At 35.8% G+C, this 144,179-nt stretch overlaps 1 protein-coding gene across 4 annotated transcripts; it reads left to right on the top strand.

The window, feature by feature from the left end:
* Positions 1 to 45,255: 45,255 nt before the first annotated feature.
* Positions 45,256 to 134,370, top strand: LOC128228388 (zwei Ig domain protein zig-8-like). Of its 4 annotated transcripts, none has more exons than XM_052939682.1 (9): positions 45,256 to 45,355; positions 46,260 to 46,741; positions 47,417 to 47,791; positions 129,364 to 129,500; positions 130,831 to 131,044; positions 131,291 to 131,314; positions 131,820 to 132,110; positions 132,254 to 132,277; positions 132,653 to 134,370. In XM_052939682.1, exons 3-9 carry the CDS (start codon positions 47,659 to 47,661, stop codon positions 132,787 to 132,789), a joined length of 960 nt encoding a protein of 319 aa, XP_052795642.1. In that variant the 5' UTR covers positions 45,256 to 45,355; positions 46,260 to 46,741; positions 47,417 to 47,658; the 3' UTR covers positions 132,790 to 134,370. The 4 variants fall into 4 exon arrangements, with proteins under 4 accessions (XP_052795642.1, XP_052795641.1, XP_052795644.1 ...); XM_052939681.1 differs by lacking the exon at positions 45,256 to 45,355 and adding an exon at positions 45,746 to 45,906; XM_052939684.1 differs by lacking the exons at positions 45,256 to 45,355; positions 46,260 to 46,741 and adding an exon at positions 46,808 to 47,124 and having other exon boundaries at positions 47,461 to 47,791.
* Positions 134,371 to 144,179: the final 9,809 nt, after the last annotated feature.

Raw genomic sequence — 144,179 nt, 5'->3', positions numbered from 1 at the left:
CCCCAGACCTGACAAGAGAATAGTAAAGACATCACTTTAAGGTCAAATAGGTTTATTTGTAAATCAATCGGTAGATTTAATTTATTGACTCTTTTAAATAAAAGATGCATTGCTTTTTTTGCTTGCAAAGTCCAGTAGGGCTAAATACAACGCCGAGATATTTGTAAGAATCTACGAATTCGATTTCATTTTCACTCATGAAACATTTTTAATGTGACCATGACCTTCGATTAGTTCCGAATATTATTATTTTTGTTATGAAGTACTGACCTTTAGTTTCCAAATCTGGCAATAGCTATGGAAATCATTAAGACATTTTTGAAATTGTTCTTGGAAAGATGCTATCAAGATAGTATCGTTTGCGAATACCATTGTTAACAATGTAAGATACATAGCTGTCTCATTCTTATTGTAGGTAATGTTTATACCTTCGTTGTTATCTCCTTCTAAAAAAGGATTCAAATCATTTAAATAAAATGAAAAAAGAAAGGGAGACAAGCTCTCTCCCTGTATAATCCACAATTATGCTCGATGCTCTGACGACACTTCGCCTCTCAACTGTACACAAGACTTAATCTTTTGATTAACATTTTCTGACACGAATAAATTTACCTTCTACACCAGCCTCCATGAGTTTTTTAACACATCTGCTCTAGGGACAGAGTCGGATCACCGGGAGAAATCGACAAAGCCAACGAAAGACGTGATCTACAGTTGAATACGACTGCCGAAATCAAGCTTGATTTTCATTAATAATATTGCGCGTGTTACTAAGGTTTACCAGACGTCCATTCAAAACAGACGTAAATAGTTTCCCTAGGCAATGAAGTATAGTTAATGATCCATACTGAGCACCCTTTTTCTTTAAAAAAATAGACATGAATTTTATATCCAGTAGTCCAATAATCTCGGATTAGGCCCGTATTGAGAATTATATTAAAACATGAACATATACTCAACTCAATATTCTTAAATTATACCACAGTTTACATTGAAGGAAAAGCATGTGAAAACTAAATATTACTACGTGTGGACACAAGCATAATGAGTGGTATTTATGTATTGGTAGCATTGCATTTTTGGTATAGTTTATGTATTTGTTGCATGTTTCATCCAACGGACGAAAGCATTTGCCGTTTTTGCACTTATTAATCATTTTCTCAATTTTACATCCGTAATTGGAGAGTTAAGGATTTCCTGTGTATCTAATATATCAGGTTCGATATTAATACTCTCAGCATCATTCTAGGTACTTACCTTTTCAAAATAATCGTATAATTAAAATGACTTGGGGTTTAAAACCTTTGCGTTGAGCTTATTTTTTTATAGGTACGACTTTTACGATTTTAAATCATTGGGTTGCATACTTCGAAATTCGTTACCGTGTTTGAATTTCTACTTATTGATATAAAATGTATTGACTTCTTGAACCCTTAATTGGGTTTTAGTAATTTGACCTTATTATCGGCACTTCTTGTTATGATGATTTCGTTTTCTGTATTGTAGGAATTTAAAGTGACATTGTTTTCCAAACCAAAGTGTATTACTGTCCGGAAATATAGCATGTGTTTGCTCATTATTATTTATAGGCCTTTTACGAATTACTTACCGAATCACGGAACATATTTAATAATATGTTTGTACAAAAGCAATACGAAGAATTTGTAATCCGGGCGGCTTTTAATGTGGATTGGGCGTTAGATGAGTCTATTTATTTCTAAAACAGCTTAAGGATCATCATTGCCTATATACTCATCCCTTTCAGAGTCAATGGGATACGTGAATCGAAGTAATAGGAGACACCGAATATGCGATTATCGTTTCCATTTGAAAAATGTGTCGTAGCAATTTCAATTGTTAAAGCTAGGAGTGGTGATGCAAAGAAATTTATTGACATCCTTTACAATAGAATGATTAACTTTCAACAACCATCTAGCAAAACGACATGGACAAACTTCTTCGAAGCCTTCAAGTTTTGAAGCAAATGTTGATCAGTGTGTTTTATGTCAATGTTTAAGATAAAATTACAAAAAAATGTGTTATTGCAGATGGAACTCCAAAATGGAGTTTCTAGTAAGTGGACCGTTAAATCTCTCTCGCTGAGAAAATAAGTGAAATAACTAACTATGAAGATGTGAGTGTTTTGAAGGAAGACAGTGTATTAGTGTTGTCTTCAGAAATGGTTTAAATGGAAGCTGCCAAAATGCAAGTTGAACAAACCCCTTTGAACAACAAACAAATGGATATAAGGATTTTACTTGACTATGGTTCTCTAAAACATTTTGGTCGGAAAATCAAGTTCAAAAACTTGGACTTAAAAAGGTGAAATTAATGAAATAGAACTTGAAACGTTTTGGGGTGGTAAAACAAGTAAAAACCATTTGTATCCTCTCTCCTTAATTTGATTTTACAATCTTGCTCCATCGGGAGTGTCCCGAACAACGCGAAATATCATATTATTTATCAAATTTGATGTTATAAAATCACCGTAATTATGTTAATGAATGTCGTTGTTTTTGTGTTGACTGATGCACCTGTCCGTTTTTGTTTTATTTTATTATTGAGTGATGCTATTCAATGACATCAATTGTGATTGCATTTAACCCTGTCAACTCAGCCTGGTATCGGCAGAAAAGTATGTCAAGTTTCGTTTTTTTTTGTGTTTATATCTCGAAGGCTAATCAACAACATTTGTGTACTGTTTATTGTTTCATTCTATTGTCATTGTTTTTCCTCCTGATTTGTACTTAATAATGATATTTTCATCATTAGACTATTTGAAGCTATATCATATGGCTGTCTTTGAGTGACTTGATCGTACCTTTTAACAGCTAGCATTGTTGCTCCGGTTTGAATCATTCGTTTACAGTTGATGATTGTATCCGGTCGGTTAGTAAATGAAATTACTTTATAAGTCTATATAATATATTTTTACTAACTGTCTTTGTTTTCAAGCTGGTGATTGCTCTAATGAGGCTGAGGCTGATCATTTTAATTTTGTAATAATTGATAAATGTTGGGACAAGTGTGAGGTTTTTTCCCTACAAATTTGTAAAAGCCTCTAACAGATTTTGAATAATTGATTACTGGGCATATCCTTGTATTTTTGATCGTATTATTCTGTTTTCCAGAATCACTGAGTCATTCGAAATTATATCCCGAAAGTCATCAGGAATACGACTTAATCTACGAAATATTCACAGGCTATCAATAAATTTCTTTAATTACTCTCTGAGCGGTTTGGATGCCAATACGAACTTTCAAGTATTTTTTTCATACTTTTCCAGACACTCACACCATCGGGTCTAGAGGAAGTGATACGCAATCCTACAAAAAACACCTAGACTAGGTGAAGCCTCTCATGCGAGTTCTATATAACGTCATATTGTTACGAAAAACCTAGAGTCTTGTGAGATACGACATCCAAAACACATGAAAGCTGAATAACAGTTCTGATATGCAAGAGTAGCGTATTTGATTTGGTTTAAAGTTAACCCACTAGTTCTTTCAGTTAAACATTCCAGTCATATTTAATGTTACTGGGTTGGCGTTGTTCCATTAAACAGGGTTTATGTTACTTTCGACTACTGTACTTGTTTTAGTAATTTTTCATATAAATATCGATTATATGAAGAAAATTAAATTTAATATAAGAAGGTGTACAAAACATGGAACACTGAATACACTAAATATAAACGGTTTTCATCATTGCAAACACATGCTTTTCAGTGAAGCAAGAAGTGAAATTTCTTACTCAGCATACGTCCTAAATAATTGTTAATGCAAGGCAATATTGTCTGCGCAATATTGCCAATTTCGACCGTTAACCTAATGTACCGTGATATAATTGCCTTATGTTATCTACGACATAGATTGTACAACTATACACTATTGCAACAATATATTATTTTTGCAGACGTTATTATGGGTTTAATATTTTCCAAAGGCGTAATAGAAACACACACAGTAGGGATTGCACGATTTGACAGTTGTAACAGAAAACATAAAATAATTAATAACTGTAAACTTATCGAATCAATAAAGAATAATCAGGGTGCAAGCTTATTAATGCAATTTCCTTTTCCGGAGCATAACTTAAAAACTACTGGATGGGATTGAATTAAACTTCATACAATGATAGAGCATAATGAGAGGAAGTGCAGAGTACACTAAACATAACTCTATTCTTGCTTATTACTGAGTTATTGCTCTTTGTTACTTTTTTTTGTCGGGAGTATAACTTGAAAAGTACTGGATGGAATTCAGTGAAACTTCAAACAATAGTAAAGCACAATGAGAGGAAGTGCAGTGTTCAAGATCCATAACTGTACTTCAGCTTATTACTGAGTTATTGCCCTTTATTTATTTTTTTGCTGTCAGTTATTTTTCCAGACATTAACTTGCAAACTACTAGATGGAATTTATTAAAACTTTATACAATATTAAAGCACAATGAGAGGAAGTGCAGTGCACAGGAACAGTAACTCTATTTCAGCCTATTACAGAGTTACTGCTCTTTGTTACTTTTTTATTGTCCGGAGCATTACTTGAAAACTATTGGATGAAATTTAATAAAACCTTCATACAGTGATAGATCATAATTAGAGGGAGTGCAGTTTACAGGAACTGCAATTCTCTTTCAGCTTATTGCAGAGTTACTGCCCTTTGTTACTTTTTTCTTGTCCGGAGCATAACTTGAAAAGCATTGGATGGAATTCTATCAAACTTCATACAGTGATAGATCATAATGAGAGGGAGTGCAGTGTACAGGAACTGCAATTCTATTTCAACTAATTACAGAGTTACTGCCCTTTGTTACTTTTTTCGTGTCCGGGCTGTAACTTTCCCTTGTATGGACAGATTTTAAAATAACTTGCCACATGTGTTCGGCATACCAAGACGGCGTGTCGCGTGCAAGAACCGTGTCCCTTCCTCTAAGGTCAAGGTCACACTTAGTGTTTATTCACAATGGAATGCTGCATATAAGGACATGATTATAGGTTGTCGTGTCCGGGCTGTAACTTTCCCTTGTATGGACAGATTATAAAATAACTTGGCACATGTTTTTGAATTACCAAGACGATGTGTCGGGTGCAAGACCCGTGTCCCTACCTCTAAGGTCAAGGTCACACTTAGTGTTTATTCACAATGGAGTGCTGCATATAATGACATAGAGTATAGATTGTCGTGTCCGGGCTGTAACTTTCCCTTGTATGGACAGATTTTAAAATAACTTGCCGCATGTGTTCGGCATACCAAGACGATGTGTTGCGTGCAAGATCCGTGTCCCTATTTCTTAGGTCAACGTCACACTTAGTGTTTATTCACAATAGAATGCTGCATATAAGGACATAGAGTATAGGTTGTCGTGTCCGCGCTGTAACTTTCCCTTGTATGGACAGAATTTAAAATAACTTGCCACATGAGTTCGACATACCAAGACGATGTGTCGCGTGCAAGAACCTTGTCCCTACCTCTAAGGTCAAGGTCACACTTAGGTGTTTATTCACAATGGAGTGCTGCATATAAGGACATAGAGTATAGGTTGTCGTGTCCGGGCTGTAACTTTCCCTTGTATGGACAGAATTTAAAATAACTTGCCACATGTGTTCGACATACCAAGACGATGTGTCGCGTGCAAGAACCTTGTCCCTACCTCTAAGGTCAAGGTCACACTTAGGTGTTTATTCACAATGGAGTGCTGCATATAAGGATACAGAGTATTGGTTTTTATGTCCGGGCTGTAACTTTTTCTTGTATGGACAGTTTTAAAAATTACTTGCCACATGTGTTCGACATACCAAGACGACGTGTCACGTGCAAGACCCATGTCCCTACCTCTAAGATGAAAGATACACTTAGTGTTTATTCACAATGGAATGCTGAATATAAGGACATAAGAATGTAGTTTGTCAAGTATGGGTGGTATTTTTTTATGTTCAGAGGTAATTTAGAATAACTTGCCATATGTATTTGTTTGATCTTTAACTTTTCATGTACTGACCATGTTCATAGGTCAATGTCACATTCGGGGGGCATTCATCACATACTGTGACAGCTCTTGTTCTGTGGGTTTTTTTTGTCAAACTTTTGTCCGGACAGTAACTTGAAAACTACTATATGGAATATCATAAAACTTCATACAATGATAAATCATAATGAGAGGCGGCGTTTGGGGGTATTAATCACCTTCAGTGATAGCTCTTGTTGTTGTTATTATTATTATTATTATTATTATTATTATTATTATTATTAAAATCATTATTATAATTATTACATACATAACCTCTGTTTTAGGCTTTATTGAATTACTATGATATTTTGACATATTTTTAAAAGCTTAGATGGTGACTTATTTCGGTCTAACAGATTGCGGGGCATCAAATGACAGAAGTCTCCACCCCTAACCATGAACCATTTGTACGATACGATAGTGCTTGCAAAGGCTTTATACGGTTGCGATGTTTGGAACGGTGAATATCTTAGTAACACAAATAAACTCCCTTATTCGTGTCCATAAACAATCAATTAAGACGATTCAAGGATTTTCACGTGCATGTAGATCAGACATATCACAAGGCTTTATCGGTATTTAACCTATTACATAATAGATAAAATAAAACTTATGTTCTTCGGATGACCTTTTTTACTGGACCCCGCGAAAACTAACAGTTAAAGGAAGATTGATAATATTTCTTTAATTCAATGAGAATCCAAGTTAAATAACAGAATTCAATCGCCCGTGGAGGTATATCAAATATTGTGCACTTACAATAAGTTGGTATATTATAACTTATGTCTAGAAAGTGGCATATTTCCAGAAATGTGTACGTGGAAAAATATCGTAAAGACATCTATTTACGGCTTTGCTAACGCAGAATACCAATTTGGTGAAGACAGTTTGCGTGGTTCTCTGTCTATAAATAATGAAATATCACCATATAATATAAAGAGATTCAGTTAAATATATCGTGAGCATTTCAAATATTGCAAGACGGTGGCTCCAGCTCTGAGTAAACTTTTCAGCAGACCTTATGCTACTAATTGCATTCAATGTTCTCGGATCAATCGGGTTTTTTATGATTTCAGATTATAATTATTTTGTTCTGTTATAGTTCGAACGATAGCATTTAGAAGTCACTTTGGCGAAAATCACGTTTTTATTCACAGCAAATGATGATGAATTATGTTAAAGACATTATTCAAAACAATTGTTAGAAATGATGTCAGGTGTCCGATCATTCACGTTCAATAACCAAAGTCGAGTAAATATTTTCAAGACGGTACAACGATACCTACATTTTCTCAGCAGGACACTGGCTCATTTTTTTACCGCATATGTATAACCATGTTCAATGTATGTGAACATACCCTCATTTGGATTTTTGTTTATATTGTTTGATTTTGTAAAAGTGACACTTTTCATTGTGTTCACTGTATCACATTTTATTATTGTCATAATTTTGTTCTAAAATGGAGGAATAAATATTTCATTTATGTATGAATTAGGTTAGTTAGGGAACATGTAATTTATATCCCATACTTTGTATGATTGTATACTCTGAATTTGATGTCATGCATATGATTTTCCTACCTTTTTTATGTTATGATGTACCGTATATCCACGAATTACATGTTATAAATATGTTATGCTCTCCAGTATTGGAGAAATAAAACATTTATCCATCGATCAGGTAAAACAAGTTCCTGTCAACAATCAAAGGTCTATTATCTTTTAGACGCACTAATTTTCCCTCTGCTCGTGATCCATTATAAAAATGGCCGATTCCGACGATCCGTCTTTCAGTTATGACGGTAAACAACTTTCAACTCAAAGAACTGTCACAACAACATAAACTATATTATTTCAAGAAATATAACATCACTTCAGCTAATTGCATGCGGAGAATAAAACAATGTATATGTTACTTTTAACACACTTATTATGCCACATTTGAAAACTTATACCTTTTAACATTGTTCTATACTCACCATAGTTCTTAAAATGTTAAGGAGATTTCACATTAAACAATTCTGATATAAATGTACAAATACCACATTTTTATATTATATTATTTAGGGACTAAATTATTTATATAAGGCTGATGGATTTATGAATATGAAAAACTACTGTATGTCTACAACTATCATATACAATTATAAACTAAACGTATTAAATATCAAATTTTATAATTAATTGGAATTATGAGAAAAATGGAACTTTAACATATTTTTTTCTTATCAAGAACACTATATTCAATCGTCTATAGATCGTGAAAGAATCATATCCATTTAAATATTAATCTATCAATCCACCTCATATTAACATATGCCAATTGTTAAATATCTTCATAGTACACATATTACATGGGCAATTTCACTATATGTATACCTATATATATAACCAACATGACCTTCTGGTAACATTCAAATATTAAATTAGCCAAATGAGAGATCACATCTTTATTTTCATAACTAAGTTGCCAAAGAAACTTGGTTTTCTCTGACAAAGATGTATAGTGAGAATTCAGCATTGCAATCTTATCATATGAGGTGTTTTTTTTGGTTATCATAAGATTTGCAGGTAATAGTAAATTAAACTTCATCCCCTATTTCTCTAGGAGAAACAAATATTTTATCACCTGAATTATTTTTATGTATGCCAAAATACAATCGATCAATTATGTTAACTTATTCTAAAGATTTAAACATTTTCTTGCTTCTTGGCTCTTTACCTCTCTAGAATGTGATTCTCTGCAACATACTTTATTTGACAAAGCATATGCTCTAAGATTTCCAGTACCAGACAACAGTTTGCTGAAAGTGAGTATAGTTTATATTGTACATATGTTTCATAGTTTGTTAAAAAGTATTGAAAGAATCACAGTATCTGTAGTTGTTTTGCTGAACAGCAGTTAGTATAACAGAAAAAATGGCTTAGTTTTATTAAACGATCTTTTGAAAATGTGTTATATTTATATCTTATATAGACAATTGAATATGTATAGAAACGATAAATCGGATCAACATAGAGAGTTACTTAATGCTGCCGGGTCAGAATATAAAACATGTATAAGAAAACATAGGCTTAACTATGATAAGTTGCAGACTAAAAAGCTTGAGCAAGCTAGATTTAAAAATGCTAAATTATATTGGAATATGCTGAAGCAATCTGCTGGTATTCAGAATGCAAATGTTACATTGGGTGTTTTTGAGCAGTATTCTAAAAGTGTTAACACCCAATCATAGTAAAGATGTACTACTACCATATTTACATACTCTTTTTATCAAAATATTTGATTCCGGTCATTTTCCAGCGTCTTGGTCTGAAGATTTTGTTGTGCCATTACATAAGAAAGGTAGTATAAATGATGAAAATAACTATAGGGGTAAAACGCTACTAAGTACTTTGGGGAACTTTTTACACACAGACTATCTGAGTGGGGCGAAGGTTATTCTGTACATTTTGAAGCACAGGCTAGAATTCGGTCGAATATGGGTACTATAGATAATATTTTTGTACTTCATGGTTTATTAAGGCATGTTCTTAATCATCGTAAGCAACTTCATTGTGTATTCATCGATTTTACTAGAGCCTTTGATTATGTTGTTTGGGATAATCTCTGAAGTTAACTTATAAAGTTAGGATTACGATAAAAAATATTTTGTATAATTAAACCTATGTCTTCATCAGTAAAATCCAGGGTAAAGTATTGTAACATATGAATGTGTAATAGGTGTACGACAAGGAGAATGTTTATCGCCTTTCTTGTTTGATTAAGAGTCAATTTTCTATGAAAAGGGTATTAATGGTATCGATATTGATTCGTTTAAACTTTTTCTAATACTATATGATGATGATATTATTGTGTTTGCTAATAATGCTGCTCAAGAAAGTCTTAACTTATTATCAGAATATTGTAAACGTTGGAAATTAGTTGTGAATACTGATAAATAAAAATAATTGTTTTTAGGAAGGGAGAACGGCTGCCGGCAAATATTCAATTTTATTATAATGGTAATGAAATGCAGATTGTTAATAAGTTTATTATCTGGGAACAGTTTTTACTCCCGGAGGCTCATTTTCAGATGCCAAAAATACAATTGCAGGTCAAGCTTTAAAAGCAATATTTAAGATGTACAAGTATTTGTATAAATTTACGGACCTTACTATTAAACATAAGTCACATTTGTTTGATAGGCTTATTTCGCCCGTTCTAAATTATGGTAGTGAAGTCTTGGGCTTTGTCAAAGGCAACGCCATATAGCGAATACATTTGCAACACTGTAAAAGATTGTTGGGTGTTGAAAGAATTACACAGAATGATTTTATTTATAGTGAGCTTGGACGAGTAAATTACCATGCAATTAGATACAATAATATTATAAAGTATTGGGTTAAGTTATCACGTACATGTGATCATAAGTTTAATAAGAACACATATCTTACTTTATTGAATGACCGTGAAAGGTACCCTAATAAGAAAAAATGGTGTTCGTTATTACGAGATCTGTTGAGTTCACTCGGTTTTTATGATGTATGGCTCTTCCAAGAAGTAGGGAATGATAAATTATTTCTTGCTCATATTAAACAGAGACTAAATGATAATTTTATCCAAAACTGGAACGGAAGATTAAAAGTCAGAGCATTGTTTTATAACAATATAGCATGTTTAAAACTCCAACCTTACTTAATCGCATGCAGTACTTCGATGTAGTTTATCAAGATTACGTGTATCTGCACATAGACTTATGATAAAGAGTGGAAGATGGGCGAAGCCCAATCCTATACCCGTTGATGAGAGAAAATGCAACACATGTCAAGTCTTAGAGGACGAAGACCACTTTGTTCTGGAATGTGGCCTATACTCTGATATAAGACGTAAATATGTACCACTATTTTATAGACGTAGACCAAACATGCAAACATTTATCCAATTAATTACATCTGATAAAGAAGACATATTAAGAAAACTTAGTATATATGTTAACAATGCATTTTAAGTTAGATCAGTTGACACGTATGCGTCCTAATTATTGCATGTGTATTGTGATATATCCTTTTATCATGTAACGTTTTGTATCGTGTAATTAGTTATGAATAACTATGAGATACTTTTACATAAAATTACTGTTACATAAGTGAGTGTTCAGCTTTTATTATATAGTAATACAAATTCGAAAGTGATTGTTTCATAAATGATATATGCAAATACTTCTGGTGAAGTAAACTGTACCTGAAACAAAATGAGTACGCTTTTAAAAGTACGCATGATTGCTTAAATCTATAAGTATTTATTAAATATAACTTTTCACTTCGACACATACTTTCTGTCTATAGTGTTACTAGACTGAATATTTACACACAGTGTTCATGTACAATGATTCTCAGAAGTATGTTACATTAACAGTTTTAAACTAATCTTACCTGATAAGACCATTACAAAAGTGAATTTTAAAGTTTTACTGAATTCCCTTAGGCTTCATATAGTTTCGTTTTGTATAGGTTGTCCGATATTGGGAGATAATTACAAACATAACTCTCATCATAGCACAACTATTGTATATATGTATATGGTTACCCTTTCCACTTATCTGTGATTAAACATATAACGTTATTGACAACTTAATTTAATTAATAGATTGCATTATCATATATTTTGATTTACTGAACCTATGAAGTTGATGTATTTGCGTATTTGATAAAAAAAAATGTTGTTGTTTAGTTTTGTAATTTGTATGCATGGAATCACCTGAAAACACTGTATTGTATATGTATTTGTCCAAGTTGGCTATGGCCTTCTTGATATTCTGTAAATAAATATTGAATCATAAACTTGAAACTTTTTAGATTTTCTTTAAACTGCTTGTAAGCAATAAAAGGATGTCTTATCTCTTAGCATGGCTATTGTCATTCTAAAGATTACATTGTTGCCTTTACTCTAGTTACACACGTGATATTGTTTATTTCTGCATATTTCTTTTTTTTTGCAGAGCAATAATTTTTACACAGATTCCTAATATATGTCTAGCAAGCGCCGGTATTTATAACATTGATTATAGAGTGCTCCCCTTGTCGCTATGTAAATAAAAAACAAACATGTTTCTTAGTATTCTTTACAAATTACTTAATTTAGAGGAAATATTGATGGAATGAAAGAATTGTAACACAATGGTAGTTTATTCTTTTTATTCATTAATATTACAAGAAAGGATCGACTCCATCATAGATTTGATTGTCCGAAGGTTTCAAACAAAATTTGATTTCATCTTAATCGCGATGCCTTATGATGCCTTTTAAATCGAACTTGATGTTCTCCACAATATAGCATTACCCGAAACGACCTTTCTCTGCCTGATGTAGCTAGTAGTCTACGGGTTAAAGATGACCCAGTTACACTTTATATAAACAACGGGCATTAAGCTGTTGTGGCGGAAAATAATAAGCATGCCAACGAAGTCGTATTCGAAAACAGGCGAGCTTAATATGCAGACAGCTATTAACTCATGAATGGTTTTATGGAAGGAGAATAAGAGCGGCTGAAGGAAAATTGAATGCTCACCTCAACCGGAAGGGTGATTTATGTAGTAAATGTTGGTCAATTAGTGTCGCAAAGAGTTAAGATCAACACGATTTCTTTCTCTAAGGAATTCTTTTTCTTAGACCAAAAGGCATTTCACATGCAATATAATACTGTCATAATCTCTGTTCAAATAAATATTTATTGGGTCAGCTAATCTGACTGAAGCATTTAATGGTATTTATTGCGTGCGTTTTTAAGATCGTTGCCAAAAAATAAGGAAAGGTTATTCCACAACTGATTTTAAGTGTATTTAGGGACTGTGAGTCAACACCTAGTCGCATGTTGCGCAACTATAGTGACATAATTTGTAACGTGTTTTTTGGTTCGTCAGATATTTCAAGAACGACATGGAAATTATGATACGTCGCATATAAGATCAAACGCGTTAAGAAACAAGCAATGAATGAATCGATAGTTCAGAGATATGGGACAATATTCCACAGAAAACGTATTTGCGAATTTCATCTGATATTGAAAACAAAGTGGGCATATCAAATACCATCTCTAAGAACCAAGTGATTACTACTTGAGTTTGAGCACTAATACCAATTCAAGTTGTAATACTACAAATTAAATTCATCCTTAACATATTGAATACGAACGAATGAACTTCACATTTCAACCGAAAGTTTTGACTTCTTTAGTATCATACTTGTTTGCCAAGGAGCAATTTCTTTTTTTAAGTTAGTATACATTTTTATCGAAAAAAAACAACAACTTATCTATGTACTATCTGATCTTTTGATAATATAATTATATTTGTATATTCTTTCAAATACGAGGGTTGTCTTGAAAGTTTTGAGACTGTGTCTATATTTCAAAACGTTTTTAATATAAATCAACGAACAATAAGCAGCTGTGTATATAAGCTATTCACGAGTTTCCTTTTGAAAAATAAAATTATATAATCTCATAATAAGGAAGAAAATGGTTGCCAAGACAACCCATCTAGCGCTTCACGGAGCACTTTGAAATTTACTCTTTCTGAAAGTTGTTCACAATTCATATGTACTACCCCTCCTGAATAATAGATGCCAAAACGTCACGTCAAAACATATGACGATAGTTTGACGTCAGCTGCATCACCCCGCAATTTATTAAAGCCATCTAACAGTAGACATGTTTGTAACGATCAACGGAAGTAGAGAGGTATTTCGAAGATGTACGAAAAAACTGCAACGTTGAAGTCACGCACAGAGCAGCGTGCTTAAATCAAATATGGTGTTCGCAGCGGGATAGCTCCTACAAATACGTTTCTAACACGGGATAAATCAAAGCTAACATGTTCAAGGGGTTTGGTATTTCGCTGGCATGGACGTTATTAGTGACGGGCATGAAAGTGTGCGATTTAAAGCGGCAGACTGTCAGTCGTGAGTGAAAGTGGCATAAATTCAGTGCATCAGGTTACAAGAAGACCGGCGGAGGACAGTGAGTGAAATTGGTGTTTCCGTTTAGTTAAAAAGGACAGTTGTTCATAATATCATGGAAGAGTTGTACGGACAAATATTTAAGCAATGAGTTGAACGCCGCCGTAAGTGTGTACTTGCAAAAGGAGGGTATTTTGAAGAAAAAAAGAAGTGACGCAATGAGGCAAGGAAGTGCTACGTGGCTTGTGACCTGTACTTTTTGTAATGTTTGTTGTGTACGTTCACTTCGTAGTATATTGTTGAGACTTTCAGGATTTGTTTATATTAGATAAAATTGTCAGCTGCTAAAATTTTAAATGCATCCTATGAGTTGTATGTTTTTTATGAACATAGTCTCAAAACTATCCTGACATCCCTCGTACTTATAAGCAATCATAGACTGTCTAAGCTCTAAGTTTGACTATCTTATAGCAATAACTATGGCCATAAATGCAATAGAATTGTTTGCATTTATCGTATGGAAACTGTGTAATAAAATTTGTTTATGGATTTATAAATGAATCGCGTGTAAAACTTCCATATTTCATGCCATTTTCTATGGAAATAGGAATGATTTGGTGCTCATGTAATCAATCTGACTATTCCCCGCCGCAAAGCAAACACATTATAAATTACTGCCTTGTTATGGCAGAATATCATAACATCATTTTATTGAAACCATTATCATTATTTCTAGAACACTGTACAATGCTCTCTATAAGGAGAGGTCATTGACGTAATCAGTTTTGGTTGACAGGGGCGGATCCAGGAGCTGACGTTAGCGTTAGAGGGAGTGTAACTACGGGGCTCAACCTTTTTAAATGCCCCCCCCCCCTCAATATCCGAAAATATATTGCGTAAATTAATTGCATGTGGGTTTCCGGTTACTGCCTCAAGATCATTGTAGCAATTTGTAGTCAAAAAGGTGCGTTTTGAGCATTTTTTATAAAAAAAATATCTCCTTTTTTTTGAAACACAAATAAAACATTGACGATTTTAGAGGGGGAGCGCCCCACTTTAAATCTGCTTGTAGTTGAGACTGGTCATTAACAAAATTAGTACTTAGCACATGCTAAGGATGAAATCTAGTTATCAGAAATAAAAACATATACGGTACAGGAAGAACGAGGTAACTGTTAACAACTATTTAATGGAAATTGTAGTAAAATATGAAATGCCTTATATAAAAAGGTCATTCAGATGAATTCAATACACCAATAGAACTAATACGGCAGTCTCGGTTTTATTGAGATTGTTCAAGGACATCTCTAGCAGGTACAACACTGTCAACTCCCCCTTACAGAAGCCTCGGTTTTCATCAGTTCATGGACAGTAATGGTAAGCGAAACACTGTTTACTCCCCCCGTCCTTACAGAAGCCTCGGTTTCCAAGAATGTCAATGGACAGTAACGGTAGGTGTAACACTGTCAACTTCCCCTAACAGAAGCCTCGGTCTTCAAGAGTGTTTATGGATAGTAATGTTAGGTCCAACACTGTCAAAGCCCCATTACAGAAGCCTCGGTCTTCAAGACTGTTCATGAATAGTAACGGTAGGTGCAACACTGTCAACGCCCTTCCTCCCTTAAAAAAGCCTTGGTCATCAAGATTGTTCATGGATAGTAACGGTAGGCGCAACACTGTCATTTCCCCCTTACAGAAGCCGCGGTCTTCAAGACTGTTCATGGACAGTAACTGTAGGTGCAACACTGTCAACGCCCCCTTGCAGAAACCTTGGTCTTCAAAACTGTTCATGGATAGTAACCGTAGGTGCAACACTGTCAAAGTCCCCTTACGGAAGCCTCGGTTTTCAAGACTGTTCATGGACAGTAACGGCAGGCGCAAAACTGTCAACGCCCCACCCCTTACAGAAGCCTCGGTCTTCAAGACTGTTCATGGACAGTAAAGGTAGGCGCTACTCTGTCAACTCCCCCTTACAGAAGCCCTGTTTTCAAGATTGTTTAAGGATAGTAATAGTAATTGCAACACTGTCAACGTCCCCTTACAGAATCCGCGGTCTTTAAGTGTGTTCATGGACAGTAGCGGTAGGCGCAACACAGTCAACTCCCCATTACAGAAGCCACAGTTTTCAAGACTGTTCATGGATAGTAACGGTAGATGCAACACTTTCAACGCTCCCCCCCCCCTCCCTTACAGAAGTCTTGGTTTTCAAAACTGTTCATGGATAGTAACGGTAGGTGCAACACTGTCAACGCCACCTTACAGAAGTCTCGGTCTTCAAGACGGTTCATGGACAGTAACTATAGCTGCAACACTGTCAACGCCCCCTCCCTTACAGAAGTCTCGGTTTTCAAAATTGTTCATGGACAGTACGGCAGGTGTAACACTGTCAACGCCACCTTACAGAAGTCTCGGTCTTCAAGACTTTTTATGGACAGTAACTCTAGGTGCAACATTGTAAACGCCCCTTTACAGAAGCCTTGGTCTTCAAGACTGTTCATGGACAGTAACGGTAGATGCAACACTGTCAACGCCCCCCCCCCCCCTCCAAACCCTTACGGAAGCCTCGGTTTTCAAAACTGTTCATGGACAGTAACGGTAGGTGCAACACTGTCAACCACACCTTACAGAAGTCTCGGTCTTCAAGACTTTCAAGGATAGTAACGGTAGGTGCAAAAATATCAACGCCCTTTTACAGAAGTCTCGGTTTTCGAGACTGTTCATGGACAGTAACTGTAGGTGTAACACTGTCAACGCCCTCTGGCAGAAGCCTCGGTCTTCAAGACTTTTATGGACAGTAACGGTAGGTGCAACATTGTCAACGCCCTCTGGCAGAAGCCTCGGTCTTCAAGACTTTTATGGACAGTAACGGTAGGTGCAACACTGTCAACTCCCCCTTACAGAAGCCTCGGTCTTCAAGACTGTACATGGATAATAACGGTATATGCAGCACTGTGAACTCCGCCCGTCCTTACAGAATCCTCGCATTTCAAGACTGTTCATGGACAGTAACGGTAGATGCAACACTGTCAACGCCTCATTACAGAAGCCTCGGTTTTTAAGACTGTTCATGGACAGTAACGGTAGATGCAACACTGTCAACGCCTCATTACAGAAGCCTCGGTCTTTAAGACTGTTAATGGATAGTAACGGTAGGTGCAACACTGTCAACTCCCCCTTACAGAAGCCTCGATCTTCATGACTGTTTATGGATAGTAACGGTAGATGCAACACTGTCAACTCCACCTTACAGAAGTCTCGATCTTCATGACTGTTTATGGATAGTAACGGTAGATGCAACACTGTCAACTCCCCCTTACAGAAGCCTCGATCTTCATGACTGTTTATGGATAGTAACGGTAGATGCAATACTGTCAACTCCCCATTACAGAAGTATCCGTCTTTAAGATTGATTATGGATAGTAACGGTAGGTGCAACAATGTCAACGCCCCCCCCCCCCTCCTTTCAGATGCCTCGGTTTCGAAGATTGTTCATGGACAGTAACGATAGGTGCAACACTGTCAACGCCCGCTTACAGAAGCCTCGCTCTTCAAAACTGTTCATTGATAGTAACTGTAGATGCAACACTGTAAACGGCCCCTTACAGAAATCTCGGTCGTCAATATTGTTCCTGGACAGTAATTGTAGGTGTAACACTGTCAACGCCCCCTTACAGAAGTCTCGGTTTTCGAGACTGTTCATGGACAGTAACTGTAGGTGTAACACTGTCAACGCCTCGGTTTTCAAGAATGTTTATGGACAGTAACTGTAGATGCAAGACTGTAAACGCCCCCTTACAGAAGCCATGGTCTTCAAGACTATTCATGGACAGTCACGGCAGGTGCAACACTGTCAAAGACACCTTACAAAAGTATCGGTCTTCAAGACGTTCTATGGACAGTAACTCTAGGTACAACATTGTCAACGCCCCTTTACAGAAGCCTCGGTCTTCAAGACGGTTCATGGACAGTAACGGTAGATGCAACACTGTCAACGCCCCCCCCCCCTCCCAAACCTTACAGAAGCCTCGGTTGTAAACTGTTCATGGACAGTAACGGTTGGTGCAACACTGTCAACCACACCTTACAGAAGCCTCGGCTTTTAAGACTGTTCATGGACAGTAACGGTAGATGCAACACTGTCAACGCCTCCTTACAGAAGCCTCGGTTTTCAAGACTGTTCATGGACAGTAACTGTGGGTGCAACACTGTCAACGCCCTCTGGCAGAAGCCTCGGTCTTCAAGACTCTTTATGGACAGTAACTCTAGGTGCAACATTGTCAACGCCCCCTTACAGAAGTCCCGGTTTTCAAGACTGTTCATGGACAGTCACGGTAGGTGCAACACTGTCAACGCCCTCTGGCAGAAGCCTCGGAATTCAAGACTTTTTATGGACAGTAACTCTAGGTGCAACATTGTCTACGCCCCCTTACAGAAGTTTCGGTTTTCAAGACTGTTCATGGATAGTAACGGTAGGTGCAACACTGTCAACGCCTCCTTACAGAAGCTTCAGTTTTCAAGACTGTTCATGGACAGTGACGGTAGGTGCAGCACTGTCAACGACCCCTTACAGAAGCCTCGCTCTTCAAGACTGTTCATGGATAGTAACGGTAGTTGCAACGCTGTCAACGCCACCTTACAGAAGTCGCCGTTTTCAAGACTGTTCAGGGATAGTAACTGTTGGTGCAGCACTGTCAATGCCCCCTTACCGAAACCTCGGTTTTCAAGACAGTTCATGGATAATAACGGTAGGTGCAACACACACTCTCAAGGCCCCCTTACAGTAGCCTCGGTTTTCAAGACTGTTCATGGACAGTAACTGTAGATGCAACACTGTAAACGCCCTCTTACAGAAGCCTCGGTCTTCAAGACTGTTCATTGACAGTAACGGTTGGTGCAACACTGTCAACGTCCCATTACAGAAGCCTTAGTCTCCAAGACTGTTAATGGATAGTAACGGTTAGTGCAACACTTTCAACGCCCACTTACAGAAACCTCAGTCTCCAAGACTGTTCATGGATAGTAACTGTAGGTGCAACACTGTCAATGCCCCCTTACAGAAACCTCTGTTTTCAAGACTATTCATGGATAGTAACGGTAGGTGCAACACACACTGTCAAGGCCCCCTTACAAAAGCCTCGGTTTTCAAGACTGTTCATGGACAGTAACTGTTGGTGTAACACTGTCAACGCCCCCTTACAGGAGCCTCAGTTTTTCAGACTGTTCATTGACAGTAACTGTAGATGCAACACTGTAAACGCCCCGTTACAGAAGCCTCGGTCTTCAAAACTGTTCATGGTCAGTAACGGTTGGTGCAACACAGTCAACGTCCCCTTGTAGAAGCCTTAGTCTCCAAGACTGTTAATGGATAGTAACGGTTGGTGCAACACTGTCAACGCCCCCTTACAGATGCCGCAGTCTCCAAGACTGTTAATGGATAGTATCGATTGATGCAACACAGTCAACTCCCCCTTACAGAAGCCTCAGTCTCCAAGACTGTTAATGGATAGTAACTGCAGCTGCAACACTGTCAACGTCCCCTTACAGAAGCCTCAGTGTCCAAGACTGTTAATGGATAGCATCGGTTGGTGCAACACTGTCAACGCCCCCTTACAGAAGCGTCGGTTTTTCAAGATGTCCATGGATAGTAACTGTAGTTGCAACACTGTCAACGCCCCCTTACAGAAGCCTTGGTCTTCAAGACTGTTCATGAATAGTAACGGTAGTTGCAACACTGTCAACGTCCCCTTGCAGAAGCCTCGCTCTTCAAGACTGTTCATGGACAGTAACGGTAGGTGCAGCATTGTCAACGCCACCTTACAGAAGTCTCGGGTTTTAAAGACTGTTCATTAATAGTATCTGTAGATGCAACACTGTCAACGCCCCCTTACAGAAGCCTCGGTTTTCAAGACTGTTTATGGACAGTAACTGTAGATGCAACACTGTCAACGCCCCCTTACAGAAGCCTAGGTCTTCAAGACTGTTTATGGGGAGATACGGTAGGTGCAACACAGTCAACGACCCCCCCCCCCATACAGAAGCCTCGGCCTTCAAAACTGTCCATGGACAGTAACGGTATGTGAAACACTGTCAAACGCCCCATTACAAAAGTCTCGGTTTTCAAGACTGTTCATGGACAGAAACAGTAGGTGCAGCACTGTCAACCCCCTGTTACAGAAGCCTCGGTTTCCAAGACTGTTTATGGACAGTAACGGTAGGTGCAATACTGTCAACGCCCCCCTACAGAAGCCTCGGTCTTCATGACTGTTCAAGGATAGTAACGGTAGGTGCAACACTGTCAATTCCTCCTTATAGAAGCCTCGCTTTTCAAGACTTTTCATTTATATTTACGGTAGGTGCACCACTTTCAACTCCCCCCGTCCTTACAGAATCCTCGCCCTTCAAGACTGTTCATGGTATAACTGTAGTTGCAACACTGTCAACGCCATCTTACATAAGTCTCGCTCTTCAAGACTGTTCATGGATAGTAACTGTAGGTGCAACACTGTCAACGCCACCTTACAAAAGTCTCGCTCTTCAAGACTGTTCATAGATAGTAACTGTAGGTGCAACACTGTCAACGCCACCTTACAAAAGTCTCGCTCTTCAAGACTGTTCATGGATAGTAACTGTAGGTGCAACACTGTCAACGCCATCTTACAAAAGTCTCGCTCTTCAAGACTGTTCATAGATAGTAACTGTAGGTGCAACACTGTCAACGTCCCCTTACAGAAGCCTTGGTTTCCAAGACAGTTCATGGATAGTAACGGTAGATGCAGCACTGTCAACGTCCCCTTACAGAAGCCTCGGTTTCCAAGACCTAAAAGCCGTCTCGTTTTTTTTTTCAGACTGTCCATAGACAGCAATGGTGCAATCAACACCGTGAATGGCCCTTTACAGCAGTTTTGGTTTTGTTGAGAGTGTTTATTTGAAGCAATGACAAATAATACACTGTCAACGTCCCTTTACAGAAAGCCTGGTTTTATTGAGACTGTTCATGGACAGCAATGATGGGTGTAACACTATCAACGCCCCCTTACAACGATCTGGATTTTATCTGGACAGTCTAGTAGCGGCAATCTTTGTCGCAACACTTGCAATGTCCCATAACAGCAGTTTCGGTTTTATTGAGAGTGTCCATGGACAGCAATGGTTGGTACATCACTGTTAACGACTCCTTACTGCAGTTTCGTTTTATCGAGAGCGTTCATAGAAAGCAATGGCAAATGCAATACTGTCCGCGCCCCCTTTCATTAGTCTCGGTTTAATTAAGACTGTCCATAACCATTTAAGGATGATGCAACACTGTCAACGTCGGGACTCGGGTTATTGAGACTATTTATGGTTAGCTATGGTAAGTGCAGCATTGTAAAAACCATCTACAAGCAGTCACGGTTTTATAGAGACCTGTTAAGAAACATCAATGGTAGGAGTAACACTCTCAACGCCCCGAAGATTAGCCTTACCTTTATTGAAACTGTCCATAAACATCAATACTAGGTGTAACAATGTCAATACCCCAAGAAGTGCAGTCTCAGTTTTATTGAGCTTTTCAAGGACATCAGTTTTATTGAGACGTTCCATGAAAAGTAACGGAAACTGTATCAGTGTCATGGCCCTAGCAGCAGTCTTTATTTCATTGGGTCTGTTCATTTACAGCAATGGTATTTGCAACACTATCAAAGCCCCCTTACAACAGTGTCGTTTCGGGTGGATATTTTATTTACAGCAATTGTAAGTGCAACATTATCGACGCCCGCTTACAGCAGTCACGGTTTTATTGAGACTGTTCATAAAAAACATTGATGTGTACAACACTGTCAACGCCCCTTCTAACAACAGTTACGATGTAATTGTGAGTGATCGACATCACTGGTACTTGCAACACTGTAAACGGCCTCTTACAGCAGTTTCGATATTATTGAGAATATCCATGAGCATCAATGGTAATGCATCACTGTCAACTCCCCTTACCGCAGTCTCAGTTTTATTGGCATCAATGGTAAAGCAACACTGTCAACTCTCCTTTACCACAATCTCAGTTTTATTGAGAATGTCCATGGGCATCAATGGTAATGCAACACTGTCAAATCCCTTTTACAACAGTCTCAGTTTTATTGAGACTGTCCATTGGCATCAATGGTAATGCAACACTGTCAACTCCCCTATTCAGCAGGCTCAGTTTTATTGGGACGGTTCATAGAGCGCAATGGTAAAGCAGTACTGTTTACGCCCCCTTAAAGAAGTGTTGATTTTTAGACTATACATAGGCATTACTGGTAGTTTCCACACTGTCATAGTCTCGTATACAGTGTGTTCAAACCACGTGATTCGTGATAATATCATAAATGCTGTGTCAGCAGGCAATATTTTGCTTAAGATGAAGACTTTCAACAAAGATAACTTTATTATATATTCACATTTTTAAATGTTTATGGACAGCAATAGTAGGTGTAACACTTTCAGTTCCCTAGAATATCCTAAAGAAGGGATGTTGGTGCAAATCATCAAAAACGTAGCTGAAGGGTTTTATTGAATATTTATATTCATTTGTTGATGTTCACATGAAGGTACCTACGAGTTGAATAACTTAAGGTTAAGCTGTTGTAAAGTTGTTACATAGCAACCATGACCTTCATATTAATAACGACTAATACTAATATTAACTACGCATCATTTTGTTACTAATCCGAATAAACACGGAAATACTAATATCCGAACTATGACGAATTTATCACATGAAAAAGCGATATATTATTGGTGCTAACAAACTTTTTACAAATTTCAATCGTATTTACTCGCCCATATCTGGCATGCGTTATTTAGGAAACGTACGTTGCGTAATGATTCAATGATACAATTCAGTGGTGTCGGGTCGATTCGGCCCAGTTGTCATTTCGGACTCGTCCTTTAAGGCCTACTTTTCTATTTTTAATGTTTGTTTCAAATCGAGTGAAATTAGCGTTTCACATTCATTTTTAATCAGTCAAATTAAGTCAGTTCATTTCGTGTTTGGCACAAAGATTTGTTTGCTATAAATCGTGAGACTTTCATCTCATATCACTAACATTTGAATTAGTCATTTAATTTCGTGAGTTGGCACTGATATTTTTGTATGAAATCCATGCACTATTATTCAGATTATGCACGTTTATTTAGACCAGCTTATCTATCAAAAAGTGTATATAAATCGGATTTCCGGCGCCCAGCTAAACTAAAACACAGCAATTTTTATTTTAACTTGTTTTAACCGTTAGGCTAATTCATGTCATATGCCCTTTTTAACACGCACCAACACGGTTCTTGACTAAAACATTCAGTAAGTTTGATTTAGAGTTATTATCATTAAGATATCATATTCCTACTATAAATGAATTGTATTCAGGTCACGTCCAATAATATTACAACATTCCATCGAAAATGTTTCTTAGCTGCAGACGTGAATACGGAATTTAATTAAAGCCCATTATATATGCCGTCTACGCGACCATATGGTTACTCAGGGTAGGCCTACGAAGCAGAAGGTCCACATTTCAGGGGAGCTCCAGAGGGAATGTGTGCTAATATGGCTGGTTGTTGACCCAGCGGCTAGTTTAATCAAAGCACTGAAGGTATCGATAGACAAGGAGAATCCTTACAACTGTTGCTGTTTGTAGTGAGGAACATTGAAAACGTGTGTGATGGTGTAATATATTGTTACGATAGATATTGTTAAGAAAATTGGTCTGTGAATCGAGCAAACTGTTAGTGATATGCAATACAAATCTGTGCTATGCAGATTATGTAGATGGAGGAGTGCACAACGACTGTTTGCATGGTTGCATGTTTGTACGAGTGGATGATGTATAGATTGTTTTTAAAACAACTTATAAAACATCCATTTTCCACACTACAAACATCTACAGTTGTAACACGTACGTGATGTACAGTATCTAAAGTATTTCAGTTAATGTCAATCTCATGCCTCTTCAATGATTTGTGTAATTAAAATCAGCCTCAACATAAACTTTACCATTCCCCAAGTCATTCAACACTTTTAGTGCTGACCTTTTTGGGAACATGTCGACAGCAAGGAGTCGGCACGGGCGACATCGATTACGAAACACATAAATTTCAACAATATATATATATAGTCGTCAAATTTCTCGCCTTGTTTTATCTTAATGAACTTCAAAATCGCTTATCAAGTGCCTTTTTCCTCATAAAAATATTAATAGGTGTATGCAAGTGCAACTTAAAGCTGCACTCTCACAGATTGAACATTTTGACAACTTTTTTTTATTTTATTTTTTCTTGGAACGAGCCAATTTTTGTGAAAATTCATGGAAACCAGTTATATAAGACTGCTGACAAAAAATTAGATCGCAGATTTTTATATTTAAGTTAAAAAATGGATGTTTTATGCATCTTTCTTAAACTGTTAATAGTAACGGTTTAAGCCATAAATCATTAATTTTCGAAAGGAAATATGAAAATGTACGATCTGATTTTTTGTCAGCAAACTTATATCACTGGGTTGCAGATATTTATGCAAAAATTTGCTCTTTCCAAAACAAAACAAAAATTGTAAAAATGGTATATCTGTGAGAGTGCAGTTTTAATGACCAAGTCGTAAACGAATAACTCCTGTCTACCATTACTATCGCGCACCTTCCTTCCAAAATGTCACGGCGTTTTCAATAACGAATTCATCTCCTGACAGTTGCTTAAGTAAACGACATCAAATGAAATTATATGGAAACCATATGTTTACCAAATTAACATTTCCTGAAGAAAGAAATAACAATTATTTTTAAACCCACAGTGACTGCTTTTACTGAATAGTGATCATTCGATTTCGACTTTCGGCACATCACACTCACTTCGGGCGTTTCAGGTCATACCGATAGAATGCGTGACTTCCAATATTGAGTACTGATTGCCTTTTGGCCAGGCTTCCGGCATATACGATAGGAATCGGGGCAATCTGTTTCTTGCGTTTTCAGTGGACTGTCCTTAACTTAAGAATATACAGACACTTGTATGTGTGTATAGGAAAATTGATATTTCTAGCGATTCACTCTAGAATTCAAGTCAAATCCAATTGATTTAAGCAATAAAAAGGTACGTCATGTTTCTCTTATGAATATTCACTCACTTTAAAGTTGAGCACCGTTATCCATTGGCATTAAACTGATCGTTAGCATACATCTAATCCAGCAATTTAAACAATTTATTAACCTCTGGGCTATTTATGTATTTTATCTTTCTGAGAGCAAGTATTGGACTTAGTTCAAAGTATAACAGCTGTATTACTTACATGCATTACTCAGACTTGAACAAACATTAGTCTTCAGTAGCATTGTCAATCTTGAATAACGAGAGTGCATTCTGGACCACATCCTTGCACTAGGCATTTAGTTATAACCTACCTGTAACAAAAGGATGATGACAATAACGCAAGACATGTGTAATATTCTTCCACTTTACGAAAGGGAGCACAATGCTTTGTTTTGTAAACTGCAACGATATTGTTAATCGTGAACTCATTATGACAGTTCAATCACTAGACAATTCTCGTGGTTATTGTCTTCAGTGAACCAATGTCTCATACCTGTGTTGCACTTCACTTTATTTGAAGCGATATATCAAAATAAAAAAATAAAAATTTAGAAACCTTGATACAACTGTCTGAATGGACAGACGATGAAACATTATGGCGTACACGAACGGCTTGGGTTGAAGGCGGCTTGAGGGTCTCCCTTCATCCACGAGCAAGGGCAAAGCTGTTGTAATATTTCTGATGTTTTACTGATTAATATCGCGCTATGAACGTTCCTATGGATTCCTGCACAGAATGATTTTCCTTTAATAATCAAGAAAAGGAGTTTTTCCAATGGTTAACTATTCATTATGCAATATTTGGTCATTTTTACGAACACCTCTGTAGGTACACGGTGTTGAACTCCATATGTTGTGCACACATGGCTAATCTCTAGCTCAAATCCGTTCCAATGTCTTGCTGGCACATTCGACTCGTATTTTAAAAACTCATAAGCAATTATTGCGAGTTGTCGAGCTTGTTTGGCGAGGATTCTCAGCAAATCCAAGGGGAATCAAAGTGTGTGTTCGTATGGAAATTAAACCACAATATATTCCGATCAGGCTTACTAAGGCAGCGGATCCAACGAGCGCAAATCTTGTTCGTGGTCGGCAGCCGTCTCATTCAACGTGAAAAAACGGACGCCTGAGATTTTGTAGTGATACGAACAGTACTAAGGTGATATTTGAAATGATATGTACATTTTTATTTCGCCTCGGAAAGAGTAGGACACCATGAAACCCATGTCCAGTATCCATAAGGCTACTAGAATAAAAATGTATTGCAAGACACGACACATGAAAAAGCCGTACAGGAAATAATATTCACAGAGTATCACAAAATATCTTCTTTCATCAACAGACATTAAACATACCACGTATTGTTATTCTTCTGAAAACATCCTTATTGTTTTATTGCAAGAACTGGTTTGATAACGCCCCTGTCCCCACCGCCCGCTTTACCACATATATTACAGGTGTGGTGTTTCTGAATAAGTATTTCTAAATAACTTCCATTGGCTTAAATTAGTTGGTGACATTGTCAAAACAATTTATTTCCTTTCTCTTGAATACACTTATTGATATCACCGTGTCAGCCTATTTTTCTGTTCCTCATAAATGAATTAAATACAAATACTGTGATAATGCAATATTTCAATTAGCATTGTACTCTTTTTACAAACCGGGTCCGCAAATCATAAACCAAAAAAGAAAGTGCATGTAAGACTGAAAAAAGGACAATTTCCGCAAAAACGAGTGTTCCTATAAGTGTTTTAAAGGACACTTTTTAACTTAATTGATTCTGTAACAACAGTCAGGACATGATAAGAACTGTTATCTCCAGGGGTAATCTCGAGCAGGAGGGGTCCATAGGGAGCGGTATTAATATTTCAGGAGACAACCACAACAATCTGAGAACTATTGAGACGATCGAGAAGCTGAAGTGGCATACAAAATCAGCTAATAGTTTTTATCTTGGCAATTTGGACGTTTCCTAGAATCAAAATTAACGCCTTATGTTGGAAAAATCCCAGTAGATTTGTAATTAAGAATATGGACTTATATAACCTAAGGAAATGTATACATATATAACAATTACCACTTTAGATCGTACATATTTCTTTCGGCAAGTGTATTTCAATATACACTGGGGGGTTTGTGAATTGAGACAGATGTTAAATAGCGATTATGTAATGATATAGCCAAGGGCGAACTTGTACTAATTGTGTGCTTCATTTACCTGAAGGACCAATCAAACGAAAATAAGTGTGTGGCGTTTCAACATACGAGTTTTTTTTTACTATAGACTCTGTTATGAATTTGACACACAGACACAACGTTCAACTCCATAAAAAACAATGGACAACAATGCTGGTCGAAATGGACGCGGCACTTATAGAGACAGAGCAGGCCAATTAAGGATACGACTACCTTTAGCACACCGTAAGTCGATATTGACATCGGATCTGCGCGTGAGGGCGTTGTCGAACTGGAAAGCAATGTCTCTTGATGCCTTGGTGCCGTGCCGTTATTGCTGAAGATTACCAAATGCAACAAGAAATTAACAATTTGTACGTGCAATTTTGAGCCATAAACGGAACACATGCGTATAGAGTGTGAACGGGAATGTCATTGTGTCCTTTTCGTAAATATTTATATATAATGTACATAAAACGATTTTACAATTTGCGTGTTTATTTTTCGCGCGTATTTCAAGACCAAAGCTGTCGTTTGGTAAAATGCAGCAGACAGTATATGGCAGTGAAGCTAGTAAAGATTCATCTTCTGTTGGATAACAGCGGAAATGGCAATATTATTACCCATAACTCTCATTCTGTGTTATCGACATTGTCTTCTTCCAGACGAATAAATATTATCTTCATCAAAACTAATGCTGCTGCTATGTCTTTCTGCCTTCAGCCGCTAAGCTCATAAAATACAGGATTGGGACACACACGGAGCAACAGTTAGAATAGTTAAGCCCAGTTGTTTTTACCCTGCCAAAGACTACGTCTAAAAAGGCACTTAATTTGCCAAATACGTATGTTCTGTATGTCGTCTTGATCAGTTGTTGTTCTGCTGTTTAGTTAAAATTTAATTTGTGTGTGTGTGTGTGTGCGTGCGTGCGTGCGTGCGTGCGGGTGCGTGTGTGCATGTGAGTGGGTGTCAATTTAAGTCAAAGTACATTATCCCCAGCCCAACGCTTATAATCCTCTCAGAGTGACAGATATCTTTTCAAATGAATTTGGTCTTTGACTTACACCTTAAATCTTTAATGATGGTTTCGTTTAACTGTTAAAAGCAATCTTGACCCAAATGTTTTAAAAGTTCCATGTATATGAATCTTCCTTATGTTCAATTGTTTTTAATGGCAGTAAGCCTATGTATAGCCTTCAAAACTCAAAGCATCAAAAAGCTAAACAGAGTCATGGGAACCACAACTACGTGATTCAACCTAGGATGACGTATTTAACTGCAAGGAACGCCGCATAACAGCATCGCCGCATAAACGAAATCGACCACGTTTATGCGGTGATTTTCAACGCATGAACAGGACTTTCTTATGTGGCAAAAAAGCACTCTTTCACCGCATAAAAATAATTAAAACAGTTTCACCAAGATCGGACTTAGTTTTTTGTGTCCACTTAACCAAGCTTTGAACTAGACTTTTAGAGACGTACATTCTGACAAAGATTTAGTAAGATCGGTTTAAATGAGAACCAAGGCAGCTGATCTTTCTGCGAAAACGTTTGAAATGACGTTTGGCCAGACTAAAGGCTGGAATATATGTTACGACAACGCACAACACCGTCATTTGGGACAATCAGAAAATTGAATCGTCGTATGACGTAACATATATTCTCGCCTTTTTGTCAGACTGACGAGCATGTACCCTTGACAATGCGCACTTTCAACGTCATTTCAAACGTTTCTAGAAAAGTCAATTGTTAACGACGGACAAACAACAGAAATCCAACAATCCTCACAGCTCCACATGTGCTCTTTGTGCTTAGATGAGCTAAGAATTATTTCAATTATTTCAAGAACCACTGGTAATTGTGCGATGGTTAAATTTATTCACGTCTAGGTCATCAGCGTTTATCTCTGGTTACCAGGGCAACGAAAAGAACACTTTTGGATATTATATTGTTTCCAAAATATTCAACACAACATTAGTTTTGGGACCTTGAACTCAGATGACTGATATAGGGTCATCATGGACGTCTTTCTGTCATTGATTGTGTTTTAATGCACTAGTCAATGTAACCAAAAAAATGTAGATGTGAACACTCCAAGGGGAGAAATAAAATAAATCTACTTTCAATTTTGGCTCAACTTTAAAATAATACCTTAAATTTGACCAATTTGCCTGCCTACTTTTCCCGTATTTTTTTTTTCAAAATGACAGTAACATGCTACGCACTAATCTTACTCATCATCATAATCAATAAAATCATCACAACCACCATCATTATCACCACAATCACAACCACCACCACCATCATCATCCCCACAACAATCATCATCATAATTATCATCATCATCATCATCATCATCATCATCATCATCATCATCATCATCATCAACGTCATCACCATCGTTTTGTTTAAATATTAGAACTTTATTTTTTAGCTTTATAATAAATGATTAAGTTAATCCTCTTTATGTGGCAAAAAGACACAGTTGCGCCCCATATAAGCAGTTTTTGCTTTATGCGTTGAGCGTCGCCGCATAAACGTGGTCGCCCTGTTTATGCGTTGAAAATCACCGCATAAACGAATAAAAACACGTTTATGCGGCGATGCTGCTATACGGCGTTACAAGGCACATTTATGTGGTTATTGTCAATCAAAGCCAAAATAATAATCGCTTTACGTTTTTAACATAAACAAAAGACATAAATCAGTTGTTTCATACAAATGTTTTTGAAACTCTCAAACATGTTTAGTTCTAAACGATTAACAACCAATAGTATACACTAAAGTTCACAAAAACAGTTAAGTTTAAAATCGTCATTATAACCTCCCCTCTATAACTTCTAACAATCTATTTTCATCGCTTCAAGGACATTTCATGTGCATGTTGTGTATACAGTCAAAGCGTCCCTTGGCAGTAATAGTAATCTTGCCATAGACAGATACAACTTTAAGACACAAGGCGGAGACATTAATATAACTGCAGTACAAGGGTGTCTTGTCTTCTCCTTCGTAATTACATAATGTGTTGCTGTTAAAACTACAATGATCCCCTACTATGATAAAAGGACAGACGAAGAAAAACCACATAGGACAAAATATACAGAATAACAAGAGCTGTCACAGTATGTGACGAATGCCCCCTAATGTGACATTGACCTTTGAACAAGGTCAGTACATGAAAAGTTGACCTTGCCTTTACGTGTCAAATACATATGGCAAGTTATTTTAAATTGCCTCTGAACATAAAAAATACCACCCATACTTGACAACCTACACTGTTAGGTCCTTATATTCAGCATTCCATTGTGAATAAACACTAAGTGTATCTTTCACCTTAGAGGTAGGGACATGGATCTTGCAAGCGACACGTCGTCTTCCATACAAAGGAAAGTTACAGCCCGGACACGACAACCTGTACTCTATGTCCTTATATGCAGCACTCCATTGTGAATAAACACTAAGTGTGACATTGACCTTAGAGGACGGGACACGGGTCTTGCACGCGACACGTCGTCTTGGTATGTGGAACACATGTGGCAAGTTATTTTAAAATCCATCAATACAAGCGAAAGTTACAGCCCGGACACGAGTTATTGAGCCGGACACACGGACGGACGGACGGACGGACGGACGGTCGGTGCGATTTTAATATGCCCAGCTTCGGGGGCATAAACATATCAATAAACTATATAACAATAGCTAGTTGGAAAAGTTTGTTTAATTAAGGAAGGTCTCACTGCCAATCAGACCAGATGGCAAGGTATCAACACCAGATGCATCCAAAAAATATTGATACTATCGGAGCCACAGGGGGCAGAAGCAAATTATTTTAATTGTATAAACAATAAATCTATATATATATATAATAAATATCATTTATTTATAATATTTCGTGTAGAAAGCATTTGTTCAGAGAAAAATGTCTTTACTTTACATACATGATTATTAAATACTTGAACAATGGTTGTAAAATGATTCGTGCGTAATATTATTTCTTAACAATAGTTCAAACAATTGCTTCTGCTTATGTTTCTGTAAAGTGCCTCAACAAGGTATCAAACTTCTATAAACCACAAATGTTTAATAATGAAAAAAATGACCAGGGGCTATCATAGTCTACTTCGTTGATGTACATAATATCTGATATGTTATGTATGGTAATAAACATGTGTTCAGTTCTGTTCTTTATCGATGTGGTGCAAGCAATGCCTAAAATTCAATTATAAAGTATTTATACCGCGTGGCACATTGATATACTGCTGAACCGAAATGCAAATAGAAATAAGTAACAGCATATTATTTCCTACAATCTGAATGAAGACAGTGTCTGGGCAAAGCCTTGCTCGGTAGTTTTCCTCAGGTTTTTGCTGAGTGTATGCAATTGACAATGATATATTGTTGTTCCTGTATCTCCTCCGATGAGGCCAGTCTAATTATATTGCCGTTTTCTCTAAGTGTCTCTATTCATCTCTATGTCCAGACTTTGCAATCGGAACGTAAATCAACTTCTTATGGGAATAATTCAAATTCAGTCCTGTTTTCCTTTTATGTATTTCCTTTACGGTGTACAATTGGGTCAGAATTCGCCTTAAACTGACAATTAGGCCAGAAAAGCGGCAAACCTCTATACCATTTACGAAAATATTACGCTAATTAAGACTTATACAAAAGACCAAAGTATAGACTATAGTATTCTTGTTTAAGGCACAGGTACTTATATGTTTATACTAATAAGCTGAATTAAGACATATCAAGTATGTGAATTATCGCAAGTATGTTAATATTGCTTTAAGAACTAGTCCAAAATTCAAACAGAAAACAAATATCATGGGGTGAAATACAACTTACAAAATGAGCATTTTTTCCTTAAAAGCAGTAAGTCCCTATTAAACATTCCAAGAAAAAACGAAAATATCACCCTCTACGCTTTCCCGTTCTTTCACGGCAATTCCGTCTATGTAGAGATCAACGCCTTCTGCCCTTCCCCTCGCGCTTCTTTCATCTTTGATACAAGCTCCCGGCACTGGGACACCAATTCCAAGGAAATTATCAAAACAATTTGAGCCCCCGCATGAATCAGTTCCTGAAACCGTCTTCAGACCAGTTCCTTATCCTGAAAAGTGTAACCTTTGATATAATAGAACGTATGCTGCCGGGGTCTAGCTCGCCGACACGCTCGAACCGGTAACTCAAAATTCCATAGTCTCATTGAGATGTTGACTTAACTTTGTCGTTGTCCTTTTAAATGACTCTTGGCCCCAGTCTTCTGGTTTACAAGTAAACACAAAGTTGTTGCGCATCGATTGAGATTTAAATACACAAACTATTCCTATGATCTGAGATCCTGTTTGCCATTAGACCGGCTATACTATCCTTCCCGTTCATCGGACAGGCGCTAGTCCATCCACTAGCTGCGCTCGTCCTTCACTGTCCATACGCTCTTCGATTCTTAAAATCCCCCACTCTCTGATCAAGCTTATCAAATGCTCCTAGCTCCTTTTTCACTTCCCATTTAGAGCTGTACTTCTAAATACTGAGGTGAACCTCTAAGTGTAGTGGAATAAGTCAAAGTATACATATTAAATGTAATTATTAGAAAAGAGTACACATCCACGTTTAGAGGTGTATATTATTTTAGAAAGGTTTTCCTATTTTTGCAGAGAAACAGCTCAATGTTGACTATATGCCTATCAGTATAATACAGGTGTTCCTGTTTTTCCTGCAGTATTAATTTTAAATTCAGTTTTGACCCAGATGCTACGTCATATTCCTTAAAGAGTGTGGTGGGAATGTTTTGGCATTATTTGATGTACGTGAAGGTAGCGGCCTAGCGGCCTAGCGGCGTGAAGTTAGCGGCCTAGCGGCGTGAAGTTAGCGGCCTAGCGGCGTGAAGTTGGCGGCCTGGCGGCCTAATTTTGTTCTCTATTTCAAAGCAATTGTTAATGCGTTTTATTTAAAACAATGATAAATCAAAGTTTTTTATCCATACAGTTACATAGTGGCATTAAATTGTTTTCTATTCAGAACATTTATCTTTACGTTTTATTATAAAACAAATATAAATTAACTGTTTTATGCACAAATTATCACTCTGAAGCGTTTTTCAACTTTTTTTCAAAAAATTCGATCAAGCACTTCAGCGGCCTAGCGACCTAGCGGTGTGAATTTAGCGGCCTAGCGGCCTAAAATTGAATCCTATATCAAAGCATGTTTACATGCATTTTTTTCTAAAACAATGACATATTAACTGTTTTTACGCACACATTAACACATTGAAGTGATTATCAACATTTTTTTCAAAAACATCGATAAAGCAGTCAGCTAATTCAAAGTATTAAACATGACCGTTTTTCTAAAACAGTTATATACAATACTGTTTTTATTCACATATTATCACTCTGAAGCGTTTTTCAACTTTTTTTTCAAAAAAGTCGATCGAGCACTTTAGCGGCCTAGTGGACTAGCGGCGTGAAGTTAGCGGTCTGGCGGCCTAGCGGTCTAGCGGCCTAAAATTGTATCCTATTTCAATGCATGTATACATGCATTTTCTTCTAAAACAATGACATGTTAACTGTTTTTATGCACAAATTAACACTTTGAAGCGATTATCAACAGTTTTTTTTCATAAACGTCGATAAAGCAGTCAGCTAATTCAAAGCATCAAACATGCCTGTTCTTCTAAAACAATGATATATTTACTGTTTTTATGCACAAACTATCACTCTGAAGCGTTTTTCAACTTTTTTTTCAAAAATGTCGATCGAACACTTCAGCGGCCTAGCGGCCTAGCGGCCTAGCGGCGTGAAGTCAGTGGCCTGGCGGCCTAGCGGCCTAAAATGGTTTCCTATTTCAAAGCATGTATACATGCATTTTCTTCTAAAACAATGACATATTTACTGTTTTTAGGCACAAATTAACACTTTGAAGCTATTAGCGATTATCAACAGTTTGTTTTTTTCAAAAACGTCGATAAAGCAGTCAGCTATTTCAAAGCATTAAACATGCCTGTTCTTCTAAAACAACGATATATTTACTGTTTTTATGCACAAATTATCACTCTGAAGCGTTTTTCAACTTTTTTTCAAAAAGGTCGATCGAGCACTTCAGCGGCCTAGCGGCGTGAAGTTAGCGGCCTAGCGGCCTGGAGGCCTAAAGTGCTATCCTATTTCAAAGCATGTATACATGCATTGTTTTTCTAAAACAATGATATATTAACTGTTTTAAGCACACACTTTCACTCTGAGGCGATTATCAACCTTTTTTTCAAAAAGTCGAACAAGCAGTCAGCTTTTCAAAGCATGTGAACATGCCTATCCTTCTCAAAAATATGTTGATAATCGCCTCAGAGTGATAGTCTGTGCATAAAAACAGTTAACATATCATTTTTTTAGAAGAAAATGCATGTATACATGCTTTGAAATAGGATAGCATTTTAGGTCGCTAGGCCGCTAGGCCGCTAGGCCGCTGAAGTGCTTGATCGACTTTTTTTTAAAAAGTTGAAAAACGGGTCAGAGTGATAATTTGTTCATAAAAACAATAATTATATAATTGTTTTAGAATAACATGCATGTTTAATGCTTTGAAATAGCTGACTGCTTTATCGACTCTTTTGAAAAAACTGTTGATAATCGCTAATAGCTTCAACGTGTTAATTTGTGCATAAAAACAGCTATTATGTCATTGTTTTAAAAGAAAATGCATGTATACATGGTTTGAAATAGGAAACCATTTTAGGCCGCTAGGCCGCTAGGCCGCCAGGCCGCTAACTTCACGCCGCTAGGCCGCTAGGCCGCTAAACTGCTCGATCGACTTTTTTTGGAAAAAAATAAAAAACGGTTTAGAGTGATAATTTGTGCATAAAAACAGTAAATACATCATTGTTTTAGAAGATCAGCCATGTTTAATGCTTTGAAATAGCTGACTGCTCAATCGACTTTTTAAAAAAAAAATATATTGATTATCGCTAATAGCTTCAAAGTGTTAATTTGTGCATTCAAACAGTTAATATGTCATTGTTTAAGAAGAAAATGCATGTATACATGGTTTGAAATAGGAAACCATTTTAGGCCGCTAGGCCGCTAGGCCGCCAGGCCGCTAACTTCACGCCGCTAGGCCGCTAGGCCGCTGAAGTGCTCGATCGACCATTTTGAAAAAAAGTTGAAAAACGCTTCAGAGTGATAATTTGTGCATAAAAACAGTAAATACATCATTGTTTTAGAAGAACAGGCATGTTTAATGCTTTGAAATAGCTGACTGCTTTATCGACGTTTTTGGAATAAAACTGTTGATAATCGCTTCAATGTGTTAATTTGTGCATAAAAGCAGTCAAAATGTCATTGTTTTAGAAGAAAATGCATGTATACATGCTTTGAAATAGGATTCAATTTTAGGGCGCTAGGCCGCTATGCCGCTAATTGCACGCCGCTATGCCGCTAGGTCGCTGAAGTGCTTGATCGACTTTTTTGAAAAAAAGTTGAAAAACGCTTCAGAGTGATAATTTGTGCATAAAACAGTTAATTTAAGATTGTTTTAGAATAAAAGGTAAAGAAAAATATTCTGAATATATAACAATTTAAGGCCGCTATGTAACTATATGAATAAAAAACCTTGATTTATCATTGTTTTAAAAAAAACGCATTAACAATTGCTTGGAAATAGAAAAAAATAATTAGGCCGCCAGGCCGCTAGGCCGCCAACTTCACGCCGCTAGGCCGCCAGGCCGCTAACTTCACGCCGCTAGGCCGCTAGGCCGCAAACTTCACGCCGCTAGGCCGCTAGGCCGCTAGGCCGCTAACTTCACGCCGCTAGGCCGCTAGGCCGCTAGGCCGCTAACTTCACGCCGCTAGGCCGCTAACTTCACGTACATGAACGCAAAGGTCTTTCATGTTATTAAAAATGTATTTTTCGCAGACTCTCGTCTTATTTAATAAAGCTCGCTAGCTGAGTGAAAACAGAGTATGCAAACATTCGCGAAGTCGAATATGACCTGGCGGATTAAGTATAGATAATTGTGTATTTAGCGGTGTTTTTATGGAAATTAAACGTTCAAGCTCTTGGAACTGGGCGAACGTTTGATATTCATAAAAACGTATTTATAAATGACTTATGATGAAATGGTCTGAATTACTTTTGAATATTGTCTAAACGTGGACTGCCTTATTTGACTTTCAGTGGATTTGTTTTAACCTTCAAATCGTAAAAAAACTTAATCTGCATAAGGAGCAGCAAACGTAACTTCAAATCTCAGAGTTTACTTAGATATCTTTTTTTTTAAGATTGTTGCCAAATATTTTCTTGTTTTAAGGATAAGTGGCACCTAGTTCACTGCTGCATAATTCTTTATGATATTCACTAACAAAGAAAAAAAGGAAACAACAACAACTTAATCTTACCTGCGGCTAAGTAAGTTTAAAATACTACTCGCTGCTATCTGTGGTGGCTGATGTAGATATACATCATGAAGGGAGTTAATAAAGTACAACCATCCCGATTTCACAAGTTTATGCACTTCTTTTATTTCAAAATACTGATCGAACTATTTTTATCACCGCAATTACTCCTCTTCAAAGATGGTGACTGGTGCTCGTTCAAGCATTTTGTAATATTCTCCTCTTAATTCTGGGCGATAGCCAATTTTACTTTTTTATACTAAATAGCTATATGTTTTGTGTATAGTCACGCTATTGCACTGTATTGGGAACGCTACTGTGATTACAGTTATTTTGCAACAAAACGTGTATAAATTATCGTTATTGTTTTAATAATGCAGAGACTGCACTCACAACCATTTGCCTTCAGATAATAATTATTTATTGCGGACATAATTGTGGGAGAGCTATTAAATTCAGCCTAGAAGCTCCATAAATATGACACTCTTACATATGAATTCAATAATAAACGTTATATATCTTCAAAAACAGAAATGGGGTAAACTGGAAACTAGGGTTAATAGCGATGTTTTGCGTCAGCAATAATGATACGAACGATAAACGAAGCAAATGCCTAAACCGCCTGAAAAAAAATAATTTCGAATTGTATTCAGCATTCGTTGCCTAAAATTAGTGAATTAGTCGTAAAATAAATATTTTCTGATTTTTTTTCAAGGAAATGTATTTTATCTCCGCCTTATGGCGAAATCAAGGGATCGCGAATTTGTACATAATCTCGCATTTCGCATTTTTAGTTAAAAAGCGAACCCAGCAGTATCCGTTTTTCTGAAAAGTGTTGTTCAAGATCGAAGGGTCAAAATTGAAGGTGTTGTTACATTATATAATAGAAACATTATATAATAGAAAAACGGTTTATGTTAGAAATGATTTTAAGAGAGGAAACATATTCACGACCACTAAACGCCAACTGAATCACTTATTTGTGGTGCAAAAAATGAGGTTTTGACAATTCCGTGGTGCCTTGTGTTTACTTCTACCGTTGTGAGTATAATTTATGAAAATTTTATCAAACGGACATATTTCGTAAATCGGAGAATGTGGTACCCTGTAAAAACACTTTAAATGCATGTTGGCTACTACTTCGTTTCAATATTGTGCGAACTGTGGTGCCAGGAACTTTTTTCCCGAATCAAACTAGTGCATATTATGAGATCTGCAAGCATTTAAGTAGACTGTCGAGTAGTGGTGGCGCTGTTGCTCTAGTGATAGGACTGTCGAGTAGTGGTGGCGCTGTTGCTCTAGTAATAGGACTGTCGAGTAGTGGTGGCGCTGTTGCTCTAGAAATAGGACTGTCGAGTCGTGGTGGCGCTGTTGTTCTAGTAATAGGACTGTCGAGTAGTGGTGGCGCTGTTGCTCTAGTAATAAGGCTGTCGAGTAGTGGTGGCGCTGTTGCTCGAGTGATAGGACTGTCGAGAAGTGGTGGCGCTGTTGCTCTAGTAATAGGACTGTCGAGTAGTGGTGGCGCTTTTGCTCTAGTAATAGGGCTGTCGAGTAGTGGTGGCGCTGTTGCTCTAGTAATAAGGCTGTCGAGTAGTGGTGGCGCTGTTGCTCGAGTGATAGGACTGTCGAGAAGTGGTGGCGCTGTTGCTCTAGTAATAGGACTGTCGAGTAGTGGTGGCGCTGTTGCTCTAGTAATAAGGCTGTCGAGTAGTGGTGGCGCTGTTGCTCGAGTGATAGGACTGTCGAGAACTGGTGGCGCTGTTGCTCTAGTAATAGGACTGTCGAGTAGTGGTGGCGCTGTTGCTCTAGTGACAGAACTGTATGGTAGTGTTGGCGCTGTTGCTCTAGTGATAGGACTGTCGAGTAGTGGTGGCGCTGTTGCTCTAGTGATAGGACTGTATGGTAGTGGTGGCGCTGTCGCTCTAGTGATAGGACTTACGAGTATTGGTGGCGCTTTTGCTCTAGTAATAGGACTGTCGAGTAGTGGTGGCGCTGTTGCTCTAGTAATAAGGCTGTCGAGTAGTGGTGGCGCTGTTGCTCGAGTGATAGGACTGTCGAGTAGTGGTGGCGCTTTTGCTCTAGTAATAGGACTGTCGGGTAGTGGTGGCGCTGTTGCTCTAGTAATAAGGCTGTCGAGTAGTGGTGGCGCTGTTGCTCGAGTGATAGGACTGTCGAGTAGTGGTGGCGCTGTTGCTCTAGTGATAGGACTGTATGGTGGTGGTGGCGCTAATGCTCTAGTGATAGGACTGTATGGTGGTGGTTGTGCTGTTGCTCTAGTAATAGGACTATATGGTAGTGGTGGCGCTGTTGCTCTAGTGATAGGACTGTCGAGTAGTGGTGGCGCTATTCCTCTAGTGATAGGGCTGTTGAGTAGTGCTGGCGCTGTTGCTCTAGTGATAGGACTGTCGAGTAGTGGTGGCGCTGTTGCTCTAGTATTAAGGCTGTCAAGTATGTTGGCGCTGTTTCTCTAGTAATAGGACTGTATGGTAGTGGTGGCGCGGTCGCTCTAGTGATAGGACTGTCGAGTAGTGTTGGCGCTATTGCTCTAGTGATAGGACTGTCGAGTAGTAATGGCGCTATTGCTCTAGTGATAGGACTGAATGGTAGTGTTGGCGCTGTTGCTCTAGTGATAGGACTGTCGAGTAGTGGTGGCGCTGATGCTCTAGTAATAGGATTGTATGGTAGTGTTGGCGCTATTGCTCTAGTAATAAGGCTGTCGAGTAGTGGTGGCGCTATTGCTCTAGTGATAAGACTGTATGGTAGTGGTGGCGCTGTTGCTCTAGTGATAAGGTTGTCGAGCAGTGTTGGCGCTGTTACTCTAGTAATAGGACTGTCGAGTAGTGGTGGCGCTGTTACTCTAGTGATAGGACTGTCGAGTATTGTTGGCGCTGTTGCTCTAGTATTAAGGCTGTTAAGTAGTGTTGGCGCTGTTTCTATAGTAATAGGACTGTATGGTAGTGGTGGCGCTGTTGCTCTAGTAATAAGGCTGTCGAGTATTGTTGGCGCTGTTGCTCTAGTAATAGGACTGTCGAGTAGTGGTGGCGCTATTGCTCTAGTTAAAAGGCTGTCGAGTAGTGTTGGCGCTATTGCTCTAGTAATAGGACTGTATGGTAGTGGTGGCGCTGTTGCTCTAGTAATAAGGCTGTCGAGTAGTGTTGGCGCTGTTGCTCTAGTAATAGGACTATATGGTAGTGGTGCCGCTGTTGCTCTTGTAATGAGGCTGTCGAGTAGTGGTGGCGCTGTTGCTCTAGTAATAGGACTGTATGGTAGTGGTGCCGCTGTTGCTCTTGTAATGAGGCTGTCGAGTAGTGGTGGCGCTGTTGCTCTAATAATAGGACTGTCGAATAGTGGTGGCGCTATTGCTCTAGTAATAAGGCCGTCGAATAGTGGTGGCGCTGTTGCTTTAGTAAAAAGGCTGTCGAGTAGTGGTGGCGCTATTGCTCTAGTGATATGACTCTATGGTAGTGGTGGCGCTGTTGCTCTAGTAATAAGGCTGTCGAGTAGTGTTGGCGCTGTTGCTCTAGTAATACGACTGGCGAGTAGCGGTGGCGATATTGCTTTAGTAATAAGGCTGTCGAGTAGTGTTGGTGCTATTGCTCTAGTGAAAGGACAGTCGAGTAGTGGTGGCGCTGTTGCTCTAGTAATAGGACTGTCGAGTATTGTTGGCGCTGTTGCTTTAGTAATAGGACTGTCGAGTAGTGGTGGCGCTATTGCTCTAGTAATGAGGCTGTCGAGTAGTGGTGGCGCTGTTGCTCTAGTAATAGAACTGTATGGTAGTGGTGGCGCTGTTGGTCTAGTAATAAGGCTGTCGAGTAGTGTTGGCGCTATTGCTCTAGTGATAGGGCTGTCGAGTAGTGGTGGCGCTATTGTATAGTAATAAGGCTGTCGAGTAGTGTTGGCGCTGTTGCTCTAGTAATAAGACTGTATGGTAGTGGTGCCGCTGTTGCTCTTGTAATGAGGCTGTCGAGTAGTGGTGGCGCTGTTGCTATAGTAATAGGACTGTCGAACAGTGGTGGCGCTGTTGCTCTAGTAATAAGGCCGTCGAATAGTGGTGGCGCTGTTGCTTTAGTGAAAAGGCTGTTGAGTAGTGGTGGCGCTATTGCTCTAGTGATAGGACTCTATGGTTGTGGTGGCGCTGTTGCTCTAATAATAAGGCTGTCAATTAGTGGTGGCGCTATTGCTCTAGTGATAGGACTGTATGGTAGTGGTGGCGCTGTTGCTCTAGTAATAAGGCTGTCGAGTAGTGTTGGCGCTGTTGCTCTAGTAATACGACTGTCGAGTAGCGGTGGCGCTATTGCTTTAGTAATAAGGCTGTCGAGTAGTGGTGGCGCTGTTGCTCTACTAATAGGACTGTATGGTAGTTTTGGCGCTGTTGCTCTAGTAATAAGGCTGTCGAGTAATGGTGGCGCTATTGCTCTAGTGATAGGACTGTATGGTAGTGGTGGCGCTGTTGCTCTAGTGATAAGGTTGTCGAGCAGTGTTGGCGCTGTTGCTCTATTAATAGGGCTGTCGAGTAGTGGTGGCGCTGTTGCTCTAGTAATAGGACTGTCGAGTAGTGGTGGCGCTGTTGCTCTACTGATAGGACTGTCGAGCAGTGGTGGCGCTGTTGCTCTAGTAATAAGGCTGTCGAGTAGTGTTGGTGCTATTGCTCTAGTGATAGGACAGTCGAGTAGTGGTGGCGCTGTTGCTCTAGTAATAGGACTGTCGAGTAGTGGTGGCGCTGTTGCTCTAGTAATAAGGCCGTCGAATAGTGGTGGCGCTGTTGCTCTAGTAATAAGGCTGTCGAGTAGTGGTGGCGCTGTTGCTCTACTAATAGGACTGTATGGTAGTGGTGGCGCTGTTGCACTAGTAATAAGGCTGTCGAGTAGTGTTGGAGATTTTGCTCTAGTGATAGGGCTGTCGAGCTGTGGAGGCGCTGTTGCTCTAGTAATAAGGCTGTCGAGTAGTGTTGGCGCTGTTGCTCTAGTAATACGACTGTCGAGTAGTGGTGGCGCTATTGCTTTAGTAATAAGGCTGTCGGGTAGTGGTGGTGCTGTTGCTCTAGTAATAAGGCTGTCGAGTAGTGGTGGCGCTGTTGCTCTACTAATAGGACTGTATGGTAGTGGTGGCGCTGTTGCTCTAGTAATAAGGCTGTCGAGTAGTGTTGGAGCTATTGCTCTAGTGATAGGACTGTCGAGTAGCGGTGGTGCTGTTGCTCTAGTGATAGGACTGTCGAGTAGTGTTGGCGCTATTGCTCTAGTGATAGGGCTGTCGAGTAGTGATGGCACTATTGCTCTAGTGATAGGGCTGTCGAGTAGTGATGGCGCTGTTGCTCTAATGATAGGGCTATCGAGTGGTGTTGGCTCTATTTGTTTAGTGATAGGACTGTCGAGTAGTGATGGCGCTGTTGCTCTAGTATTAGGATTGTCGACCAGTGGTGGCGCTATTGCTCTAGTGAAAGGACTGTCGAGAAGTGTTGGCTCTATTTGTTTAGTTATAGGGCTGTCGAGTAGTGGTGACGCTCTTGTTCAATTGATTGGACTGTCGAGCAGTGGTGGCGCTATTGCTCTAGTGATAGGGCTGTCGTGTAGTGGTGGCGCTGTTGCTCTAGTGATAGGTCCGTCGTGTAGTGGTGGCGCTGTTGCTCTATTGATAGGTCTTTCGTGTAGTGGTGACGCCGTTGCTCTAGTAATAGGACTGTCGAGTAGTGGTGGCGCTATTGCTCTAGTTAAAAGGCTGTCGAGTAGTGTTGGCGCTATTGCTCTAGTAATAGGACTGTATGGTAGTGGTGGCGCTGTTGCTCTAGTAATAAGGCTGTCGAGTATTGTTGGCGCTGTTACTCTAGTAATAGGGCTGTCGAGTAGTGGTTGCGCTATTGCTCTAGTGATAGGACTGTCGAGCAGTGGTGGCGCTATTGCTCTAGTGATAGGGCTGTCGAGTAGTGATGGCACTATTGCTCTAGTGATAGGGCTGTCGAGTAGTGGTGGCGCTGTTGTTCTAGTGATAGGACTGTCGAGTAGTGGTATCTCATTTGCTTTAGTGATAGTGCTGTCGAGTAGTGGTGACGCTGTTGCTCTTGTGATAGGGCTGTCGAGTAGTGGTGACGCTGTTGCACTGTTGCTCTTGTGATAGGGCTGTCGTGTAGTGGTGGCGCTGTTGCTCTAGTGATAGGTCCGTCGTGTAGTGGTGGCGCTGTTGCTCTAGTGATAGGTCTTTCGTGTAGTGGTGACGCCGTTGCTCTAGTGATAGGTCTGTCGTGTAGTGGTGGCGTTGTTGCTCTAGTGATAGGGCTGTCGAGTAGCGGTGGTGCTATTGCTCTAGTGATAGGATTATCGAGTAGTGTTGACTCTATTTGTTTAGTGATAGGGCTGTCGAGTAGAGGTGACATTGTTGCGCTGTTGCTCTTGTGAAAGGGCTGTCGAGTAGTGGTGACGCCGTTGCTCTTGTGATAAGGGTGTCGAGTAGCGGTGGTGCTGTAGCTCTAGTGATAGGACTGTCGAGTAGTGGTATCGCTGTCGAATATGTCCTGCGCCCTGTACGCTGGAATTGCGATTGAGGTCAGTTGAATCAAAGTCATGGCCACTGTTACTTTTTCAAAAGAGCTATAGTTTAGAATAGTTCATAGTGATGAAACTTGTATTATCTATTAGCCAATTACTTGTATTGTGTAGATGTACAATGGGATTGCATGTTAGGTTGTTTGTGTCAACGTCAAGATTATAACTGCAACTATAACTGAAAATATATAAACTATTTTCAATCGATAACATAAGTTGATGGTGTGAAGTGATGACACTTGGTGAACAAAATCAGTCTTGTGGTTGCATTTTCTCGGGTAACGTCAATGTCAATGCCATTGTTTCTCAACAGTTTTGTCACCTCAGTTAAGAATGACAAATAATGATGTACGTGAAGTTAGCGGCCTAGCGGCGTGAAGTTAGCGGCCTAGCGGCCTAGCGGCGTGAAGTTAGCGGCCTGGCGGCCTGGCGGCCTAGCGGCGTAAAGTATGCGGCCTAGCGGCCTAGCGGCCTGGCGGCCTAATTAGGCCGCCAGGCCGCTAGGCCGCATACTTTGGTATGGTGTGAAGTGATGACACTTGGTGAACAAAATCAGCTGAAGTGCTTGATCGACTTTTTTTTTAAAAGTTGAAAAACGGTTCAGAGTGATAATTTGTGCATAAAAACAATAAATATATAACTGTTTTAGAAGAACATGCATGTTTAATGCTTTGAAATAGCTGACTGCTTTATCGACGTTTTTGGAAAAAAAACTGTTGATAATCGCTTCAATGTGTTAATTTGTGCATAAAAACAGTTAAAATGTCATTGTTTTAGAAGAAAATGCATGTATACATGCTTTGAAATAGGATTCAATTTAGGCCGCTAGGCCGCTAATTTCACGCCGCTATGCCGCTAGGTCGCTGAAGTGCTTGATCGACCTTTTTGAAAAAAAGTTGAAAAACGCTTCAGAGTGATAATTTGTGCATAAAACAGTTAATTTAAAATTGTTTTAGAATAAAAGGTAAAGAAAATATTCTGAATATATAACAATTTAAGGCCGCTATGTAACTATATGAATAAAAAACCTTGATTTATCATTGTTTTAAAAAAAAACGCATTAACAATTGCTTGGAAATAGAAAAAATAATTAGGCCGCTAGGCCGCTAGGCCGCCAACTTCACGCCGCTAGGCCGCCAGGCCGCTAACTTCACGCCGCTAGGCCGCTAGGCCGCTAGGCCGCTAGGCCGCTAGGCCGCGAACTTCACGCCGCTAGGCCGCCAGGCCGCTAACTTCACGCCGCTAGGCCGCTAGGCCGCTAGGCCGCTAGGCCGCTAACTTCACGCCGCTAGGCCGCTAGGCCGCTAAGCCGCTAAGCCGCTAACTTCACGTACATTTTGCGTTCAACATTTTGTGAAATTATAAAGCATTGGGCCCAGACTTATGTGGATGGGACAATCTGCTTCTATGATCATCGTTAGATGGCAATGCATCTTTTACACTATTCTAACGTTTGAATACACACCTCTCTCTTTATTAATCGCACATACGCTAAGTTATAATGGTCCGAGGTATATTAGTTGAACTGGGCATCACGCGGATAACTCGGTCTACAAATATGTCCCCTGGGGCGAGCGCCTCTTCCAAGCCGGCTTGTTTTGTGATCGGCACTGTCGCCATCAGATTGCATACATTTACATAATATTTTCTCAAGACAAGTCGTATATTGTCGTAGAGACGTCGGATATGGATTAAAGATTTTATATTAAACACTCTTGGTATAAACTCAATCAATTTCCAAACGGGTTAGCTTTGTTGATGCAAAGGGACAAAGCAATCATTAGTCCCCGCTCCCGGTGACCGGTTAGGTAACACGTAATGGACAGAGCTAATGGACAATTGAGTAACCGTCCCGGCGGGGACCCTGGGTAAGGACACAATATCCTCAATGAAAATAGCAGGCTTGCAATGGACCCGTTGACTCCTACAATTGGAATGCCGCTTTTATTGGCGATATTAAACAACCGTCGGTTTATTTGATTTAAATTAAATACGAACTACTTGAAATATTGCTTGAATGTCAATTTGAATGTCAATTTGTCCTGATCGAATATCTCTGTCTAGAGACAAGCTGTACAGAGATGTAACTTGAACATGGAAATTAATTATTAAATTTATAAGAATAGCACATCAATTTAGAACGCATTTCTAATTAACTATGATTGATATTTCATGTGCAAAATGGAAATGGGATTCAGGACCGTAAGTATTTTTTGATCATTTTATCAACGATTGATTGTAAATGATGTTGTTCTCATAGTTCGTTTTCTTTACTTAAGAGGGAATAAAAGGGAATTTTTCTCAAAACAACAACTGATACAATGAACGATGATATTATCTGCCCGTATGTCACATGGTTAGTCTAGGCACTCATGATTTATTGTCACTAAATTAAGTTATTAGGCTGCACAGGCAGAAGGAGCAAATTGTTTTAATTCGTTATCACAATTTGGACCCGACCATGATATGACATGACAATATGCACGATTGGCAAAACATCTTGGATAAAAGACAAATAGCATCAGATCCGCAGAAAGATAACGCTTTTACTAAAGGCGTAGAGATTCCATTGTGCGCACGAATTTCGGGTAGTACCGTAGACTAACAAAACTAACCCACATCCTAATTAAATATGGGATGCTAGAAAAACAAAGTGTATTTAGTCTTCGTCGGAGATAGTTTGACATGATAGACATTATCGACATTGGTTTAACGCAGGTGCCTTCGCTTGGATCGCGATCAGAATCTGCTATGTGAGGAAACGTATTTATTAAACCAGAATATAAATAATACACTTGGATGCTACGGTTATCACTGGATGATGTTTTGTGCATTTGTTTTTCATGATAAATCGGGGAATATGTGAAACCTGTGAATAGTTCTTGGAAGTGTTATAGTTTGCAATTTATTTAAAAGCAGGGGATATATCTCTGAATAAGATGTTTTGCATACATTCCTTAACTTAACTCTTAAGGTTTTCTTTTAAAAGTAATCAATATTAGAAAAAGTTCATGTCTAAAACGATTGACAATTAAATTCCGGACATGTTATTGAGCAATTTCAACACTTAGGTGTAAAACCAATATCCCGAACATTTGATTTACAGATGAAGTCAACAATGCGGGCGTTTTGAGCGAACAGGAAACGATACCAACCGAGGACGGTAAAAGCAAGTCAATTACACATCGGCCGTTGGATAAAGACGTCGCCTGTAAAGGGAATATTCAGATTTCCATCAAGCGTTCTGCAAGACGTGGTTGTGGTTATGTTACTTAATTGTTCTGCACGAAGAACATACTCGTAGTGATAAATAAAATGCAACGCGTGTTTAAACCTTTTATGTTCACTTCTACTTTTTATTTATAAAATCTATATATTATATTTTTTTCAAAAGTACTGTGTTTAAGTGCAGAAGTGCTAAAAGCAGGATTGATCATAGCTTTCAAGACAGAGACATAATCACGGCAGTTGGGATTTTACTAACCAAGAGGAATGGTATAACTGTTAATTCTGCAAAAGTTTCGCTAATATCCGGGATAGCGGAAGATAAGACCAAGCTCCATCTCAGTATGTTGATAAAAGTATTAGGTTCGTTCAATGGACATTTTCTGGAATTAATGCTTAAATTACTCGAAAACTGGCGTAAATTGGCTATAAATTAGATACTTAGCGTAGAATTAGATGCCAACAGTAAAACTGATCATTTGATAAAGGAATGCTGTTTGATTTTCTTTCAGTTTATTTATTCGTGTTAATAGTTTTGCAAAACCGAACAAACTTCATAAACGATATGATTTTATTGTTAAATGCATAAATGTTGAAATTAATAGTACATAGTATCCTCAATGTTTACAGAAGGGATAGGGATTGCCCAAGGCGAATAAAAGGCAGAAATTATCCATGAAATGCGATTAAGCTGATCGAACGTGTCTGATTCAGATGGATTTGATTTTAGTTGAAATGAAATGCAGGTGATGATATTCATATGATAAATACAACTTCATATACACAGAGAGCAGGTTATATACATATATATACATAATTGATAGAGATTTGATGTAATATGAATTATCATTCTCTAAATAGTGGAGGAATGTTAATTTGTATGCATTGGGAAATTGTAGTAAGTCCATACAGTAGCTCATAGGCTTAAAATGATACTCTGTATATTTGTTTTCAAACATTGGATGTGAAGTAAGTATATTTGTTTTCCACCAAAAAAGTGGCTTAAGTAAATTTACTTTTCACTTTCTCTGTTTGAAGGATATAATCTGCTGGACGAATTGTGAATCGCTTTTGTGAAACAGACGACTTCTGTCGGTAACTTGATGCAGAAACCAGGTCCTTGAATAGGACTCACAATAACACGATCACAAACATTGGCAGTAATTTAAAAAAATAATAATATGGCGGACATGGAGTTCGGGAATGGATGACAATTCATTGGAGGATTATAATGCATTGTATCATCATGTGATGAAGATTGTGACTAGAATCAAGTTGAAATGACATGTACACCATATTGGATATTTAAACCGGGATATGGTGTGTGGAATACGAGTTACAATGGAACAATGACGAGATTCGTGAGGACAGTAATAACTCTACTTCTGTTGTTACTCGGAACGGCCATGCTAGGTAAGTTATCTCTGTCTCGTGTTGTTTCGGATAACACAATACAAACACTGCATAATTGCCATAATGTATAGTCAAGCCAACGAAACATGTGAGTGTTTCAGTGGCGGTGCCATGAATTCAAATGGGGGGGGGGGCGTAAAGAATCACAGTAATATATATATATATATCAGCGTTTAATTGTAAAGGTATAATGTGAGGTTGAAATAGACTTCATATGCCGGCCATTGCACGCGCCCTTGTCACCCCCCTCGCTTCATCCATTTTGATATTTTTCTCTGCTTTGAAAATTTGAAAATTAAGCCGCTCCAAATCAAACGTCAGCGCGAAAAATTCAACGACAATTTCAATTTCTGAAATGACGTTACGTTCGCATACAATTTGGCGCGCTTCTCTAAAAACAAACAAACGATTAAATGACATTTCAACTTATTTTTAGGCATAAAAAAAGGGGAAAAAAAGGTTTGTTACAGTGAAAAATTGCAACGTGAAAGTTTAACTTGTGGCTACGCCATTCGTGAAATATAACTCTTTGTGAAATATATTGCAACCAATCATATGTGTACGCATTCGGAGGTCTATTTATCCTGTCACCTGCATACAAATCGGTCCAATAACAAGGTGCCGTGTAAACTTTAGTTTATTAGGATAGTAGACCACGTGATGTTTATCTACAGTCAGGTGGTCATGTGACCGCGAAAACGAACTTCTTTTATATATTCTGCAATGTCAGAAGAAAAGCAGAACTGTCGTTTCAGTATCTTATCAATGGACCACTAACAGCCGACCTCAGCAATCACTCGCCCATAAAGTCCCATCATTATGCAAAATAATGACACTGGCAAAACAATCGACCTGAAATCTTCATGAGATGTGAAAATCTTACCCCACCCGCAAATGCTGGAAACTGTGAAACAGCATTCAACGATACTCGTCGATAGTTTATTCCATTTCTGTGGTGAATGACAAAATCACACAACAGAAATGAATGATCTCTTTGCCGGTGCAGTTATGATCATTCAACACTATCAACGTCATTTAAATCCATTTAATATGTTGCGATTGTTTGTAAACACTCGTGATCTTGAATTTTGACCTGTGTACTGTACTCTGACTTGCGGAATAATTGTTACATCATCAGATAATGTTCAGAGACTGATCCATGCTTATGCACGTTTAAAAGTATTTTTATGTTTTGAATTGATATTGACGTATTAAAATGCAATGACTTTGAATATAAACGTACTAAAAAGTTGATCAGTTTTACGAACTATTTTGGGGGCGATTTAAACATGGATACCGAGTGTGATGACGTCAACAGCGAAAAACAGTTGTCCCCCTTACTTTTAAAGATTCTTATTAATTTTAAGGTTTTATAGTGTTTAATTAAACAAAGTAACAGGATAAATAGAATACTAGGTTAGTGCCGTGGGTGGAGAAAGTTTATCTGGCTCGGCTGCGGATTTTATCGGGTTCGCCTTCGGCTCACCCGATAAATTCCTCCGCCTTGCCAGATAAACTTCCTCCATCCACGGCACTAACCTAGTATTCTCTATATATATGAATACAATCGCTTAAATCTGGTTGCAGCCTTTTTTATACTTTTGTCTCAATTCCTGAAATGTATACGCGTAAGAAACGGCAAATGAAGCGTTATGAAAATAGGTATGTGCCGTATATTATACACATCACTGGTTTATTACATGATTACCCTCTTACGAAAATTACCCGTTTTCTTCTAACATCTTAACAATTCTAGTGATATTGGTCATTATATACTTACATAAAATAATCAGATGAACGATTAAGTAACAGTTTTAGAATGAAAAACCATATATTGACGATTAAACCAGAAAGTTAACGCTATTAATGAAAATTATGGTCTTCAAAGACGATATTTGAGAAAATATCAACCTTTGCTGAAGGGTTCCAGTTTTGGGTATTATTTTTTTAACACTCCTTATGATTTGCCACACTTTATTTCGTAATTAAAAAAGTGCATTTTAAAACCATGATCGAGCCACTTAAAAGCTCCACTTTCACAAATTGAACGTTTTGACAACTTTTTTTTAATTTTTTGTCTTGGAACGAGCCGATTTTAGCGAAAATCCATCGAAGCCAGTTAAATAAGACTGATAACAAAAAAAAAATCGCATGGTCGCAGATTTTCATTTAATTGATGATTTATGCATTTTTCTTAAACTGTTACTAACGATTTAAGCCATAACACATTAATTTTCAAACGGAAGTATGAAAATCTGCGATCTGATCTTTTGTCAGCAATCTCTTATCATTTGTTTGCAGATATTTTCGCACAAAATTGCTCTTTTTCAAGACAAAAAATACAAAACTTGTTAAAATGGTATATCTGTGAGGGTGCAGCTTTAAGGGTCTAACATATTTATTTTTATTAAATGTACCCAGCAGTTTTGCTAATGAGTATTATATTTGTGACGTGCACCGCAGTGAAACTATTTATAAAGAATGCATTTCACGATACAAGGATATAAACTTGTAATTTCAAATCAATAAACAGCGAAATACCTTACAAAATCTTGCTTGTCAAGTTTGATTTCACGAAGGTTATGATTCTCGTACAGCGTAACATACAAGTGTGTTCACTGAGAATATTGAATCTGAGTTTGACACTCAGCTGAGGAAGTTAATTATGTTATGTTTCAAAATATCTTAAATATAAGTAACACAATATGTGTGCGTAGCTGTAGATTATTTTTATTTGTAACAGATACATTGTACAGCAGTTTTTTTTAGCATTACTGGTCTTGTATGACACAACACAATTAAAATATCAAGTCCCAGACTTAGACACAATACGTTAGTAAATATGGACCTAATATGGCCTGTATGAGCAGAGTGTATACTCAGAAGACGCTGTCGTTAGATTAAAAGCAATATATATATATAAGGGCCAATGTGATGTACACCAGTTCGGTTTAGTTTCCTTTTGGGGGTATTCTTTTAAAGGGACTAGACACCAGATGGTCCCAAAATCTACCAATACACGATGATACATGATTAAAAGACTATATAGTCGCTGTCTGAGCTGGGTTTACCCGTTTAAAAATAGAGCATAACGGTTTCCTGTTTATAGTGTGTATATTTATCATGTGAAGGTCCCGTGAATAGTATATATACATATACCGACGCTATTTTTAAATTTACTGGGATTTACGTGGTAGACATACCCAGTAAATTTTCAATTGGAAAAATACGCAAAAACTGCGAAAGATACATGTGTCGTAAGCGATGTGATACTCAGTAAATAAGATGCAATGCGTTATACACAACGTTATCATTTAATGTAAGTTTTTGACAATTTTCTTTTTTTTTCCTGCATTGGTATCATCCGACGTCTTGTCCCTTTGACAATTACATGGTTATTAATATAGAACTTCACTTTGGATTATTGCCGCTTTTAACGAATGCACAAATTATTGAATTTGCATGGATTTTTGTAAGGGAATGTATACATGTATATATTAGATTATTGTAATTTAATGAAGGAATGACGCAAACACTCAAGGAATGGCATACACTAGACATAGTTACCATATGTCTAATTCCCGCAAGCCTGGGTTTAAACAATAGACGTTTTAGCGCCAATATCCTATGTAAATAAGATTTAGTAATATCAATAAACCAATGCAGAGCAGGTAATTAATAATCACTCTTCTAATACACACATAATCTCTTGAAGCGGAAGAGCCATGTTATCAGATTGGTGAATGATGAAATATGGATTATGGCTGCTAGATATTAAAAGATAATGGTGCATATAAAAAAGAAGGGCGCTTAACTCTGGCAGTTAATGTTCAAGAACAGGCCCTGGGAATATCACGCTTCCACTTCAAAAGAACCCCAACGTTCATCAATTTTGTTTCGGCTTATAATTAGATAAAACAAAATTTTGTGAAGACATATAGTAAGTTATTTGCTAGGTATGTGAACACAACTTCGTTGGTAATATATGAAGCTGGTGCTTTGAGATGTGTTAACTTTTGAACAATGACACTACTATTGATTTAAAAATAACTGTACTTATTATTAGAAACCTACACAATTCAGTTAGTACGTAGCAGTAGCATTACATGTACAGTGAAGATGTTTTTCTCCAATGTAGAGATTTATAGTATATTTGACTACAATCTGCAAGAAAGATCTTTCAAAAACACAAACTATTTCCATGACAAGACACTGATTTTCATTGGCAGGAATGGTAGATGAAACACCGATGACGTTCCCTAGCACCGGGGTTAATGGTGTTCTATTTTCAAGAATCGCTATGTCATTTTAACTACACGTTTGAGATAATGTATGATTGACTTATGAAAGATGGAGATATAAACATTTTTGGAAGTCTTGTGTTTCTAGCTGATTACAAGATTCGTATAACATCCATAAATGCTCATTCATAACTCTTTATTTTTTATTTTAATGAACTTAAGAATGATGGAAGTTGTTAAAATCGTGAAAATAATTACTGTTTATGCCGAAAATTACTTCCCTTTAAAATGTGCACATTTTGTTCGAAACAATAGCGAACATCTCGTCTTAAAATTCTGCAACTTTGTTCTTATCTTACATGAAAAACACTTAGCACTTAAATAACTGTCAATCGGATGTGAATTATTACCATGGTTATCGCGAGAACCACCACATGGAGTCACGCTTTAGCTTTTGCTGGAATGTGATGCACATATTCTTTAAAACCTTTTTACTTTGTTTTCTCGATGTAAATATAAATTCCGGCCTAAAACTGAGAATATTTGAAAACAATAACTCCATTTGGTGCAATGTCTCATTAAGGAAGGCGTCTAAATCATAAAAGTTCACACACATGGAACTATCTCTATAATATCACGTGACAACCATGGTCAGGGATTACAGTTCAGGCATCCCCATGAACATTTACTTTAATCCTTGCTTAAAATTATCTTCGATTATACACCGTACACAATGACAAATGTTACCCATGTTACCGTATTACAGCCGAAATGAGCAGTTAAAATTAAACTTAGTGAATATGCACTCAGAAAATGCCTGTTAAAAGACAACTGTGTGTTGATGTAATATTTTCACATCTAGATATCAGTCATAACAAGTGGTTATTAATACCACCCTTGATAGAAAACGTATTTAAAACGTTTGTTTCATTATCAATTGTGTCAAAGAACTTGGCAAAAGCTGAAGTTTATTACCTGAATGCCATTATGGCATATACATTAATTACGTTGTATCAAGATATCGACGTGGTTCTTAATGTTTATGGCATTTAAACACGATTCAAGTCGTGATGACGTCACGGCGGGGTCAAGCCATATTAGCGCAGCCAATAAACAAACATCGTTGATCCTTAGTGGTCAATTTGCGGGTTTATCGACCTAGAGTATTGGCCGAGAGCGTAGCCCGTAGTCGATTTCACTTCTTTAAATCGATATTTACAATGATCGTAATTAAAATGAAACGAGTGTTTTCTTATCAAAATCAATATCAAGAATCTCGAAATTTATCATTTTAGTTAAAATCACTGATATTCTTTTGAAATGCGGTGTAATTCGTTTAAAAAAAACTCTTGCGAACCGCCCTTTTTCCGGTTATGACATTTTTAATTTAATATCTCACTAGACGCCTGTGTTGCCGAAATTGCCAATAAAACTTATAACTGGTTTCAGAAGTCTCATATAATGCAGATGCAAATTATTAATTTACGTAAAGTTCTAGTGCAAGGAAAAATGACCGATCAGACGTAAAAATGTATTGTCGGGAGGAAAAAAATACTGTGAATTGGTAAGTGGGAATAAATAACCTTTTTCATTTCCAATACTTTGAAGAAAACCGGTAGCAGTTAAGGTATCAGATAAGAATGTAATCTAGTTTGAAGAAATTAATAGTGGTAACCTTTTACGTTCGTTGCTTCCCTTTGTTTTTGTAACGCCGATACAGTTAATACATAGGACATTTCAGATTATTTCATAGGAAGAATAAAGTTTATTCAAGGAAACATAACACACACTATACAATTGAAATATGCCAGTATGACATGTAATCAAATTCATAGAATAAAATGTAGATATTTAAATGTAGATGTAAATGTAAATACCGATCTTTAATTAGTCTTGGTTCGGTGTGCCTGCCATGGCTTTTTATAATATCATGTATGTATTATGATTTATTTACTATACATGTTGTTTGTTTTAAATGTCCATGTATGTGCATTCATTAGTGAAATAAATCTATAGACACTTTGGTGTGAATTAGATAACAGAAATATAAATAAGAGGAGTAAACGACGTTTCAATTAATTTCAACGTCACATTCATTTATTTTGTCATTATTTTGGACGCTTATTAGAGAGTCAGATCTTGCGGAATAGTCAGTTGTTTATAAAAGGGGATGCACTTAGTTGAAAGAGATTTCGTTTAGATCGACCCATATACTTTGTAAGTTATGTGAGCTAGTTTAATTCTCTTAACCGGAGTAAATATAGAATATACTCACCTACGTTAGTACGAAGTTTAAAAGACTATAGCAAAGTATATTTGATCAGTAAAGTGATTTTAGATTTAAAAGAACAACAATGGTTTGAAATGGTTTACACTGAATGAAGTAGTTACAAGTTGTTAAAACGAATCATTTGTAATTACGTGTTCATAAGTTAATCATTGTTTTCAAATACAATTATTTAAGTAATTATATATTTAATCAAATGATAAGGAAGAGTACTGGAAAATATAAATATTCAAGATAAGCAGTCTGTTTTTAAAAGACCGCTCGGAAAAGATTAAAAACAATAGATAGTCCGAATAAGAAGTTGAAAACCGATCGGTAGAGCGTTTCATATATCATGTGGTAGTTTATCAGTTTAGATAATATCAAATTATTAAACTATAATTAGGAGAGTGATCGTTATATATTTTTGGTGACAAAAGTCGTGATTGTTTTAGTTGTTCATAGAAATACGTTACACTTGTGATATCATCAGAGTTATATCATTACTATAGTAAATGATCTTAAAATGTGTATGCTTAGTTATCGGAGTATTTTGCACTTTTTCAAGGCCAAAATTATGCATTTGAAGTATCATTTTGGTACCCATGAAGCCTTCCCAAACTGTAGGATTTACGAGGCATCGATACTCAAATATTTGTGTATCAAAAACCTTCACGAATAAGGCATTTCCAACAGATAAGTAGATTACGTATCCCATTTAAATCTCATTCATAATATACTGCAGCAACTGTCTCTCAGATATCTTTACCAGATAGTACAGAATAGAACTTCAAACCAACCGACTGGGCATTCGATGTACAGCAATAACGGGGAACCGTTGATTACCGTTTAATGGCTGTCTCGTTAGAAACTATTCGGGAACAAATGTTGGCAGATATGTTTGCATACTTTGAATTGTCGGCTACGATATTTATTTTGCAATTTTTAATGTGATCTTATTATTATGACATATCTATTATAAAGGTTTTCTTTTGGCCTAAGCTGATCATTTAACGTTTCAAGGTAAAGGATTTAGCGTAACAATTTCTACTGTTGTCAACCTTATTGCATAGTTTACTATTTAACATGAACATCGGACACACGTTTTGTAAACATATCGCGTCCAGTAATATACATACATAATGTAATCACTTCAATCACGAAAAAAATCCCCAATTTGCTGTTAGAGTTCACCACATTAATAATTAATAACCTACCCACGGAAATGTGCTTTTTGCGCTTCAACTTCCATTATATCATGTCAAATGCTAGCTCAGTAAGAAACAATTCTGATCTGCACGTCTTTATTTATTCATCTTAATTTTTGGATGAGTAAAGATGCCCGCTTCCTTGCTTTTAATTAGTTTCTTTTTAGCTTCGCGTCCGGAAAAGCATTAAACTGCCGTTCATCCGTCGCCGTTAACAATATTATCCTACACTTACTCTCAATTATTTATTTGTACCTTAAGGTATCACTTCTATGCACGATCGGGCCGAAGAACTATATAAAAAACCCTTGAAGTTGCGTTACAATTATCTAAATATAAAAAGGCCATTCGAATAAAACTGTTTTTACGACAAAACCAAGATAGTTTTGCAACAAGGTCACTAGCCCATGTAAACTAAAATAAAGAAGATAGACTGATTGAGTGTGACTGACTGTTACATCATATGGCAGCATTGGAAACTGTGCGACATCCAGCTCAGCCAGAGATGGTGATGATATGGCTCTACAGCTCAGCTGGTCTTGTGTATTTTGCATCGATAACTTTCAATTGATTGATTGCTTCCACTGAGCAGAACGGGTTATTGTGCAATAACAAAGGCAGCGCAAATAGGGTGTTTAATGATCAACTGGTGATTCATAACGATTTTAGTGCGCGCGTTATCAACATGCACTTTTAATTTTATATGTAACCTGCTCATGCTAGCTCCAGCTCGTTGAGAAGCTGTATAGAAATATAGCCAATGACACTTTCGAGACAAAGATCGGACAATATGATACCTATACACGCTGGCTCCTGCTCTTTTAGGAGCTGTATAAACCCGTTCGCCAATGATACCGTCAAGGTGGAGACAAAGATCGGACAATAGGATACCTATACACGCTGGCTCCTGCTCTTTTAGGAGCTGTATAAACCCGTTCGCCAATGATACCGTCAAGGTGGAGACAAAGATCGGACAATACGATACCTATACACGCTGGCTCCTGCTCTTTTAGGAGCTATATAGACCCATTCGCCAATGACAACGTCAAGGTGGAGACAAAGATCGGACAATATGATACCTATACACGCTGGCTCCTGCTCTTTAAGGAGCTATATAGACCCGTTCGCCAATGACACCGTCAAGGTGGAGACAAAGAGCGGACAATATGATACCAATACACACAAAGAGCGGACAATATGATACCTATACACGCTGGCTCCTGCTCTTTTAGGAGCTATATAGACCCGTTCGCCAATAACACCGTCAAGGTGGAGACAAAGAGCGGACAATATGATACCTATACACGCTGGCTCCTGCGCTTTTAGGAGCTATATAGACCCGTTCGCCAATGACAACGTCAAGGTGGAGACAAAGAGCGGACAATATGATACCTATACACGCTGGCTCCTGCTCTTTTAGGAGCTATATAGACCCGTTCGCCAATGACACCGTCAAGGTGGAGACAAAGAGCGGACAATATGATACCTATACACGCTGGCTCCTGCGCTTTTAGGAGCTATATAGACCCGTTCGCCAATGACAACGTCAAGGTGGAGACAAAGAGCGGACAATATGATACCTATACACGCTGGCTCCTGCTCTTTTAGGAGCTATATAGACCCGTTCGCCAATGACAACGTCAAGGTGGAGACAAAGAGCGGACAATATGATACCTATACACGCTGGCTCCTGCGCTTTTAGGAGCTATATAGACCCGTTCGCCAATGACACCGTCAAGGTGGAGACAAAGAGTGGACAACATGATAAAAAGTAAGTATGACTCGTTTTTTTACCCAACATCATGATTATGACGGCTAATTTGCGAAATCGTGAACGAATCTCACATGAAACACACTCAACCTCCACGCATTGGCTCAAGGTCCCTGCATACTTACATACTTTTTAGGCGGGCTTTGTCATTCCCGACAAAATAAAAGCACTCTACAATATTAGTTTTGAATTAAATGTATAATCTTATCTTTTATCTACTTTAGTGAAACTCTGCTGAAAATTGATGAAAAATGTTCTACCTTCGTTTGTAAACACGCATGTGGCACTGCCTTCCCCGATTTCTCAAATAAGCTCTATCATAATCGTGATATTAGGTAAAATAACGAGTCATACTTAGTATCTATCATGATGTTCGTCGCTCTTTGTTTCTATAGCTCGGAAGAGTCATTGGATCCACTGTTTCGCAACCGTGTAGATACCGCGTCTTTCGTGAAATAGTTCATCCAATTCTGGTCGCTAAATGTATTTCAAAACGAAACTAATTAAAGAGTGATCGTATAATATGTCCGTGTGCTCCTGCTATGTGAACGCATCAGGACACGTTCACCCATAATTTTGTTCATTGCTGGTCAGAGCCGTTTCCAATAACACCTTGGATTTGATTTAATCCTAAAAGAAGAATCCGAGTGTTTTTATTGGATTAATTGACCAAAAGACTGAATGGTGTACTGTAGTCATGTCTTAGGATTAGGATGGTAATGTTGCCCCTTTTGAAGAAGCGGGATGAAATTGCTTTCCACATATCGGTTCGAAGGTCCGTCTGCCGGTCGGTAGACCAAACCTTGTCCGATTTATAACAAGAGTACGCTTGGACCAACGTTCCTCAAAAGTGCTAGGCTGGTCATGACCAGCAGATGACAGATATTGATTTTGAGGTTAGTAGGTCAAATGTCATGATTGCGGTGACCTTGCACTCACAACTCTTGTCACACTGTATATAGAGATACCGAGATAACTTTGCTTGATCATATGGTCCTCAAACTTAGCTTGGTTGTTGCTCATGATCAACAGACTCCTAGTCATTTTGGGGTCACGAGGTCAACCGTCACGGTCGCGGCGACATGGGACACAAAAGTTTTTTTTTTTAAATTTATATAGCTACAGTATGCTTGGTCGTACATTCCCCAAACTTGTATTGATGTTAGTAATAACATTGAATGACTCCCCATACGTTTCATGCGAAAAGTGTATGCCATTATGGGGACATAGATAGATAACAAACACTTTATGGCCATCTGTCCAACAAGGCCTAATCAAAGGCATTTGTGGACGATGTTAGTATAGGATTTCAGTCGTAATAATCTTAATTCTTAAGACGCCACAAATGGCAAGACATTGATTTGTTATACTTTCTTACTTTTGTGTTCATTTGTAATACTGGCTAAAAGTGTATTCACTTAAATATGTAGCAAAAAAATGAAACTAAGGCATACTCCTTCACGGTTAATGACCACATAACCCCGCGCTTTTCATAAAAAATAAGTAGAAATGTAAATATAGACGGATATTTTGATATACTTTGTTAACTATATCAGGCAAATGTATGTTTTGACTGTCCGTTAAATCTGTTTTAAAAACATGCTGTCACTTCAAGGATATCTGTAGTGTCAGTTACAGAATTTAATTAAAGGAAATATTAGTTGAACATGTTTGAAACCTTAATAATACGAGATAATCTTTCGTTAATAAAGTCATTTTTCACAGTAAAATTGTACTCTTCAAACACCTTTCATATTAGCCGATACGCGATATGTAATAATCTCCATCGCGGCTTATTGTGTTCACTTCATTAGTCCAAGTTCCTTATAAAAGACGAAGGAGGTGGCCATAATATAATCACCCATTTCAGCGCATCGAATTTCCATAATTTACCTAAGGCTAAAACAATTTTCCGTGAGAAAGTGGATCAACCAAAAAAAAAGAATCACGAAGGGATCTTATATTTCGAATAATGATTCACATATCGAACACAAGGTTAATGTATTTTACGACTCAAGTTATGGTGAGAAAATAAATGCGTCTTTGTACCGCAACTGTCATCGTTTTGCGTACATTTGCTAACTCTCTAAGCATTAATTTAAATATCATAAAAACAAAACATGTTCCACGGTCCTTAAACTCGTAATAAGCCCCCTGTCAGGCAACTGCTTTATTACTCTTGTCATTTTTACAAACAGAAACTAATGAAAATCGAAATTGAGAAATTATACTTATTTTATGTGTCTGTATAATGCGCCATACACGCACGTCTGAGCTGAACGTTATGATATGAACTGTTCATGGCTTGAAAAAAGCGAGACAGTATAAGTGCCGCTATATACACATCAAATACCAAGTAACATATATACAATTCAAGTGCCGCTATATACACATCAAATACCAAGTAACATATATACAATTCAAGTGCCGCTATATACACATCAAATACCAAGTAACATATATACAATTCAAGTACCGCTATATACACATCAAATACCAAGTAACATATATACAATTCAAGTGCCGCTATATACACATCAAATACCAAGTAACATATATACAATTAAAGTGTCGCTATATACACATCAAATACCAAGTAACATATATACAATTCAAGTGTCGCTATATACACATCAAATACCAAGTAACATATATACAATTAAAGTGCCGCTATATACACATCAAATAACCAGTAACATATATAATATTAAAGTACCGCTATATACACATCAAATACCAAGTAATATATATACTATTAAAGTACCGCTATATACACATCAAATACCAAGTAACATATATACAATTCAAATGCCGCTATATACACATCAAATACCAAGTAACATATATACAATTCAAATGCCGCTATATACACATCAAATAACCAGTAACATATATACTATTAAAGTACCGCTATATACACATCAAATACCAAGTAACATATATACAATTCAAATGCCGCTATATACACATCAAATACCAAGTAACATATATACAATTCAAGTGCCGCTATATACATATCAAATAACCAGTAACATATATAATATTAAAGTACCGCTATATACACATCAAATAACCAGTAACATATATACTATTAAAGTACCGCTATATACACATCAAATACCAAGTAACATATATACAATTCAAATGCCGCTATATACACATCAAATACCAAGTAACATATATACAATTCAAATGCCGCTATTTACACATCAAATAACCAGTAACATATATACTATTAAAGTACCCCTATATACATATCAAATACCAAGTAACATATATACAATTCAAATGCCGCTATATACACATCAAATAACCAGTAACATATATACTATTAAAGTACCGCTATATACACATCAAATACCAAGTAACATATATACTATTAAAGTACCGCTATATACACATCAAATACCAAGTAACATATATACAATTCAAATGCCGCTATATACACATCAAATATCCAGTAACATATATACTATTAAAGTACCGCTATATACACATCAAATACCAAGTAACATATATACAATTCAAATGCCGCTATATACACATCAAATAACCAGTAACATATATACTATTAAAGTACCCCTATATACACATCAAATAACCAGTAACATATATACTATTAAAGTACCCCTATATACACATCAAATAACCAGTAACATATATAATATTAAAGTACCCCTATATTCACATCAAATAACCAGTAACATATATACTATTAAAGTACCCCTATATACACATCAAATAACCAGTAGCATATATACTATTAAAGTACCGCTATATACACATCAAATAACCAGGAACATATATACTAAAAAAGTTCCGCTATATACACATCAAATACCAAGTAATATGTATTCTAATAAAGTGCCGCTATATACACATCAAATACCCAGTAGCATATATACTAAAAAAGTTCCGCTATATACACATCAAATACCAAGTAATATGTATTCTAATAAAGTGCCGCTATATACACATCAAATACCCAGTAGCATATATAATAATAAAGTGCCGCTATATACACACCAAATACCCAGTAGCATATATAATAATAAAGTGCCGCTATATACACACCAAATACCCAGTAATATATACTAATTAAGTTACGCTATATACACATCAAATACCCAGTAGCATATACTAATAAAGACACGCTATATACACATCAAATACCCAGTAGCATATATAATAAAAATAAAGTGTCGCTATATACACATCAAATACCAAGTAACATATATACTATTAAAGTGCCGCTATATACACATCAAATACCCAGTGACATATATACTAATAAAATTACGCTATATACACATCAAATACCCAGTAGCATATATAATTATAAAGTGCCGCTATATACACGCCAAATACCCAGTAACATATACTAATTAAGTTACGCTATATACACATCAAATACCCAGTAGCATATACTAATAAAGTAACGCTATATACACATCAAATACCCAGTAGCATATACAATAATAATAATAATAATAATAATAATAATAATAATAATAATAATAATAATAAAGTGTCGCTATATACACATCAAATACCCAGTAACATGTTTACTATTAAAGTGCCGCAATATATACACACCAAATACCCAGTCACATATTTAATAATAAAGTACCGCTTTATACTCATCAAATACCCAGTAACGTATAATAATAAAGTGTCGCTATATACACATCAAATAACCAGTAACATGTATACAAATAAAGTGCCACTATATACACATCAAATACCCAGTAACATGTATACAAATAAAGTGCCGCTATATACACATCAAATACCCAGTAACATATGTAATAATACAGTGCCGCTATATACACATGACATACTCAGTAACATATAATATTAAAGTGCCGCTATATTCACATCAAATACCCTGTTACATGTATACAAATAAAGTACCGCTATATACTCATCAAATACCCAGTAACATATAATAATAAAGTACCGCTATATACACATCAAATACCCAGTAGCATATAATAATTAAGTACCGCTATATACACATGAACTACTCAGTTACATATATGATAATATGGCGGAACTACAGCAAAGAGTCTGTTTAAAGGCACAATGCTAAGGCCTAACAGACATTCATCGTGAAAACAACACAATTTGACCACAAAACATAATACACGATGTAGATCCGGTGTGAACACGACCATCTCTTGAAACAGAAAGGCCAATCAGACGTACGGACTATTGGTGCTAATTTTGCTAGCTCAGTATAGGTATTGTGTGCTGTATTGGAATATATAAAATATATTAAATGTTAAAACCAACCTACTCGTATAAACATTAATTCCAAATTAATCTAAATAGTTCCACAAGCATGTGGTAATCTAATCACCAGCCTTCTGATATGATAAATTAATCTGCTGCCAAGAAGTTCTAACAAGCGTCTTTTCTTTGAATCTTTTCTTTGAAGCTTGGGTGAAGCTGGTCGTTTCCTTAATTTACAAATACAACATTAGATAGGATAAATATAGTTATTAAAAAAGAGTTAACATAATTTAAAAAAAATAAAAATAAATAAAATAAAGTTTTTTGGCAAGCTTTAACATAATGAAATGGACGTTATGGTAGTCGTGGAATCAATTGCAATATACGCTAAAAATGTTTTCATTGAATGCTTGTTTTTTTCTTTTTTTCTTTTTTAATCATCACCGGCATTTTAAATTTCAACAAACAAATATCAAAATCTCTTAATTTATATTGCATGCATACAAGTCAATCGGATAAGGAGTATAACTATTGCGCACGCGTCACCAAGTGGCACTCCGTGGAGTCACGAGAATATGATGGCTGAAATTTGTTCTTTTCGGTGTGATCAAAAAATAAAATATGTAAACCTGTTTGTTTGTATTTAAAAAGATGAACGTCATTTGGTGCAATGCACAATGAGGACGAAGAAGAAGCAAATTTTCGTCTGGTATAATTATATCTCTATTAAAAATTTGTACTTTGTGTCTGAATGGGCCTCAAGGAACCATAATGGGAAAAAGTGGTCGGTGTGTGTCTCGATGATTGTATGTCGACCTTTTACCCTTCCATGCCTGGGCTTGTTCTGTTCTTGCCTGTAGCTCAAACTGTTCATTGAAAAAATGTAGAATCGATGTTATTGTGAATAAGATCCAAAACATTTTCTAAGCTTATCTATTACTGATTGGCGTGTGTGCATGTACATGTAATATGATAACCGTAAGATGTCAGCCAAACCTTTACGTAGATTAATGCCACTCCTGATAGGCAACTGGCGTGAAATGCCGGTTAAGCTCTCAATTCTCCCAAGATCTTAACGAATGCTGCAAGTTATCACAAACGTATCCGAACTTTTCGTTTGTAACTGTGTGTCAAGAATATGAATGAGCTGATAATAGATTTGACATTGTCTTCAGCTATTAGCGTCAATGAGATAATTACATTTATAACATACTATTTATATCATTGATAGCAAAATGTGCAGGCACATGTCGTAAATACTTTGACGATATAGTTGATGTACGCAATACAACGATAAATGCAGGACACAATCTGAAAACGCTTCATCTGTAACTGACACCTTTACAAATTAATGCAATAATATGCTTGTTTGAAGTTAGTTTTCTTCATTTTTTTTAAACTTTCCGATACTTTAATGAACCGGGCGTTCCCAACATAAACGTAATTAATGAATTTCATTTTAAATTTATCTCACAATAATTGATGAAACATCTGCTTCTCAGATTAGAGATTGAACTCTCTTGTATCACCTTTTTGCTCAATAGAAAGAGTAAAAGGTTCCGAACTACCGACTAACGTCAAACAAATACGACATTCAAGGTACAGGAGTTGTGTTAATGCTAATTGCCGTATTGTTTAAATGTTTCACTTCTTTTATAGTTTGAAGCTATAATGCCTAAAGGCCTGTCTTTGATTTGTTTTTTATAGTCAGCTATGAGTTTTATTGAGCGATTACGATTTGGTACCTATTTTTACGATGTTTTTTACATAAACACATTCCATGTGAATCACTTTTCTTTTCATGGTCGCAAAACTATGCCAAACAACATTGTATACATACTCGTTATATCTTATTCGTTTTCATATTCATTTCGACAGTAAAGTAAACAAAATGCTCGGTTATTTTGTGATTTACAAAAAGTTCTGGGATTTCTGCAGGTTGTTTTTTATTTTCGTGTAAGGCTTTTCTATCTTCGCTCTGTTCATTAGTTCAAAAGAAAACGATTCTTTTTTAAATTCGTACAATCTTGGGCTCTTAATAAAAGGCCATGGAGATCTCAAAAAACACGGTTTTATCGATTATTCGATACGGCTTTTAGGTAAATTGTGTAGTCCCTTGCATGTGCAAGGACGGCTACATATTATGTGTTACTATTGTTTACATACGTGTTCTGCAGTTCAAATAGCAGCTTTATGATCAAATCGCTTCAATCAGGACTTCTGACACTTTAGTAACGACCACTTTGATTATGAATGATCTGCATGACTTTATTTACTCATAAATATGACCCTTTATGTAACTAAGTGCTTCCTTGCTCAGTATCAGTATCCTTTGGACGTCTCACGGGGAAGGCCGTTACCTTGTCTTTAATCTGTCTTTGTAAACTGTGCGAGTGTACACTATTAAATGAATCCCAGCACGATCACACATACTGATTCCAGCTTACTTTCCTATATAACTGTGTAATTGGTCAAATGCAAAAAATATGCTTATATACGGGAATTGTAAGAATGTGTATGATGTTGAATGCATTTAATCTTAAAGATGTCTTTCCGAAAATAAAGCGGCGTTTTACTGTGGAGCTGCAGATCTATGAGTTAATCTGATCTTTTGTCGGGGGCTTTTAATTACTGAGCAGAAATATTTATTGTGCAATAACAGTTTCAGGGCTTAATGATAAACTTGTGCTTTGTAATTATTCCCGATAGCAACATACATTTTCGCTTTTAATCGTGTGAAGTATGTATTTTGCAATGTGTAATAAGGCATGCACTCAGCCGCTCCGAGAATCTAACACTATTTACAAGATATAATGCATAGAGATAATTCCGACCTTCGTACATTCCATAAAACACTTGAACTGATGTTTGTTCCGACTTTTCGTATACGTTTACATTTAGGGTGCAGTCTAAATTCACAACAAATATGTCTGTGGATGTTTGTTGTTTCGATTAGATTTCGTTCTTGGTACAAGTGAATCAGTGCATGTTTCAGAATTTCATTGGGACAATATTGTTTCACCTAAACAACAATACAGCGGAGACCACAGGGATAAACTCAGTAGCATCAACAGAAACAACAAAAATCCCCTAGTACTAGGACATGGCCTACCAGACACTGAACAAGAGACGCACAACCTACACAATACACTGGTACAATGCCATGGCCTACCAGACACTGGACAAGAGACGCACAACCTACACAATACACTGGTACAATGCCATGGCCTACCAGACACTGGACAAGAGACGCACAACCTACACAATACACTGGTACAATGCCATGGCCTAGCAGACACTGGACAAGAGACGCACAACCTACACAATACACTGGTACAAGGCCATGGCCTACCAGACACTGAACAAGAGACGCACAACCTACACAATACCCTAGTACAATGCCATGGCCTACCAGACACTGGACAAAAGACGCATAACGTACTGAATACCCTGGTACAATGCCATGGCCTACCAGACACTGGACAAAAGACGCATAACGTACTGAATACCTTGGTACAATGCCATGGCCTACCAGACACTGGACAAAAGACGCATAACGTACTGAATACCCTGGTACAATGCCATGGCCTACCAGACACTGGACAAAAGACGCATAACGTACTGAATACCCTGGTACAAGGCAATGGCCTACCAGACACTGGACAAAAGACGCATAACGTACACAATACATTGGTACAAGGCCATGGCCTACCAGACACTGAACAAGAGACCAACAACGTACACAATACACTGGTACAAGGCCATGGCCTAACAGACAGTGAACAAAATACGCATAACGTACTGAATACCCTGGTACAAGGCCATGGCCTACCAGACACTGGACAAAAGACGCATAACGTACTGAATACCCTGGTACAAGGCAATGGCCTACCAGACACTGGACAAAAGACGCATAACGTACACAATACCCTGGTACAAGGCCATGGCCTACCACATAATGAATAAGAGACCAACAACGTACACAATATTCTGGTATAATGCCATGGCCTACCAGACAGCGAACAAAAGACGCACAACGTACACAATACCCTAGTACAAGGTTCTGGCCTACCATACACTGAAAAGAATGACGCACAACGTACACAATATCCTGGTACAAGGCCATGGCCTACCAGACACTTAACAAAAGACCCTCAACGTACTCAACACCCTGGTACAAGGCTCTGGCCTACCAGACACTGGACAAAAGACACACAACATACGCAATATCCTGGTACAAGGCCATGGCCTTCCAGACACTTAACAAGAGACGCACAACGTACACAATACCCTGGTACAAGGCCATGGTCTACCAGACACTGAACAAAAGACCCACTACGTACACCATACTATGGTACAAGGCCATGGCCAAACAAATACTGGACAAGAGACCCACAACGTACACAATACCCTGGTACAATGCCATGGCCTACCAGATATTGAACAAAAGACGCATAGCGTACACAATACCCTGGTTCAAGGCCATGGCCTGCCAGACACTGAACAAAAGATCCACATCGTACTCAATACACTGGTACAAGGCTCTGGCCTACCGAGACTGAACAAAAGACGCATAACGTACAAAAAACCCATGTACAAGGCCATGGCATATCAGACACTGAACAAAAGACGCATAACGTACACAATACCCTGGTACAAGGCAATGGCCTACCAGACACTGGACAAAAGACGCATAACGTACACTATACCCTGGTACAATGCCATGGCCTACCAGACACTGAACAAAAGACGCACAACGTACACAATACCCTGGTACAAGGCAATGGCCTACCAGACACTGAACAAAAGACGCATAACGTACACAATACCATGGTACAAGGCTCTGGCCTACCAGACACTGAAAAAAGACGCACCACGTACAAAATGCCCTGGTACAAGGCTCTGGTCTACCAGACACTGAACAAGAGACCGACAACGTACACAATACCCATGTACAAGGTCATGGCCTACCAGACACTGAAAAAAAGACCCACAACGTACTCAAAACCCTGGTACAAGGCCATTGCCTACCTGACACTGGACAAAAGACGCACAACGTACACAATATCCTGGTACAAGGCCATGGCCTACCAGACACTGAAAAAGACGCATAACGTACTAAATACCCTGGTACAAGGCCATGGCCTACCTGACACTGAACAAAAGACGCACAACGTACACAAAATCCTGGTACAAGGCCATGGCCTACCAGACACTGAACAAACGACGCACAACGTACACAATATCCTGGTACAAGGCCATGGCCTACCAGACACTGAACAAACGACGCACAACGTACGCAATATCCTGGTACAAGGCCATGGCCTACCAGATACTGAACAAATGATGCACAACGTACACAGTACTCTGGTACAAGGTCATGGCCTACCAGACACTGAACTAGAGACGCACATCGTACACATTACCCTGGTACAAGGCCATGGCCTACCAGACACTTAACAAAAGACCTTCAACGTACTCAACACCCTGGTACAAGGCTCTGGCCTACCAGACACTGGACAAAAGACACACAACGTACGCAATATCCTGGTACAAGGCCATGGCCTTCCAGACACTTAACAAGAGACGCACAGCGTACACAATACCCTGGTACAAGGCCATGGCCAAACAAATACTGGACAAGAGACCCACAACGTACACAATATCCTGGTACAATGCCATGGCCTACCAGATATTGAACAAAAGACGCATAGCGTACACAATACCCTGGTTCAATGCCATGGCCTGCCAGACACTGAACAAAAGATCCACATCGTACTCAATACACTGGTACAAGGCTCTGGCCTACCGAGACTGGACAAAAGACGCATAACGTACAAAATACCCATGTACAAGGCTATGGCATATCAGACACTGAACAAAAGACGCATAACGTAAACAATACACTGGCGTACCATGCACTGAACAAGAGACGCACAACCTACACAATACCCTGGTACAAGGCCATGGCCTACCAGACACTGAAGAAAAGACGCACAACGTACACAATACCATGGTACAAGGTTCTGGCCTACCAGACACTGAAAAAAGACGCACCACGTACACAATGCCCTGGTACAAGGCTCCGGTCTACCAGACACTGAAAAAGACGCACCACGTACACAATGCCCTGGTACAAGGCTCTGGCCTACCAGACACTGAACAAGAGACCGACAACGTACACAATACCCATGTACAAGGACATGGCCTACCTGACACCGAACAAAAGACGCACAACGTACACAATATTCTGGTACAAGGCAATGGCCTACCAGACACTATGTAAAAAACATACAAAGAAGAAAATTCCCTGTTGCAAGATTCACACATCGAACAGCCCTTTAAACTAAACTATGATAAGAAAATAACTACGTCTTTGAAACGGTTCTGCTTTTCTTTGCAATCGTTTACACCCATTCTCCTTTAGCTTCAATTCAAATATCACAAACAAAATGCCCAATTCATTGCAAAATTTAATAATAATGCAATGAAAACTACAGGGACAAGCCAAGTAGTAAACGCCGCCATAAACAAACCATAGCCACATAATGTCCGCAGTCAGGCTGCTGCATTATTAATCTCGTCAAAAAAAACGAAACATAATATCAGTCTATTCCCATTGAGACCTTAACATTATTTCCTGTGTCTGTTCAATTCGACAAACACGCAGGCCAGAAGCATTTTTTGTTTACGAACTGCTTTTCATTTGTTTTCCTAAGTTTGCGACTATGAAGAATGACTTTATGCAATTGGTACAGTTTTTGTAATAAGGCGTTGTAGGATTTGTTTACTCGGACACTTTTGAGCCATTGTTTTATCTATCTTGTTTTGTTTATGAAGAATTGTTCGAATAGTTCAACAAGAAAAACAACAAGTAAGAGGACAATGACTGAAAACATTTCATGATAACAATATGTGTTCATATCTATACAACTATGGGCTTGGCAGTTATCAAATATATGTAACATTAAATGCGGAAGCTAAATTTACCAAGCCTTTAGCAGAGGTCAATATTGCTTTTATCTCGTAAATATCACATTAATTTTCATCAGTTGATGATCATTAATGATACATATTAATTAAACAAATTTCTTAACATCAAAAGGTGTGTTACTTTTTCAAGAATTATATTTCTAGAGCTCATTTTAATATGGAACAAAGCCAAAACAAGTAGCTTTTTCTCTTGTTTCTCCAATTTAAAAGTTAAAAGGTCAAGCTATAACGAAAAACAAATTTGACAATACGATATAACTAAAATACCTTCATCAGGAGTCAACAGGTTATCGTTTGTCTAGTTTGTTTATTAAAACCATTTTGATTGATAGGAAGTTATTGTTTGATAGGCATTGACCAATCGGTATTTTATATATTATATATTTTTTATACCTTCTGCCAAGAACTAAAAGGCATTTTCTTAAGAGTCCTGAGTAAAGCTGTTTCGTCAGTTTATAATTGCACGTTGTCATGGAATAAATTATGTTATGACAAAGTTAAAGTAAATTACAACCTTTAAAATACCCCTTTTGGAATTAAAGTTAAATAATTTTCTCTGCGCCAGGCTTGCTTTTATAAAGCTGGCAGCAAAAAGATTATTACGCGTAGCATGCAACCGAAATGTTCATTCATAGTTCTATCATTTCTCTTTTATTGTCAATTTATGTAACAATAAAGAAAATCATAAAACCAATTACTTTAAATGCCAAAAATTGCTTCTTCTCGAACATTGGCCACTTTGCGTAAATGAGCGTTTATAAGTTGAAGAAACAAATTGCGATTACTTTTTGCAGGAATCTGTACTTAAAGGCAAAACACGAAGCATTAACATAACTAAATAACTATCAATAGATACAAAGTTATTACCATGATTATCACTCACACGAACCACCATGTGCAGTCAACTATGTAATATTTTTCCACGAATCTAACGCGAAAGTAGCGCAAGATAACACCTTTAAATCGATGTGATTAAAGATAGAGTGAAGATGTTTTAATGAACTAATGCTTCATGACTCATTCTGAATTATAAACCTTCTTTCGGACCAAACAGTCATCTGAAATATGATAATAACGCTCTTAGATACAGTTGACTATGTACTATGATCTATTTTGTTCTTTTTACTAAAGCATTCCAATATCATTGAATGGGACGTTTCTTAACACTTTACATATTGCATCTTCCGCCTGCTTCCTAGATGAAAGTTGAACTCTCTTCTTTTATCTCCTTATTGCTCCACAGACAGGGTCAAAGGTTCTGAGCAACCGACAGACGCCAAACAAATAGATCATTCAAGGTGCAACAGTAGTGTTAATGCTAATTGCCGTTTAATTGAAAGTTTTCGCTTGATTATAGATAAAGGTTAAAATGCTTTGAGATATGTTTTGTGTACTTTTAATAGTCAGCTATTAATTTTATTGCGCGATTACGATTTTTTATGATGATCTTTACATATACCTCTTCAACAGAGCATTTGCCTATGAAAATCACTTCATTGACGCAAGAATATGCCGAACACAATTTAATGTTTTCTTAAATTACCATTTTTTTTAAAGTATTAGGTTTAATGCATTTCGACTATTCAGTGAACGAATTACTCAGTTTTGTTGTTTCATACTTAAGCCCTTGGTTTAGGCGACTCTGTTCTTATATCCTTCCTTGAACTGTTGCTTTCAATACATCTGCACAAAGATATTTAACCTACCTAATGTGTTAAATGATAAATACTCCATAATTATGTTTATTTAATTTCGTAAAGTCTGGTTTTCAATAAAGGCCGGTCATTCAGATTAACAAAATGTTTTTTAGAATTTTTGTTCAGTAAATAGCCAGGGATATTCAACGAATGCGATTGCGATTGCGATTTAGTAAATTCTATAGTAGTTTACTTGAGCAAGGTAATACTGATCATTTGGTAACATGACCTGTTCTGAAGTATCGCAAAGCTATATTGTTTATGAGTGTTTGGAAAGGGGTGAGGTTTGGTACCCATTAACTGGCTAAAAATGTCCACCCCACCTCAAGTGATCTCATGTTTCTCTGACCGTTGTTCCATGGCGGTAACCGCAGCATTTATCATACGTGTGTGGTCCGTCTGCGTTGTTTGTATGGTAGTCGTTCCTTGCCTTTATACAGGGTCCACGGTAAATGTTTTGCTTCTGGGGTTTCTGTTGTATTATTAGTCACTATAGAATTATCCACGGTTCCTGACATTGAAGAATCTATCAAATCAGTTAATAATAACGTATTTCATAAAATGTGTTTTCTGCGATTACTCGTGAATTATATTATGTGACCTGCTAGTTCGGTCGCAAAAATACTGATCTGCTCATCTTTATTTATTCATAGAGCCTTAGTTGTAGCTGCCTGCTTCAGTGCTCAGTATCAGCTTCCCTTTAAACATTTGACCGGCTTCACGTCCGGAGAGGCGTTAATTTGTCTATCACCCTTCCCCATAAACTGCGAGAGTCTACACTTCGAGCCACAGAGCTTTTTTTAGAAGTAAAGATTAATCACTATTTGTAAAATGCAATGGGCTAATATATGTGCTTGGGTGTCGGGAGCTTGTAATGACTGAGCAAATATATGTATTGTGAAAAACCAGAAACATTTACTTCATGAAATGTTTTACTCGTTTAACTTCATACGCTTTAGCTATATACCTAAAACCTTGATGAGTTTTCAGGAAATAATTTATAATCATGTGTGAAGTATTTCTTCAATTTATATCGAAGCTTGTCATCATCAAATGTCAGTATGTATAACTATGAACAAGTGATAAAACGACGGGATAAGTCCGACATTCGTGCTATCTATATAACACGTTAACAAATATATTTTCTGGCGTTTAAATACTATACTTATAAGAAGAAGTACAGTATATGTTTTGTACTGTTATTTTTGTTGTTTTGATTAGAATTTTTGTTCTGAGTTTGGGAGAATCAGTGTATTGAAAAACTTTACAACACTTATAAGATTCAACATTTCTGAACATTTGTTAACATTTCATTAAATTGTTAATATACCTAATCGTGAGGAAATATTTTGCCGATTAAATTAAAATTGTAACCAGTATACATCTTTTATATTGCGTTTTATTAACTAAATGATGTATACTTATATTTTAACTGTATAGGTGTATCTAATGGGTTTTCGAAACGGGCCTTTGTCTCTTATGTTTTCGATTGCAATCTCCCTTAGCATTCATTGAAATATCTGTTTTAATTGGGTACAAACCATAGTCACAAATTGCTCCCAGTCAGGCAATTACTTGATTAAACTCGCCATTGTTACAAACTCATAATTAAATAACATCCCTATTGAGACCTTACTTTTGAGACCACATTGCTTGTGTCTGTTCAATACGCCAAACACAGGCGTCTTGATCTGGGCGTTATCACGTGATGTTTTCACGGGCTTTCTTATTTGCTTTTCTGAATATTCGACTTCCGATAATGCCTATTGATACAAGTACAGGCTTTGTTACATGGCGTTGTAAAGACATTTGTGGGACATTGTCCTACGCATCTGTCTTCCCAGGCATCGAAGATAGCAAACGGTCGATCCATGATCGCATTTAGATTTTCAAGTTTTGCTTTGTAAAGTTGTGAATATCATTTAAAATTCTGGTCGAAGCTTCAAATAAAAATGGTAGCCTATTGAAGTGGCGAAAAGTTATTGAAATGCTTAGACTAAAAATATCATTTCACTTTCTCAATGATTTATTTGCAAATTTGTTGTTCAGTCCGTTTGTTTTAATTGTTTTATCACGGAGGACTCATCGGTTTTAAACGAACGCATTTTTTATAAAGTCATCAGATATATATATAGCGTTCATCGCGTCCCGTCATATCCCATCGCGACCCACATAGGTTTGTCGCATTTATCATTAATTTTACCTACACACATTGAACTTCAAAGCTATGTTGGCCAGCAGAGGCTGTTGAATGTCTGCCTTTTGGTCACATCTCCTTCCGGGCAACAAGAGTGAGTACCCTTAAAATAGTAAAAGTGGTATCATAAAATACTGTGTTATCACTGTGATAGTTCCAGCTAAAACATATGTCTAGTTTTTGAATACAAGAAACCATTGAATTGCATAAGTTTGACCGTAACCTGGCCGACTTAAAGTCCAAACAGGCTATTAATGGTTCGATAATGCTTGTTTCCATATTTCATTTAAATTAACAGTTTGAACTATTTATTAAGACGCTCGATGGTTCTGTACAGTTAGTATCCAAATTACACTGGAGTCATGATATTTGCAATCATCAACCTCGTTTTCAAATATTTTCTATATAACTGTGTTAAAACACATTACTTTTAATTTGCTTGAAAATAATCATACAACTTCTGTGTAGATAAAATATCTAAAGAGCAATTAAAATAATGAATTAATTTAAGAAATAAATCTCTGCATCCTCCTGATATACGTAGCCGAGGTTCCGAATTATATATGGAATGATGTTTGTATGACGAACAAAGATTGAAGTAAAAACAATCGATACGCTATATTTCCTATGGATCACGTAGGTATGGAGGAGCGCAATTTTAATAATGACATGAATGTGTATATATAAGTATGCATTTTGTACGACTGAAATACGTAATATATATCTGAGGCACAGTAGACATACCATTTATATATTTCCCGCAAGTCTAGTTTTCAACAATATAAGATTGAGCTCCAAATCCTACGCAAATACGATTCAGATATATCAATAAACCGATGCAGAGCAGGTAATTAATAATTACTCTTCTAAAACACACATAATCTCTTGAAGCGGACGAGCCATATGATCAGACTGGTGAAATATGAATTATGGATTATTGCTGCTAGATATTGAAAGGGACAAACGAATAAGACGGGAGTGTGGTTGATAGCTAAACGCTGGCAGTTATGTTCGAGAACAGTCACAAGGAATATCGTGGTTTGTTTCAAAACCACCCCATATTTCTGACATTTATTACGATTTTTAAAGGTTCATGCTTATAAACAATATAAAAGGTAGATGAATATAGTTTTCCTGATTCTATGATAAAAGGAAATAAACACTTCATTGTTATAATGGATACACTTTTTAATTTCATTTTTAATAAAAGCCTACTGCTATTGAAGTGAATTCGAATTTATCCGAATAATTCCACAATCACATGTTAATCTATGTTACAGATTTATGACATGAAACTATGTTCTACTGCCAAAAAATACTTATTGTTCTTCGAGTTCAGCAGTACTGTACCCATTTGTTTCGTCAATATAAAAATTGCATTATTATATAAAATAAATAATGTTAACAATAAAGGCGACGTCAGAATGGTTTAAGTCTTTTCAAAATATTGGCAATGTTGTCATAATTTAAATAATTTGCTTTTCTCTGCGCCAATCTTGTGTTTTTAAAGTATTTTTGCATGTCGCTTGCAAACTGCATGCATTTACATCTCCGTTATTTCTCTTTCATTGTCAATTTACTTCACAATAATGAAGGTTATCATAGTTGTTTAGACAATTACTTTAAGTGCCGAAAATTGCTTCACTTTGAACTTTGCCAATAAATCAGCATGTTTAAGTTTTAAGATCGTACAAAATACAAACAGTGATTTCGTCTTGTCTTTAAACACTGCAACGTTTTAATCACCTCACGTGCAAAACCAGTAACGCTTACAAAACTGTCAATCGGATCGGAAATAGTTAACATGGTTATCTTTCGAACAAACAAATGCCAACATGGAGTAGCTCAGTAGTTTTGGCGGGAAGTATTGCCATTTGGACCCGATGGCCAAAACAACAAATATGACAAACTAAGCTTAAACATGTCCTTGTTGTTTATGCCTAACGCCTCAAGTACTAATGACCTAACTCAATATGACGAGAGCCACGCCTATTGAATGATTCCTGCTTGTGCTGTGGTCCGTTCAATGTCGTCCCTGAATTCCCGTTGAGCACTCATCTCTGTATCAACGCCACGTTCGACAAACGTGAACATCTGAACTGGTGGATCTAGGGGCCAAAGAGTCTACTATCTCTAAAATACAGTAAAACACGCGGAAACAGCCGGTCTAATATTTTTAGGCCTTTGTACTGTCCGAAAAATGATTATTCATTGCTGTGGACAGTCCCCGAACAAGTGTTCAGTTGGGGAACGATAAAGATTTTACTGGACTCATGAGAAGCTTTGTTACGACCTCTTGATATCCATCGTTAAATTAATATAATATTTATATATTTTATCAATGCGAAAGTAGAATTAAATGTGAAAGTAGGCATCTATAAACAAACATATTTACAATAGTTCTGATAAAGAAAAAAACTATTGTTTAGGAATAGCTGTTATTAAAACAACAATGTTAGAGCCTTTGAATGTTTAGAGGTGATTGTTTTCAAAGTCAGATAACATGATAATGCATTTTGCATCTGCTTCTCAAACTATTTCATAATTGTGCTGTTATAGTTCACAATTCCTTTCAACTTCATATTGCTAGCCCCATTGAGTGCGTATACCAACTGCTTATTGCCGTTTAATTAAAAGTCTTCGATTGCTTTATTGATTGAAGTAATTGGCTAGAATGCTAGACTATTTGTACTTTTGTTAATCAGCTATATTTGTATGATAATCTTTTTCACAATGGCATTCCATAGAACATTTGCTTAGGACTCTGTATTTGATGGTTGTAGAAGCCCAAAACGTCTGGCTATGTTTTATGTACATTGTGCGTTTTTCGCCTAGTTTCAATAAGCCTTAACATTAAGATTTTAAACCTAGTGTTAATTCAATTTTTGTTACTTAGCTTGTTCCTGTATACGTAGTTTCTATTTGATTATTCTTTACATCATTCGAAGTCTTAATGGCTGTAAGATAAAGACATTGCCCAGTTATACTGTGCTATATTGAAGTCTATGGTTTAGGCGAGTGTCTTTTTGTTTTTTGTTTGTTTACCATTCTTTGCCATATCAAATAATCTGTTTTGAACTTGTTTTCAATACTGGAATGATTAAGGTCTTCATGTGTTTGCTTTAGTTTTGTTCTCTTAAAACGTATGGTTATTTTGGTCATCAAATGTTTTAATTGTTTGGCATCGAATGTTCTGAAGTTGCAAAATCGACTATCGCTATTTTGTAAATACTACAATAGTTTCCAAGTGCGAGGCCGGCAACGTTATTTTTTGTAGATGTACTGGCCGTGTGTATGGATACGTGTTCCTCACAACATTTCGTGTTTATATGCATGAATAAGTTTATCATTAAGTCAGTAAACAATTCTGTTAATTCCTGATGTTAAAGAAAATCCCACATTGATTATTTAATAATGCACTCACGAAAATGTGTTTTCAACGCTTTAACGTCCATTATATATCATGAAAAATGCTTTCTTAGTAGAAGCAATATAATCTGCTCCTCTTTATTTATTCATACGGACCTAATTGTAGCTGCCCGCTTGCCTGCTCGGCATCAGTTTCTTTTGAACGTTTTATCGACTTCGCATCGTGAAAGACATTACCTTGTCTTTCATCCATCGCCGCTAACTACGTTAGTCAACACATACCATCAACGCCTTCTTAAGCATTAAAGATCTATCAGATTTAACACGATATCGGACCTACCGATTATAGCTTACTTTACCATATAAGTGTTTAACTGGCAATATAAAAAACCTTATATTTGGAATGGTTACTTAGCATCTTTAAACCGATTTCGTTTCCAAAAATAAATTAGGGTATTATTCAGAATCTGCTGATCTGTGATAATAGGAATACGACCACAAATAGGCTAGTTCTTTGATGTGCTATATGTTACACTTTAATGCCTTGTTGCCCCATTTAATTGTAGTGACATTTGAAGGATATTTGCTAACTAATTATTTGTATGAAAAGTAAATGACAAAAAGTAAGTAAAACACCAAGTTCTAAAAGTGTGTTTATTTGCTCTATATTTCAACTGAAAATGGCGGTATTTTTGCAATCATGAAGTTCAAAAACACTATTTAATATTGTTTTCGTTGGATTGCATGGTCATTTTTGCATGCAAAATCCTTTCAAAGGACACCTAAATGATATAGGTTACAAGGCATCCAAGGTTCAAATGTTTGTGGATCGGATGCCGGACTTGTGCCTTGCGTATTGTCAACAAATGTACTGTACGATGTACTATGACAAATGACTGGACAGCAGTTAACGCAATAGCGAATTGAAGCCAATTGTATAAAAGTGGTTAATTCATTAGATTGGTCGAAGTGTGCAGAACACATATTAGATAAGTCAATATCTATCCAAACTACTATTAACTAATTTAATCATTTAATTGTGCATCTAAAATGTGGACAATACACGCATTTGTTTACAGTTGGCTGCTGACGTTTTATAATGATTTAATTAAGCACAAAGACATACGCCTTGGCTTCTAACTGTTATAAAAAATATGCTATCAAGAGGGTGAACGTTTTTTTTTGTAATTTGTATTCAAGCATGTTATTATCTACTTACCTATACAAAATTAATTTCCAAATGTTGTCTTTGAACGTTTCCCTGGGTAGATGAGTTTCAGTGAACGTTCGCCAATTTAATCGGGAAACTATTGTGGTCGGTATGCTGTCGCGTTCAGAAAAATAAGAAACTGGATCGCGTATTCTCGTTTGGAACAAAAGGTCTATACAAACATTTTAAGCAAGAACATCCCTCTATTAGATGGCATTTTATCAGGAATCCAAACAGACGGACAAAACTTTCGTTGAGTAAGCGATGTTTTATCATAATACAAACTTCAAACAAGACGAATTGATAATATATGTAATGATATTGGTTGATAACACATCCGAGTGAAACTAATGACAGGAAGCTGCTAATTGTCGATTAATATTATCTGTACAAATAAAGGAACATGTACTTTGATTTTAGAATTATGAATTAAAGCTGGTTGGCTCAATATGATATCTCACTAGGTATATTATCGTTTGTCATATTTCTGTACTCTTTTTCTTAACTTTACCATTTATCATAACTATTGTCATTGTTTGAATGCATTCATATTTGGAAACAAATACGATTATGAAATATTCTTGATAAGTTGTAGTTTACAACTATTGTCCTTATATCGTTTTGGTAGCCAGCATGTCAGTAATTTTTTAATCATCGAAACTTACTGACGAACTCCTTACTTCCAAATGTGTGTCTAACAAGAAAGTAATGTTTGAGGCGAAAATACTGCTCGTCAACATACCAGAATGACCATAGACCAGCCGACTTCAAAGGCCAAACAAATTATAATTGAGAAATGATTTAATGTTTTCATTGTTTTGATATTAAGTGGTTTAAAGAACTGTAACTCGTGAATAAATACAAACATACTTCTTATGGTGCATGATGTTTCTGTACAGTAAATAACTCATTCACACTCTTAGTCATTGTATTCTCATTCATCAAACTCGTTCCCAAATATTTTCTAGCAAACTTTATATTTTACACATTACAATCTACACATTGCTTTTAATTTGCTTGAAAGTTATCTGACAATGCTTTTGTAGATTTAGTATCTTAAGAGTAATAAAAATAATGGCGTTCTGCATTCTGATCTTCGAAGCCGTTCTTCAGAATTGTATATGGAACTATTTTTATATGCTGAACACAGATTTAAATAAGAATTTCCAAAATGCTTCGTTTTAACAAAGACCTCGTTACCAATAGTGAGCCACCATTTGGATAACGTTTTGTTGATACTCGCATGGAAGTGTACTTGAAAGAATGCATTTTTACGACCCGGATTCACATTAACATCGTAAAACATCTGAGGCATAGAAGACATACCATATGTCCAATTCCTGCAAGTCTGGGTTTAAACAATAGCCGATTTAGCGCCAATCCTATACAAATAAGATTTAGTAATAAACCAATGCAGAGCAGGTAATTTATCATCACTCATCTAAAACACAATCCTCTCTTAAAGCGGAATAGCCATATAATCAGATTAGTGAATTATGAATTATGGAGTACGGCTGCAGGATATTGAAAGATAAATGTGCATATGAACATGATGCACGCGTGGTTGATAGGTAGACTCTGGCAGTTATGTTAGACAACAGTCGCTAGGAATATCATGGTATGCCTTCAATAGAATCCCAACTCTCGTTAATTGTATTCAGATCTTTGAGTCTATGTTGGTTCATGCTTAGTAACTATATGAAAGGTAACTGGACTGCATTATAAAACCTAATAATATGAACATAGTAAATAAACATTGCATTTGGAGATTATAAATTTAATTTTAATCTAAAAAAAAGTTATAGTAAACTGCTATTGAAGTGAATTCAGATATATCTGGATAAGTCTACAATCATACGGTAATCTAATCAACGTGATTCTGACATGATAAACTGATCTACTGCCAAGAAATACATATTTTTCTTCGAGTGCGTTAAGCCATTTGTTTCGTCAATTTAAGTTTAATAACTGTATAAAATGAATTATGTAATTGAGAAGATAGAGTCAAAATGAATTACAAATAGCTATTCCGTCTTGGCTTTTAACTTACCTAATAGTGTACCTGCAAAATCATAAACGCTTACAAAACTGTCAATCGGATGTGAAACAATTACCATGGTTATCGCTTGCACATACCGTCAAATGCCGAAATGGCTTCTTTCATTAATTTTGGCGGGAGTGTGATGCAAGCAGAGTGAATTTTGATACATTTGTATGTTTTTACTTGATTAGAAACAGCTTAAAATGGTTCGAGATTGTGTTAAAAAGATGAAAAGCAATGGCAATATAAGGAAGACGGAGTCTGCTTCTGATGTGATATCTCATTGAAAGCAGGTCTTTTTTTATTGATTATGTGACAGTACCAGAGCTAAAAAGACCTCAATGTATATATACATTTTCAAACACTAGTCGTTGCTTGAGAGTTTCTGTGAGTGCACTTTATGCACTCTACCATTTTTAGGTTACCGGCTTACTTGTCATGGCTTTGTTTTTCTCGTTGTATGTTTTGATCCGCGTACCTCAAAATATACTCATAGTTATATCGTCCATATATTGTTCTGTAGGCTTTAGCACGCGAAATTGAAATTCCTAACTGAGGTAGTCTCGCATTATTTGATAAACAAGATTTCTGAGCTTATCAATGCCTTACAATTATATGTTGATGCAATGTGATCACATTAAGATGTAAGGCAAACCTTTTTTTAGATTAATACCATCCTTGATACTTATGTAAAATGCTGGTTTTTATTTCTTCGGGAACTTGACGAAAGCTGCATATTATCACAACGATGTCAGACCCTTTCAAATATTACTGTTTGTCAAGAATATCAGTGTGTTGGTAATAGATTTAAAAGTGAGCGTCAATGAGATACTTATATTTTGTGAAACACTTCGATTTCCTGTATTTGTTAATTACGCCCATACAAATTACGAAAAAAGAATTCAAAGTAGGAATATAGCAGACAACGACATTTATATCGGAATGAAGGGCATAGAACATGTCTGCACAATGATGTCAACGTTGTTTTTTATGGTTTTTAAAAGGATCAAAAGAAAGACATCATCAACACATACGTAGAAAACGTTATCTCAACCCATTCATATTAATGCATTTTACAACTGTTTCTCAAAATAATTTACGATTGTGTAAAAGTTCAGAGCAACTAACTGACATAAAATTAATTGGGGATCAGTTGTTTGACAGTAGTTGCTGTTATATTGATGCAATATGTTGATGCTTCTGTCTGTGCTGTTTGTACGTTGTGCGTTTCTCGTTATTGTCTGTTAGGCATAAACATGGTGCCTTTAAAATAGTCTTTGTTAAAGTTTCGCTTGTATTTGTAGTTTCCATTCTTTTATCTAAAATATATTTTATTAATTTATTTGAAGTCGTAATGGCTGTAAGGTAAACACATCGCATGGTTATATTGTGTTATATAGTGTATGGTTTAAGTGATTGCCCATTTTGCTCTTTTTACGAACTATCCTTTTCCGTAAATATCAACTAAACTGTTCTCAACGCTTGTTTTTCATTTTAGTCTCTATATAAAGAATTGTTATTGCGGTGAGCAAAGTCCGTTGCTTGCGTAAGCTCCGACATCAACACAACCCAATCAAGAAACGGGGATATCAGACAAAAGGTGTTTTGTAAATACAAAAGAAGTATCCTAGTGTGGCCGGCAACCTTATTTGATAGAAGATTACTACACCCATCGCCGATAACTACGTGAATCTTCATTTACTATCATCGCCTTATACAGATGAAAAGATCTATGACTTCCATACATGAAATCGTTCCTGCCTTTTTTAATTTTAAACATTAGATTTTGTCCATTGAAGAGGCAGTATTTCTGAAGTTATCTAATATATTTTTAACAGTAAATCAGCAGTCAGCCGTTATTGATTTTAATCAGATTGGTCGGTAGATATACACAGTGTCTGACCCAGTAGCTAGTTTACTCAATATTTTGCACACATCTGAAAGACTTGAAAATTGTTATTATTTACAAACAAACATCAATAGTTGTGCGACTGCGTCTGATTCAGTAAGTACATACATTGCACTAATAATGTTGAACCATAACATAGCTAAAATTTCCCATATAACTGTATAATTTACAGAAAAAAACTCGTATTAGGTTTGTTCTCAAAATAATTGGATCATGTTGTTGCAGGGCATCAGTTAATTTGATAGTGATTTGGTGCTTTATAACGATTTTCGTATGAGCAGCACTAACATACGCCTTGGTTTTTAACCGTCACCTACTTACCTTGAACTTAAAGGTGTTTCAGGAAATATACCACATGAGTATGGGTGTTCTTTATGTGTAAATAAGCATGTTATCATCGACTTCCCGTAAAAAATACATTTCCAAGTTAAAATAATACAGGATCATTATTTGTTTCGTACACACTTTGTCACTTCAACACATGTCTAGGCCAGATACCCTTGTATTCCTGTAATTTTGGACTCGTTCTAAGCTGACGTTGTTTTTTTGTTCCTTCAATTGGATCAGAAACTTGTTTTGAACATCAAAGCAAGTAAATATATTGGAAATTCAAACAGACCCACACACATGTTTTTTGAATGCGTTATGCATTGTAAAAACTTCAAATATGCCATATAAACCTGTCCTAAGACGTTTTAATAAGTTCCTAATTTGATTTAAATGGTTAAGAGCACTATGCAATGCCTTTTTTAAAATTTAAACGTTATAAATCATTTTAATTAAACTACCCCAGACACTTTTGCCATTATAACAAAAGTCAAATAGAAACGCTCGACCATCCATACGTACGTTGACTGCCATGGAATACAAATGAAATCGCTACGAGTCCGAGAAGGAAATATTAACGCTTCTTGCTGTAAAATCATTAATGTGTCTTCGGCAATATATGAACTCGACTCCAGGGAAATTAAACCGTTGTTCGAAAGAAACAAAACTGCTATATTTGCTACATGGAACTCTAAATGATATCTATAACATATGTGTAAATCCTATATGATACGAGAACGCGCGGGGATATGATATTGTTGGTAATCAATGTCAATGGTGGGATTTGCATATTTTGGGTGTACCTAGGAATCGGGTAACAAGGACGTTCCGTCATGTGGTTAGGCATTCTAGTGCAACACACAAATGCTGTTAATAACGCCATCAAACATAATACTTGTTTGATGCAATACTACGTATATTATTTCGGACAACTTTTTAAAGAATATTTTTTTTTTCATGTTCAATATTGATCACATGATATTGTGACGGACCGACTCAGGAACTCAATCTTACAGACAATCATGCCCAAAGCAATGTATCTCCCCTCAGTCGAAAGGGAACACATAATAAATTCTCGACCGTGCTGATTTACAAATTTGAGCTTTTACCAGATAAAAAATATGATAACATTTACTGAAATATTCTGTTCAATGTAATATGATAGCATACAATATTTTAAAGGGAGACTTTTTAATAAATGTTTTGCAAGCATATAACTTGTAGTTTGTAAAGTGGAACAGTTTAATTTCTGTTCTATAAAATGTATGATAATGAGCATATACAGACCGAAGCCTTAAGCGAAGCTGTAATGTTATGTTTTGTTTTGCTTTCATTCATTATTTTACATTTGATGTCGAAATATCATAATTTGACGCTAGTGTGCATTGCGAAGCGAAAAGATTTTATTTTTTTTGTTAATGAACCTTTAAAAATATAATTTGGAGTTTACAGAAATAGAGCATTATGTCGTATTTAAAAAAGTATGATAAACATAACAGCTTTTTCAACACTTTCTACATTAAATCATCAGCACGACTTAAGATGATTTTATTGGAATATTTGCTGACGGCAAAACACAATAAAAACACATTAGTGCGTAAACACATCATCTTCTTGTCACTTAAAATGAAATGTTATAGGTTTTCATATTCAAACGGGCGGCTTGTATGTGCCTATAGGCATTTGACAAGTGTTGCTGAGCGAATTCGCACGTCGTCCTAACTCTAGGTAACAATATCCGTTTTATATGATTAATGTTTATTGTCGGACCGCCATCCCCCCCCCCAATAAAAGCCTATTGCATTTGATTTCATAACGTGCGCCAAAACACACATACGGCGACAGGATAATTGAATCGCCGCCTGCCTTCAACTTTATATAGACATATTGATATATAGTGTAATAATTGATCTTACATATCGTTTGCTTCACTTCTTTCACATTGAGTAGCTCATATTGACCATATTTAAAGATGGGCTATCTTAGCCGTTCAGTATCTAAAATGTTAAGTATGTCATGGTTTCGGGAGATTACCACGGTGATATTCTTACCTTCTTGTATTACTAGTAAATATAGAGTTGAATCATCGTCTATATATAGATAAGAAAGATTAAAGACCAAGCATATAAATACAATAAATGGAATGATGCTGTAGGTACTTAAATAGAGATCATCAACTACCCTAAAATATCACAAAATAAGGTATTTGCGTTTTTTTAAAACATGTTTAGATACTTACCCGTTGAAAATCTCTGCCATATGAAGGCGTACCAGAACCACAATTATGCAGCGCTGGGAACGCTTGGACACCGAGTGAAGCAACTAGCGGACAGGTACAGATTGTGGAGTTAAAAACTCTGTACAAAGGAACATGATCCTTGACTGCATGTATTAAAGCTAATTGGTTCCATATCATATCTCACTTGGTATTACATTGTTTGTCATACCACATGTTACATAAGACAGGTTCTAGCAAATGCAAGAACTGTAATGTTAGGTTGTTGATATGAAGATTTAATCACTCCAAGTTGAATGCGAAAATACATTTTAACACGCGTCTTAATGCAAGCAACGGAAAACGGTACAATCCAACAGGTTAACTATTAAAATATTTTTTTTAATATCGTTCGATTGTCTTAAACGATGTCAAGTAAGACGTGAATGTTTGATGAAATCCCAGGCCTTGATATGGTGTCTCAAAATAATGTTGCGCTCATAAATAAATATTTACACATCAACTTCCACTCCTTAAATAAACTGCCTTTCGGCAATTGCGGTTATCATTTGATAAACGCAACATCTTCGGATATCTTCGGAACGCGAATCATCGCATAGCAATTTGGAATTGTTTATCCTGTTATTGTTTGTTTTGTGTCCGCATGTCCCGTTAAAAATAAATCAACATTTTAGAAAGTGTGAATTTATGATATGTTAAGTGTAGTGTTGCCATTAGTGTTTCAATTTTACGTTTAAAAGTGATTTCAAGTGGTTGATCTTTTCCCCCGTTTTTGAGACGTCATTTGATAAACAGTTTCCAATTACGATCGGGTCGTTCTATTTACAGAATGGGTGAAGAAGGATTACTGTTAGGTTTTCTTAAAAGAAATGAAGTATTTTTTTAACAATTCTTAAATGAAATAATGAACTATTGGTGTTAATATAAGTAATGAATACTGACAAGGGATTGATGTCATTATCGGGGATTTGAATGCTATTGGTCTGGTCAAAGCACGCAGGGAGTCCTTCGGAATCCACACACTTTTACCACCCCAACTGCGTAAATACCCCGATAATGACATCAATCCCGCAATTCATTGTTCGCGTTGCAATGACCGCTAGCGTCGAATTCAGATACTTCGACGTCAAACATTCACAAAATATGACTATAAAATATTCTTGATAAGCAATAATTTATAACTATTGTACTCATACTCATGTTAGTAATTGTTGTTATCATCGGAACTGACTGACCAACTCATTATATCTAAATGTGTGCATACAAGAATGTAACATTTGTGAGGAAAATCCTGCTCGTCAATGAAACATGTATGTATGACTATAGCTCAGCCGACTTCAAAGGCCAAACAGGTCAATTATGATTGGATGATGCTTGAATGTTTCCATTTCAATTAACATCAAGTGGTTTAAAGAATTGTGATACTTGAATACATACATCCACTTATTATGACGCACGATGGTAATGTACAGTAAATATCTCATTTACACTTTAAGTCAGGGTATTCTCAATCATCAAACTCATTTCCCAAATATTTTCTAGAAAACTAAAAAAAAATAAAAAAAAAAATACAGATTTCACCTTGCTTTGATTTGCTGGGAAGTTATTTGACAACGCTTTTGTAGATTTAGTATCTTAAGAGCAATATAAATAATGACGTTGATTTAAAAAAAATATTTCTCTGCATTCCGATCTGCGCAGCCGTTCTACTGAATTGTTTATGGAATTATGTGTATATGCCGAACACAGATTGAAGTTAGAATTTCGAAAAAGCTTCGTTTTAACAAAGACTTCGTTAGCAATAGTGAGTCACTATTTTCATTATTATTTTTTATACTTGCATAGAAGTACATAGAATGTATTTTGTACGACTCGGACTCAAATACAAACTTCGTAATATATTTTCTTTGGCATAGTTGACATACCATATGCCTTATTCCAGCAAGTCTGGTTTTAAACAATATACGATTTAGCGCCAATTCCTATGTAAATAAGATTTAGTCTTATCAATTAACCAATGCAGAACAGGCAATTTATCATCATTCTTCTAAAACACAATCATCCCTTAAAGCGGAATAGCCATATAATCAGATTCGTGAATTATGAATGATGGATTATGGCTGCAAGAAATTGAAAAAAAAGTGCATAAGAACAAGGTGGTCTCGTGGTTGATAGATAAACTCTAGGTGTGTGAAGTTGCCGCGTAGCTCGTAGATCAGACATCAACAATATTTTTGATGCTGTTTTACTTTGTAGATCTACGATCTACGATCCAGGTCAACCGATTTCTATGTACAACAGGTTGTCGATCTACGATCTACGATCCAGGTCGACAATATTTAATGTATTTTAGTGTGTCGAGCTACGATCTATGACCCAGTTCAACCGATTCATATTTTCGTTTTATTGTCGATCTACGATTTATGATCTAGGTCAACAATGCATTGTCGATCTACGATCCAGGTCAACAATACTTTTGATGTTGTTTCAATTTTATTGTCGATCTACGATTTATGATCTAGGTCGACAATGCATTGCCAATCTACGATCCAGGTCAACAATACTTTTGATGTTGTTTTAATTCTATTGTCTATCTACGACTTATGATCTAGGTCGACAATGCATTGTCGATCTACGATCTACGATCCAGGTCAACAATACTTTTGATGTTGTTTTAATTTTATTGTCGATCTACGATTGATGATCTTGGTCAACAATGGATTGTCGATCTACGATCTACGTTTCAGATCAACAATATTTGTATGTATTTTAGTTTGTTGAGCTACGATCTATGACCCAGGTCAACCGATTCATATTTCCGTTTTATTAACGATCTACGATTTATGATCTAGGTCAACAATGCAATGTTGATCTACGATCTACGATCCAGGTCGACCAATTTATTTATTTTATGTTGATATACGATCTACGAGCTACACGCCAACTTCACACACCTATAAACTCTGGCAGTTGTGTTCGAGAGCAGTCCTAAGAACAAGGTTTGCCTTCAAAATCCCAACTTTCGTCAATTTTGTTCAGATTTGTAAAGATAATGTTAATAAAATTGCCTAATACTGTGATCATAGTTAATTTAATCTTCTGACATGATAAAGTGATCTACTGCCAAGAAATACTTATTTTATATTCTTCGAGTGCGTTGAGCCATTTGTTTCGTCAATCTTAGTTGCAAAACTATATAAAATGAATTATGTAATTCAAAAGATAAAGTCAAAATGAATTCCATCTTTCAAATTATGTTTTAGCAACGGTGTCATTATTCATATAATTTGCTTTTCTCTGCGACATTCTTGTGAAGAATAAAACGCCTTGCTCAATCATATCACCTTTATTTTGCTCTAATTGTCAATTTCCTCTACTATAATGAATAGGTTATCATGGTCGTGCAAACAATTACATTGCCAATCAATCAGCATATTAAAGTTGATACGAGATACAAATAGCGATTCGATATTGTCTTTAAATTCCGCAACGTTTTATTTACCTTATATTGAACGTGCAAAACCATAAACGATTACGTAACTGAAAATCGGACCAGGAACAATTACCATGGTTATCGCTCGCACATACCGTCAAATGCCGAAATGGATTCACTCCGAATTTTGGCGGGAGTATGATGCACACCGAGTGAAATTTGATGCATTTGTTTTCTCGATGTCATAAGAAACAGTTTTAAATTATTTGAGATTGTTTCTAAAAGATGAACGGCAATGGTAAAATTAAGGAAGACGGAGTCTACTTCTGATGTAATATCTCATTGAAAGCACTCAATCTCTATATTGATTATGTGACAGTACCAGCGCTAAAAAAAACTCAATGTATATATATGTAAATGTGCAAACGCGAGTCGTTGCTTGAATTGTTTTGTGAGTACACTTTGTGCACTCTACCATTTTGAGGTTACCTGCTTACATGCCATGGCTTTGTATTTCTCGTTGTATGTTTTGATCCGCGCGCCTCTAAATATACTCATATTATTAACAGCTAAGAACGTATATATATTGTTATGTAGGCTTCAGCACGCCAAATAGGAAATCTTTACTGAGATAATCTCGCATTATTTGATACAAAGTTTTCTGAGCCTATCGATGCCTAACAATTATGTGTGTTGTTGCAAAGTGATCACATTTAGATGTAATGCAAACCGTTTCTTAGATTAATACCACCCCCTTGATAGACCACTTATGTGAAATGCCGGTTTTTATTTCTTCGGGAACTTGACGAAAGCTGCATATTATCACAACGATGTCAGATTCTTTCAAATATTACTGTTTGTCAAGAATATCAATGTGTTGGTAATAGATTTCAAAGTGAGCGTCAATGAGATACTTATATTTTATGGAACACTTCGATTACGTCTACCACTGATAGTAACTGCTTCTCAAATTAATTTACGATTGTGTAAAAGTGCAGAGCAAATAACTGACGTAAAATAAAATGCAGATCAAGGGTTTGACAGAAGTTGCTGTTTTATTGATGCAATATGTTGATGCTTCTGTCTGTGTTGTTTGTACGTTGTGCGTTCCTCGTTCATCGTCTGTTATGCCTTAACATGGTGCCTTTATAAGAGTCTTTGTTAAAGTTTCGCTTGCTCCTGTGGTTTCCACTCTATTAATAAGTATACATTATACTACATCATTCGAAGCCTAATAGCTATAAGATAAACACATTGCTTATGTTTATGGTTAAGGCGATTGTCTTTTTTGTTATTTTTACAAATTATTTTTTTTTCCTTAAATATCAACTAATCTAAACTCTACCTGTTGCACAAAAGACCTCCACGTGTATGTTTTTTTTTCATGTTGGTCTCTTAAAAAAGAACGGTTAGCGGTGAGCAAAGTCCGCTTCTTTCTTAAGCTCCGACGTTATTACAATCCAATCAAGTAACGCGGATATCAGACGATAGCTATTTTGTTAATACTATATATAGAAGTTTCCGAGTGTGGCCCGCAACCTCATTTATTAAAGATATACTGGCTGTTTGTTTTAATACGTGGCTTGCCAAACACTTCTTGGTTATAAACATATATAAATAAATCATTTGATTCAAATAACAAATCTTCTAATTCTTAATATTGAAGAAACCCCAACCTCGATTTTTTCAGTAACGAACTCATGGAGATGTGTTTTCAACGCTTTAACGTACATTATATCGTGAAAAATGCTTTCTTAGTAGAAGCAATTTATCTGCTCCTCTTTACTTATTCATACGGCCGTAATTGTAGCTGCTCGCTTTCCTGCTCGGCACCAGATTCTCTTGAACGTTTCATCGACTTCGCATCTAGAAAGGCATAAACTTGTCCGTCACCCATCGCCGCTAACTAAGTGGATCTTCAATCAACATCAACGCCTTATATAGATGTAAAGGTATATGCCTTCAAAACATGAAATCGGACCTACAGATTTTAGTTATCAACATTATATTTTGTCCATTAAAACGGTAGTTTTTCTCAAGATACTTAATACATTTATAACAATTAATTGGCGGTCAGACGTTATTGATTTAAATCCAGTTAACCTGTAAATATAAACCGTGACTGGCCAAATAAGTGGCTAGTTTACTCAATATGATGTAGACCACTAAACTGCTTAAAGATTGTTATTATTGACATACATAAAATAAATGGTTATGCGACTGCGTCTGAATAAGAAAGTACATACAAACAATATTGAGCCATTAGATAGCTGACTTTCCTGTATAACTGTATAATTTACCCAAAAAATGTGCTCATATTTGGGATTTGTACTTAAATTGTATTAAACATTGTTCTCGCAAAGCACCAGCTTATTGTGTTTTATAATGATTTTAGTATGCGCAACATCAACATACGTCTTCACTTTTAAGCGTTACCTACATACCTTGAAATTGAATTTCAATAAAAACACCTCGTGTGTAGTTGGTGTTTTGTAATATGTAATGAAGCATGTAATTATCTATTGCCGCAATGCAAAACTATATTTACAAGTTAAAATAATATTGATTAGTCGTTTTGTATCTCGTGTATAATTTCGTATTCTTTCAGTTAGATAAGAAACTAGAAGGCGTATGCTCGTTTGTAAATTCAAAAGCAAGCCAAGGGATGGGAAATTAAATCTGACAGACACAAATATGTTTCTTTGAATTATCAATTGCTGTGTATTGTTATTTGTTTATTTAAACAGCAACAGGAATTATTCAATTCTAGTTGTCTAAAGACAAACATGCATACGTACGTTGACTACCCTATGAAACACAAATCAGAACGCTACGAGTCCGATAAGTGAACGCTTCTTGCTGTAAAATCATTAATGTGTCTTCGGCAATATATGAACTCGACTCCAGGGAAATTAAACCGTTAATCGGAAAGAACAAAAATGCTATATTTGCTACATGGAAATCTAAATGATATCTATAACATATGTGTAAATCCTATATGATACGAGAACGCGCGGGGTTCAATGTTGTTGATGATTAATACCAATGGGTGCATGGGATCGGAATGTTTTTGGAATGAATTCGGACAACATTTTAAAGAATATTATTTTTCATGTTCAAGATTTACCACAATATTTTTTGACGGACCGACAGGAAGACTGACAGACAGCCCTGCCCTAATATATATATATATATATATATATCCCTTAAATTGAAGGGAAGACAAAATATATCACCGACACTGCTGATTTACAAATTGAAGCTGCCTTAAATGATAAGCATGATCAGATAAAACTATGATTACATTAACTGAAATTTTCTGTACTCTGTAATATGATAACATATTTACGACTTTCATAAGAATATTTCAAGGGAAGACTTTTTAATAAATGTGGTTCAAGCATTTACCGAGTAGTTGAAACAATTTAATACCTGTTCTATAACATGTATGATAATTAACATGTACAGACAGAAAAGCGAAGCTGTTATGTTATGTTATGTTATGCAATCATTTTTTTTATTTGACATTCCAAATACCATAATTATCATAAAAAATACTGACGCTAGCGTTCATTGTATGACGCAAGCGAAAAATTGAGATCTTTTTTAATTTTTTGTCTTGAAACGAGCCAATTTTTGCGAAAATGCATGGATACCAGTTATATAAGACTGCTGACGAAAAATAGATCGCAGATTTTTATATTTAAGTTTAAAAATTGATGTTTTATACATTTTTCTTAAACCGAAGCCATAAAACATTATTTTCGAACAGAAATATGACAATCTGCGATCTGATTTTTTGTCAGCAATCTTTTATCATTGGTAAACGCAAAAAATTGCTCTTTCCAAGACAAAAAAGTAATAAAGTTGTAAAAATGGTATATCTGTGATAGTGCAGCTTTAGACATACAATTTGGAGTTTACAGGAATAAAGCATGATGTCGCACGCAATTAAAAAGTATGATAGAAGCTTTTGCAACACGTTTTACATTAAATCATGAGCACGACTAAATATGATTGCATTAGAATAATTGTTGACGGCAAAACACAATAAAACGCATTAGTGTGCTCATTTTCTTGTCACTTAAATGAAATGTAATAGTTTTTCTTATACAAACGGGCGGCACGCATTTGACAATTGATGTTGAGCGCATTCACACGTCGGCCTAATTCTAGGGAACATAAATATATTTTGTCGGACCGCCATCTCGAAAACAAACTATCGCATTCGATGTCATTACGTGCATCAAAACACGCATATGGCGACGGAATAATTGAATCACCGCCTTCCTTCTACTTTTAATAGACACATTGATATAAAGTGTAATAATTGATCTTACATATCGTCTGTGTCTCTTCTATTACATTAAGGAGCTAAAATTGACGACATTTTGGACTATCTTAGGGCGTTTTTGTTCGTTATAAACAAGTTTTGGTTTTACATCGGTTTCATGGACTGTGTACATGTTTTGACATTTTGAAATAAAATGGAGGCGGTATCGTTGGCTCGTCCAATCTTAAGGCTAACTCACTTTGAAAAAGCAACATGGCGGACAGTTATCCAACACGTGTGTTAAAACACAATTTAGTATAAACGACCAACTGCGGTCTCATTGTTTTGAAGAATTATAGAAATAATGGCTACATGCAGAAGACCTATCATATCGTCGAACCTGTACATAAGAAAATGCATTTGTTACTTCAAGCAAACTTTCGAACCGGTTTCCAACCACCGAAACACTTCAATACTTATGTGAAAAACTACAGAAACAAGCTCAGTAGCCAAAAAAAATAAACATAAACCCCGTTTAATGGCACAGGGTAAACGCCAAAGACACACACAAAAAAAAATCACAAACAAGAAACATGGAACAACAGCCAAAAACTCCTCAAACAGCACAGTGCATATATGCAATATAAAAAAAAACTAGGTATTTTTATCAAGGATGGTAAGGTTACGCCTTGTGACGGTCAGTAAAATGTAAATTCACTGGGGCCAAAGTATGCATTTTCTTGAGGACACTTAATAATAAAACAAATAATAATAAATTAATGGGTAAACCCCAAGTACCTCAATGTTTTGGTCCTTTTTTGGTCCAACGCGTTTTGTATTGTGGAATGCCCTTAAAACTTAATAGTTCAATATGACTTCATTACCAATTGAAATTTGAAGGTTGTTATGATATTTAAGAAAACAACAAAGCGAGCATTATTATATAGTACAACATAAAGGAGGGCATCAAAGCATGAGCACGTGGTTAATAGCTTGTGCCTGAGAGCTTTTGTTTGAGAGCATCCACTCTTTATATCATGATTTGTAGCCAAAAGAACTCCAATGTTCTATAACTTAGTTGATATCAAGCATATGAACGGTATCTCACCATCAACAGCCAACTGTATATCAAATGGACCAAAGTTAGCCAAAATGTTTATTGATTGGCCAATATTCATTCATTATTTACAATTGATTATTGAAGAATCAAAACATTTGCGTAACACTGGTCAAAAGATACCCTGTGAAAAACTAATTTTATGCAATTGGCAACAACAGATTATTTGCTAGTAAAAGCTGATGTAAACTGTATTTGGGGATATTAATTTTAACCGTTCTATTTTGAAATGTTTATCAATTTTTAAAAGATCATGTTTCCACACTAGTTATGGTTACCTATACAACAGTCTTTTCTAAGATAGTGTAACAGTAGTGTTATTTGCAGGCCTTGCACAGGCTTCGATTAAGCGGTAGTAGGAAACTCATTATTAGTTAATTTACATATGCCCGAAGGATACCACATACTTTAACTACATATGTAATTATAATCACAGTGCTTAAGTAATCAAAGTCGTTTAAAATACGAATTGTTTTGGCACTTACCTCATTGGTTAAATGACTTAACTTTCTCTGCAAGAGTCATGTGGTTCTAGCTCGCAACAGGATGAGAATTGCGTGTTACATGCGAACGGCATGCTCATTCATGGCATCATTATTTCTCTTTTATTGTCAAATTAATTTTCAATTACAATGATGGACGGTATTCTAGTCGTGGAAACAATTACTTTAAATGCCTACAATTACTTCTCCTTGTTTTGTTCAAACGAATTTTCAATATTTATAAGTGGGGGAAACACACAGTGGTTCCTTATTATCCTTAAATGCTGTACATATTTAACAAGCATTCTTAAGGGCAAAACACGTAGCAATTACATATATTTTATCGAATGTTGATTTGTTACCATGGAATAACACAAACATACAATGTATGGACACAAACAAAGCCGAGTTAGACATCTTTATTTTCGCAATTTTAAAGTAAATGTTGGTTGTCTGTATAGTGTAGTAATGCTACGTTATACCTTATAAAAAGAAACAATAAATATAGAGGTACTTATCGCTTTACAAAGTTTCACACACATCAAGATTAAATGAAACCAATATCAGTGTAAACTCATGGTGTTCACATTCTTGATTATGTTTATCTCAAGGGTTGGCTAAGTATTGTAAGGTATGTTGAACCACAATATTCACAAATCACATTTTTCACAAATCGATATGTGAATAATGTGAACGGTGAAGGGGTTTGTATACTAAAACAGTTCTCACAAAACGTGTACATGTCTTCTGAAACTGATACATATGTGGCTAGTGAAATATTGAATCTGTTATCAATTTCAGCCTATACGTTCATTCGTCCGTCCGTCCATTGTCTGTCTATAGATAACTCGGCCTATGATGATGTTGTTGATAATAAAAATGCAAAACTATATTGTGAGCAATGTGTCAAAAATATCCTATCGACAAAAATGTGATCACATTTTTCATATTTGTGAACAATCTGATTTGTAAATAGCTGTTATTTCCAAATATATAGACGTTATCAAACAAGGGATACAGGAATTCAGACATGGTTTATTTTAACCCTTTTTCGAACATTATCACTGACTTCAACTTTGCACTGATGGAATTATTGCTGTTTAAATATAATTTTACCATATTGCAATACCATATTTATTGATGTGTAAATGCTTTATTGTCAATTTACTTCAGCTGCGGAATATCGCCACAATGTCATCAATATACTGATAATGATTTTCAAAGCATCTTTAGCAATAAGTGTAAATGAGGTACTAACTTTTGATGACATATTTCGATTATTTCTACAACTGTTTATAATTTGGGAAACGAGTCGTAAATACCAAAGTAGATTTTACTTTTTTGAGCCTATTCACCAAGGTGATTTATGCAATATTAACCGTCTAGTTGTAAACGAATGGATTAAGGGCGCAGGCGACACGATATTGTAAATGTATAGTACTGTAGGCTTGCGTTTTATGCATTTGGAACAGCGTTCTGGTGAATATGTTGCCATTTTATAGCATTCTGATAAACATCTGTCCATTTGTTTACAGCTGTATATCTGGTTATATGAAAGAGTTGTTCTTGCCAATTGTTGACAATATTCTATTGTACATGTTGTGACGAGTCATGCACGCATATAATGTAATCTTCAATCTCGACGAAAACTGTTTCTAATTTCTGAAGTTTAAGGTTTTATCACATCAATTATTATTAACTTTCCTACGGAAATGTGCCTTCTGCGCGATATGTGTGATAGTGCTTTCTCATAAAAACCTACTTGTGATTACTTATTCATGGGACCCTAATTGTAGATGCCTGCCTCGAAAGTTTTATCGCATAAAAGTCCAGAAAAAAAATCATTAACTTGTCTTTTATCGCCGTACAATCTTTGTCAAAATGGATAATGTATTACTTCTTAACGCGATTGGACTGACCGGTTATATCTGATTTTTTTACAAAACCGTATAATTTTCTGAAAAAAAAGAAGATAAATGCTTACAATAGGGAAGTTACTTATCTTAAAATCATTGATGTTAAAATAGCGCAACGATTTATTCACGTTTTGTGTAATAACAACAGCAGGGCAAATAGGTACTTAACGATAATCTGGTCCTGCATTATGGTTTTAATATGAGCATTTGGAACATCGGTTTGTCTGTAACCGTTTTATGCGTGCATCAGCCTAATATATATCGCGTGTGTATGGTTGTTTTATAAAGCTTGCCATTATCTACACCCAAAATATGAAGACTTATTTTCCAGCGATAGTTCAAACGATTACGAAGATATTATACGCCCTATATAGCTTGAACATATGGGTTTTCTGGCTTTTCGAAATGGTTTGAAATATTCCTTAATGTTACAATTTTTTTGGGGGGATATAACATCTTCACTTATTTGGTTTAACATATCGGAATCCTTTATAAAACAACAATGCATAATGCGATAATAATATTTTGGATACAAATTTATGCCGAATATAAAAGTGTACGCTCCATACTCCTTTCATATTAGCTGATACGTGATATGCAATAATCTACTTCCTGCCCACACTTAATATGATCGGTGCACTCGAATAGTTACTAATCACTGAATAAAGAGGTAGCCATAATGTAATCACCAATTTCATCGCATCCAATTTCCATAATTTACCTTAGGCTAAAACAATTTTCCATGAGAAAGTGGATCAAACTATTTTTCACGAAGGATTCTTGTTTTTCAATAGTACATTATAAATGTTATGGTCATATAAACTTAAAATATGAAAATGCATTATATTTCTAATTTGTCGTAAGGAGAATTAACAAAGCTTTGTATCTTGTAGTCATATTCTTTAATATCTGAGAATATAAATTTTGTTCAAAATCTTAAAAAACGTCCACATTTTAAATAATTAATGCCTAAAAGCCTCAAACAAATCCATTAGTCTGCTTGATAAGTATCATAAATTTAAGGCTTTTCCCCATCGTGATATTCTTCTCATTATCTGCGTCTGAAGTTGAATATGCAAAGGACACATGTCTTATTTTGGCTATTTTAGGTGTAATGAAATGAATCCATCAGGGCGCAAATTAGTTTGGTTAGTTAGTGGTCCCCAAGCCGGACAAGTGGGTTTCTCTGGGTACTCCGGTTTCCCCCTTAACACAAGACTACACTAAACGTGGGTGACTTAGTACAAGTTATCATAACTTTGTTCACATTCTTTTTAAAAATAAAATGTTCAAACTAACATAGTATGACTTTGATGTAAAAACACACGTTTACATTCACGAGCAGCATCTTCAATAAATGACGATGGGTAGAATCTTAAGGCAACGTGTCCATTAATATGTAAATATTTCGTGTCTTAAGTGGTCCGCACACACTCGAAACTTAAGCTCAGCTTGTGTCTGTATTCATTTCATATTGTAAACGTTTTGATTTAGATAGACAATAATATTCTATATATATGTTATGATACAGTTGCCAAGAGAGTAAGCCAAAAGTGCCAACTGTGCACTTATATAAAATATATTCAGTCTATAGAGACCTAAACATCTTCTAGAAACAGAGAGCGTATACTCTTTTGCCAAAAGCAAGTAAAGAACCTCTGTCACTCTACTATACAGTCATGGGATTGGGCAATCCATAAGTCAGACACAAATCAGCTGAACAAGATGGTACTGCATACGTACATAATACACTTTAGATAAGAAAGAACTAAATCCATGCAAACTATGATTACAGTTCTGAACATGACGAACAGAGTGTTTTAAACTATAGAGTATCAGCATATGTTCATTGGTATAAACCATCAAATGTTTCGGCTGTAATATCTCTAATCACATCGCTTGTTTAATTCCACAGCCAGTTTGAGTATATAATTTATTTCATTGTACTTACAATCCTGATGTAGGAAAACTTTTTGTTGGCATTCATTGAACCTTCAATCGTGATTTGGCACATATTTGAAGACTCTCTTTGAAGTAAGTAGTTTTCCATTCAGTTATTGCACAGTGAACACATATTAAAAAACCCAGTCTGTGAATTAATGTTTCTTAAAAAGGATGGTATATGGAAAAATGATATAAACGAATTAGGTATTATCTTATTTCGCATTTAAAACTATCTCAGACAGTTTTATCAACAATGTGTGAATTCCGCCTGTACTATATGAAAATGGCAGTTATTTAGGAATTAAGATTTATATGTTTTGCCAAAGGATGATAATATTTTCTATTGTTACGATGGAGCTAACTGCTAAAGTTCCCCGAGTGTTCATATCCCAAGAAATTAATATAAAGCAAAACTTACTTCTTTAAAAGAAAATATATGTACTCTGTGTGATTGTATATACTCCTAGAAACATTCAAACAAGGACACGTACTTGAAGCAAGGCTGATAAATACTCAAATAAGAACACATCCTTCTTGTAGCCAGGCTGAGAAATTCTCCAAAAAGGGCACATTCATGTAGAAAGGCTGAGAAACACTCAAACAAAGATACACCAAACAATGACACGTACTTAAGGCAAAGCTCAGAAGAACTCAAACAAGGACGTATTCTTGCAGCAAGACTCAAAAATACTCAAATAAGAACACATTATTGTAGCAAAGCTCAGAAACACTAAACAATGACTCGATCTTGATGCAAGGCTCAGAAACACTCAATCAAGGACACATCAAACACTGACACGTACTTGTAGCAAAGCTCTGAAACACTCAAACAAGGACGCATTCTTCAAGCAAGGCTCAGAAATACTCAAATGTACACATTCTTGTAGTATATCTCAGAGACACTCAAACAAGGACGCATTCTTGAAGCAAGGCACAGAAATACTCAAATAAGGACACATTCATGTAGCAAAACTAAACAAATTTCAAACAATGACACAATATTGTAACATAACATAACATAACATAATTTTATTAAGAATTAAGCATATACAGCTTATCATCATTTACATGTTAATAGATCACAAATGTACACTTACACAAGGAATGGCATACAACACCATTACCAAACTATGCATTTTATCTCATATAATTACACGAGAGAAGGAAATGATACAATATTCTATTGCACATTAATAATAGTATCTCTTAATGTAGAGGCTTTAATAATACATACAGCTATTTTATGCAGGAGCTGTTTACTCTTTACATTTAGTAGTTTAACAAAATTGAACATGCTAGGCCTGTTTGTATAATACGGAGGGATATAGTCTCTCCTTAAGTCACTATATACATCACATGCAATCATAAAATGATATTCATCTTCAATATCGTTCCTGTTACATAGTTCACATTTTCTATCTTGTCTAGGTATTCGTGTGTATCTGCCCCTTTCAATATTTAGCTTATGTGAGCTCAGTCTCATTTTTGAAATAGCTTGTCTGTGCTTAAAGTTGTCTAACACTGCTAAATAATCACTTATTTCAAAGACAGTCTTTATTTCACGATATAACGATAATCCGATTGACGTGTTCACTGTTTCCCTCCATTGGGTAGTATAAATGTCTTTAAGCCTTAATCTAAATTGAGCAATAAAGCATTTAACATTTATTACCGAGTCCCTAAATAACCACACATCATTAAAACCAGTTTGCCGAAACATTTCTTTAATATTTGAAAGCCAATTACTTTCGTTATTATCACATTTTATTAACATATTAACATATATAGCATACAAAATACAATTGTTATCATAGCAACTTACAAGCTTAAACCAATATTTAATAATGCGTATCTTTCTGCTGATTATCAATGGTTACCTTCCAGTTTCACCATACAGTCCATTATTACTGGTTGCCATTTTAACACCTAACTTTTGCTTTAAAAACTTTCTATGCAGTCTCTCAATATTGTCAGCACTAGAGAATCCCCACAGTTCACAGCAATAGCTAAGTACTGAAGTTACATAAGTATCAAACAAATCAAAAGTCATCTTTAACGGTATACAAATATCTTTTATAATATTATTTAATGAACATACAGATTTAAGTCCTTTACTGGCCAAGTTTTCAATACCCTTTCTATTTGTGCCCTTTGAGGTCATTACAAAACCTAGATAATTAAAGTTTTCTACCACTTCGATTTGGCTCCCTTTAAACGTGAATATTTCACGCCCAGTCAGTTGCCCACCTTTCCTAAATATCATAATTTTAGTCTTTTCTATATTCTATGTCAATTTCCAGTTCATACAATAACTGTCGAGCTGATTGAGGTGTAATTGTAATCCTTGAGCGCTGTCACTAAGCAATGCACAATCGTCTGCAAACATGATCAGGAATATAGATAATTAGTCAAGTGTTAACCCGTTATTTATGTTTTCTTGAATGTGGTGTTCCAGATCATTGACGAAGAGGAAAATAATATCGGAGAGGTAATCTCTCCTTGGAATAGGCCCACATCACTATTAAAGTAGTCCGACAGCGTATTCATATGCTTCACGCACGATTTCACATTACTGTACATTGCCCGAACAATTTTCAATAATTTACCATCAATGCCTTCTTTAATTTACTTAAACCACAATGCCTGGCGATTAATTAAATCATAACACTTAGAGTAGTCAATGCAGCATACACTCTTTTGTTCTCATTCAAATACATCTTTACAATACTATGTAAAAGGAAAATAGGGTCCGTCGTACTATGGCCTGCTTTGAACCGAAATTGCGCATCCGTCAATTGATCATACTTAAGCGACCGTTTCTTCAAACGTTCATTTACAATGCTCGTGAACAGTTTTCCCATGCAGCTTATCAGCGTTTTACCCCTGTAATTGTTCACATTTGAGGTTGGTTGCTTCTTTAAGATTGGAACTATAATTCCGGACGACCATTTTGTGGGGAACACACCATCGTTAAGGATCCTGTGAAATAGAATATTTAAAGGTCTCAATAAAATGTCCGCACATTCAATGATATATTCATTTAAAATATTATCAATACCATAAGCTTTGTTCCTTTTTAGTCGTTTTACTGCAGCTAAAATCTCCTCATCTGATATTAACACATCTAGCTCCTAATACATGGTCTGTCTATTGTTTGTATGTTCATCAAAATAATTTATAAACTCGTCTACCTCATCATCATGTTCATTTTCGGGGACTTTTGCCAGTGCCTCGAAGTGTTTTACAAAATCCTGTAAGTTAATACTTTCATCAACGGGTTGTTTCCTTTTCTTAAACTTCTTCCAAAACTTTCTAGGTTCAGTTCGTCGTAAATCATTCATTTGTCGACATTGTTCTAACTTGTATTTATTCTTTACCTTTCTCACAAAGTATTTATAATCCTTTTTGCAATTTTTCATAATTTCAAAGTTTTCAACAGTTCTATTACAACTATACCTCTCTATTGCATCTCTATATGCTACAAGCTTATTTCTACACTCGAAATTAAACCAAGCTTTATGTTCAGAATAGTTGCTATCAACAAATGCGCTGGATTTAGGGTTAACCTTGCGTTTGTAATATTTATCAGCTTTATCAATAATATAGTCTGTCAACGTCGAAGTAGCATCATCAACATTATCACATATATCCATATTTCTCGATAGTGTTTCAGTGCCTTGGTATATATCGGACCTAAAACTGTCTTTACTATCCGCTGACCATTTGTACTGCACTTTTTCAGACTGCGTCTTATTACAAGGTGTCCCATATTTAACTTTTAACTTAAACAGTACTGGGTCATGGTTTGAGAATTCATTGTAATTATCTACTGTAAAATCTGTAAAATACGCAAAGTTGCTGTATTTTGTGATTACATAGTCAATTAAGCTTTCCCCATTATGCGGGAAGCAAATAAACTGACCTTGATCTAAGGCCATGCCAGATCTACCGTTCATTATACAAAGATTAACCGATTTACAAATATCAATAACTAGATCCCCAAATCGATTGCTGGTATGGTCCGCCGATTGTCTCTTAGGTGGCACATCATTCAATACATCGTTTAAATCAATATCTAAAATTAGCTCGTTCTCTAAAAAGTCAATTTGTTGCCCTGTTCTTCCATTTAAGTCTCCTTCCCAAATAGTTCTGCCCCTCTCGGAATAATATACTAACTCTTCCTCAATTTTCTCAAATATATCAACGTTATACATAGCATGAATAGGAGAACTCTCCGGGGGTATGTACGAGACTGCAATATACCAGTCTTCATCCAAATTAAAAAAAAAGTGTTTATCTAACTTAATCCATATCAGACAGTCAATATCATTTCGTATAAGCTTAACACCTCTAAGTAAATTATCCTTAATATAAATAATTACTCCCCCGCTTGATCTTTTCGCTCGCCTGTGCTGATATCACCTAAATGAATGAATCGGATTACTATTACCACTCAATTCAATAATTTTATTACTTTTACTAGATGTCCACGTTTCATATAAGCATATAATTTCATGTTCTGTTATGATGCTTGTAAAATCCTTGTTACTTCTCTTAGCCTTCGTTAGCCCTTCGACATTTCATGATAGAAACCGAATTCCCTTCTCACTCCTGTCCTAAGACTGTGTATTTCCGGCCCCTCGTGGCGCTCTCACTGATGCAATGTATTCCTGTCCCTCGATGAAAAGTTTGTCGTACCGGAAGTAGACCCGTTTCCGCTGCTGGCGGGCCTCCTTGTAAGCTCCCATTAGACCCTTACGTTTATCTAGAACCTCCTTCGGTAAGTGGGGGCTTACACCGATCGGGGATCCCCGCAGGTTAGGACATGCGCGTCGCACTTCCTCTCTGTCTTTAAACTGGCTAAATTTCACTAGAACGGGGCGTGTAGAGCCTGCACGGTAGTTACCGAACCGTTATGTATGTTATGTTATGTTATGTATTATTATTGATTGGTATGTGTTTTATAAAAGCATTACTTAATACCATGGAGTAAGGTGCAAATGTGTTATAAATCAGAGCATATAATTGAAATCAATACATTACGACTTGAACTTGATCGTAGCTTAAGTTTTTATATCTACGTCCATGCGTTCACATTTATAACTCGTCTAACTTAAGATCGAAAAGGCTAAATTATTTTCCAGAAGAAACTTCTGCATTTGTTGTCGTACTAGTGCCAAAAACACGCATACGGCGGTAGGACAATTTAATAATTTCCCTACTGCTATAGACATATTAATTAATAATAAACCTTACAGATGAGTGAAGTCCACTACGTCTACGATATTTCTATTTATAATGCGGTAATTTACAGAAGACTCCTACTTAGTCGTCCATCATTGTCCATTTGGTAGGGGGGGGGGGGATAAACGTTATATTTCAGTTATAAACGGAAAATTCCATTTCATCAGTTTTATTAAAATTGAAAATTCAAAATGTCTTCAAAGCTGGCCAATTGAACATCTTAAAGTTTCCAGGATATAAGTTCAGACATTTTACAATACGTTTATACTTTTTTTTTTTTTTTTTTGTTGAATAGTTTCATTCTTAATGTTTCACTTTCGATTTTATATACTGCAATTAATCCAACTTAAGATTAAAATGAGCAATGTTTAATCTACTATAGGAATTTGGATTGTATAAGCTGCAAATCCGGAGCGATGTATATAATCCAAATTGCAATAATAATAGGAAATTTGCTCAAAGTTCTACATAATGTATGATAGTATGTGGTTGCATTCGTGATGGAAAAAAAATGAAATAACTGCTTGGATTCCAAGTAATAGTTTGCTGGAATCAAAACAGATTTTAGGAATTTAACGAGCATATTACTGTTAGGAATTTAACCAGTATGTATGCGTATTCATTGACAAGTTACCTAATACAACTATGGCAAAAACAAACAGCGTAACCCAGTTCAGAAAACAATGTATGTTGTTGTGTTTGTTTGAAGAAACAAAACTATGTTACTTGTAATTACAGACTTTAGATAATCCCTTTACCCTGGTTGGATTAGCGAATTCAATGTTCTATTGGTTTACTTCATAAAAAGTTTCTCTATACTCAATGGTTTTGATTTAGGTGAAATTCCACTTAGATCGTTGGTGAAGATAAAGTATCTGAAAACCAATTAAAATAATGGTGTATATTTCAAGCAAAATCTTAAGGCATACATGTCATACACATTTGAACATCTGAATATCTGAGGATTTTTCGGCGTTAAAGAAAGAAAGAAAAAATGTTTAATTATATAACTGATAAATTAACAGCATGTAAAAGAGTACACAAATACTATAACATAGCTTAGATACTAACATAAATGCATTTCCCACCAATCAGAAAACAGTTTGGCATTAACTGCGCGTCATCATTTCAATGATAAAAAGCGAAATATATCGTTAAAATCTTTTTTATATAATACTGTAATAAATGCCGAAAATGTTAGTGTTACACCCACATCTGCATGTCTGTTATGTGACTCCGTAGAAGGACGAACGGTCTTTATATTGTTTTTAAAATAAATGCTTCAATACGAAGAAACAGACTTTTGTTATTTCATTTGATATCAAAAGCAACATTGTTATATGTCTTCATTAAGTGATTCCACTGGTAAATATTGTGTCATAAAATCAAAGAATAATGGTCTGTTATTTTAAAAAGATAACAATTATTTCATTTAGTGAGATCAAAGAGCCGTCTACAGAGGATGTTTTTGTTATCTTTTTAAATGTCATGTTATTACTGGAATATTTTTATAAGAAGTGCTGTAGAATGTGCGTTGAAATTTGTAAGCATATATGCGAGTCTGATCTTCATTTTGTATTACCCAGCGCCGAGAAATGAACTTAAATTGGTCATAAACCCTCAGATTACCAATCATTTATGTAACACAAATATTTTATAGTTCTGATTCAAGTGCATCTGATTACAAGGTGCATACAGTTTTCAAATGTTAAAATGCTTTAAATTCAAGGCTCAGTTGTCGTTAATGCCCTTGTCACAGTGACACGACATTTCTCCACACATGCCACGACATACTGCTGGAAAGAACTTACTAGGCTTCTCCCGAAATTTTGCGCCATACGGAAAGATAGATAGAACTCGCCAAGGAACTAAGTGTTGTGAGTTTACAACAGTTGTGTACGAGTATAGAAATCAGAATCAGGCAAACAGAATATTCACTTTCAATGCATGTTCTAGTATTGCGATTCATCGGTGTTTGAAAATATTTGGTCAGTGCACGGTTAATGAAAACGAAGGACTCACTTATGAGTCAAATCACTGTTCTTAAGGCGGCTTTTTATGTATATTTTAGTTATTACGTACCTCAATTATATAGTTGTTAGACCGCCGTTAGTGCTAATATATTAAGATTATTGTTTCGTGATAAAGATAGGTTTTGGTCAACTAAGTTAAGGGCGGCAATAATGCAAACAAGATGGGGATCTTTTTTGGGAGTGAAACTTATATTCTTGGTTTCATGTTTTGGGGTGGTAATGAATTAAACAAGTTTACAAAAGAAGATTTTATCAGATTTCGGATCAAAATTCAGTCACATTATTTTGGAAAAGTCTGTCGACATTATTACTTTGTTTTTATGTCAAAATACCCCAGACTAATTATACATATTCAACAATGTCTTGAGATTCCTTGATGATACATTGTCAAATAAGAAAGTAATACAGAAAATTAATGAAAAATAGCGGATGAAATTTATTTTCGGGTTAAAAAATGCATATATTTTTTTTTAAAATAGCTTCAATCAACACACACCAAAAGACATTGTTGTTGACTGGGTGTTCCGATAAATTTGACTCGTAAACATATTCTGTATGTTTTTAGACATTTCCGGGAAAACGTCAATGCTTTTAATTGGAAATCTGATAAAATATTCCCTCGTTAAGATGTTAAACTCATAATTACAGCTCTTCATGTTGCAATGGATATACGAATTATGCTTGTTAAATATTAAACCTATAAAAACTAAATAGAAATTGATTTTGTTAAACAATTTAAATTGTGGTCCTTCAATCGACTTTTTCATCGCTGCCGGTCCTTTAACTATATATTTTTCCTAGACAAGGACAATGGCATTATGTTTAAAGTGTTCTTATGTTTTGGGGCAAATCATAGACATATAAGATTGTATATCTTCAATCACCACGAAATGCTTCTCATTTCTGACGCTAAAGAAAGATATCATCCATTATTAATAACTTACTATGCAGAAATGTGTCTCCCGCTCTTTATGTTTCATTAAAGGAATGAATTGCGGGGTTGATGTCATTATCGGGGTATGAACGCTATTGGGTTGGTCAATGTGTCCGGACTCCACGCGTACTTTGACCAACCCAATTGCGTTCATATCCCTGATAATGACATAAACCCCGCAATTCATTCCTTATATTTACACCAATAAGTCATTATTTCATTCAAGAATTGTTAAAAATCTACTTCATTTCATTTAAGAAAACTTTTCAGTAATCCGTTCTTACCCATTCTGTAAATAGAACGACCCGACTATATCCGGAAACATGTTTTTCAAATGACGTCACAATAACGCGGGAAAAGATCAACCACTTGAAATCACTTTAAAACGTAAAAATTGGAACACTTCTGGCACCAATTTATTTAAAATATAATAAAGTAACACTTTCTAAAATGTTGATCTATATTTTACGGGACCTGCTGACACAATACAACCAATAACAAGATCAATAGCTTTCATGTAAATTGTTATGCTATGAATTACGATCCGAACATATCCGAAGATGTTGCATTCATCGATTAATGAACGCAATTGCCTAAAGGTAGTTCATTTAAGGAATGGAAGTTGAGGTGTAAATATTGTGTCATGTTAAGCGCTTTACCCTCAATACTGTATTTAAATGTATATTTTTTTCTCCCACCTCAAATTAGTAGATCCAAATAATTAGCCATGCTAAAAATTCTGATCTTGCCCACGGGCAAAGATAAAACAAGTACACGTATGTAACTCCTTTTTAATAGTCATCACATTGTAATAACCTCCCTTGTTGAAGACTGTCGTCTGTAGCATCATGGAAACCTTGTCTTGTGGCAATTTGTAAAAAGCTAATTAAGTATTTCTCGCTTCAAATGTCACCATAAAAAAGTGTTCACGCATTTTTCAAGAAATAATGCTTCACTCTCCTCAGAACTATTTAAAGACAGATTTGACTATTAACATAATCTGAATCACTGCGCGCATAAACATGACAACATCGAATTATAACATATCCATACGCATATATTTTCAATACGCACAAAACATACATTTTTTTCTTAATTTTGTTTAACTGAGTTGGGAGAGACATTTACCATAGCCGCTCGTCGAAGTTAGGCTTATCCAAATATGTGAAAAACTACAGAAAGAAGCTCAGTAGCAAAACGTTTAAACATAAACCCGGTTTAATGGCACTGGGTACAACGCAAAAACAAAACAAATCACAAACAAGAAAAATGGAAGAACAGCACAAAACTCAACAAACAGCCAACCCTCGCGCAGGGTGTTTTGCGGAAATCTCGTTTGCGAAAGACACCTTTGGCTCGGGTCGGGATGAACCTATCTAACACTCTCGGCCATGGAAAAAACTTATAATAACTTCCAAACACGATCGGACCGAACGGTTAAAATTGTTCTTCAAAGTTACTCAGTAGTTTTCTGAAGGCAAAATGCTCATAATAAGAAAATATAATAAACATAATTACACGGATGTAAAAATCACATCTATAAATTCTAAAGCAATTATAATATTTCCGAAATACCCAGACGTACGACTATGCAGCTGTAGAGGAGAGTTGAGCTGGTGTTATGGCTGCGTCGAAATGTTTCAATGAATGATTGCTTCCACTGAGCACAACGATTTATTCACGTTTTGTGCATTAACATCAGCAGGGCAACATATGTACTTAATGATAAACTGGTGTTTTACAAAATGTTGCATTAGGAACTTACGCTTTGGCTGTAATTGTTACCCAAATTCCCCAATCGGTCTTTTTTATAGTATATCACGAGTATAGTGAGTATTTTGTAGCGTGAGTCATCACTACTCCCGAAATATGAACTTATTTCAAACGATTGCTCCGATATCATACCCCCATCATTTGAACAAATATATTTTATGGCTTTTAGAAATGAGTACATAAAGCTTAGATTATGTTTAAAAAATGGGAATATATTATTTTCACTCATTTGGTGAAACTTATCTGAATCCTTAATGAAACAACAATAAAACATTACACTAAAACATTACACTAAAATGACTTTTATAATGCATAAGTATGTCAAACATAAACTCGAGCTATCCATACTTTCATTCTTTCTGGTACGTGATAGGCAATAATCTACACCGCTTGACGTGAGCAATGCACTCGAATACAGGGGAGTCCATAATATAATCGCAGGTTTCATTGAATTGAATTTCCATAATTTACCTTAGGCTGAAAGAATTTTCGTGAGAAAGTGGATCAATTTCTAATTAACAAAGGATTCTCACTGAAATAATCGCTCTGGCCATTAAAACCTCAGAAAGAAGTATAAGAATATTACGATGATGCGTTAAGGAACTGTTAACAGTCCTCGACGAGTCCTAGGCTAGACATCGACAAAAGTCCTTGGCAAGTCCTCGACAAATCTAGACAGTTCCTCGACAAGTCCTCCATTCTGGCGATAATTGCTTTATAGCTTTTGTCATTTTAACAAACAGACAAAAACGAACACACATCCCCATAGGGATCCTCTCCCCAATTTATTATTCTGAACTTGAATATGCAAAACACACATGTCAGATATTGTCTATTTCCGGTGATATGTACACTTCTTATAAATTTAATTGTGCTCGTGGACATTAAGTACATTCACTAAAAAAATAAACATATCCAACGTTGATATATGTACATTGTTGTTGGTGTTGTTGGTGGAGTTTTGTGCTGTTGATCCATGTTTCTGGTACGTGATTGTTTTTGTAGTTTATTTCTTTGGCGTTTAACCTGTGTCATTTAACGGGATTTATGTTTAGAATTTCAGCTACCCAGCTTGTTTTTTGTTTTTTTTCATACAAATATAACTATCCGATAGAAATCTTCAACAAAGTATCGCTTTGATTTAAATAATATTTGTGCAAATACATGTTTACATGCATTAACAACGTCTCCTATAATTGGTGCAGGGTAAAATATTAAGATCACGATTCCAGTATATGTAACTACTTCATGCCTTCAGTATTCCACAGAAGATCGAAAATAAACCTCAGCTTTGTGTCTATATCCATTTCAAATTGTTCATGTTTTGATTCGGCGGATAGAAAACAATATAATTTCTTTGGTGCATATATTTATACTGTATCACTTCTAATTATGTTTACCGTCTAGAAACAAAGGGCGTTAACTATTTTGCAGAAACAAGTTAAGAAGCTCTGTCAACAAGCTTTACATGGCATCGGATCGGGCATTCCATCAGTCAAATACAAATCATTTTAACTATAGGTTGCTGCATACGCTGACAACACACACATTTGAGAATATGCTGTGTTTACAGATCGGAAGGACACTTATTATTTGCTACGTCTGTGATATCTCATATCCAATCGTTTGTCAGTTCTTGTTTCTTTTGATTTACTATCTTGATGTAGGATACCGTATGTTGGCATTCATCACCCCTTTTCAAAGATTAAGCTCCTATTTGAAGACCTTTTTTTCTTTCAAGAAAAAAGTTTGTCATTTCTTAGGTGCACATTGAAAACTTTTATTTAAGTAAATGCCCTTGTGCTCCCAAAACAACTATTTCCAAGCTATTCCTGTATACTCGTATAATAAAGGACAGTAAATCTTCACGCAATGGACCATTTAAGCCCATAAACAAAGTTGATTGTGACTCTGTGGCTATGAACATTGTCATAAGGATGATTTAAGATTAGAAGAGAAATAAACATGATGGACGGTTAACATTATCAAATATGTTTGTGTCATATAACATAAGGAAGCGCAATAAACCTTTACCCTGAAGTCAATTTTGGCCCAGAACTGAACCGTAATATTGTTACAATATATATGGTTTATAAGATGTGACATTTTAAGATGTAATTATTAGGACATATATTTTGAAATTCTAAGACCACCAAGACACAATTATGACTGTGTCTCCGTTTGATTACAATTACTTTTAAAACGTAGGTTCTTTGATGTAAACTGGATACTCTTTGATGGTGTACGACGCTCCTCGGACGCCGGATGTCCAATGACTTCGATACCACTTTGCACGCGTTTAACCAATGCAGAAACAATCCAATAGATGAGATTTGTAAAATCGTCTAAATCAGTTTTATCAACAATATAAGATAGTTTGCTTCTGTTTAATTATTGGCACAACCACCGTGCTAGCAATTATTAAGGAGTACACATATATGGTTTTCCTGTGACCGACACTAATTTCTATTAATTCCCTAGGCATATCCACCCAAGTTCAGTTATTGTAATATGATATTCAAATAATATTAGGTTGTTGCCTGATTTAAACAATGTCAGTTTGATACAGTGCGTTGCAAAACAGGTGTTTAGCCTTACAAACGTGATATATGTTAATATGCGTGCTTGTATATATGGCTTGCTATTATAACATTTCTTTGCTATTACTTAATAAAGTTTAGCTATAAAACTCACATGAGGAAATAAAAGCTGAAAAAACAAATAGACCATTACGTAAAACAAGGGCACGAAAGCCATCGAGATGTTTATTTTATGGCGATCGTTTCCAATTCCTATAAAAAGCGCACCATTTGCATTGCCAACATCCTTTCTCTGTCATAAAAGCGATATACAGACTATTTTAGAATATTCATTCTTCTGAGTTCCATGAAGCGTTTAACAGTTTTGTTACCTTCGAATAACGATTTAATTTCCCCAGAGTAGAATTCAGTTATGCTGAAGACACATTTATGACTTCACAGCTAGATGCGTTAACACTTCCCTTGATGTTTTAAAATGAAAGTATGGAATGGGTCGACATTTATGTAAAAGTACACCTTCGTTACAAATAACTATATTGTTGCGAAACAATTTCTTTATACAGAAACAAAGCTTGTTCATGATTTAGGCAATGCCAGCGTTTTAAACATGAGTGTACAGAGTATTGGGCTTGTCTCAGTAGTTTCCACTATATACTAATTATTGAAATAAAAACGTGAACTGATGAACAAATTGATGGAAGTTTAAAAATAAATAAATTTTATACTTGGTGTGTTCCTCCATATTCCCCAAAAGCATTATGTAATACCATGGATAAAAGACATGCACATTTTCTTTAAAAATAGGATACACAAATGCAATTTAAACACTAAACATTTTCTTATTTAAATGCCTGAAAATGTTAAGATATCTTAAATAGTTTTATGAATGATTTGTATCGCATGAATGAAGATTTGGCTCAAAGTCGATGTGGTCGTAGCTTTAGTTTTCATTGTACATTTTTCGTTCTGATAAATACTTTTATAACTCGTCTATTTTAAAACCGAGAAGGTTTAACGTTCTCGCGAAGGATCTACGGCATATGTTGTTATATGAGTGCCCCAAAAACACGCACACGGCGGTAGGATTATATAATGATGTTTTTCCTGCTATTTTCTGTAGACATATTGATTGATAATATAACCATCAGATGATTGCAGTCTCCTTCGTCTTTCTCCTTTTTAAAATACGAGCTTTTACAGACGACACTAACTCGTTCTGCATTTATAGCTCCAGTACCCAGTATCCATAGATGTTTCTCCCGTGTCATGTATCGCATTTTCGCGGTGAAAGTGCGCATTCGAGAATGCGAAAATGCAGAACCCATCAAGTACGAAAATGTGCCCAATGGCAAGGTGAACATTTGTCTTATTATTATTATTAATAAGTATTATAAGTATAACTGCATATGTAACGAGGATGCAGCATGTCTCAACCATCTAACGTTTCTAATTTTCGCTCGGAAATCTTTTAGTAAAAAGGCAATTAAATTGCATGCGGTGTTTTGCAATATATATGATGTACGGTGTTGGTGAACAAATTGTTTTCCACACACATGACATAACTAATCTGAAATGTGTAAATTCTGATCTCACTTCATTTAGTAAATAAACATTTAAAATCAATTTACCAAGTAAAGAAACGCTCTTAAAAGTCAGCTTTGATACAGACGCACCAATTTTGAATACCAAATTTGAAAATAAATATATGATATTAAAATCTGGCGAATCATAGCTTTTAAAACTACAAGCATCTCTTAGTTTAAACATTTGACAATCATGCATTCTTGTTGATATAGTTTCAATCATATTGTTTGTTTATTTTGTTTATGTTTTATTTTTTCTGGATCAAATGCTAAATGCTTATGCTAAATCTATCTATCTAAAATAACAAAACAATAGAAAAAACACATTTACCCTTGTTTTTGCAATGTGAATGACACAAAATGGTTCAACAGTATGTAAATGACTTAATACGTTTGTTATGGAAAATAACTTTTATTGTTGTTTTTACAAAAGGCTTTTCGAGAGGAAGAAATTGTTTATTGGAATCAAAACCAATTTAAAACACTAAACGAGCTCATTGTTGTCATACAATACAATACAAAAAATACAATACAAATACAACACAATACAATACAAATACAATACAATGTAATACGATGCAATGCAATACAATACAATACAATACAATGAAATGCAATACAATACAATACAATACAATATAATACAAATACAATGCAATGCACCGCAATTCAATACAATGCACTGCAATGCAATACAATACAATACAATGCAATGCAATGCAATGCAATACAATACAATACAATACAATACAATATCTTTATATCAAATAACTATGGCAACAATAAACGCCGAAAGCCCAACAATGTAACCAAGTTAAGGAAACAGTGTAATTTTGTTTAGTAAAAAATGTATGCTTGTTGTAATTGTTCAATGATTAGAAAAAAGAAACATTTGTTTTTCCATTCCTGTTTATAGAACACAACATCAGTGTTTTCTTTACTCTGGTTCAATTATCAATTCTATCAACAATGTCAATTTTCAAATAGTTTGTTCCTTAACATTTCCTAAATACAAGGTTTTGATTTGCGTGAAATTCTGCTCAGATCGTTTGTAAAGATTAAGTATCTGAAAAGCAGTAAAAATAATGAAGTTAATTTTAGGAAAGACCATTAGGCGCTGCAAGACTGAGTTGAACATCTGAATATGTGGTGATTAAAGGTGCCCAAATCGAATGTTATATAAACATGGGAAATATGCCGAAGATGCAATTATTAAAATAAAAGTAAATTATATTACTTTTATAACTCTTTCTAACATGTTTACATGGTATTAATTGAAACGTTCTACTTAGCATATTTATGCTCCCTAAGGGTGGGCGTATAGTAATCGCTCTGTCCTTTCATCTGTCGATCCGTTACAACCTTGTTTCAGAAAAAAAGTAACTATTGGCGATATTTCATTTGAACTTCACGTAATTGTAAAGCACCATAGTAAGATGTATATCACATAAAATCATGATCCTCTTTCAATGGTCAAGGTCACATTTTGAGGTTAATACATACAATATGGACTTCATTCCAATAATTCGTGTCTTAGCCGTATTGTTTTTACTACTAACGGGAATTCAATCCAGTTCAAAACATTTGTAAAGCACCAAGGAAAAATGTGTCAGGCCTAAAGGTCGTGCTCGTATCTCAAAGGTCAACAAAGTCACACGTTATTAAACATGGATTACATATTTGAAATTCATTTCTCAGTCATAACTATTAATGGAAAATTTATAGATTTCTACAGATGTGTAGAGCGCCATGGGAAGATGTGTCACACGCGCAATTCATTCTATTATTTCACATCTGGAGGTCAATGTAACAATATTGAGTTTAAAGCAATGATTCGTGTCTCAGCCATTATTTTTAACAATAAATGGGAATTCAATAAATGTATGTGCATTTAAAGAGCTCCATGGGACGGTGTAACACTTACAACAATTATGTTTTTTCTCAAAGGTGTATGTCACTCTTAGAGGTCAAGTTTATACAATATGGATTTCATATCTCACTCGCGTCCCAGCCATAACATTTAAACTATCATTGAGAATTCAATTAATTTCTACACATTGGTAGAACACCATGGGAGGGTTGTGACACGCATAGCATTCGTGCGCTTATCTGAAACACTAAGCTAACATTGGGAGTTTGATATTAAGCAATATTTTTTATAGATATATAGTATTGTTTCCATCCATTTTAATGAAGAAATTTATGGCTTTAGATAATTATATTAGTTTTATGCATGTTGATGCTGTTCTAATAATATGTATAGAAAGACTCGTGATTGAAACCTGCTGGATTCATTGGCACTGATTTCCCCAATTAAAAAAACTCTAAAAATACATTTTAAACTGCTCTTTAATGAAGATGGATATTTTTCACATTGTTTTTATTCACATTGTATTTATATGGTAAACATCTTCGTAGTTACGTTCATTTCTTTCACGTAACAGTTGTTACACTTACTTGTCAAAGGGCAAAATTCTACCCTCGGGCACGGACCGATAAATAGAAAGTATTAATCTATCATGTGTTTTCGGTCAAGATCAAAAAGTCCGACCAATGAATAAGCGCGTAACGTCGGTTTAGGGGTTCGATCAGGACAGAGAAGAACACGATTGATATATATATATTTTTGCCTACCTAAAATTATCAATTCGTGGGACAATTGTCGTAGAAAACGATTGTGCATAACACCAAATACGCGTGCGATGTTGTTTACTGACGTCAAGACGCGTAGTTATTTTAGATCACTGTTGACGTCAAATTTGCTCTAAAAATGTGTTTTGGCTATTATTTATTTTCATTTTTAAATAAAAATTGTTGCATACTTCTATGGTTAGTTACGTTGTTTTGAAATGACATAATGTACTTTTCATAAACCATACAATAAAAGAAATAAGAAGTAGCGCAATGTTGCGGGTGACTCATCTGGCATGGGGTGCCAGATAGAGTTTTCTAACATCGCCGAAGTCACCTGAAATGCCCGTTTCTAGGAAATGTATATCCGGTGTGGAATAAACTAAGTTGCTTTCACTTGGTAATAACCCAGTTATGTCGAAACGGTTTGTTGAATGGGAGTTTGACTTCGCTTTTGAAAATTTAAAGTAATTATTCGTATCTTATGTGTAATTTAATTACATAACATGAATCCAGTTATTCTTTGGTAAATCCCTGTTCATCTATTCAGCCTTGCACAGCAGGCGTAATTATTGCGTAAATTTATTAAACATTAGGTATTAATAACAACATAAATACGAATCGGCATTATATGATTCCACTGGTAAAAACTGTTTCATAAAATCAAAGAATAATGGTCTCTTGTTTTGAGAAGATGGCAATCAAATTTTATTTATTAAGATAAAAGAGCAGTTTACAGAAGATATTGCTTTTATCTTTTTAAATGCCTTTTGATTACTGTTATAGTAAAGTAGTATTTATGATTTACAGTTGCAGAATGTGGGTTGAATTGATTTCTAAATTCTTTGCAACCATATAATCGAATGTTACCATAAAACTGTATTACTCAGCGCCAAGGAATGTTCTTGTATTAGTTTTAAACTCTCAGATTACCGGTCGCTGCTGAATAAGTTAGAAAAGTGTTTGCTTATTATCCTTTTTAAATTCATTTCTGTTTCAAGTGCATACGAAAACAAGGAGCATACGGTTTTCTATTGTTTAAAGTATGGATAACACATTCTTTATGCTCGTATGTAACTTATTTACAGTGTTCTATTGTACATCTGGACATTTATTTACAGTGTTCTGCTGCACATTTCGACAATTGTTTATATAGTTCTGCATAACATTTCTCCACCTGTTTACAATTTGCTGCTGTACATCTGGTCTTTTTGTTTACAGCGTTCTTTTACAAATCTGGGGCCGTATTCAATAAGCATCTTAGTTACAGTTTTCATCTTACTGAAAAATTGCGTTTTTATGCCCCCGACGGTGGGCATATCAAAATTGCACCGTCCGTCCGTAAAGTCAATGTCACACTTAGGTGTTTATATTAATAGAATGCTGCATATAAGGACATAGAGTATATGTTGTCGTGTCCGGGCTATTACTTTTTATTGTATGGACGTATTTTAAAATAACTAAACACATATGTTTGACATACCAAGACGACGTGTCGCGTGCAAGACCCGTTTACCTATTTCTAAGGTCAAGGTCAAACTTAGTGTTTATTCACAATGATATGCTGCATATAAGGATATAGAGTATAGGTTGTCGTGTCCGAGCTGTAACTTTCTCTTGTTTGGACAGATTTTAAAATGACTTGCCACATGTGTTCGACATACCAAAACGACGTGTCGCGTGCAAGACCCGTGTCTCTACCTCTAAGTTCAAGGTCACACTTAGTGTTTATTCACAATGGAATGCTGCGTATAAAGACACAGAATATAGGTTGTCGTGTAGGGGCTGTACCTTTCTCTTGTATGGACATATTTTAAAATAACTTGCCACAATTGTTTGACATACCAAGATCACATGTCGTGTGCAAGACCCGTGTCACTACCTCTAAGGTCAAAGTCACAGTTAGATGTTTATTCACAATGGAATGCTGCATATAAGGACATAGAGTATAGGTTGTCGTGTCAGGGCTGTAATTTTTTCTTGTATGGTCATAATTATTTTAAAATAACTGGTGATTTCAACCAAAATGCGATAGCCTGTCCAATGCCTCGAATATGCCAGACGCTCATAGAAAAAAATTCGCCAGTATTCTCACACACCGACCTATGTATTAGGTTCTTGTCTTGGCCATATCTATACCTCTAGGTTGGTTGGCATAAGACCAACAACAACACTGACATATTACAGTGACCATGTATAGGTCTCATGTGGTGTTTCAAAACACCAATGACAAGTAATTAGTGTTTTTATAATTATTCCGCTTGTTTTTCAGCATTCCTTGCTTTATATTATTATGAAATGCTGCATATATGCACATAAATGTCATAACCGGACTGTAATTTTGTCATGTATATGACAAATTTACAACAAAAACTTGGCACATGTGTTTGGCATATAAAGATTGTGTGGCGTATGCAAGATCACATGCATACATCAAAGGTCAGAATTTGATCTTTAACTTTACATGTACTTACCTTGTTCATAGGTCAATGTCACATTCGGGGGCATTCGTCACATACTGTGACAGCCCTTGTTTCAAGTATTTATTAAAAGAAAACAAAGTTAAAATATTCACTAAGATGTTTATTGAATACGGCCCCTGACCTCTTAACAGCCTTCTGCTGTACATCTGACCACTTGTTTACAGGGTTCTGCTGTACATCTGACAACTTGTTTACGGCGTTCTACTGTACTTCTGACCACTTTTTTACAACGTTCTGTTGTACATCTGATCACTTGTTTACGGCGTTCTACTGTACATCTGACCACCTTTTTACAACGTTTTGCTGTACATCTGACCACTTGTTTACGGCGTTCTTTTTTACGTCTGGTCACTTGTTTTACAGCGTTCTGCTGTACATCTGACCACTTGTTAACGGCGTTCTTCAGTCCATCTGACCACCTTTTACAACGTTTTGCTGTACATCTGACCACTTGTTTACGGCGTTCTGCTGTACATCTGACCACTTGTTTACCGCGTTCTACTATACATCTGACCACTTGTTTACAGCGTTCTACTATACATCTGACCACTTGTTTTCAGCGTTCTACTGTCCATCTGACCACTTGTTTACGGCGCTCTACTGTACATCTGACCACTTGTTAACGGCGTTCTTCAGTACATCTGACCAGTATTTAAAACGTTCTGCTGTACATCTGACCACTTGTTTACAGCGTCCTACTGTACATCTGACTACTTGTTTACAGCGTTCTACTGTTCATCTGACCACCTTTTTTCAACGTTTTGCTGTACATCTGACCACTTGTTTACGGCGTTCTGCTGTACATCTGACCACTTGTTTACCGCGTTCTACTATACATCTGACCACTTGTTTACAGCGTTCTACTATACATCTGACCACTTGTTTTCAGCGTTCTACTGTACATCTGACCACTTGTTTACGGCGCTCTACTGTACATCTGACCACTTGTTAACGGCGTTCTTCAGTACATCTGACCAGTATTTAAAACGTTCTGCTGTACATCTGACCACTTGTTTACAGCGTTCTACTGTACATCTGACCACTTGTTTACAGCGATCTACTATTATAGTAGAACGCTGTAAACAAGTGGTCAGATGTATAGTAGAACGCTGTAAACAAGTGGTCAGATGTATAGTCTATACATCTGACCACTTGTTTACAGCGTTCTACTGTACATCAGACCACTTATTTACAGCGTTCTACTATACATCTGACCACTTGTTTACAGCGTTCTATTATACATCTGACCACTTGTTTACAGCGTTCTACTATACATCTGATCACTTGTTAACAGCGTTCTACTATACATCTGACCACTTGTTAACAGCGTTCTACTGTACATCAGACCACTTGTTTACAGCGTTCTACTATACATCTGACCACTTGTTAACAGCGTTTTACTGTACATCTGACCACTTGTTAACAGCGTTCTACTATACATCTGATCACTTGTTAACAGCGTTCTACTGTACATCTGACCACTTGTTAACAGCGTTCAACTATACATCTGACCACTTGTTAACAGCGTTTTACTGTACATCTGACCACTTGTTAACAGCGTTCTACTATACATCTGATCACTTGTTAACAGCGTTCTACTGTACATCTGACCACTTGTTAACAGCGTTCAACTATACATCTGACCACTTGTTTACAGCGTTCTACTGTACATCTGACCACTTGTTAACAGCGTTCTATTATACATCTGACCACTGGTTAACAGCGTTCTACTATACATCTGACCACTTGTTAACAGCGTTCTACTATACATCTGACCACTTGATAACATCATTCTACTGTACATCTGACCACTTGTTTACAGCGTTCTACTGTACATCTGACCACTTGTTTACGGCGCTCTACTGTACATCTGACCACTTGCTAACAGCGTTCTTCAGTACATCTGACCAGTATTTAAAACGTTCTGCTGTACATCTGACCACTTGTTTACAGCGTTCTACTGTACATCTGACAACTTGTTTACAGCGTTCTACTATTATAGTAGAACGCTATAAGCAAGTGGTCAGATGTATAGTAGAACGCTGTAAACAAGTGGTCAGATGTATAGTCTATACATCTGACCACTTGTTAACAGCGTTCTACTGTACATCTGACCACTTATTTACAGCGTTCTACTATACATCTGAGCACTTGTTTACAGCGTTCTATTATACATCTGACCACTTGTTTACAGCGTTCTACCGTACATCTGACTACATGTTAACAGCGTTCTACTATACATCTGACCACTTGTTAACAGCGTTCTACTGTACATCAGACCAATTGTTTACAGCGTTCTACTATACATCTGACGACTTATTAACAGCGTTTTACTGTACATCTGACCACTTGTTAACAGCGTTCAACTATACATCTGATCACTTGTTAACAGCGTTCTACTGTACATCTGACCACTTGTTAACAGCGTTCAGCTATACATCTGACCACATGTTAACAGCGTTCTACTGTACATCTGACCACTTGTTAACAGCGTTCTATTATACATCTGACCACTGGTTAACAGCGTTCTACTATACATCTGACCACTTGTTTACAGCGTTCAACTATACATCTGACCACTTGTTAACATTATTCTACTGTACATCTGACCACTTGTTTACAGCGTTCTACTCTACATCTGACCACTTGTTTACAGCGTTCTACTGTACATCTGACCACTTGTTAACAGTGTTCTGCTGTATATCTGACCACTTGTTAACAGCGTTCTACTATACATCTGACCACTTGTTAACAGCGTTCTACTATACATCTGACCACTTGTTAACAGCGTTCTACTATACATCTGACCACTTGTTAACAGCGTTCTACTGTACATCTGACCACTTGTTAACAGCGTTCTACTGTTAATCTTGCCACTTGTTAACAGTGTTCTACTGTACATCTGACCACTTGTTAACAACGTTCTACTGTACATCTGACCACTTGTTAACAGCGTTCTGCTGTATATCTGACCACTTGTTAACAACGTTCTACTGTAAATCTGGCCACTTGTTTACAGCGTTCTACTGTACATCTGACCACTTGTTAACAGCGTTCTACTGTACATCTGACCACTTGTTAACAGCGTTCAACTGTACATCTGACCACTTGTTAACAGCGTTCTACTGTAAATCTTGCCACTTGTTAACAGCGTTCTACTGTAAATCTGACCACTTGTTAACAGCGTTCTACTGTACATCTGACCACTTGTTAACAGCGTTCTGCTGGATATCTGACCACTTGTTAACAGCGTTCTATTTTACATTTGACCACTTGTTAACAGCGTTCTACTGTACATCTGACCACTTGTTAACAGCGTTCTACTATACATCTGACCACTTGTTAACAGCGTTCTACTGTTCATTTGACCACTTGTTAACAGCGTTCTTCTGTAAATCTGGCCACTTGTTAACAGCGTTCTACTGTATATCTGACCACTTGTTTACAGCGTTCTACTATACATCTGACCACTTGTTAACAGCGTTCTACTGTATATCTGACCACTTGTTAACAGCGTTCTACTATACATCTGACCACTTGTTAACAGCGTTCTACTATACATCTGACCACTTTTTAACAGCGTTCTGCTGTACATCTGACCACTTGTTAACAGCGTTCAACTGTTAATCTGGCCACTTGTTTACAGCGTTCTGCTGTACATCTGACCACTTGTTTACAGTGTTCTATTGTACATCTGGACACTTGTTTACAACGTTCTACTGTATATCTGGCCACTTGTTTGCAGTGTTCCTTTACACATCTGGTCACTTGTTTTCAGCGTTCTTCTGTTACGTCTGGCCACCTGTTTACAGCGTTCTGCTGTACGTCTTGCCACTTGCCTACAGGATTCTGCTGCACATCTAGATTTTTTTTTAGCGTGCTGCTGTACATTTTGACATTTGTTACAGCGTTCTACTGTTCTTCTGGCGACTTGAGTACATTATTCTGACGTTCATCCAGCGTCAAGTCATAGACATTTTTGATTTAATCACTTCAATTTTACTTCATTCATGACAAAATGCTTCTTATTCCTGACGTTCAAGAAATAACACATCAAGGGTTAACAACTTAGAACCTGCTATTATTTACTTATTCTCGAGGCCGTTATCGTTAATGTCTGCTTCCAAAACTTCACCCATTTTACGTTCAACAAATATGAACTTTATCCTTGGTCATACACAACGTTATTCCACACTTACCGACAAAACATTATTCTAATGTCAATAGGAATCACTTCCAAACACGATAGAACCGACCGGTTATAGCTGCCATTTTAGTATAACTACATAATCTTCTGGAAAACAAAATGCTTATAATAGGGAACATTACTGACCTAATAATATAAATACATTTATCTAAAATTCACATCTTAAAATATTGTATAATATCGAAATACGAAGAGCAGCAACTCTGAGAGTTGAGCTGATCTTGTTGCTTGAATTTAAACGTTTCAAAAGCATGCTTCCGTTGAGCACAACGGCTTGTCCACTTGATGTGAAATAATACCAGCAGAGCAAAAGTGATACTTAATGAAAGACTGATGCTGCATTATGGTTTAAGGATGACCATTCCAATCATACACTTTGCCTGAAACCGCTACGCGCATTCATCAACCTTCTTTATTTTTTAAGATGTATAACATGTGTAATTGTTGGTACGTTGTAAAGCATGTCACCATCTACTCACCAAATGTGAAGATAGTTCAAACGTTTGCTCCTATTTCCATACATCCTATATCGCTTGAACAAATTTCCGAAAGGGGACAGCAGGTTCAGTGTATATCAAAAAGTTTCATAAGGTCCATATTGGTTGAACATTTCTCATCCTTAATAAACAAACAACACATCATAATATATAACATTGTACACTCCACAAGTCGATACGTGATTCGCAATGACCTTTACTGCGGCTTCCTGTGTACACTACAAATTTTGCCAGTGCATTCGAGTAGTTTCTTGTTTACGACTATGGAGGTGGCCGTAATAATTATGATCACCCATCGCATTCAATTTCCATAATTTACCTCAGGCTAAAATCATTTGCCATGAGAAAGTTGATAACACTAATTTATTCACGAAGGATTCTTGTTTTAATTCATTTCTAGTACAAAATATAACCTAGGATATACAAACTTAATTAAAAATCATGTGGCCAAGACATTTAGAACACACTTTTGCACGTCTTAGTCATACCCTTCAATACGTTGGAAGGTAAATATTGTCACATAAAAAAAAAAAACACATTCGGACGTCTTAAATATTTTAAAAGGAAATAATACTTAATACCCTCGTTAGTTCCTCCCGTCTTCTTATTGCTTTATTATTCTCTCTTTATTTAACAAACAGGAAACGTTGAAGACTTATCCTAATGGGAATTATAACACTCCTCCTTTTCTGCTTCTGAACTTGATAATGCAAAACACACATGTCCTATTGTGACAGTTTTCGCCAAATTTCGGTGAACTAAATTATTTGTGTCGGGGACTTTCAGCAATATTCACCGGGAAAGATTTTTATAAATTAAATGCATTCACCAAAGGGTTGAAATATTAAACAGTTAATATATTACTCTTCAACAAAGATTCATTTTGATATTAACAATGTATGTGTTAATACTTGTATACAAATATTAGTAAGGTCTCAAATGAATGATGCTGGCAGGGAGGAATTAATATTCGTCCCAGATGCACGATAGAACCTAAAAACAACGACTCCATTACGTTTCAATATCTCGTTTCTTGAGTATTCCACATGAAATTTCAAAATAAACGTTAGCTTGTACCTGTATCAATTTCATAATGTATATTATTTATTCAAATAAAAAACATATAGTTTATATATGTAATGATGGAGAGGTGAAGAGATATTGAGCAATCGCACCAATGTTGCCACTGTCTTCCTTGTAATTATGTGTAGTATCATGTCGCAAAATAGCTAAAGGTGAGATAGATAAAACATCTTGAAGAGGTCGCAAAATAGCTAAAGGTGAGATAGATAAAACATCTTGAAGAGAAGGCATATACTTTTTTGATTGGAGTATGTGACGGAACTATGTCACTCTACTGTACATGGCATCGGTTGGGGCACAAATCAGCTGAACCATAGGGTTCTGCATACGTACACAAGAGTTCATACAGAGTATTTTATATTATAGACTAATATCCTCTGTTCACAGGCACATGTTCATTGGATATCTTTGGATGTCTTTCTTATTTCACAACCAGTTTGAGTATATAATATATTGCATTGTAACTCCAATCCTGATGTAGGATACCTTATTTTGTTAATCATCATCACTGTGCAATAATTTAGCTGATATTGAATTTGTGCTTTATTTAAGGAAATAGCTTGCCACTCCGCTATTGCCAATCGAACTCATTCATTCAATAGACCAAGTATTTTAATAAATATTGCTTAAACTGTAAAATGTTATATTGGCCATGATTTAAAATAAATGGTAAAAAAACTCTAAATCGGGCTACAATTCCAAGTATTTCAGCAATATGTCGTCTTGCTTAAGACAGAAATATTTTAAAGAACAAACAAACTATAGGCTCATATAATAACGGACAGTAAATCTTAAATCTTTACGCGATGTTTCAATTTAGCCCATAAATAAAGTTTCTTGCGACTATGTGGCTATGAACGTTCTCTTACAGTTCATTTAATATTAGTGGAGAAATGAACATGATAGGCGATTAACGCAATCAGATATGGAATGAAAGTGCTAGTGTGATTTACCATTACATATATATTAAGCATGTTATTGATAATGAATAAAATATTGATGTAAATTATTTTTAACACTTATCTTGTTTCGCAATGTTAAACCGTCTCAGACAATTTTATCAACAATATAAGATAAGTTCGCTGATATTTCCTGATGCGGCACAAACGCAGTGATAGCATTGATTTAGGAATGCACATTTGTATGTTTTCCCATAAACCGACATTATTTTCTGGTGTAGCGATAACTCCCAATGATCCCAAATTGTACATGCCATAACTAAGAATAAGTACCTATGGCCTGGTTAAACTATGTCAGTAGGGTACTTCGCAATGATATACTCGCTTCTTAAGTATGTTAAGCATTCGGAAGAAATATAATATATGTGTATACACGCATTGAAACATTTAAAGAAAGTACACGTACTTGCAAAGCCAAACTCAGTTGCAATTTACCTTTGTTTGACATGATATCATAAACGTTAACTACCAAATTCGCATGAGGAAATTAATAGGTAATTGAAGAGTGCTATTTAATGGCGATGACTTCGTTTTCAATTCCTTTAAAAGTCACACCAGTGCCCTCACTGCCACTGCCACTGTTTTGTCACCTTCGAATAACGATTTCTTTTCCCAGGAGTAGAAATCAGCTATTCCCGGAGACACTTTTGTTGTTTGAGAATGTTGAAAATATGGGAACGGTACGACATTTCCGTTAAAATTCATTTTTGTGATAAATAATTGTAAAGTTTTAAAGATAAACAAATATTTAAATGGTTTATGATTTTCAAAATGTGCTATATGAACTAGTCCCTGTATTTTCCTCTGTGTAATAAATATTTAAATAAAAGCGTTAACTGATATACAAGTTGAAGGAAGTTTTAAAATACATAATGGAGTAATATTATTTGTGTTGATTCCATATTTCCCAAATTCATTACTTAACACTATGAAAAAGTAAGTACGCTTTATGTTAGAAAACGGAGAAATAAATTTTAATAATAAAATAAGTTTTTTCAATGATTTGAGTCGCATCAATTGTTTTTGATTTTCGTTCGTAAACGATTTTTCTCTGGGGTTGTCTCTTTTTGTTCCCATTGAACGTATTTCTACTTTTCTCCTTTCATCCTTGTCTATTATATGACCGAAAAGGCAAAACCATTATCGCTAAGGAACTACTGCATTAGTTGTCATACGATTGCCAAAACTAGCATACGGCCATAGGATAATCTAATCACTTGTGTCTTGCTATTGCTGGTAGACTATTGATTAATAATATAACTTGTATTTCAGTGCAGTGTCTTTCTCCTTTTTTATCAAACGAGCTTTTTCAGACGACATTCACTTAGTTGTTTATCTTTCTCCATTTATTGCGGCGAAAGAGCAAAAACGCTGGAATACGAAAGTCAAATCCCCGTCAGGGCCGAACGTTAGGAATGTGGACGGGCAAATGTACGTGTGACAGGACAAGTATGCATGTGGCGGGGCGAATATGCGTGTGAAAGTAGCGAATACGCGTGTGAAAGGGTCAAATATGCGCGTGGAAGGGGCATTTATGCGTGTATAGGGGTAAATGTGCGTGTGGAAGGAGTGAATATGCGCAGGGAATGGGCGAATATGCGCGTGGAAGGGCGAATATGCGTGTGTAGGGATAAATATTGCGTGTAAAAGTGGCGAATATGCGCATGGAAGGGGCGAATAAACGTTTGTAGGGGTGAATATGCGTGTGAAAGGGTAGAATATGCGCGTGGAAGGGGCAAATATGCGTGTTGTTAGGGCGAATATGCGTGTGTATGGGCGAATTTGCGGGTGCAAGGGGCGAATATGCGCGTGAAAGGGCGAATATGCATGTGTAGGGGTGAACATTGCGTGTAGGAGGGGTGAATACGCGCGTGGAAGGGGCGAATATGCGCGTTGAATGGCGAATATGCGTGTGTAGTGGTCAAATATGCGCGTGTAGGGGTGAATTGATGGAACATAGTTGTTTTTTGGATGCAGCTTCTCGTGTAACAAGAAGTAGTTTGATGAAATTAAGCAGCTAAACGAGCATTTTATTGTTAGGGAGTCAACTAGTACATATCAGTATTCATTGACAAGTTATCAAACAAAAACAATGGAAACTATCAATGTCAAGAATCGAACAGCGTACGCCAGTTCCGAAAACAATCTAAATAACATTGGTGAAACCTATGCTGGTTGTACTTTGTATATTGATTAAAAATGTTTTAATGTATTATACATATCGGAATATAACTGAATTCCATCTTTTATTAACGCAACATCAGTGTACTTTTTATCCTGGTATCATCATCCTTTCTATCATCAAAACCACTTTCAAATAGTTTTCTCCCTAACATTTACTCAATACTCCATGGTTTTAAATTGCGTGAAATTCCGCTCAGATCGTTTGCAAAGATTAAGTATCTGAAAAACAGCAGAAATAATGAAGTTAATTTCAAGCAAAAACATTAGTCCTTCTGTTATACACGTTTTGAATACTTGAACATGTGCTGATTTAATTTGCCTGTATCCTATGTGATGATATAATTGTTTATAGCGACCCAAGATGCAACATTCAAGAGAAGCCGCATGTCGTCTGTTTGGTGACTGTGTAGAACACAAGCGCGGTGGTCTAAAAAGTCGTTTGCGAACATTCCACGTGTAGCAGTCTTATCTAATATAAAACATTTTTATCGAGGTTTTTTAATTTCCGTTCATCTTGAACAAGCCTACTCGTAACATATTTAACTAAATAGCGCTGGATATCGGCTGCCCCTTTAAACTTTAACAAAGTACACACACCCTGAATGACGAAGCGCTCAAAACGTTGTCCCCAGTGCACTTACTCGAACAAGTAGCGTTTCGCTACCTTTTCTGTTACAATCCCCAGGTAATAATGGGGATCATTCGATTAGCTTTGACCATATTTTGTTTGTTTCACTTACATAAAATATGCACTGTCTGTCTGGTACTAGACGTTGCGTTCCACATGTTGCCCCTGGTGTTGTTTGATTTCCCAGGAGAGCCCAGGCTCGTTATTGGTGAAGACATATTGGCAAGTTAAGCCAATGGACGGACAACACAATTTAAAATACTTAAAGCGTGCTCTTAATATCCTGGTTGAATGAATGTGAAATATTGTGATATTCACTTCAATGCTTTCTCGCATTTATGCAAATCGCCTTTGGGGATATAGCCCGAAATAAATCAGTGGTTGAAAATACTTAATTAAACACAAAACACGAGAATTGGTGTTTGCTAGAGATGCTTGATAGATATTGAGAGTAATGTCATATATGAAATGATTTCGTTATGCTTGTAAAGAGTATTATATCCCAATTGCATTGCGGATAAACTGAAGAAACTGATATTTTGAATTGATTGTAAGTTTTATTTAAGCTTGCTATCCGCGCTGTTTAGTTCCCGTTTGAACTGTATTGTATTTGTTAGTTTAACCTAGTACCATTTATCAAGGCAAACTGCTTGCCATTAGAAAGGCTCCTGCAAAATATGTTAGTGAAGCGATCACGATTTTAGTCTGTTATTGCGATGGTTCTTTAAAAATAATCTCAATCTTAGTGACTTATGTTTTGAGGTAGAGCGACTTTGCTGCTTTTAAAACGTGATTATCTATGTCTTATTCAGACACTTTCCTTTATTCATCGTTAAGTAAGGTAGTTAGATCTTCAATTAACAGATGCATAAACTCCACAGGAATCTTTGATTTTGTTCAGGTGTTCACACAGCGTACCCTAAGCAGCATTTCTTTTACCAATAGCTCAAGTGTTTTTCTACCTGTCTGAAATAATAACAATATTGTCAATGATAATGGTAGTTTATTGCATATGATAATAAACAGATAGTATTTATTCTAAAATTCCTCCACATGTATCGTAAAACAATAATGTTCGTCTAGCAAAAACATTCCAAAGGAACTATTTATACCACTTTAGATCACATCAAATTTCGAGCAGTATCATCGTAAACAAATAAAACAAAATGAAACATGAGTTTGCATATATATTCTTTCATGAGACAGTGGAGACAGTAGGCTAAATGCATTTAATAAACTCAATGTTTTATTACCATTTCACAAAATGGTTTGACTAAAAGACGCTTGTTTATTTTGGTTTCAAAACAGATGGATGTCAGATTCAGCAGACGCTTAAACGTCCAACCTAGCGAAGCCATTGCCATAGTCGTGTCATTACGTTTTCGGCCAAAATTGTACAAAGTGTAGAACATAGGAACATAAAGACGCGTTTAACTGATAGGTTACCTATGTAGAAAGAATGGAGTTTTCCACTTTTTAACAAAATCAATATATGTTTAGTCGTCATTAATGTTTAAGCATATAACTATAAGACCTAATGTCTAAAGCTCATTATGTCCTTATACTTGAATGCTACCTGGTATTAACTTGAATGCTACCTGGTATTACAGTGCGAAGACTACCAAGCATAACTGCAATGGGAATTTCTGGATTTGATTATATACAAATCCCTATTTTGTGTTTTATGATGTAAGTAAATCCGGCAGCATCAAAGGCAGTTACTGGAAATGCAAGGCAATTTGCCTCAAATTCCCTAAGGATGCGGTGTTGAACAATTCTAAGAACGCCTCTGGCTGAAAAAGGCTGTTCTATATTTAAAGTGAATGCTATGATAACCCGTTTTAAATGTTTTGGTGGAATGACCGATATGTTATAAACTACTTAGACCCTTTGAAATGACAATGTTTTCTTTTTAACTATCAATGTCAGAACTATATATTCCAGAATAAGCTAAAAGCGGGACAGTGTATGTGCTTAAACTTATTTTAATTTGTTTAATTTAGTCTTTTTAAATATCATAACTTCCTTATATTTTTTCCTCAAATGTATTCTAACTACGATTTTGATAACTTTGAAACCCAGGTATTTCAAGAAAATGCTCTAAGTGTATGTTTTTACACACACCTGTGTGAGCAATTTATTCGTATAAATGGTCCATATTTACATAGTCAACTCATTTGATTTTAACAAGTCTTCTTCATGTCTCTTTCGAATAATGTCATCATGCGGAGCCCACATCGCTACTGATATTGCTTTGGTTTATTCTCCATTCTCAACAAACCAGTAGTAATTAGTTATCTAAAAGATCTGACAACTTGGAACAAATGTTGCTCTTCCTGTACACGTAAAACTCTAATTTTAAGAACATGGCGAAAACATAGCCACTTGCAGAATGGATTCGTCAAATATCATCAAAAAGTTTGTTTAAAAACATATCGCGATAATTGCTTATATTGATTTCTAGATTACAAAAAAGATCCATAGTTAAATTCGAACAACCCATCGCTGCATGTCCGTCATCCGTCGACAATATGGGGCTATAATGTATCAACAAAAGCGAGGTCACAATAATTCTAAAACTGTCAAGAAAAAGCTCCTTCAAAGAAGGTTGTCTTTCTAAACGCCCCATTTCAGATTGCTCTCAGGTCATATTATCACGTGTTAAATGTCGTACTGCAATGAGAAGTATTTATCTTGTCCATTTTGTTTACACACAGTGTACATTTCGCGCTATGTAAAGCATTAACTGTTGTCAAAAACTTCCACACTACGTTAAATGAAAAGCAAACGATGTGTTTTCATTTAACACTGATAACTTACACAATTATGGACGTGGGTACCAATCAGAGCGTTTAATAAATATGTTAATGACAGTCATCTATATTATTAAAATAAATTCATATAATCAGTGCTACTACATATATTCAGCTAAAGGCGGGAGGGTGAAGGACTTCCGGTACTCGACACCTGCTCCACGCTTCCTGCAGACAGAGGACACCTACACGTACCACAAAGGCGAGCGAGCCATCCTGTACTGCTCCGTCAAATACCTGGGCACAAAAACGGTAAGAAGAAACGGAATGTAAAACAGACATTAAGCTGACATTATTTCAAGACAACATGCATATTGGGGCACTCAAAATTAATGAGATCTGTCGTATAGTGAAACATAATAGACAATGCAAGAAGTAAGAAACGAAACTTAAAAAAAATCTTTATAATATGCTTCCAAATATATCGCCAAAGCTGGTAAAGTTCGCAGTCAACATTTTCTCATATTTACATCTCTTTATCTCTGTAAGGTAGATAATGTTTCACATTTATTGAGACTATAAAAACAAAAACAAAACAAATTTTCCAACGGGGTGAAAAGTCGCTCGTTTGGAAGAGCATGGAGTTTGCTTTGTATTCATTTCGTCAAAGCAAGGTAAAATTAGAACTAAACGCAGTTAATTTAGAATTAGCTTATACTTTATCATTGAAGTCGAATGACCCCTTACATGAATTCTTCATGTTATATATTATACAAATTAAGTTTGAATAAATACTTGCCCATGAGAAATGACATGAATATCTTTAAACTGAAAGGCGCTTGCATCTTATCAGTTATTCATCATTCAATGAGTATGCGCTGAACGCTGCACATTGCAACAAGTATTTGGTGGCTCCATGCGGGAATGAAACTTCCTGAAATAGAAACTGGAGTGTTGGCAGCACGAGATTTGTAAGATCAAAACGTCAAATTGGTTTTGATATTCAACTTGGTATAACATGACGCAAATGAAATTTTACCCATGGATGTAATTATCTCAATATTTTGCATCCTTATTTTAAGTCTGAATTAAATTGGATTGAATGCATCTTTCTTTTAACTAGGACTTAGATACTTCTAGTTGCTCTTTCCTCTGTCAATATTTGTTTCAGAAATAATCCATGTCTTAGGAATCCGATCAAACTAGAGTTGACAGGTGCTCGGTTCATCTGAAGCAAAGAAATATTGTTTCACTTAAGCAAATAAGCAATGATATAAAATAAATATTTTGATCTGTTACGTGGAAGCGCCCTGCAGACACAATATGTTATCCTCCCCAAACGTCGTTGGAGACCACTGCAGCACGCATTATGTAATATTTTCCTCTAAATAGGTATCTCACTTGTTAATTGAATCATGACGCGCCTTCGACTGAAAGTATTATATCTTAGCCTAGTTTCTGTAAACCTCCCTTTAGATATTAACAAATAAAGTACGCCCTCCAGATTCAATGATTTCTTATAAATTGGTTTACATCTCTGATAACCTACTGATTACTTTCAAATCACTTAAGTACACCGAAAAGACGTAAGACTTCAACGGTGATGTACATAACTGAGTTCCAATGATCGGTATCTTTTCAGGTAAGCTGGAGACGCGCCAACGAAAGCTACTTCTTAACAATTGGTACCCTGCCTATGACGAGCGACCCTAGGTTCGAGGTCGCTCACATCGAGGATTCCCCCGACTGGAATATGATGATATCCAACGTAACGACCACGGACAGCGGAATGTACGAGTGTCAGATAAGCTCCCGGGACAGATACCTCCGCAAGGAAGTCTTTCTCCATGTAAAAGGTACGCTCTTAAATAAAAGAAATGAGTTCTTCAAGTCATATTGCTTTTTCACTAAGAGTTGAGCGTTTGAAGTATTCACTGGTTGAAGTGTTTTAATTTCTTTCCTGATCACTTTAAGCATTCAGCTACTTGAGACAATTTGAATAGTTTATATGTATACCCTTATGGCATAGCGATTGATTTTGAATACAGATATGTGTACAAAGGCTTACTATGCTCATTAAATGCCATAAAAATTTGTTTCAGACGAGTTCTCTTACGCGGAACCTCGTAAGTCACTTTTGCTTTTCCCTTCACATCCATTTCACAATTTACAACACTAATTTTAGACACATCCCACACATTGTTAGCTTCGTACCATGCTTTTGGTGTACCTACATGTACATATTTTGTGTTCAAGATCCTTAGACCCGCTCATACTAAAACGTTAAACAGTTCCCATTATAACTTTGCGGAATGGATGACATTTCTAGCCAAACAGAAATGAATATATATGTAATTGATTTACTCATATGATTTGATATGTTAATGTTAATCAATAGATAGATGTTTATAAATCTTACATTTATTCTTCTAACCCTAGTCAGACGGAAGTTAATAAATATTCTTAAGCATAATAGCAATTCAAATCAGAGATATTTTGGACGTTGTCTAATGTGTCCGTAATCATTAGTCCTTTTATCCTATAACTTCCTTCTACTGCAGTAGTTTTAACCTTTTCACACTAAATGTCAACTCTTATTTTTTGATTGACATGATTATCTTGTTTTTTTAGGTATAACAATAACAGGATCACTTCATCCCGACAGAGGAACGCAACTGTTATTAATGTGCAATGCGTCAGGGGCAATAACACCTCCTGAGTCAATTGACTGGTTCAAAGACGGGATAAAAATTGTTCCAGACGGACAGAAAAAGGTGGAAATGCGTAAAAAGCTTTCAATAAATTCTCGGACTATTACGAGTATTCTGACCAAATCCTCGACGGAGATGACCGATACTGGAACATACTCGTGTAGGACTTCGGACTTACAGGTTACCAGCGTCAAAGTCAACGTTTTAAATAGTAAGTACACTTAAATGGCTTTCTATTTGCACCTCGAGGTGAGACAATGAATATAAATTGCGAAAATGTTCTGTTTGCCAAATAGTATATGCTTGATACATTCTGTGCTTGCCTTACTCACTTCACTTTTAATCTCTTTTCAGCCAATAAAAAGTCTCAGAAAAGAGGTAAGATTTGTATTTTGTCGTATAAGCTATGTTCGTTAAAAACGAATCATCAGTGACGGAGGAGCTGTTAAAAACTAATCAATTAGCCTTTTAGGATCGTAGTCATTTAAACGACTCCATGTCAAAATACAAAACTAAGTAAAACTATGTATTATGTTTCGATCGTTCTTAGGGAATATATAATCTCTTGGGGACATCGTTTCTCACACAATTCATATTAGTTTAATAAAATAATTTATGCAATAAATTGTCTGTCGTTGCACATAAAATATTTACTGAATAAATACTTTTGTTAAAATTTTGTTGAGGAGAAACAAAAGAGGTTCTTTTAGTACACTGTTCTTGTTATTAAAACCTGATGTCTGCTTATTTCAGAACCAGACGACGGTAAGGCCAGTTACACACTTGATTCCGGCTCATCTGCAAGTCAAATGTCGACCTCTCTCATATTGGTATCGTTTTGTCTGACACTGGTGGCATTTGTCCGAAACGCTGCATTGGACACCTATTGATGTTTACGAGAACCGTAGCGTTACAGTAGACTAAAACTGGAAGAACTAATGTTATATGCCGTCGTTTTCTCTGTCAAAGTGGTTATAGTGAACAAGTTCGCATTGATGAGTTTCATGGCAAATAAAGTTTGTTGGCATAACTTTTAGAGATGACATGATTGTTAGTTATGTCATAATACCATATGTTTGATATTTGACCAGCGCATTGGATACACGTACTTTGTCGTTGCAAGTATTAACTCTAGTGTTTGTTTTTCAAAAGTCGGGACACTTATGATACTATTTTAAATTTAATCAGAAATGTACTGTGCACATAGCTTTAGTGACCATACATTGCAACAATTAAGTGAAAGTTCATGTTCATCGGGTTTGCTTATTATAAAAACATTAACTATGAAAGATTGTGTCTATTTTTTAAAAAGAAAATTCTTAGAAGCATTTACGATATTATCACTTCCATCCTTTTTTATGAAGTTGGTTGTTCTTTTTTTAAATGAACATAAACCTTGTTTATTTTTTTAGTTACTACGGGTATATAACTAATATATCTTTTTAACAGCTGCAATACTATCCATTAGGCTACCTGTGTACAACTTAAAAACGCTTGATCAAAGGGCGACTTCAAAATGTCAAATTTGGACAGTTGCATAGTATAACTTGTTTCAGTATCTTTTATTGAATTATTTTGAAATGATAAATGTTTCAAATCGGTATAGTCCGTTGTGCAAATGGAAGTTTTAATGTTCATTGTAGTACGTTATTAATCACTTATATATGTTAGGCCTTCTCCTAGCTCTTGTTTACACTAAAACCAATGTTGTTAACAAAGAAGAAAACAATTTGAATATCAGCTATTGTTCTGTGAATGGAAACAAAAGTTTCTTTTCATTCGTATTGTAATTTCGAGATATAAAATTGGTTCTCTCCTTCTTTTACAAACATTTCTTTATTATTTCTAATAAATAATGGTCATTTGACAGTTCACAAACATTACTTTATAGTCACATTTTGTTTTGTTTCTACGATACGGGTAAATATTGTAGTGCGTTTTGTTTCACAGAGGAGTTGTATATCAAAGTTTAAACTCTCGAAATGGTCACTCAGTTGGCATATTGATACTAACGGAACTTGTCATTGACAAAATCCTTTGACAGCAACAGCTTGTAGATAATGAGAGATTCAACATCTAACTGCTGGAATCTTACGGAATCAAAGTGTATCAATAAGACAACTTTCGGGTGTTGAAAGATGTGTTCTTAGAAGATGTAATCGCACACAGAATTTGATGTATTAGTCTTATATTAATACACATAATGCTTCATTGTTTACTCCCGACCAACTCAAACATCACATTTACATCAGGTCAGACTTGAATGAATTCAAATATATTTACAAACATACGTTAAAGATAATGAAATGATTAAAATTGTTCCTGTACTTCAAGCATCAGGTTTAAGTGATCATGTTGTAACAGGTGTAGAACAAGTTTATCACAAACTCACTGGCTTTATATGTTAACTCATATGTTCATTCCATTATTATTTTGTGAATGGTTAATTTGATTAATAAAAATAAATTAAACGTGTTGTCTTTATTCGCCATTTAAACTGCCTTGTTGGACATAAGCCCAGACGAATTGAGCTTTGGCATGATAAGTGAGATGTTTTTATTATCTTTTCTGCGGTACCTCGATCTACGTACATGTCGTTAAAGCGTCATATCACTTAAAGTAGCATTTTGGTCACAAGTCAAAGTATTTTGTTCATATCAAAGAATAAAGAAATAATAATAGCAGTTCTCTGACAATAGTGAATCACCTGGGGTACCTTTTCAGGGACAAGGGAAGTATTGAAAGCTTTCTGTGATTTTTGTCTTCCTTTTACGAACAAAATGGTAATGGAAAATATCTGTAACGAATTATGCAGTCTTTTTGGACTGCAAAACTAATCAAATTGTCCTAATTAAACGTAGATTCGATCTTTGTAGAAACAAATATATCAGTTCGAAGTTAACATACCACAGGAGTTGCGCAATAATTGCGAGTAATTATTGATTCAATAGCATGTATGATCAAGATTACTTAATGTCATTACTTAATTACATCTAAAAGCCATGGTCACCTTCTTCTAATTTATTGTTTATTGATTTATTCTTCATATTTGTATTTTGTAATATGTATTTATTATTGATTGTTATTATCATTGCCCATACAAGTTGACTAGTTGAAATATAAAATGTACGTGTTGTGACGATGTACTATGTCTTTCTGTCTGTCTGTCTATGATAAAACAACAATGCGTTTTCCTCAACGAGTCCAACCACATTCTTTGCAATGTATATCCGGAAATCAATGCCAATCACGTACATAACAACAATAATGAACATTGATTTCATAATTAATTCTTAATTAACAGTTCCTCCATCAGATCCTGACAGTCTTGGCGAATTAAAACAAGCAGGCACACTATTAGGATATAGTTTGACAGCGGGAGTAGTATTGAGTTATTCCACCATTGATTTACCTAAACTGTCGTAAAAAGAAATTATATTTTTATATTACATTGTGATAAATAATTGAATGGCAAACTTAGGTCTATCAAGTATTTTACTGAAAACATTTACGAGTCTCGATTATTTTACGTCGAAAGTAGGTAAATTTCTTTCATTCCTTTCAAATTATTGCTTACAATCCAAGAATACCTTCGTCACACGTATTACTGCGCCGTGCAATCAGAGTATGTTACCCTCCTGAAAGGTTTGTTAGATATAACGAATGAAAATAAGGTTGAAAAATTGATTGCCATGTGTAATATTTATATTTGTTTAAAAAAGTGTTTCATATGAGTGATTTAATCGATAATCGTCAAAACGTCCTAAAAGAGTGTGGACTTATGGATGCTTGGATTCACACTATGAAGTTCTGAAAAAATAACCATTTTCAATGCATGATGTTCCTTGTTAAACCAAAACCTGACTCACTGTATTGACAATAGCACGGACGTGTTTTCCTCTTCTCATATGATCCTTATAGAGGCCACAGGCCTACTGATCCACATGGTTGCATTATAGTATATGTGAAATCAGACATGTTTGAGTTGAAATTTCCCAATCTGTACTGGCTACTCATTTTACTGATTCCAAATTGAAGTCAGAAATCCGATAGGACATAGATAAACAGCATACTGACAAACCAAGCGTACCAACATGGATCTTCATTGTCGTAATTCTAAATGAAGCTTTGTTAATCCATGGTCTTCATCCAACATTCCCGAACTTGTCCATCGTGTCAGAATGCGGTAATCAACCTCTAACAATGCTAACTTGCTTAACAACGTTTCCAATCACAATCTTTATATGAATGCTACAGACACGGAAAGCGCAACCATACCTGATTTTGATATATCACGCTACGATGTCGTTGTCTACTACAGAAAACACCTATATTATATCAGTAATAACTTTATTTCTGGGTCCACGCTGATAAAAGTCAGTAAAAGCATGCCTTTGTCAGAGGTAGACTCGCCATAACTTCGATGTTAAAGGCTACAAGGGAACGACTTAACTTGTTGCGGTATTCCTTTTGCTATATTAAAATATGTTCTAAGGAAGTTAAATTTCATTGCCTCTTATGATATTGGCAAATCGCGATACAGTGTTTAATAAAATTGTTTGGACTGTTGACTATCATAGGGTATTAATGTGTATGTTTAAACTTATCGTGACTTTTATTATCTGCAGGAAAATGTACGTCCTGACAGTAACTTCAGAATACACCTATGTAGGATAACGAAACTGTTTTTGACAGGTCATTTATTGGTTAGACGAGAAACATGAAGGTCAATGCTGTCAAATATTAAACAAGTCAAACCAATGTAATATTTATCTGAGAAATTAAATTAAAATACTGTTGCATACGATAATATAGTTATAATAAGCATGCCATTGTCGGAAGTAAACTCTACTGAGTTCCTTCTGTTTTTCTAAGCAGCTTAATTTCCGTGTCTATTATTGACAAAAAGGGATTTGGTATTTAAAAATAGTACCAGTTTTATTATGTTATTTATACTCTATCGCTTAATGCAATATTCTAAAATGAATCATATTAAACCCAACCGTATAATTTATTCTTCATTACAAACAAATATATACCATACTCCATCAGATACGACTTTTGTCAGAATGCAATGTAAAGCAAGTGAATGAGAAAACCAGTTCCCCTTTCGTAATATGATATAAATCAAGGGCAGTAATGTCAGGTGCGTCCATGCTTCCCGGTTCATTGTTTTGAATGGAAAACGTCCTCGATTCGGTGAGTATTGCCACTGTTTTCTATATGTTTCAACGATAATTTTTGGAAACGACCTTGTGCACCGAATGAATAGCAATTGCTAGTTTACGAAGACGCTTGTTTTAGATCAAAATAATGTCTGTATTAAAATATCTCGTGAAAACAATGCACGTTCTTACTAGGCTTCCCGACTCATTCAATGCATTTTTTGCTTCAAAACAACTATTTAATACCGTTCTCTTGCGTACAAACCCCACCCGATGCTTTATTTTGGACAATAAAAGTATTGCTATTGTTTTCTGAATGCAGACAGCGAAATTTGGAGTTGAATCGGCTCATTTACGAAAATGCTTGCTGGTTCATTCTGTACATTTTTAGAACCTAGGTTCATCCCAAATCTGGAAGATCATGGCACGCTGTATTTACCCGAATTACCGTACTTAATCTAAGGACATGATATCCATCTTCAAAATACTCAACCTTAACCCGCGAAGAAATTCGCCGGTCATACGATTTTTTTATACTTTATTCCCATTTTTCTGTTTTCCTGGATTTTCTTCCACCCTTGACTTCCGGTTTCAGAGTAAGGTTTTATAACGGCTGATTTCATTGGTCCATGAACTCCGCGAGACATTTCGCGTATAAGTGTCAACAACTGTTATATTTGGACCGAAAGTGTTAATCACAGAGAAGTCTTTGACATTAAATTCCGCTTTGAGAGACTTGAGCGTGCTTATTTCGGGTCAGACTGGTTCTGGAATTACACATACCATCAAAGCCGAATATGAAATTGCATGAGACAACGGAATATGTACCACAGGATTGACTTGTTGAACTTGTTTCCTTGACAGCGATCTGATCGCAAAAACGTTTCACAGGTAAGAAGTGCAAAATGTTTTATTTATAAAAAAAGAGCTGTTTACCAATACGCCGTGTTAAATAATAATCTATATAATTGTAGAAACATGCACACATATTTTGTGTGTATACATGCGTTTGGTTCATTTACACATGTATATTTATTAAGTAACATATTATATTTTTATTTATATATTATACTAATTTTCTTTCATGGAAAATTGTGGAATATATTTTTAAATGACATATATTCACTATTTTGCCAAAAAAAAAAAAAAAAAAAAAAAAAAAAAAAAAATATTTATAATAAAAAATAAAAAATAAATGTATTACTGTATCCTAGTCTAAAATAATAGACGTGTTATACGGGATTCTTCCAATCCCTAACAGTCTAAAATAATAGACGTGTTATACGGGATTCTTCCAATCCCTAACGTCTAAACGGGAATGTGCAAAAAACGGGGGTGTTTTAAAAATATTGTTTTAAGTGAAGTATTTTATGGTTGAAATTGATCATAAAGAGTTATATTCATATTTTACCATGTAAGTGAAATGTTATTTTGCACTAAACAATCATTTAATGCATTAAAACAAGTTGTTTATCTTTCCAATAAAACGAAAGTTGACTGACACAGACAACAATTATGCGAAGGGGAACAACTCGATACAATCGTAATAACTCGGCCTCCTCCGACAAAGCTTCGAGATAGACCTCGTTATACAATCGTAACAACTCGGCCATGGCCGAAATGTTCCGAGCGATTTAAAACTGTGCCCTAAAGACTTGCAGGTGCCCTTCATGTATATATCGTTATGTTTTGACAGAATGAAATGAAGAAAAGCCATCAAACTCATTATTACAAGTTGGATATTTAATTTTTGTGTACGGAACTAATATAAAATAACATTATCTGGTAATATTTCTTGCTTTTATGATATTTTATAGACGCTATATGCTTTAACCCGGAATCCTGATCGGAACAACTACCCACTTTTGATACTAAACAATTTGTACGTGAAGGATTTGCCATATCAAAAATCTAAAAAAAATCCGTCAACGTACAATTGAAGGATTTGCCATATCAAAAATCTAAAAAAAATCCGTCAACGTACAATTATTTGGACTATACTGTATCCATGCAGGCAATGTGACGAACACCTTTGATTAATTCATTTTGTAGTTTAACTTAATGCTTTGTTTTTTATGCATGCGTACAGAAATGAGTGCCATCTCAATTTCTTTTGCAATTGCCAAAATGCTCTTAAAGGGACTTGGTCATGTTTTGTGGTGAAAAATTAAATTTCCTGAAACTGAAAATGATTAATATTATTATGCTTACATTTACCTGTATCACAATCCCATGTATATATATTTCAATGTTTGATATCATAATTTTAGAAAAAAAAATAGAAAATAAGTAACAAAAGAGACTGATCCCAAATTTGATTCGAGTCTTCTTGTGGAAACCAGTAAATTATTAGGAAAATGGATAAACCACTCAACTATACAGGCACATACCCCAGCTTTTGCTGCAAAGTTGAATATCAATAAATATTTTCAAAACATTTATTATAATGCAGATGCTACAAGTCCATGTGCACATTGTGCATTAATTAATAGATTTAAAATGAATGTACAGTTGTAGCTAGGTTAAAATAAACCTTTAAAATCATATTTTTTTATATCTTTGCAGGGAAGTGATGGATGGCAACACCGGTATCCTTGACTGTCATATGTATTGAAGTGTAGGCTTGTGGGCTACAGTTCCACAGAGTGAGACACACCGGCACTATCTCCTATCCCACCGCCTAGATCTGGACTCAGTGGAGATGTTACATTGCGCTGTTAACAGTTTTAACATGATATCGCTACAACCTGGAAACAATGACTTATATAATGACAATCTGCTGTCTTTATCTTTGCAAGAGTTGGGATTTTGTCCAGCTTTGTGTGCTTTCTCAGTAAAAGATACTTACAGTTGCTGAAATAGTATCTTAAGAAATGCATGAAATGTTATTTAGGAATAATGCTTTGTAGGTATATACATGTATGTAGTTCACCTCAGCTCAATATATGGATAGTAAATGTTTAGTTTCTCAGACCATTTTATAACATTTTAGTAGGGAGCACATAATGCTATTGTTTTTTACAGGATAAATGTTTTCAATTTGTATTACCAGTTTGGCTTTAGAGCTGCACTCTCACAGTTTGACACTGATATGAAATGTTTGGGGGGTTTAGTCTCAGAATACGCTCATGTTGGCATTAAAACCTTCAATTCAGTTATCAATATAAAGGTAACTTACAATAGAACAAATCTCAATTGTAAGAAAGAACGCCAAAATCTAAAATAAAATAAGCGTTAATAATGCTTTTTACTATAAAAAATCAATTTTCTAACATAAATAGAAAAAACTACATTCAAATATTACCATAAAACATCAATTTTCTGACAAAAACATGAACACCTACATTCAAATCTTTTGTTAGCAGTCTTATATCACTGTTAACCAGACATTCACTCTGTAAGAGTGCAGCTTTAAATTACTATAGAGCAAAAGCAAAATCATTTGAAGATCCATGCTTTAAAAGAGGCGCCCTTTAAAGTAGCAAGTGTTACCAATGTTTTTCAGCAAAATAAAGCATTTTTTAAACTTCTTAAATGAATAGACTCCATTATAGAGCTCTATTGGAACTAATAGTGATGTATTGACTTTTAAATTAGCTATATTGGAACTTTAAGTGTTTTTTTTACCTTTTTAACTAGTTTTTTATCAATAAGAAAATTAATTATTTTGCTCTCTCTATAAATTGTGACCAAGTCAGAAGTCACTATAACCATTTCATGTTTGTTGTTAATGTAGTTGTGTTGCGATATTGCTTAAACTTATATTGCAAGATTTGTCTAATAAAACATATATATAGAATAATTTGCTTGATTGTGATGAAAGTTGATAACTTAACAGCCAAGTCAGTTTGGCAGGTAGAAAGCAGGCGCATAGCTGCCTAAAAGCGAAATACACGGTTGAATCCACATGATTCTGACAAAAAATAAAACAGTTTAGCCAAAGCTACAGAATCACTATGTTTGTTTGAGTACATGATGAAACAGTAGCATGGACATTGTCATTGAGTATGTTAATATACAGTTCAATGGCAAAAAGGACAGACAATTAGACTTCTGTAAGACAATCTGAGTGTTTTTCACATTATCGAACTTTATTTGTTTGATATTTTGTAGAAAAGATCTGCCGAGAAAATAAATTTGTTGATTTATTATCCTTAAACTGTCAATTTACAAGTACTAAAGGACCTATGAATGCCCAAAATACACCAGATTGCTTCAATGTTTTCAAAATGTTCATACCCCCCCCCAGCACAATCATGAATCCACATGAATAGAGGGCTAGCTACGCCCCTGGAAATCAGTACTGTGTACGTTCAAGAGCAATGTTCCATTTGTCACCAGGTTGGATATAACCAATTCACTCTTGGATTGGAGGCATACATCTTATTCCACCAAACCAGTCTCTCACCCTTCTTGACTAGTACATTGGAAACGTTATCAGAAGATGAATCTCTCTCTTTTATCCAATTATAGGAATATGTATTTATTTTAATTTTATTTATTAAAGTTTAAAAAAAAAAAAAAATCTATATTTTATTTTATTTTATTTTATTTTTTATTTTTTTTTTTGGGGGGGGGAGGGGAGGGGGCATGTGCCAGGTGCGTTTTCCTATAGCTGTTAGTGGTTAGTAACTCAAATACCAAGAACAATAAAGTTTTTTATTATATTTATCGATTTTACTTCGTTTCGAACAGTAAGAATTTAGCAATACAGTGAACTCGTAAATAAGAAATGTATTGTCATGTTGAGTGCAGAGTGACCGTTGTTTTCTGTTATAAATATGCCTTAATCTGTATAACCATTGCATTGAATCATTACAAATTCATATTTCATGTGGACTTTCATTCATGATTTGCTTGATAACGGAGAAGAAGGGCCAAAATGTTAGAGTTTCAATTTGTTAACGATCTGTGATTTTAAATACGCCGCCTTTTCATTCGACCAATCAAATCACATGTTACAAACTGAGCGAAAAACAACAACAAACCGGAAGTCAAGGGTGGTAGAAAATCAAGGAAAACAGAAAAATGGGAATAAAGTAAAAAAAAAATCGTATGACCGGCGAATTTCTTCGCGGGTTAAGGTTGAGTATTTTGAAGATGGATATCATGTCCTTAGATTGCGATGACTGTCAATCTGCAGAAGTTCTTTTGAACTGAGTATTAAGATGATTACGTGACCCGGGTAGAGAAACGTTCAATACCATGTTAGTATAATATACAGTACAAAGTGCATATTTAAAAAAAAAAAATTTCAATATATTTTCACATATTCGGTATTATAATTTTTAGTGAGGAATTATAAGATTGTTTTGGATTTTTTAAAAAATTGTTTGAGTTTGAAAATCCGGTGCCAGTGGTACGTTCATATTCAATCGTTTATAACTCATCTATTTTAAGAATCAAAGGGCGAATCCAATAACTCGAACGAACTACTGCATTTGTTGTCGTACATGTGCCAAAAACATGCATACGGCGGTAGAACAATTTAATCATTTCCTTCCTGCTATAGACACATTAATCAATAATAAATCTTACAGATGACTGAAGTCCACTAGGTCTCCTATCTTTCTATCTACATTGCGGGAATCTACCTAGGACTACTACTACTTAAAAGTCCTTCCTTGTCCCGGGGAATGTTAAATTTAGTTAACACCAAAAATTCAAAATCTCTTCAGCTTAAAAAAAAACATGAAATTTCCAAATGTCTTTAAGGCTCAGGCATATCGAATATCTTAAAGTTTTCGGGATATAAATACAGGCAATTGACAATATCTTTTAAAAAAAATGTTGAAATAGTTTCATTCTTAATGTTTTAATTTCGATTTTTTTATTCTGCATTACATTAAACTTAAAATTAAAAATCTTAATGTTTAATATTGGAATTTTGATTGCATAAGCTGCAAATACGGCGCGACGTATTTCATCCAAATAAAAAAAACATTAGAGTAGAGAATTTTCTCTTAGTTTTCTCAGTTCTATAGAATAAATGATACTATGTGGATGCATTCGTGATGGAAAATATGAAATAACTTCTTGGATTCCAAGTAATAGTTTGCTGGATTCAAAACAGGTTTGAGGAACTTAACGAGCATATTACTGTTAGGGATTTAGCCAATATATATCAGAAATCATTGACTAGTTACGTAATTCAACTATGGCAAAAACAAACATTATAACCCAGTTCAAATAGCAATGTACACTATTATGTTTGCCTTATGAAACAAAACTATGCTACTTAACCCTGGTTGTATTAGCGAGTTCAATGATCTATTGGTTTGCTGCACACAAGTTTCTCTACACTCCATTGCTTTGATTTAGGTGAAATTCCATTTAGATCGTTGGTGAAGATAAAGAATCTGAAAACCAATTAAAATAATGATGTTGATTTTAAGCAAAATTTTTAGGCATACATGTCATACACATTTGAACATCTGAATATCGGAGTATATAAAAATGTTAAATTATATAACTGATAAATTAATGGCATGTAATTGAGTACACAAATAAAATTAAATAGCTTAAATACTTACAGAAATGCATTTTCCACCAATCAGAAAACAGTTTGGCATTAACTGCGCGACTTCATTTCAATGATGAAAAGCGAAAAAATCAAATTTTATATAGTACTGTAATAAATGCCGAAGATGTTAGTGTTACATCCAAATCTGCATGTCTGTTTTGTGACTGTGTAGAGCGACGAACGGTCTTAATATTATTTTCAACATAACTGCTTCAATACGTAGAAACAGACTTTTGTTATTTCATTTGATATCAAATGCAACATTGTTATATGTCTTCATTATGTGATTCCACTGGTAAATATTGTTTCATAAAATCAAAGAATAATGGTCTGTTGTTTTAAGAAGATAACAATAACATTTCATTTATTGAGGTATAAGAGCAGTCTACAGAAAATGTTTTTTGTTATATTTTTTAATGCCATTTGATTAGTGTTATATTTTAATAAGAAGTGCGGTAGAATGTGCGTTCAAATTTGTGAGCATATATGCGAGTCTTATATTCATATTGTATTACCCAGCGCCGAGAAATGAACTTGAATTGGTTGAAACCCTCAGATTACCAATAGTTTATGAATTTACAATTATTTTACA

This window comes from Mya arenaria, chromosome 3 (assembly GCF_026914265.1).
Source record: "Mya arenaria isolate MELC-2E11 chromosome 3, ASM2691426v1".
In the NCBI taxonomy this organism is placed as follows: Eukaryota; Metazoa; Mollusca; class Bivalvia; order Myida; family Myidae; genus Mya; species Mya arenaria.
Note: the sequence above shows the minus strand (reverse complement) of the source record. Positions and strands in the feature narration are given on the sequence as shown.

Bases quoted from the DNA above. Each gene is read 5' to 3' on its own strand.
- LOC128228388 (XM_052939682.1), top strand. From the start codon at position 47,659: ATGACATGTACACCATATTGGATATTTAAACCGGGATATGGTGTGTGG. The intron at 131,045-131,290 runs GTACGCTCTTAA...AATTTGTTTCAG, and splicing joins AGTCTTTCTCCATGTAAAAG to ACGAGTTCTCTTACGCGGAA. The intron at 132,111-132,253 runs GTAAGTACACTT...ATCTCTTTTCAG, and splicing joins CAAAGTCAACGTTTTAAATA to CCAATAAAAAGTCTCAGAAA.